The sequence below is a fragment of the Schistocerca cancellata genome, chromosome 7, assembly GCF_023864275.1.
Source record: "Schistocerca cancellata isolate TAMUIC-IGC-003103 chromosome 7, iqSchCanc2.1, whole genome shotgun sequence".
NCBI classification, from domain to species: Eukaryota; Metazoa; Arthropoda; class Insecta; order Orthoptera; family Acrididae; genus Schistocerca; species Schistocerca cancellata.
In genome coordinates, this window is record NC_064632.1 from 595,808,386 (window position 1) to 595,952,564 (window position 144,179).

The following is a 144,179-nucleotide window of genomic DNA, read 5'->3' on the forward strand; positions in this document are numbered from 1 at the left end:
CTCCTCCTACCATCCCATCAGCCTTATCTCAGTCTTCAGCAAGGTCCTGGAATCTATCCTCACCCGACGCATCCACCAGCATCTCCGCCAGCACCGCCTCCTTCCCATTACCCAGTGTGGCTTTCGGACGTCCTTCTCTTCCGACGACCTTCTCATTCACCTCACTCATCTCCTTTCCGACCAGCTTAATTCCCGTCGCTCCGCAATCTTCCTCTCCCTGGACCTCGAACGAGCTTATGACCGTGTATGGCATTCCGGTCTCCTCTTCAAGCTCCAAACCTTCGCCCTTCCCATCAACTACGTCCGTCTGATCGGCTCCTTTCTCTCCCGCCGTCCTTCCTATGTCACCATCCATAACACAGATTCCTACACCTTTTTCCCCTCTGCCGGTGTGCCCCAAGGCTCTGTCCTCCCCCCCCCCCTTCTGTACCTTTTGTACATGGCGGATATGCCGCAGCCGTCACCCCCCATCCACCTTTTCCAGTTTGCCGATGACACCGCCTTCCTTGCCCTTGCCCCCACCCTGCAGCGCTCCCAACACCTTCTCCAATCCCATCTTGACCGGTTCACCGCTTGGTGCAACCAGTGGTTGCTCAAGGTCAATCCCTCCAAAACCCAGGCGACCATTGTAGGCAAAACCACCCCTTCCTTCCGCCTCCTTGATTTCTATCTCACCGTCTATGGCCGTCCTATCGCCCTCACTCCCACCCTTAAGTACCTTGGCGTCACCCTCGACCGTTGCCTCTCCTGGACTCCCCATCTCCGGACAATCCAAGCCAAGGCACACTCCCGACTCAGTCTCCTCAAGCTCCTCTCCGGCCGTACATGGGGTCTGGACCCCTCCACCATCCTCTACACCTATAAATCCCTCATCCGCCCTATCCTTTGTTATGCCCATCCGGCTTGGATCTCCGCCCCCCTACCTTTTACAAATCCCTCCAAATCCTTGAACGCCATGCTCTCCGCCTCGCCTATCGCATCCGTCTCCCCTCCCCCACGCGGATCCTCTACGATCTCATTCCCTTCCCCCACCTTCTCCTTTTCCTTGAAAGGATACGGATGCTGTTTACCTCCTGTAAACTCGATCCTCCTCACCTGCTCGTCTCCCCGATCCTCTCCCACCCCCGCCCACTGCCGCACCTGTATTCCCACGTCCCACCCGGTCTCCATCTCTCCACCCTCCTTACCCTCTCCCGAGGTGGCTTCCGCCAGCTCCCCCTCCCTGATGATGTCCTCCTTCCTTCCATTTACCCCTCCTATCACTTTGATCCTCCCCCCCTCTTCCTGTGTCCTTTCCTTTAGGCGCCCTCCCTCCCTTCCCTTCCCTTCTCTTTCCTCTCCCCCCTTCCTCCTCCCCTCTTCCACCGCGCTTCCCCTCCCCCTTCCTCCCTCCCCCTCTCTCCTCTGCCCATGGCATCTCTTCTCTCCCCTCTCCCATTCCCCTCCTCCTCCTCCTCCTCCTCCTCCACTCTTGGCAGGTCCCCGGACTCATACACGCTCAGTGGACTTTCGCGCGCTGGAGATCATCGCCATCTGTGTGTCGTGTGTGTGCCTCTATTTGTGTTTAGTGTTCTGTCACCGTCACTCCTCAACTGTTCACGTGTGCCGTCGCCGTCATCCGTGTTCTGTGCGCCGTGTCACCAAGTGTTACTGTTTTTTCGCGTCCAGCGTAAACGGCTTCTTGTTTATTGTTTTTTGTATCTCCTTTTTTTGCCCGCCTTTTTTACTGTATTGTCTGTATCACCTATATGTCATGTTATTGTTCCACTTAAGGCTGAAGAGCAGCGTAATATGCTGCTGCCAGCCCGCCTGTATGAGGTGATTAAAATTACAATAAAGGAAAAAAAAAAAAAACGAGAGAGAACCAGATGCGCCAGCAGTCGCAGCATGTTGACGTTACCTGAAAAGGCGCTTTTAGTGAAGCTGTATTATCAGAATGGGGTATGTGCTAGTTCCGCGTTACGATCCTATCGCCATAGGAAGGGGATTCGAACGGGTAAAGGTCCGTTGACAAATGCAGCTGTGCCGAGAATGATTTCGAAGCCACGGGTTGTTTAGACGATAGAACCCGTAGTGGCCGACCGAGCACAAGGCGTAATGCTGCTGAGACAGTTCAGGAAGAAATGGAGACTGTAGCGGGTTCGTCTATGCACGGGGAAGTCAGCGCTCGTGCAGTCGCACGTCGCACCGGCATTCCATACACTACTGTTTGGTTGGCACTGAGGCGTACCCTCCGATGCTATCCGTACAAAATCCATCGGCATCATGAACTGTTACCTGGCGATTTAGTGAAGCGGAGGGCATTGGAGGTGTGGGCGTTTCAAAAGATGGCGGAAGATGACGATTAGTTGAGTAACGTGTTGTTGACCGACGAAGCTCATTTCACGCTCCGATGGTCTGTCAACGCACACAACTGCAGAATTTGGGCTACCGAAAATCCTATAACTGTCGTTGAAACTCCACTGCACGACGAGAAAATCACGGTATGGGTTGGATTTACCACATCTACCGTTATCGGGCCTTTTTTCTTCGAGGAAATGCGTGATTCTGGTATTGTAACTGCTACCGTGACGGGTGAGAGGTACCCCGATATGTTACAGAATCGCATCATCCTCAGCCTGGCTGATAAATAGCTGCTGGAACGTACGATGTTTATGCAAGATGGCGCTCCACCCCATATTGCTAGACGCGTGAAAGATCTCTTGCGCTCGTGGTTTGGTGATGATCGTGTGCTCAGCCGCCACTTTCGTCATGCTCGGCCTCCCAGGTCCCGTGACCTCAGTCCGTGCAGTTATTGGCTTTGGGGTTACCTGAAGTCGCAAGTGTATTGTGATCGACTGACATCTCTAGGGATGCTGAAAGACAACATCCGACGCCAATGCCTCACCATAACTCCGGACATGCTTTACAGTGCTGTTCACAACATAATTCCTCGACTTCAGCTATTGTTGAGGAATGATGCTGGACATGTTGAGCATTTCCGTTAAAAAACATCATATTTGCTTTGTCTTACTTTGTTATGCTAATTATTGCTATTTTGATCAGATGAATCGCCATCTGTCGGACATTTTTTGAATTTTGTAATTTTTTGGTTCATGTCATTTCAAGCATGTGTCTCAATTTCTACCTCTCTATCTACATTATTCAGTGATTTATTTAGTTTTCAAATTTATACTGACTTTTTGATCACCCTGTATTTGGCGCCCTGTACAAAGACATTCGCGGCCGTTGATTTGGTTCGGACTAGGGGTGCACGCCTGCGTACAGTCACGGTTTAGCTACGACAAACATGTTTCCACAAAAGTATTTACCGTCTCGTCTCACACTGGACTGGATGTATCGTTGTGGCAATTGCTTCCGTGAAAACAAACAGGTTGCTTACCGTTTTTCCGCCTGTTTCGTATGCATTTGACTGCCCTCTATAGAACGCGACGAAGAGGATAAGACAACGGCATGCGTGCCATACACCGGCAATGTTGTCTAACAAAAGCTGCTGAATCTTGGCTCGGTCTAACATTAAATGTGTTATCCGTTCACCTCCGAAAACGTGTACACAATTAGATTTGACGAGAGACGACTTGGGGCTCCAGGAATCAGGCGTCTACCGTATTCCGTGAGCATGCGGTGGGGCACACGCCGGGCAGGCTGTGCGGACAGTCGAGGGGTAGCGCCAGGTGCGCGGGGGACGCACCGAACTCAACCAGCCCACAGAATCTGGGGTTGCGGAATGTTGCTGCCTAAGGGGGACACAGCGGAATGTGAGCGAACGGAAGTGCTAAGACAGACCTCGGCGTATGGGGACTGTGTTGTCGTAATACGACCGGCCGACGCATCGGCCAGCGCCCAGCCGGCTGACATGAGAACGCCTGCCCGACGGGGGTGGCAGGAGTTCTGCGAGCCGAGTTGGCGCCCAGCATTCGGCGACCGCGCCCTCCCTCCAGCCGACGCCGGGTAGTGGGGCGAGGGGTGGGGAGTCACGAGAGTCCGAAAGGAGGCGCGCCGTAGCGAAGGCGCTCGTTCTACAGGTGTCTCCTGAAGAAGACGCAAACGTGCGCTGTCGGAACGTCGTGTTTCTTAAACGACTGCACCCAGCTGGCCAGCAAAGATCAACGCAAACAGCTGATGCGCCTGGAAAGCTTACGGTCACCATGAAGTATACAGGGTGTTACAAAAAGGTACGGCCAAACTTTCAGGAAACATTCCTCACACACAAAGAAAGAAAATATGTTATGTGGACATGTGTGCGGAAACGCTTAATTTCCATGTTAGAGCTCATTTTAGTTTCGTCAGTATGTATTGTACTTCCTCGACTCACCGCCAGTTGGCCCAATTGAAGGAAGGTAATGTTGACTTCGGTGCTTGTGTTGACATGCGACTCATTGCTCTACAGTACTAGCATCAAGCACATCAGTACTTAGCATCAACAGGTTAGTGTTCATCACGAACGTGGTTTTGCAGTCAGTGCAATGTTTACAAATGCAGAGTTGGCAGATGCCCATTAATTTGATGTATGGACTAGCACGGGGCAATAGCCGTGGCGCGGTACGCTTGTATCGAGACAGATTTCCAGAACGAAGGTGTCCCGACAGGAAGACGTTCGAAGCAACTGATCGGCGTCTTAGGGAGCACGGAACATTCCAGCCTATGACTCGCGACTGGGGAAGACCTAGAACGACGAGGACACCTGCAATGGACGAGGCAATTCTTCGTGCAGTTGACGATAACCCTAATGTCAGCGTCAGAGAAGTTGCTGCTGTACAAGGTAACGTTGACCACGTCACTGTATGGAGAGTGCTACGGGAGAACCAGTTGTTTCCGTACCATGTACAGCGTGTACAGGCACTATCAGCAGCTGATTGGCCTCAACGGGTACACTTCTGCGAATGGTTCATCCAACAATGTGTCAATCCTCATTTCAGTGCAAATGTTCTCTTTACGGATGAGGCTTCATTCAAACGTGATCAAATTGTAAATTTTCACGATGAACATGTGTGGGCTGACGAGAATCCGCACGCAATTGTGCAATCACGTCATCAACACAGATTTTCTGTGATCGTTTGGGCAGGCACTGTTGGTGATATCTTGATTGGGCCCCTGGTTCTTCCATCTACGCTCAATGGAGCACCTTATCATGATTTCATACGGGATACTCTACCTGTGCTGCTAGAACTTGTGCCTTTACAAGTACGACACAACATGTGGTTCATGCACGATGGAGCTCCTGCACATTTCATTCGAAGTGTTCGTACGCTTCTCAACAACAGATTCAGTCACCGATGGATTGGTAGAGGCGGACCAATTTCATGGCCTCCACGCTCTCCTGACCTCAACCCTCTTGACTTTCATTTATGGGGGCATTTGAAAGCTCTTGTCTACGCAACCCCGGTACCAAATGTAGAGACTCTTCGTGCTCGTATTGTGGACGGCTGTGATACAATACGCCATTCTCCAGGACTGCATCAGCGCATCAGGGATTCCATGCGACGTAGGGTCGATGCATGTATCCTCGCTAACGGAGGACATTTTGAACATTTCCTGTAACAAAGTGTTGAAGTCACGCTGGTACGTTCTGTTGCTGTGTGTTTCCATTCCATGATTAACGTGATTTGAAGAGAAGTAATAAAATGAGCTCTAACATGGTAAGTAAGCGTTTCCGGACACATGTCCACATAACATATCTTCTTTCTTTGTGTGTGAGGAATGTTTCCTGAAAGTTTGGCCGTACCTTTTTGTAACACCCTGTATTTGCGAGGCGCGGCCGCCGTACCACACAGCGGCGAGCGCTCACACCTGGTTTGGAACAGGCAGCTTCGGCTCGATGAAACGACAGTTCCGCTAACCTTGACGGCGTTTTAGCACGGTTTAGTTATCAAGGATGGCCGCGTTATTGGCAGAGAGTTAATTCTACTGTTGTTCCTACATCGACGTTTGAGATCGTGGATCGTACAGCGTTGTGTGTCCAACAAGTGCCCAGTTTGCCTGTTCGGATCGCTCATTCAGTAACATAGAGTCACACGCTGCTGCTGATCGGCGACCACGCCTGCCGCTGTAGCGATATACCAGGATATAGCAGAGTTTGACTGAAGTGCAAGAAACGGGGTGTACGTGAGACAGTTCTTTCTATTTCGATGAGGGAAAACAAGCGCGTGCTCTAGGTGACCGAATTATAAAGTGAAATAACAAGGTGTCATATAAATGACAAGAAGGAAAATTTGTAACAAATTCAAAATGTGTGGGGGATCGGGACTCGAACCCACAAAAACTCTTTTCGCTGGCAAAGATTTACTAGCTGAAGACATCTGAGAACACCTCACCTAGCGTATTCAAAACATCAACGTGTCAGTAGCTCCTTTACATGCGGTAGTTGCAGTTGCAGGAGTTTTGAAACAGTAGATTTTTATAATGGTATTTCCTGTAAGAACTCTTCATTGATCTTCCGCATCTGATACATATTTACTCACAAGTCGGTGTTTCAGCTTCAGAGTCTATGATCAGGTGCCAATTCAACGTCGCAACGACAGAAGAAAGTAATGTGCGAGTTAGTGAAATGTTAGTGATATAGAGTTCGTACAAAGGAAAGAATTACATTAGAAACATTATACACTCCTGGAAATTGAAATAAGAACACCGTGAATTCATTGTCCCAGGAAGGGGAAACTTTATTGACACATTCCTGGGGTCAGATACATCACATGATCACACTGACAGAACCACAGGCAACAGAGCATGCACAATGTCGGCACTAGTACAGTGTATATCCACCTTTCGCAGCAATGCAGGCTGCTATTCTCCCATGGAGACGATCGTAGAGATGCTGGATGTAGTCCTGTGGAACGGCTTGCCATGCCATTTCCGCCTGGCGCCTCAGTTGGACCAGCGTTCGTGCTGGACGTGCAGACCGCGTGAGAAGACGCTTCATCCAGTCCCAAACATGCTCAATGGGGGACAGATCCGGAGATCTTGCTGGCCAGGGTAGTTGACTTACACCTTCTAGAGCACGTTGGGTGGCACGGGATACATGCGGACGTGCATTGTCCTGTTGGAACAGCAAGTTCCCTTGCCGGTCTAGGAATGGTAGAACGATGGGTTCGATGACGGTTTGGATGTACCGTGCACTATTCAGTGTCCCCTCGACGATCACCAGTGGTGTACGGCCAGTGTCGGAGATCGCTCCCCACACCATGATGCCGGATGTTGGCCCTGTGTGCCTCGGTCGTATGCAGTCCTGATTGTGGCGCTCACCTGCACGGCGCCAAACACGCATACGACCATCATTGGCACCAAGGCAGAAGCGACTCTCATCGCTGAAGACGACACGTCTCCATTCGTCCCTCCATTCACGCCTGTCGCGACACCACTGGAGGCGGGCTGCACGATGTTGGGGCGTGAGCGGAAGACGGCCTAACGGTGTGCGGGACCGTAGCCCAGCTTCATGGAGACGGTTGCGAATGGTCCTCGCCGATACCCCAGGAGCAACAGTGTCCCTAATTTGCTGGGAAGTGGCGGTGCGGTCCCCTACGGCACTGCGTAGGATCCTACGGTCTTGGCGTGCATCCGTGCGTCGCTGCGGTCCGGTCCCAGGTCGACGGGCACGTGCACCTTCCGCCGACCACTGGCGACAACATCGATGTACTGTGGAGACCTCACGCCCCACGTGTTGAGCAATTCGGCGGTACGTCCACCCGGCCTCCCGCATGCCCACTATACGCCCTCGCTCAAAGTCCGTCAACTGCACATACGGTTCACGTCCACGCTGTCGCGGCATGCTACCAGTGTTAAAGACTGCGATGGAGCTCCGTATGTCACGGCAAACTGTCTGACACCGGCGGCGGTGCACAAATGCTGCGCAGCTAGCGCCATTCGACGGCCAACACCGCGGTTCCTGGTGTGTCCGCTGTGCCGTGCGTGTGATCATTGCTTGTACAGCCCTCTCGCAGTGTCCGGAGCAAGTATGGTGGGTCTGACACACCGGTGTCAATGTGTTCTTTTTTCCATTTCCAGGAGTGTAGAAATATCCGTCACATTTTAAAAAATTAGTAATACAGCTATTTTTATTATTATAAAAAAATACAAAGGAAGATGTTACATTTCAAACATTTTAAAAGTTAATCAAAAAAGCTGATTTGCTGTTGTTATGTGAATCTGACACACGTTCATGTATGAGACACAGTTTAGCAGTGGGAAAATATAGACAGTAATTGTTCACATAAAGCCAATTTGCTGTCAATTGCAGGTATGTCTTCTCGTGTCATCTTGAGAGGTGGCATGCCTTTCCGGTGCACGCAGTCGCCTGCGCCATCTCGTTTACACAAATCATCTTACTCTTAGTAATTCGATTTGGAGTGCTATAGCTGAGAATGGTCATTACAATGCTAGTATTGAGAACTCGGAAGATATGGATGTTTTCCTCTCTAATTGCATGCGGTGAAGAGCTGCTATTCCTTCCCACGTGGCGTCTCTTGTTGCCTGGGTGGTCCGGAAACACAGGAGGGTTCTGCTGGCGAAGAAAGGGTTATTCTAGCTGGTGTGAGGGACTGGCTGAATGGGGTGGATGCTGCCCAGACGCCGACATTGTCAAAAGAGCGGGACGACGTGCCCACGGAGGGTTATTAGGGAGCGCCTGGGGTGAGATACTCCGTTTCTTCGTGGAAATTCGGTAAACACACCTTCTGGCGAGCTACGAGCGAGGCGCGGGAACGGCATGACTTCCCAGGCAGTTTCCGCGGGCAGATTCCCGCGTTTTCTGTAAAAGATTACCAATGATTGGCTTGCTCAGGGAAAAGCTCCGTGACGTAGCAAAATCTGCGCAGAAACTGGCGCCAAGTATCTCCATTAGTGTAGTAGAAGTGCTTCGGCAATAGAGTGGAATTTTCCACCGGTTATCAAGTTGCTGATTGGCATGTTTAACCACGGCCACTGTGGTAGGGGCGGTAATGTACTGGGTTCCTCTTGTACGGGTGCTCTGTGATAGGAGTCTAGTCTCGCCTTTCGGTCTGTGTAGGCTACAAAACTAAGCACTCGCTGCTCTTGACAGTCTGCCTTCCGTTGTTTTGTTTACTAGTACCTGTTTGACGAAGTTGCTGAAGTTTCAGCTTCAACGTAACTTTCCGAGTACAGTTGGCGTTTCAGCGTTCTGCATACAAACGGCCTATGTTGTCCGTCTTGAGCAGTTTTGGCTAAAGTTGACTGTACCGGAGTTACTGCGTGACTTCGCTTGTTACAATCAGTCACTGTACTGTCAGTGATTGTGTGGCGAGCTTTCTTCGTCTCCCTCAGAGGCGCATTTGAACTGCTAGGAAGTCTTTAATCTAGAACAACCAGATCAGGATAATTTGTTTCGGGCTATACTCAGGACATTATCATCATCACCACGGGACCTCGAAGCAACCCGCCATCGCCGCCGGTACGTCAGATCGTGTTCTTGCAGTGCAGAAGACAGCCTGGTAATGCATGTCTGCGGCACCGGCAGATTAGGGAATTTTGCTACGTGATACTTTGAGCTCAGCAGAGCGCGCCTGTCTCCATTCTGTCTATCTTGGTTCTGTCTGGGGTTTTCATTGTCTGAGTTCTCACTGCTGTTGCAGTGCAATTAATGTCGGGTTTGCTGGATGTTTTTCTTAAGATTTGACTTGCAGGTAATTGGTTCCTCCTACCACTTGGTCATAAGTGTCACAAGCTAGTTTATGGACAACTTCACCTTCACAGCAATTATCTGTATATCAAATTGACGTATTGTAAATGTTTCATGTGTTTTTCATTTTGAATTTAGTCAGAATAAATCCAATTGTTATCTTGAACAGAACTTTCATTCTGTAGTTATGTAGAGCAACCCTTTCATCTGTCATGACATTAATTAAACTTTCCACTGTAAAATTAATTTTTATCAAACTAAATTATTGTAGGTGCCAAACTCTTCTCTACTCCACTTGCTAGGTCGATTACAATCAGTTCGCGTTTCTTTTTTAATCCATGTGCAACAGCAAAGTCGGAGTTAGGAAATGGGGGGCTTAGAGCATCATTTTCGTATGTAGATTCCACCTGAATTTAGTGCTAAACACGCCGGTAGTCCCGGCACCTCGCAGTCTTTCAGCGATCGTTATTAGTAACCACACACGACGTCACTATGTACATCATATAACTGGCTGATCGTTAAAAAAAATCTCGAAAAAGTTAAATATGTATTTCGTAATGCACAGTTTCTCTCACATTTCCGCAGTCTAACTGCCACAGCCCCGCCTGATGAATGATGTACAGTTTTCCATAGCGCCCTTTTAAAAGGGTGACATTTACCTTCTGAATTTTTAAATGTTATGCTTTCGCCTGTAACCATTGTTTACTTGCGTCAGTAGTCTAGATCGTAAAACGGTTGAAGCCGTTCATAGGCGCCGTTGCAGTTTGCCTATCTAACAATTCCCAGAGGCAACAGAAACTTGAATTCAATACTTCGCATAACAGTTTCCCGAATTAAAAATTTTTAAACACTGTCACAATCTGCTGATAAAGAGGTATAATCTTACACTAAAGAAACCTTTACCTTTACGAGACTATTAATTGCCCGCATCTCGTGGTCGTGCGGTAGCGTTCTCGCTTCCCACGCCCGGGTTCCCGGGTTCGATTCCCGGCGGGGTCAGGGATTTTCTCTGCCTCGTGATGGCTGGGTGTTGTGTGATGTCTTTAGGTTAGTTAGGTTTAAGTAGTTCTAAGTTCTAGGGGACTGATGACTACAGATGTTAAGTCCCATAGTGCTCAGAGCCATTTGAACTATTAATTCCTGTCACAGTCAGGGAGGAGACAAGACATCTAAAAAGTTTTTAAAAAGGTAAAATCATACCGTGGAAAACCCAGGTAGAAATATGAATATTGTAGGAAAGATAGGTCGCTACTTACCGTGAAGGTAACACGCTAAGTGTGCCTGTCTGCAAGTTGACATTTCATCGTTACAGTAAGTAGCTATCTATCTTTTCTTACATTATTTTCATAAAGGTAAAACTTTTAACAACATCGTTTAATAGAAAAATCGAAATTGCATAAGTTTAAATGATTACTGCAGCTCATTATACGGCCATTTTCGGAGCTTAAATGACAACAGAAAACTGTGTTAAGAAGGGGAACTCAAACTTATTAACTAAAACTTCCATACAATTAACAAATGTCGATTACATACCTAGTATGTGTAGTGTTTGCTCGTAACGTAAGAGAAAGCCACAACGTTTGCATGATCACGGTAATACGTCATACAAGAGATGGAACACAATAAAATAATGACATATACCACGTAGGTAAAACATTAGGTGTTCAAGATCTAAAAAGTATCAACATTTCTTGACTGTAATTACTGCTTATGCAAACACCTGTTACAGTAGGACAATCAGAGTATAGCTTAAAGTGTTACAACTCTGCAACATTTGAATTTGACACAGTTGACGGAAAAAGTTAAGTTCTGCATTATGGCGCTAGAAGGACTAGTCGACTCCGATCGACCGCCAAGTCATCCTGTGCCAATGGCGTAATTGCATGTTGTATGGAGGGGCCTGTGGTCAGCCCCCGGTCGTTGTCGGGTTTCTCGACCTCGAGCACGTCCTCAGTTAGCCTTACGAGGCTGACAGTACCCTGTTCCAGTCCTCCACCGAGGCCGTACCAGGAATTGAACCCGGGCCCTCCGCATCGCTGTCAGCTGCGCTCATCATTTAGCTAAGTAGCCGGACAAATTTGGCAAACCACTCTGGTTAAAATTACTTTTCTTTGCTCTCATTTTTCCTCAACATGCAGTTTATGCCACCGGATATATGGGAAGTCTGAAACAAATGTATTCTTATACCTTCAAAATTTACGTACGACAGTCCGTATGCTTAGAAACTGTTCTCATTATGCCATACAATGAAAAGCTATGACTGCGGAAATCACTAAATTTATACTAAATATTTAAAATTTTATCAACTGTATCTAAAAAAATTAAATGACTTTCTTTCCTTTATTTGGCGTGCAGCAGTACAAGCGCCTTTAGATTCGTAATTCCACTAGCAAGGAGAAACTATTGTGTTAATAGCCCTCCACGTAATTAATATCTTTTCTTTCGTTTTATCAGCGTAGAAGGAACTCAGCGCTATTGTACGAGGGTTGTTCGGCAAGTAAGGAACGATCGGTCGCGAAATGGAAACCACAGTGAAAATCAAAACGGTTTTCTTTGCATATTTAGCTACACCTTCCAGGTACTTCTCTACATAGTCGCTGCTCTTAGAGATTTGTCAGAGCGTTATACCAAATTTCAACCCCGTCGTCATAGAAGGCAGCCACCTGCGCTTTCCGATAATTCTCTACGCTGGTCTATAGCGTGTAGCCTGGATCCAAGTGTTCTCTTCGTATCCAGCGTTTCATGTGATCAGAGATGATACTCAAGACGAGCCAACTAGGGCTGTGTTGTGGGTGATCGAACACTTCCCATCGAAAAGGCTGCAGGAGCGTCTTCACTGCCCCTGCAGAGTGCGGCTGAGAATTGCCACGGAGAAGGAAATGCGTGGCAGTTGTGTCAGGTGGGCTGCATTCATTAAGGCGAAGCCTCTCAGGGGTCCCTCCTACTTGGTGGGAGACATCGTTGTTGTAGGCACCTTAACTCGCTCACAGTGCGCTCACAACTGAAAAGAGCGTCTCGATGCGATCGACGGGCATATTAGAGACACTGCCCAAAACATCTGTGAAAAGTCTAGTAGGATTTTCACAGTGGTTTCCATTTCGTGACCATTCGTTCCTCACTTTTCAGATAGCCCTCGTATTACCGTAGACAGATATCACTCGATTTAACTCTGAATTATTCTTGCCAAAACGATTATTTCTGATCACCTTAAAGGACATAAAACCGATTATTTTCCTTTAACGTCTACCAAGGATTATTTTTCATCAGATTATTTTTCATTTGACTGATATTTTAAAATTGTTATTTTTCAGTTTCAACATTTTGATGACAGGGAACCAGCAACTTCATAAAATTTCTTGAAGTGTTTATTAATGTTTCTGTCAGCAGTTGCAGTATTTATGTTAGGTGAATATATTCAAACGAAACAGGTTCATTTTCAATCCCTCCCACTGAGGCTAATATTAATTATCATCATCAGTTATCTGCTATATTAGCAGGTCCTTTGCCTCTCCATTTTCTGCGATCCATTGCTTCCTTCTTAAGGCTGCTGTATGTTGTACCGTCCATCATGTCATCCAGTATCTGGAATCTCTTCCTTCCTCGCTTCCTTTTCCCTTCTTCATAACCTTATAAAACTGTTTTTATCAATCCGCCATTCTTTCCTAATATATGCCCAATCCAATTTCTTTTTCTTCTCTTTATTACATCTAGTAAATGTCTTTTCTCTCCCACTCTTCTCAGTACCTCTTTATTTTTTACTCTGTCCATCCAACGTATTCTTTCCATCTTCCGCCATGTCCAGATCTCAAAAGCCTCCAGCCTTTCTCTGTCTTTTTTCCTCATAGTCCATGTTTCAGCGCCATATAGAAGAACACTCCATACAAGACATTTTATGAGTCTCTTTCTGAGTTCTGTGTCCAAACCGCTGCAGAAGATTATCCTTTTCTTATAAAACGCCTCTTTTGCCATTGCTATCCTTGTTTTAATTTCTGTGGTGCACTTCCAGTCGGTGTCTATCCTGCTTCCACGATACTTAAAATTTCGCACCTGCTCTGTTTTTTCCGTTAGTTGCAATGGTATCCACCAAATCCTGTAATTATTTTTCTCTTGTGGCTAGAAGGATCATGTCATCAGCAAATCTCAAGCACCCTTCTCTTCTTCCTCCAATTTCTACTCCTTTGTCATCTAATGAGCACTGGTCAATCATATTTTCCAAGTACAGGTTGAAAAGAGTAGGTGATAAATAGCATCCTTGTCTTACTCCTTTCCCTAGTCTGATCCAGTTTGTACTTTCTCCTCTCACTTTAACTGAAACTTTTTGATTAAGGTATAATGATTTTATAAGTCTTCTGGTTTTCCAGTACACTCTCTTTTCCCTCATAATAGTCGCCAGCTTGTCCCAAACAACATTGTCAAATGCCTTTTCTAAATCGATGAAGCACATATATAGGTCTCTTCCTTTTTCAATAAACCTTTCTCCCAAGATTCGTAGGCGCCCTATTGCATCTCTGGTGCCCGTATTCCGTCTAAAGCCAAACCGCTCCTCGCCGAGATTCTCCTCTATTACTTTTTCAAGTCTTTTATTAATTATTCTTAACATCACTTTGGCTGCATGTGAAATGAGGCTGATTGTCCTGTGTTCGCTGCATTTCTTGGTTCCTTGTTTTTTCGGTAATGGAATCATTACTGTAGTCAAAAAGTCCACAGGCCAATCACCACTGTCATATTTTATTACATAACGTCAATATGTCTCTTATTCCATTGTGGTTCAAGCATTTTAGTATTTCTCCCGGTATTTTATCTGTACCTACTGCTTTGCCATTTTTAATTGCAGCAATGGCAGACTTTACTTCTTCCATTATGATGGTCGGTCCTTTCTCTTCATCACTTACACTGTTGTGTGATTCAAGTTCCAGAGTTTCTGGTTTGCTATTTGTGTCATATAGCTCTTTTATATATTCTTCCCGTCTCTGGAGGACATCGTCACGATCTTTGTACACTACCTCTTCGTCTTTACTCAAAATTTCCATAGTAGCGCTTCCTGCTCTGCTTTGTTCCCATGTCGTAGTCTTTACTCTGTTGTATAGTAAGTCGTATCTTCCCTTCCCTGTCCTTTCATCACATTCCTCTTCTAGCCATTTTTTCCTAGCCTGCTCTGTTTCTCTTCGCAGTTCGTTATTTAACCTTCGGTATATCTTTCTTGCATCTTCAGTGTTCTTGTTTTTCAATTTTCTTCTCTCCTCCATCTTGGAAATCATTTCTTGTGTGACCCATGGTTTTTTTGACCTTTTCCCTTTTACATATCTTACATTTTACTGTCCTGCTTTAATGATTCCTTCTTTCAGCATATTCCAGTACTCGTTGGCATTATCATGTGCTTTTTGTCTCGTAATGTGTTTAGAAAGTCCCGAGACAGAATTTCTGTAATTTGTTCTTTGGTGGACCTTATCTTCTATAAATCCCACTTCTTCACCATTGTCGCCTTTTTCAGTTTTTTCATTCTTATTTCTATTTCTGCCATAAGTAAGTTGTGGTCACTATTAATATCTGCACCTGGTAATGTGTGCACCTTCTTGATATTAATACTAATCATCAAAATGCCAATGCATACTTTATACATGTTTGTAGAATGAATGCCACAATCCACACGTGCCTCTGAGCAAGTCAAGTTCAAAATGACTTGGTAAGAGGCACGTGTGGATTGTGGCATTCATTCTACAAACATTTATAAAGCATGTGTGGCCACTTTGATGTTGACTATTAAGATCAGACTCTGTGTGTGCAGGTTCAGTGGGCCAGGATTGAATATTAATCTGTAAGTTCTGAAACTAGTCGCCTAATATACACTACTGGCCATTAAAATTGCTACACCAAGAAGAAATGCAGAAGATAAACGGGTATTCATTGCACAAATATATTGTTCTAGAACTGACATGTCGTTACATTTTCACGCACTTTGGGGGCATAGATCCCGAGAAATCAGTATTCAGAACAACCACCTCTCGCCGTAATAGCGGCCTTGACACGCCTGGGCATTGAGTCAAACAGAGCTTGGATGGCGTGTACAGGTACAGCTGCCCATGCAGCTTCAACACGATACCACAGTTCATCAAGAGTAGTGACTGGCGTATTGTGACAAGCCAGTTGCTCGGCCACCATTGACCAGACGTTTCCAATTGGTGAGAGATGTGGAGAATGTGCTGGCTAGGGCAGCAGTCGAACATTTTCTGTATCCAGAAAGGCCCGTACAGGACCTGTAACATGCGGTCGTGCATTATCCTGCTGAAATGTAGGGTTTCGCAGGGATCGAGTGAAGGATAGAGCCACCGGTCATAATACATCTGAAATGTAACGTCCACTGTTCAAAGTGCCGTCAACGCGAAGGAGAGGTGACCGAGACGTGTAACCAATGACACCCCATACCATCACGCCGGGTGATACGCCAGTATGGTGATGACGAATACACGCTTCCAATGTGCGTTCACCGCGATGTCGCCAAACACGGATGCGACCATCTTGATGCTGTAAACAGAACCTGGATTCATCCGAAAAAATGAGGTTTTGCCATTCGTGCACCCAGGTTCGTCGTTGGGTACACCATCGCAGGCGCTCCTGTCTGTGATGCAGCGTCAAGGGTAAGCGCAGCCATGGTCTCCGAGCTGATAGTCCATGCTGCTGCAAATGTCGTCGACTGTTCGTGTAGATGGTTGTTGTCTTGCAAACGTCCCCATCTGTTGACTCAGGGATCGAGACGTGGCTGCACAATCTGTTACAGCCATGCGGATCAGATGCCTGTCATCTCGACTGCTAGTGATACGAGGCCGCTGTGATCCAGCACGGCGTTCCGTATTACCTTCCTGAACCCACCGATTCCATATTCTGCCAACAGTCATTGGATGTCGACCAACTCGAGCAGCAATATCGCGATATGATAAACCGCAATCGCGGTAGGCTACAATCCGAGCTTTATCAAAGCCGGAAACGTGATGGTACGCATTTCTCCTCCTTACACGAGGCATCACAACAACGTTTCACCAGGCAACGCCGGTCAACTGCTGTTTGTGTATGAGAAATCGGTTGGAAACTTTCCTCATGTCAGCACGTTGTAGGTGTCGCCACCGTCACCAACCTTGTGTGCATGTTCTTGAAAGCTAATCATTTGCATATCACAGCATTTCGCATCTGTAGCACGTCATCTTCGTGGTGTAGCAATTTTAATGGGTAGTAGTGTAAATACTGGAACTGTTGAGAGAATCGTTGATAACCGCTTTAAAAAATATCTTTGTTACTTCTTTGTTTAATACTAGATTCAGCTGTTAGTTTGTACATACTACGATTTTTGTACGTATGTAGTGCCACTCTTTAATTAACTTTGGTTTGTATTTTATACCAGCTGTTGCCCGCAGCTGCGCACACATATCAGTAGAATGAATGAAGCGTGCGTATTGCCCTACTGGCCGGAAGAGACCAGTCGTTTATTTCACGCCACTTCGACTTGTGCGTCGATTATGATAAAATGACAACAACAACAACAACAAGAACAAGAACAAGAACAACAACAACAACAAAACACAGGCACACACACACACACACACACACACACACACACACACAGAGAGAGAGAGAGAGAGAGAGAGAGAGAGAGAGAGAGAGAGAGAGAGAGAGAGAGTCGGGAGCGGAAAGGAAGTTCCAAACTGGTCGACAGTCGAACCCGGGACCCTATGACCGCGAGCTATTGATGCACATCATCAGCTGGGAGAGAAATGTGATGCTGAGCCGCTAAAATGCGACAGGCTCACGGTTGATATTAGTATCGAAGTACAGATTAAACATTTACAGGATTATAAGTTATGGTTGGTTGGCTGGTTGTTGCGGGGAAGGAGACCAGACAGCGTGGTCATCGGTCTCATCGGATTAGGGAAGGATGGGGAAGGAAGTCGGCTGTGTCCTTTCAGAGGAACCATCCCGGCATTTGCCTGGAGTGATTTAGGGAAATCACGGAAAACCTAAATCAGGATGGCCGGACGCGGGATTGAACCGTCGTCCTCCCGAATGCGAGTCCAGTGTCTAACCATTGCGCCACCTCGCTCGGTGTAAGTTATGTTGAATGATATTATGTAGAACATATCAAACAATAAAAGCATTTTTCACAAATACGATACAGTACAAAAGTCAATGTGTAAATTTTTCAAAGAGTTATTATTGTTCTATATTCGGTGTTATATTCTTCAAATCTATAATTATACGGTGCGGCAAATATAGGCGGTCCGCTGGACAGAGTTCCAGCGTACTTTGAAAAACAGCAGAGGAAAGGAAATACAGTACTAACATGACTATAGCAGGTGTTGAAAGTAACCAACCACCACTTTTGCACGCTGGTCAGCAAGCTACTGATGGCGGATCAAAGCTGGTTTGCTGCAGTCCCATCCGAAATGTTCTGCTGCAGTTCTTGAAGACTATGAGGGTTGTTACGACGCACCTTAGATTTGAGGGCTGCCCGCACAAAGTAATCCGCACACTGACAGACCGGGTTACCTGCTGGCCATCTGGGGCCGCGACCGGAGCAACCTCTGCTAACAACTCGGTCGGATGTGATGATTGTGTAAATATGCTCCAAGGTTCATCCGGCTGTATGGGCAGTTGGTCCATCCAGTTGGAAGTGACTTTAGGTCTTTTCGTCCTCCGTTCAAGCTGTCACAAATCGTATCCACTCGCCAGCGCCACTTTTATTTGATCCACAATGTATGTCGTAATACACACTTTCTAAAGTAGCCTATGTTTTTCCTCACACCATCTTCGTAACAAATTTCATCAAAATCGGTTCAGAGGTCTAGTCGTCAGAGCGTAGCAGGCAAAGTTACTTTCGCATTTTCAGTACAAGTAAGGATTTATACTAGCTGACAAACCCGGCATTTCCGGGTTATTCAGTCTGCAAATTTTCTATTGGAAACGAAAACTAAACTTAAACTATTACTGAAGTGTCGAATAAATCTCATTTCCGTGTATTCATGAAAGCTCTTTTCAAATTCTTAAACAGTCGTACAAAGAAAAATGCACAACGTACAAAAATTTAGAAGTTCAGTACCCAAATTAAGAATGATGGTGCTGCACAGTTTCTGCAAACTGGACGCAGCTGCTTCGCGTGTCTGCAACGCGATTTTGAGAGCGTCTCTAAGGCAACGCCTCTTCATAGCTGTGGTGTCACCGCCAGACACCACACTTGCTAGGTGGTAGCTTTTAAATCGGCCGCGGTCCGCTAGTATACGACGGACCCGCGTGTCGCCACTGTCAGTAATTGCAGACCGAGCGCCGCCACACGGAAGGTCTAGAGACACTTCCTAGGACTCGCCCCAGTTGTACAGCCGACTTTGCCGAGACGATAGTTAGCATAGCCTTCAGCTACATTTGCTACGACCTAGCAAGGCGCCGTATTCAATTGATATTGAGATTCTACACTCCTGGAAATTGAAATAAGAACACCGTGAATTCATTGTCCCAGGAAGGGGAAACTTTATTGACACATTCCTGGGGTCAGATACATCACATGATCACACTGACAGAACCACAGGCACATAGACACAGGCAACAGAGCATGCACAATGTCGGCACTAGTACAGTGTATATCCACCTTTCGCAGCAATGCAGGCTGCTATTCTCCCATGGAGACGATCGTAGAGATGCTGGATGTAGTCCTGTGGAACGGCTTGCCATGCCATTTCCACCTGGCGCCTCAGTTGGACCAGAGTTCGTGCTGGACGTGCAGACCGCGTGAGACGACGCTTCATCCAGTCCCAAACATGCTCAATTGGGGACAGATCCGGAGATCTTGCTGGCCAGGGTAGTTGACTTACACCTTCTAGAGCACGTTGGGTGGCACGGGATACATGCGGACGTGCATTGTCCTGTTGGAACAGCAAGTTCCCTTGCCGGTCTAGGAATGGTAGAACGATGGGTTCGATAACGGTTTGGATGTACCGTGCACTATTCAGTGTCCCCTCGACGATCATCAGTGGTGTACGGCCAGTGTAGGAGATCGCTCCCCACACCACGATGCCGGGTGTTGGCCCTGTGTGCCTCGGTCGTATGCAGTCCTGATTGTGGCGCTCACCTGCACGGCGCCAAACACGCATACGACCATCATTGGCACCAAGGCAGAAGCGACTCTCATCGCTGAAGACGACACGTCTCCATTCGTCCCTCCATTCACGCCTGTCGCGACACCACTGGAGGCGGGCTGCACGATGTTGGGGCGTGAGCGGAAGACGGCCTAACGGTGTGCGGGACCGTAGCCCAGCTTCATGGAGACGGTTGCGAATGGTCCTCGCCGATACCCCAGGAGCAACAGTGTCCCTAATTTGCTGGGAAGTGGCGGTGCGGTCCCCTACGGCACTGCGTAGGATCCTACGGTCTTGGCGTGCATCCGTGCGTCGCTGCGGTCCGGTCCCAGGTCGACGGGCACGTGCACCTTCCGCCGACCACTGGCGACAACATCGATGTACTGTGGAGACCTCACGCCCCACGTGTTGAGCAATTCGGCGGGACGTCCACCCGGCCTCCCGCATGCCCACTATACGCCCTCGCTCAAAGTCCGTCAACTGCACATACGGTTCACGTCCACGCTGTCGCGGCATGCTACCAGTGTTAAAGACTGCGATGGAGCTCCGTATGCCACGGCAAACTGGCTGACACTGACGGCGGCGGTGCACAAATGCTGCGCAGCTAGCGCCATTCGACGGCCAACACCGCGGTTCCTGGTGTGTCCGCTGTGCCGTACGTGTGATCATTGCTTGTACAGCCCTCTCGCAGTGTCCGGAGCAAGTATGGTGGGTCTGACACACCGGTGTCAATGTGTTCTATTTTCCATTTCCAGTAGTGTATTAATGTATCATCAAGAGCGATGTTATACAAATGTGGATTAAAGTTAAGTATTCCAGAAGCTACGTACTTTTCTTTATAGCATTCATTACGTATCCTTTTTCAGACCTCACGCCAGCCTGCGTGAGTTTAAGCGCGTGCCTTTCGGTTTCCTCTCATTGTGTCTAGGCTATCTTGTCTAGACACAACAATAGCTCTACGGACGGCTATCGTTTTCGCTTTCAGCCATTTCCGCTTCGCTGTTAAAAGCTGTCAAAAACGCTGCCAGGTGTCAGGGATTTCCTTTAGAAAAGAATAAATGCATTAAGACTTCTTGCATAATGCTGCATGTTTTCACACATCTCAGTGTTTATGACGTCATATCTCCCGAAGTATGTGTGGTTCAATGATATACGAGGGCAGCTCAATAAGTAATGCAACACTTTTTTTTTCTCGGCCAATTTTGGTTGAAAAAACCGGAAATTTCTTGTGGAATATTTTCAAACATTCCCGCTTCGTCTCGTATAGTTTCATTGACTTCCGACAGGTCGCAGCGCTGTAGGGAGCTGTTAAACTGGCGTCTGTAACGGATGTGCGTTGCAAACAACGGGCAGTGATCGAGTTTCTTTTGGCGGAAAACCAGGGCATCTCAGATATTCATAGGCGCTTGCAGAATGTCTACGGTGATCTGGCAGTGGACAAAAGCACGGTGAGTCGTTGGGCAAAGCGTGTGTCATCATCGCCGCAAGGTCAAGCAAGACTGTCTGATCTCCCGCGTGCGGGCCGGCCGTGCACAGCTGTGACTCCTGCAATGGCGGAGCGTGCGAACACACTCGTTCGAGATGATCGACGGATCACTATCAAACAACTCAGTGCTCAACTTGACATCTCTGTTGGTAGTGCTGTCACAATTGTTCACCAGTTGGGATATTCAAAGGTTTGTTCCCGCTGGGTCCCTCGTTGTCTAACCGAACACCATAAAGAGCAAGGGAGAACCATCTGTGCGGAATTGCTTGCTCGTCATGTGGCTGAGGGTGACAATTTCTTGTCAAAGATTGTTACAGGCGATGAAACATGGGTTCATCACTTCGAACCTGAAACAAAACGGCAATCAATGGAGTGGCGCCACACCCACTCCGCTACCAAGAAAAAGTTTGAAGCCATACCCTCAGCCGGTAAAGTCACGGTTACAGTCTTCTGGGACGCTGAAGGGGTTATTCTGTTCGATGTCCTTCCCCACGGTCGAACGATCAACTCTGAAGTGTATTGTGCTACTCTTCAGAAATTGAAGAAATGACTTCAGCGTGTTCGTAGGCACAAAAATCTGAACGAACTTCTCCTTCTTCATGACAACGCAAGACCTCACACAAGTCTTCGCACCCGAGAGGAGCTCACAAAACTTCAGTGGACTGCTCTTCCTCATGCACCCTACAACCCCGATCTCGCACCGTCGGATTTCCATATGTTTGGCCCAATGAAGGACGCAATCCGTGGGAGGCACTACGCGGATGATGAAGAAGTTATTGGTGCAGTACGACGTTGGCTCCGACATCGACCAGTGGAATGGTACCGTGCAGGCATACAGGCCCTCATTTCAAGGTGGCGTAAGGCCGTAGCTTTGAATGGAGATTACGTTGAAAAATAGTGTTGTGTAGCTAAAAGATTGGGGAATAACCTGGTGTATTTCAATGCTGAATAAAACAACCCCTGTTTCAGAAAAAAAAAAATGTGTTGCATTACTTATTGAACTGCCCTCGTACTTTTGTAGGTGCCGTATGTGGATACGGCCTATGAAATTTGTTTGGAATAACATAAGCAGCGCAGAAGTAATACAATTAAACGGCCGTGCATGAGATCTATCTCCAGAACTGTGAGTGGTGGGTGTTTCTGAATCCCCAGCAGTTGATGCCCGGCAGTAAGGGATATGTCAACTCTGCGGTGTGGCGCCAGTACTCGCCAGTAATGCACTTGGCTCTTCTCTGAGCAATCCACGCTCTCACATTTCCTCCTTCCAACATCAAATAACAGAAGCCCTTCCGTATAGAAAAGGCTCTGCCTAGGAAAGGCACTACGATCCGAAAACTGATCGGATATGCTTCCGTACAAACTGCGTATTTAAACAATTTTAGTTGCTATGAACTAATGATCAGTCAATAACATTTTAGTATTTTCACAGTCTATTTCATTGCATATAACTATCACCTACATATTAAAAATAGTCGAAATCGATTAACCAACAAATTTACCAACTGTACGGAAAATTCCTATTTTTGGGACTTCGGTAGAGTTGCTCCATTGACCTAAGGCATCTTGCTTTTCCGATATGAATTTATGTGCGTTCATGAGACCCAGTCATCCTCGCAGCCGACTGAAAAATACTATCTGAACTGCCTTAAAATCATACTAAATCAGTTTCGCAGGCATTAAAAGAGACAAATGAATAGCGCTGGTATTCCTTTTAACAATATACAAGGACGTGCTGAATAGTAGTGGCTCCGATTTTTTTGTGTGAAACTTTAAAAGTTGGACGTCTATGATTCTGCTGTGTGCATACACAAACTCTGAGTCTGAGATATTATTATCGCGAGTAGCAGCGAGCGAACAGTCGTCGAGAGAAGTCGGTAGTGGTCGGACGCAGGGTGCGGCGGAGAGAAGCCGCGCGACGTGACAGGTTACGGCCTGCCCGTGGTCGAGCTAGTAGCGCCCGAAGAGACTTCGGTATTAACTGAGGGTTTTTGGTAATGTGTCTTTTCGCTGCACATAGTTCTTGGTTGCTGGCGCATTCGAGTGGTTTTGTCAGATTCGTACAGGGTGTTTCAAAAATGACCGATATATTTGAAACGGCAATAAAAACTAAACGAGCAGCGATAGAAATACACCGTTTGTTGCAATATGCTTGGGACAACAGTACATTTTCAGGCAGACAAACTTTCGAAATTACAGTAGTTACAATTTTCAACAACAGATGGCGCTGCAAGTGATGTGAAAGATATAGAAGACAACGCAGTCTGTGGGTGCGCCATTCTGTACGTCGTCTTTCTGCTGTAAGCGTGTGCTGTTCACAACGTGCAAGTGTGCTGTAGACAACATGGTTTATTCCTTAGAACAGAGGATTTTTCTGGTGTTGGAATTCCACCGCCTAGAACACAGTGTTGTTGCAACAAGACGAAGTTTTCAACGGAGGTTTAATGTAACCAAAGGACCGAAAAGCGATGCAATAAAGGATCTGTTTGAAAAATTTCAACGACCGCGTACGGCAACCACAGAGGGTAACGCGCAGCTAATGCAGCAGGTGATCCAACAGCGGCCTCGGGTTTCCGTTCGCCGTGTTGCAGCTGCGGTCCAAATGACGCCAACGTCCACGTATCGTCTCATGCGCCAGAGTTTACACCTCTATCCATACAAAATTCAAACGCGGCAACCCCTCAGCGCCGCTACCATTGCTGCACGAGAGACATTCGCTAACGATATAGTGCACAGGATTGATGACGGCGATATGCATGTGGGCAGCATTTGGTTTACTGACGAAGCTTATTTTTACCTGGACGGCTTCGTCAATAAACAGAACTGGCGCATATGGGGAACCGAAAAGCCCCATGTTGCAGTCCCATCGTCCCTGCATCCTCAAAAAGTACTGGTCTGGGCCGCCATTTCTTCCAAAGGAATCATTGGCCCATTTTTCAGATCCGAAACGATTACTGCATCACGCTATCTGGACATTCTTCGTGAATTTGTGGCGGTACAAACTGCCTTAGACGACACTGCAAACACCTCGTGGTTTATGCAAGATGGTGCCCGGCCACATCGCACGGCCGACGTCTTTAATTTCCTGAATGAATATTTCGATGATCGTGTGATTGCTTTGGGCTATCCGAAACATACAGGAGGCGGCGTGGATTGGCCTCCCTATTCGCCAGACATGAACCCCTGTGACTTCTTTCTGTGGGGACACGTGAAAGACCAGGTGTACCGCCAGAATCCAGAAACAATTGAACAGCTGAAGCAGTACGTCTCATCTGCATGTGAAGCCATTCCGCCAGACACGTTGTCAAAGGTTTCGGGTAATTTCATTCAGAGACTACGCCATATTATTGCTACGCATGGTGGATATGTGGAAAATATCGTACTATAGAGTTTCCCAGACCGCAGCGCCATCTGTTGTTGAAAATTGTAACTACTGTAATTTCGAAAGTTTGTCTGCCTGAAAATGTACTGTTGTCCCAAGCATATTGCAACAAACGGTGTATTTCTATCGCTGCTCGTTTAGTTTTTATTGCCGATTCAAATATACCGGTCATTTTTGAAAGACCCTGTATCTTTATTGAGTATACACGTATTTAATGAGTATACACATTGTGGAACAATTGAGAGTCTGTGTAATGTTTGTCATTAATTTTCTGAATATAGTAAATTCCTTGACATCGTTTAAGGTAGTGGACCAGACTTCTCCTCATCATTCAATTTCTATTCATGAAAGTATGGCAGTAATTGTTGTAGTTGATCCATGCAGTGCACTGTGCACCGATTGCAGTATTGCTTTTTGGAATATTTTAGCATGGTGCTGATGACGCAGTTGCAGCGGCAAAACGAGGCAAGTTGTCTGTTGCGTACAGGAGCATTGCAGAACAGTTGTTAGGAGACGTTAAAGGATATTTTCAAACTCGCAGTCAGATGGCTGAGAATTGATTTCTTTACAATTCATGGGAGTAGTGTTTCTAATTGTTTCAATCAGAATAACATTACTGTCAGAGACGAAACGTCACGCACATATTTCCACAAATCTTTTGAAATAAATTCCGATTTCGTTTCAACTTCTTCAAGCTTTTTAAACGAAACGACGTTACTTACATTCTATATCTTTATTCTTCATTTCTATGTATTTGTTTCTCAATACCGTGTCCCTGACGACGAACACATTTCTTCCAACGAGACATCAAATTGTTGATTCTGTCACTGTAGAACGTTTGAGTTTGTTGACGGACCCACAACCTCACCTCTGTTTGCACCGCTTCATCGCTATCAAAGTTGAGTCCTCGAAGGTGTTCTTTCAGTTCTGGAAACAGATAAAAAATCGGATGGCACCAAGTCCGGACTGTGCGATGGATGATCGGTAACAGTAAACCCAAGGCCTCGCATTGTTGCTGATGCCGCAGCGCTCGTGTCTGGTCTAGCAGTGCCATGCTGAAAGAGTTTCCCATGCGAGGACGAACTCTACGAATTCGAAACTGGATTAAAATACGCTGTTTCTCACGTACCGACATAGTTTCGTTACGCAACACCATGTTACACGCTAAAATTCGAAGCTCTGTAGCGACAGAAGACTACAAATATGTAGACGCGAAGAATAAAGATGTAAAATGTTAATGACGTTTTTTTTATTTAAAAAACTTCAAATATTTTAACATAAAAAATTTGGAGGCACTGCTTCTCAGCTCGTCCTTGTATGACTTACTGGTTGGCTGTCGGTTTGTAGCGTTTTGACCAGCATCTTTGCAGTAGGTGGTTTTTAACAGCCAAGGAGCGTCAACTTGTGTTATTTCCATCAGCAACCATATTATCGCTGCTTTTCCCATCTTTGCTTTTATCTGCAACTTGATTACGAAAAATAACATAGTACACCAAAATTACACGAAATAACAATGTTACCACGAAGACAGGAATCAAGGTAAACTGCCTGACTTTTGCAGAAGGTTTTGCAGTACTTTCAGAAAATCTGACGGACGCAGCCATTCAAATAAATCTTCTGGACGAAATAGCAGATAGAACTGGCCTCAAAATTTCAGCTGAAAAAACAAAATTAATCGCAGACATAAAAAAAATGCACGAAAATTCTTAGAAAAACAAACAGGTGAAATAGAGCGAGTAAGTAAATTCAAATATCTTGGAGAAACTGTACAACTGAATGGAGTAGAAAAATTTGCAGTAAGAGTTAACAAAATGGAGAGAGCATATGGTTTGTTACACGATTCGCAGACATTTGAAACACATACACACTATTTCCCGATTTACACTAGACACAGACAGCTGGGGTACACTAATTCCGTCCCAGGGGGGTACGCGGTGGCGGCAGGAAGGGCATCCGGCCAGCCCTGAAGATTAACCGTGCCAATTCCGTACTTCACCCTGCCGACTCTGCACACAATGCGGGACGAAGGCAGTAGCAAATGAAGAAAAGAAAAAGAGCATATGGTTTGACAAAGAATATTTACATCAAGAAATATACAGGGTGAGTCACCTAACGTTACCGCTGGACATATTTCGTAAACCACATCAAATACTGACGAACCGATTCCACAGACCGAACGTGAGCAGAGGGGCTAGTGTAATTGTTTAATACAAACCATACAAAAATGCACGGAAGTATGTTTTTTAACACAAACCTAAGCTTTTTTAAATAGAACCACGTTAGTTTTGTTAGCACATCTGAACATATAAACAAATACGTAATCAGTGGCGTTTGTTGCATTGTAAAATGTTAATTACATCCGGAGATATTGTAACCTAAAGTTGGCGCTTGAGTACCACTCCTCCGCTGTTCGATCGTGTGTATCGGAGAGCACTGCAACATACATCGCGTTTCTACAGAATGATCTGCCAACGTTGCTCGAAAATGTCCCACTGGAAACGCGTCGACGTATGTGGTGTCAGCATGATGGTGCACCTGCACGTTCCGCAATTAACACTAGGCTGACCCTTGACAGGATGTTCGACGGGCGTTTCATAGGACGTGGAGGACGCATAAATTGGCCAGACCGTTCTCCTGATCTTACACCTCTGGACTTCTTTCTGTGGGGTACGTTAAAGGAGAATGTGTACCGTGATGTGCCTACAACCCCAGAGGATATGAAAGAACGTATTGTGGCAGCCTGCGGCGACATTACACCAGATGTACTGCGGCGTGTACGACATTCATTACGCCAGAGATTGCAATTGTGTGCAGCAAATGATGGCCACCACATTGAACATCTATTGGCCTGACATGTCGGGACACACTCTATTCCACTCCGTAATTGAAAACGGAAACCACGTGTGTACGTGTACCTCACCCCTCATGGTAATGTACATGTGCGTCAGTGAAAAAGACCAATAAAAAGGTGTTAGCATGTAGACGTAATGTGCTGTTCCAGTCCCTTCTGTACCTAAGGTCCACCACCGTTCCCTTTGGATCCCTACGAAATTCGGTGCTCTCCGATACACACGATCGAACAGCGGAAGAGTGGTACTCAAGCGTCAACTTTAGGTTACAATATCTCCGGATGTAATTAACATTTTACAATGCAACAAATGGCACTGATTACGTATTTGTTTATATGTTCAGATGTGCTAACAAAACTAACGTGGTTTCATTTAATAAAACGTAGGTTTGTGTTAAAAAACAACTTCCGTTCATTTCTTTATGGTTGGTATCACTCAGTTACACTAGCGCCTCTCCTCACGTTCGGTAAGTGGAATCGGTTCGTCAGTATTTGATGTGGTTTACGAAATATATCCAGCGGTAACGTTAGGTGACTCACCCTGTATATCTAGAAAAACCAAACTAAAACACTGTACCACAGTGATACTACCAGAATATTTTTATGGATGTGAATGCAAGAGGTACTTGAAAGACAGATAGTTAGAAAAATAATGGGTGCAATACAAAGTACAGGGCAACAGTTTTGCCGCAGAGGTAACACCGGTTCCCGTCAGATCACCGAAGTTAAGCGCTGACGGGATGAGCCAGCACTTGGCTGGGTGACCGTCCGGTCTGCCGAGCGCTGTTGGCAAGCGGGGTGCACTCAGCCCCTGTGAGGCAAACTGAGCAGCTACTTGACTGAGAAGCAGCGGCTCCGGTCTCGTAAAGTGACACACGCCCGGGAGAGCGGTGTGCTGACCACGTGACCCTCCGTATCCGCATCCAGTGACGCCTGTGGGCTGAGGATGACACGGCGGCCGGTCGGTACCGACGGGCCTTCCAAAGCCTGTTCTGACGGAGCCTAGTTTCGTTTTAATACAAACTGCAGATGGCTTGAAAATGAGAATTAATGAGGAGATCTATAAAAATATAGAGAAAATATCAAAAATAATGGCTAAAGGAAGATTAATCCTTTTTAGACACCTCATCAGTAGCGCGGATTACAGAAATAACGAAAGATCTAGAAAGAAAGAGCATCAAAGAATTGGGAATAGCAGACAGAAATCTTTTCAATAATAAATTATTAAATTTGGAAGGCTTTCAATGCAGAAGAAATAAGAATTTTGGGAAAAAACGTGCACAGAAAAGAGGGAAAGACAACATGGGGAAAAGACGAAGGCGTACTGGAAAAACAGAAAATAACAAGGAGAGAAGAGAAATTTAAATCGTTACGTCATCCGGTTGGCTGATTTTTACATATTTTTCAAATTTGTGTATACGGTTGCTGCAAACGTCGGCCGTGTCAAAGTTGTGCGCTTCTTACCCGGCCATGTATCAAAGGCTGTCTCAAAGTACAAAGACATCAGAAAGAAGATCCTAAACACAGGTAATTACCTTACCTTTTGATGAAGTCACTCTTAGAGGTGACGAAACCTGGTCAAGGTATATAGAAAACCTATGCAACCGGTTGGCTGATTTTTACGTATTTTCCAAATTTGTGTATACGGTTGCTGCAAACGTCAGCCATGTGCAAAGTTGTAGTCATCCAAGAAGGTCAATGCGAAAAAAAACCAATGTTACCACATAAATCATTACATTATCAACAACATAATTAATTCAATTTTTGCCTGCATCTCGTGGTCGTGCGGCAGCGTTCTCGCTTCCCACGCCCGGGTTCCCGGGTTCGATTCCCGGCGGGGTCAGGGATTTTCTCTGCCTCGTGATGGCTGGGTGTTGTGTGCTGTCCTTAGGTTGGTTAGCTTTAAGTAGTTCTAAGTTCTAGGGGACTGATGACCATAGCTGTTAAGTCCCATAGTGCTCAGAGCCATTTGAACCAATTCAATTTTGTTGTTGCCGTTTATCTAAGGTGGTGCGACGATTACTCCCGTGATAGCACACAGTTAACTTCTGGCCCATCACAAAGTGGATGTGAGGCGCAATAATCGCGCTACGGTGAATACGCTTGCGCGGCATTAGCGGGGAAAGCAGCGCCAAGCCAGTGTTCCTACTGAAAGCAGCATCTGGTGCCGCTAAGTGTTTCCCGCACCACGTATCTGTTTCCGGAAATGTTCTCAGGGTATATTGGCGTAACTGGATGGGCGAGGTTTTCAGACGAGCGTCTCACGCGCTGAACTTGTGCGAGGCCCCACTGGCTGCCCGCAGTGACGTGTGCGGCCTGTTTACGTGCTGGTACAGGGAAACAGCTGCTCGCTCTGACGTCACGCCTCCTGCTGTGTCGGGTCGGGTCTGGTGTTGCGGTGCGCTCCCCCCCCCCCCCCCCCCCCCCCGGCATTACGCAAGCTGCAGGATCACGAGCAGGCCTCGTGGTGGGCCGGTGGTGTCGGCGGCACCAGGAGCCAACAGAGGGGCCCCTCGCGGCAACAGCACTCCACCAGGTCAACACCGACTCAGAGTAAGGCCTCGGCGCTTGTTCGTGACGTCACGTCACCTAGGCACAGCGAACGCCACGTCTGTTGCGGGCACACTCATAATGGTGGTGTCTCCCTCTCTCACACAGGAAAATGTGAAACTATTGGCGGTAGTTGACCAACACACATTGTTCTCAGAGATTTGTACAATAAATTAATTGTGCAATTCATTACGCTTCTTAACAAATAGTGCACTCCTGAACTTAAATTTCCACCTGTTTTAAGAATTGACATACAAAAACAACTTCATGGTCCAGCAGCAACAGAATTCGCGCTTCTTTACCTTATTTGTAAATCTGAGGAAGTTACGTTCGTACTGGGTTGCTTTTACAAGAAACAGTGAACATATTGGTGCTCTTCTTTAGGCATGTTGGTTGACTATGGGGTGAGGAGCACTGAATGTCAATGAAATATCTTGCGATTGTACACGTTGGGGGAGGGGATGGGGGACAGAAGAAGAGGCAAAAGAGACATACTTGTTTTATAAAATAAATTTTTTTATCTTATACAGTTTCTCCTTTCAGTTGCAAGAGCGGAATATTTATCTTTTCTAATGTGCATGTTTAAAAAAGTTTAAGCTCAGCAGTGTTTTCGATGTATGAAGCTATTTTGTTTCCTGTTTAGAATTCCTTTCGTTGAAAACGACTGTAATCTAATGATTGGCAACAGTTGGACATTTACACGTGTAAATTAGTTCACATTTCCAGTGACGATGTCAAACGAAAATAAATATGTAAATAAAAGAAACGAGTTCATTGTAAGGGGGTTGAGGTAAGTTTCGACAGCAAAATTGATCAAGTAAATATAGTTACTTGAATGTAAAATTTCCGAACCTTGCAATGGGGCAAAGCATCTTCTCATATTGATCTACGTTTGTTTCGACAGGATTCAGTAATATAGAACTATGATCTTCATTTGTAGCTTTACGATAGTAAGAAAATCTTTCATCTAAATAAAACTGCAGACTCCAAAATAACACCAAACATTTTGTCCAAAAATAAGAGATTTATAGTGATAAGCACGCCCAGGCGTTTCTGCCTGCAACAGACGTGGCGTTCGCCGTGCCTAGCTGACGTGACGTCACCAACAAGCGCCGAGGCCTTCCTTTGAGTCGGTGGCCCAACACACTATACTGTGTTCATCGTGAGAGTAAACCTGATGCGAACATTACGCGATGTATTCTTCCGCGTTTTCTGGAATCTCGTTAGATTTCGTTTCACGTGGAGCAGAGGCCAAGCTGTCTCGCGTACAATTAGCTACTATGAAAAGGATACGCTTTATGTGGCACCTTGTGCGTACATCGACTGGGCGATGATACGGGGCAACAGCTCTACCGCCACCAACTTGGACAGCACTGGCCAGCCAGCTGGTCCAGCTGTACTCCGTTCAAGAATAAACCTGATGTAGACAAACACAAACGTGATGATTGGTCAACAGCCGTAGATCCGGAACAGTGGTGTTGTCCCGCTCTTGGAAGTAGGTCCAACTTATGTATTAGGTGCTTTATTACTGTGTCACTATAAATGAAACTTTGATATTCTGATGTATTAACAGTCAACAACGTATTACTTAAATATAGTTTACCAACGCAATTTATGTTTCAAAAATCGTGTACAGTGACGTCTCAGTAAGCGCCACTTGTGCATGATCGTCTCACTGTTGCGGCCGCCGCGGCCGAGCGGTTCTAGGCGCTTCAGTTCGGAACCGCGCTACTGCTACGGTCGCAGGTTCGAATCCTGCCTCGGGCACGGATGGGTGAGATGTCCTTAGGTTAGTTAGGTTTAAGTATTTCTAAGTCTAGGGGACTGATGACCTCAGATATTAAGTCCCATAGTGCTTGCAGCCATTTTTCAGATGTATCGCGAAAATGGACGACACTGCTTCCTGCTTCGCAGTGAAACACGCGTGCGGAACACCGTTGATGGTTAGAAACTAATTGTTTTTCACAACATTCAGAGAAAAATGAGCTTTGACGTTTATTGAGGGACACGATGTAATAAAAATAAGAGACGTCGGCGTAATTGTGATCATGGCGTAATTGGTAGCGTCGTTGGTTGACACTCGGGAGGGTTACAGGCATGTGGTTCGGAACCCGTTGTGACCAACAATATTTTTGTTCCGTTTGCATACCTAAATCATTTAAATATGAAATTTATCAGTATGTGGTAATTACCTCATACTTAACCACCATTTTTCTCAAGAAAAATGCACATCTTCTGGTTTATAGTTAAATATCGCAGGCAGAAATCTGTTTTTCATTGCAAATACTCATCTTAATTATCTATAAATTACAAATGTTACAGATTTTGAAGTTAAGAAAACATTAAACAATTCAATTGTCTGGAGAAAAATGAAAAATCAAATACTCTTTGCTTGCGTATGCCCACTGTTTTATAGGACATATGTGGTTTCACACGGGCCACAGTGATAAGCGTCGTAGAAACACGCCAAACAACTTTCACTCGACGAGCACACTCCACAAATGCTGCATTTTTACAGTTGTCAGCGTATAACTGCTATCTGAACCCAACAGAACTGATCTGGAGCCAAGTTGAGGGATTTGTTGCAAGAAATAACAAGACATTTAAGTTGCCAAACTTAGTGGAACGAATGCACGAAGCTATATGACACGTCACTACCGAACGATGGCGAAATGCAGAACAGCACCTCATAAAAGAAGAGGAGCAGGAAATGTCGACTTTTTGGTGGCTTCGGATTCTGTTGTTGCTTGCCTCGGTATCAGCGCAGCAGTACTGAAATGTACCGCTTTCCTCGGAGTCCGACATGGAAGAAGTTCAGAGATTACCAGACGATTGAGTGTAGTAACTTCAGTATTTAAGTACATGGTGAAATCCCAGCAGTACGCTTTTACACCTCACATAGCTCATGCAAAAAAATTAGCCTTGTTATAATCAGGAATTTTCATCACTCCTTTTGTATCCCGCCTGGAAGGCGGCGCGTGGATCTGCTCCTGAAAACTGAAACGTTGGCCGAATGTAGGAAGTGAGTGGGAGCAGGTGAGGTAAAACACGTCGGAGCTGCGTTTCAAGTTATAGAGGTTTACTATAGGCAAAAACGAGTTAATAAACGGTTACATAAATTGGCAATAAGGTACGAAGTGTCCCGGCCGTCTGCTCCTGATGAAATGGGCAGAATCTGTAGACCTGGACAGCGGCTGCTAGAGGGCGCTGTCGCCGGTATCGTAGTGCCAACCTACGCCGTGGCATCTTAGCTATCGATACCACAACTCTCGTTTTGCTTCAGATCACGTAAGAAACGTATCGCCTGAGTTTTACCATTATTTCCTTCTGTTTAAAAAATTAAATAACATTCAAGGTTACATTATTCTCTGCTCGTCTCTTTTTACACCCTTACTACAACTGTTCACTTCGATGCAGGTTAGACCGGTATTACACTATCAAATTTCTTTGTCAAACATTTTATCAAAGATGTGATCAAATATTCCGTCAAATATATTTGACAAAGATCTTTGACGTAGCGCTAGAAGGGGTATTACACTGTCATCAAATTTTTCGTCAAAGTTCAAGATGGCTGACAACAACTTGTTATTAACCGCAGCAGTTGTACGCACCCCAATTGCATTGTGTGCACATGCGGAAAAGAAGTGGGGGAAAAAATGGAACCATACATACGAGGTTGACAGTCTTAAAAGTCCTGGGATTACAACTTGATAATAAATTCAGTTGGGAGGAGCACATCCCAGAACTGCAGAAACGCCTTAACAAATCTGTTTGCAATTCGAGTGTTAGCAGGCATGGGCAACATAAAAATGAAAAAGCTTGCATACTTTCATTCCATAATGTCATATGGTATAATATTTTGGGGTAAATCTTCAAGTTAAACAAAAGTTTTCAGAGTCCAAAAGCGTGTAATACGTATTATTTGTGGAGTAAATTCACGGACGTCCTGTAGAAGCCTCTTCAAAGAACTGGGTATACTAACTACTGCCTCTCAGTATATTTACTCCTTAATGAAATTTGTCGTAAATAATATATCTCTTTTTCCAAGAAACAACTCAGTTCATACATACAATACCAGGAACAAAAATGATCTACACAAGGACTTAAAAGCACTTACTTTAGTTCAAAAAGAGGTCCACTACTCATGAACACTCATCTTCAATCATTTGCCAGCAAACATAAAAAATTTAGTTACAAATAACGATCAGTTTAAAAGGTGCCTGACAGACTTACTAGTGGCCAACTCCTACTCCATTGACGACATTTTTAATAGAAACAAACGATGTATTGTATTTATTCATACTATTAGTATTGTTATTTCAGCTTTAAAAAATTGGCATGTTCCACATGCACGAGGATCTCCTCAGCACGGATCTTTGGAACGAAAAACTAATCTAATCTGGGTGAAGCCGTGGGTTTTACGACGACACGATAAAAGTATTCGACAAAACTTCTTACGTGAGCTTACAGTGGAAGACGTCAAGTGGTACATCAATTACTTAAGAATGGATGAGCATAGATTCCTGTATGTGCTCAGTGAAGTGTATCCTCATATCACAAAGCACAATATTCACTTAAGAACTGCTACATCTTCAGAAGACAGGCTTGCTGTAACACTCCGATTCCTTGCTACGGGAGAGGGTTATGTTATGTTATGTTATGTTATGTCATGTCAGGTCAGGTCAGGTCTCGTCTCCAATCTTCTTATTTTATTTTTGTATTCAGGGTGCCTCACGTTGTAAAGCTCCTCATCAGCTTCATACATCTCTATTAATTTTGTAGTTGTCGGCACACACCAATTGTATTTACCGGCAATGTTTATAAAAACACTCCAGACGACAGAACGCTGCAGCGATGTGGTAACATGTCACATTGCAGTGAACAGAAGACAAGCGATTTCTTTGATCAAATATACAGCGAGGCCCTAGATTTGATCAAATATTGGACGACATTTGACAAAGTTCCTATTACACCATCAAATATCTTTGACAAAGATTTTGGACAAAGATATTTGACAAAGAAATTTGATAGTGTAATACCGGCCTTAGTTAGATCCGCTGGCTGGCCAGTGCTGTCCGAGTTAAATGCGCCGGTAAAGCTGTTGTCCCGTATTATCGCTGTGTCGATGTACGCGTAAGGCTCAGCATAAAACGTATCCTCATTATCGTACTTGACTGTACTCGAGACACATTGGCTTCTGTTCTACGTGGAGCGAAATCCAATCAGGTTCCAGCAAACGCGGAGGAATACATACTGCAATGCTTACATCAGCTTTATTCTTACGATGAACGGAGTTGTAACTTGCAGTGATGTGAGCAGTTGTAGTTAAGACGTAATAAACAACGAGCAGAGAAACGTTACAGCTTGGAATGCCATTTAATTTTTAAACAGAATGAAATATTATTCGGCAAAACTCCAACAACACTGCACTTGCCACACGGAAAGCGTAACATGCTCTCGTTCTTACGTAACGTAGGAAAGTAATTAAAAAACAGGAGTAACCCCTAAACGCAGGATAATTTTTCTGCGCGAACTTTATTTGACTCAAAAGCATACTGCAGTGATTTTACCGTATAAATATTGTAGGTACTGCTTACAGTGTGTCATCCGGTAATTCTGAACTCCTTTCACATCCGCATCCGAGAAATACAGTTTAGTAAAGGAGCTGTCATCTGCCACGTTTATAGACAATCGACCAACAACAGGATACAAGAAATTATCAAAGCGTCGCATTTCCTCCTATTATTTTATAGCGTGCCGTTCTGTATCCCGCCAGCGTTCTGCAGTGACGTGTGACAAAGCTTCGCGCATTACTTCCAGAACAACTCGCAGCTTAAATGTTTACCTGTTTCTCACGAGGAGTACCTTAACTTCGCTCCATGCCTCTTCTGCTGAGTTCATATAGCAAAGGTACAGTGGCAACTGCAAAAATGCAGCATTTGTATGTTACGTTCGATGCTGGGAAAATTGTCGTTTTCCATGTTTCTACGCCGCTTATCACTCTGGGTCTTGACAGACCACATTTGTCGTATAAAACAATGGACACAGACGAAATAAAGGGATTTGGTATTTCTTTTTTGTCCGAAAAATTTAATTTGTTATCTTTTATTAATTGAAACAATCTTGGATAATCAAGAATTTATATTTGCAATGAAAACTGGAATTTTGTGTGCATTATGTAATTGTAAACAAGAAAACGGGCATTTTTCATAAAAATGATTAATTAGATATGTGTTAATTACCAAATATTTGATGAATTTTTAATTTAAAAGATGTAGGTATTGCAAATTGAGCGAAGAAAAGACCAAAGGAAGATCTGAACCAGCGATCTTCAGACTATCCCCGATTACAGTTCTACAACGTTACCGATTTTTTTTAATAAAAAATTTCGCTGCATTTGACGAGATTTAGACACCTTTTTTAAAAATTTACTTAGGTCACATAGGGCGCCCTCCAGGCGATAAATAATGATGTGCAGTTAGTATCAGTAATAAGGAAAACATAAATGGAACTAAAAGGCCCTCCTGACGAAACAAACAAAATGGTATCCGGGCACCGCCAACTTGTGGGTAGGTGCACTCACGTGCGGTAGCGTTCTCGCTTCCCACGCCCGGGTTCCCGGGTTCGATTCCCGGCGGGGTCAGGGATTTTCTCTGCCTCGTGATGGCTGGGTGTTGCGTGCTGTCCTTAGGTTAGTTAGGTTTAAGTAGTTCTAAGTTCTAGGGGACTGATGACCATAGATGTTGAGTCCCATAGTGCTCAGAGCCATTTGAATTTGGTGCACTCACAATTCCACGATAGTCAGGCATTTTCCGGGCACGTCTACGCGAATAATAGTCCATTTTGCCGGTACACTGATCAGAATTCTGGTATTACACACTCAGACTGAAATCACCTTCTCAAACCCGGGGCAGAAGAAGGAACTACCCAAAAAGTTAGCATAGTACTAACGATATCTTGGATTGTGCACGAGAAAGGTAAAGCGATCTTGCAGGAATGCCCAGAAAACACTCGTATCTCCTTCGCGGAACAAATAAGAAATCGAGAGGCTTTTTATCCAGTTCTCTGCGTTGGTCTTCGTTTGTTGGAAATAAGTCTCACCTTGGAACACAAGTCTCTTCGCTGCAGTGATATGAGGAGGCGTACGTAGCAGGAAGGCAAGCATTTCCTGAATCAGCCGCCATATGTCTGCAGAAGATCCACACATTAGCCTATGCTCGTCCGTGTCAAGCGTGTGACAATGGGTGCAAGGCAGCGAATCTGTCACGTTAATGGCATGTAGGCGAAGGTGTGTCACGTGTTTCCCATTAACAACCAGATACCAGGTCGCACGAGCGTTCGTGTCGAGGATGCACAGTTGTTCTGCGTCGTCTCTACGAACTGCCAGCATTCCGGATCCTTGAGATCGGCGACACTCAGCTTCCACGGGTCTCGACCGCGCCGCGCCCTCTGTCTCTGGAGGGGAATGTTGGCGATGTGGTTGGAGAAGGCAGTAAGTTACAACCCATCGTCAAGCGTGGCAGTTACGAGTCCTTGGGAAAGGTAGACTCGGTCAAAACGACTCACTGAATGGCTGGTGACGCAAATACCGGTCTATCTAGTCTATCATGCACGCGGTCCTAAGTATCGGCGAGGGTTTGGTTCATGCACGAGCAGTTTCAGTTCCTGGCATGTGGTGAAACGAGGATGGTGGTCCTTCTGGCGCCGGCCGGGGTGGCCGAGCGGTTCTAGGCGCTACAGTCTGGAACCGCGCGACCGCTACGGTCGCCCGTTCGAATCCTGCCTCGGGCGTGGGTGTGTGATGTCCTTAGTTAGGTTTAAGTAGTTCTAAGTTCTAGGGGACTGATGACCTCAGAAGTTACGTCCCATAGTGCTCAGAGCCATTTGAACCATTTTTGGCCCTTCTGGGATAACAATTGAAGTCGCCACGAGGAATAACACGGTCGTAGCTCCCGACAAACAAAGGAGCGACCTCTTCTGAATAGAATCACGACTGTTCCCGTCGCTTGGCTGTGCCCGAGGGAGCGTAAACAGTGATGATTCGGACACCATGGAAGGTGTCCCTAGCCGATAGTAGGTAAGCCACTTCGCCCACCTCAATGCCTTCTTTTAAAAGTATAGCCGACCTACTACCACCGTCAGCACACGGCGTGAAATAAGAAACATAGCAATAGACAGTAGGAAACGTCAGTAGACTAACTTCCTGCAAAATGGCAGCATCGAGGTCCGACGCCCTCAACATTTCGCTGAGCAATTGTAGTTTGACGGGGTTGCCAGTGGTGTTGGCATTAACTGTGCCAGTCCTGTAAGCTTGTCGCGGAATTGTGACAAGTGGGACGCTCTTTGAGGCAGGAAGAGCAGCGGCGAACACGATTGTGTCCCTCCAGTCGCCACATCCCCATCCAGTACCCCTGTCGATTAGCAGTCGTGGGTTGGAGCAGCAGCATTCGCTGCTATCACAACGTTGGATGTTTCGTCTTCTGCATCATCAGACCACGCAAAGGAGCGTGGCTGGTGTGCATCCAATGGGGAACCTGTCGAGTCCGAAGGCGTTGTTACGTCTGCGGCGGAAAAGTGGTGCTGGCTCAGCTGCTGTTCAGCGCCCATAGGCACAGCATCTGGTGCATGCAGAGAAGTGGGCAGGCTGGTGCTTCCAACGCGGAACCGTCCATCGGGAAATCATCTTCGTTTGTGTGATCCCCACCGTCTTGAAATTGTGTCCTGCAGCTGCCAGATGGGGTGATCCACCGTTTTCGACGTATCTTCGGCGATCGTTGCTTGCTCACGCGATCTTCAGTGTCCCAAGACGCCTAAACATCCTGACGGTCGGGCACAAAAGTATCGACGGGCACAACTTGCACCACCGCTAGACGAGACAGGCGCTGGAGGAGGGGGCAAAGGAGTGGGCATCGTTCAGTCCGCGACACACTGAGACACTGCCGGAGACGGCGAAGTGCCAGTAGTAGGAGCCAGTGGTGATCGCGCTCGGAGATGGTTGTGAAGAACCTCGACAAACGTCAGCGAGAGCGCCGTTGGGGTGGTCGCGGGCCTGCTGGATCCTAGGCGGTAACTGTGCGATTCTGCGTTGCGCCTTTCTTGGTCACATCCCGAGCACCTCTTCGGCTGGCCATCATAAATTATAATGGCACAGCATCCGCCAATATACAGGGTGTCCGAAAAATCTTTCCCTGATTACATAAATTGATAACTCAGGCTAGAAGTAAGATACATATATGAAACTGGTGTCTAATTGTTTACAAACTATCATAGTTTTTTTCATACATCAGTAAACTTCCACATGAGCACCATTGGTAGCACGTAGCACATCTAGGCGATATTCAGTTTCCGTCCACACATTAGCCAACACCACTGGAGGGATCGATTCAACGACTGTGGTTATCCGTTGCCGCAGGGTTACAAGATCTGGTACACGTATTCGGTAGACCTCGTCCTTGACATAACCCCGTAAAAAGATGTCTAATGGGGTTATGGCGGAAAGCGTGGAGGCCAAACCGTTGGCCCATCACGACCAATCCATCGCTCAGGGAAGGTCATATCGAGATAGGCACGGACGTCCAAACCCCAATGAGGCGGTGCACCGTGTTGCTGAAACAAGACATCGGGGTGATACTGAAGTAGCTGAGGAATAGCATACCGTTGCAACATGTCCAGATACACTGCAGATGTGATGGTAGCCTCAGCGAAGAAGACTGGCCCGATAATTCGATCGTGCAATAGCGCGCACCAAACATTCACCTTTGGACTACCTCTGCTGCACTCCGTGACCTCGCCAGGGGGTTGTGAACCCCAAATGCGCACATTATGGCGATTCACTACTCCACTGACAAAAAAAGGTCGCTTCGTCGGAAAAGGCAATTCGTCTGAGATAACCATCATCGTCCTCAATATGTGATAGCATTTCGACCGCAAAGTCATATCGACGTGTACTGTCATTGGGCAACAATGGAAGTGGAAGTTTACTGATCTGTGAAAAAAACTTTGATAGTTTGTAAATAATTAGACAGTAGTTTCATCTTTGTATCTTACTTCTAGCCTGAGTTATCAATTTATGTAATCAGGGAAAGATTTTTCGGGCACTCTGTATATTTAGGATGGCACATGTTTGGTTAGCTCTATACTGATCTGTCGTACTCCATTGAGATTCTCGTATGTGATGAACTGAACCCATTTTTCAGCTGTATGAAATGGCTCTGAGCACTATGGGACTTAACATCTGAGGTCATCAGTCCCCTAGAACTTAGAATTGCTTAAATCTAAGTAACCTAAGGACATCACACACATCCATGCCCGAGGCAGGATTCGAACCTGCGACCGTAGCGGTCGCGCGGTTCCAGACTGAAGCGCCTAGAATCGCTCGGCCACATCGGCCGGCAGCTGTATGACTTATCACCTTACCATACGGGCAGAATGCAGATATCATTATATCTGAAGGCACCTCGAAAGGGACCGTCCGCAGTCCAAGTCCCGCATGTTCTACAGTTACGTCACTGATGTGTCCTTCATAGTGACAGATTTTAAGACCACTTCCAGCTGCTCGTAGAATTATACCACGTACTTATTCATTGATCAGTTTCACGTGGATGCCAACAGGATCGTTGTATTCAATCTTCGCTTCATCTCTGATGAACAGTTCGATTTCAAGTGCTTTTGGTCGACCATATTCAGCTGGAAAGTTGATCTTCAGTGTCGTTTTTCTGTAGGCATGAGCTATTCTCTGTCTAAGAAAATATAGCGCGCTAAGACGGCAGAATCACGTAAACAACTCCGCGAGCGAGCTGCGCGGTGGGGACGTAAACAAGACGTCCGTGCCCCCAGTCTGCCGAAGGGCGACCAAGCTGTGCATGACGTCTACAGTACTGCCTTAAATTTAGTCAATGATGTCCTCGGAAAACGTCAAAGCTGATTTTTTTTCTGTAAACTCGTGAAAGACTTTGACAACAATCTGTTTCTCGCAACTTTTAAACTTTTTCCACGCATGTTTCACTACGGAGAAGGAAGCAGCGTCAGCCATATTCGCAATACGTATCAAGAGCGCGACAATCAGAGCGCAACATTGCAGAAATTGCGACTGTACACGATTTTTTAAATAAAAACTACACAGCTAAAGTACGATTAAGAAAATCATTGGTAAGTGTTGGTACATTAGAATAACTGTCTTAAAATTTCATTTATTGTGACATAGTAGCAAGATATGTTATATGCAAATGGTACATAGTTCCAAGAGCGTAACAGCATCAGTGTACGTGTGCTACGGCTGTTGACCAATAATCGCATTTATGTTTGTTTACATCAGGTTTATTTTTATGATGGACAAACTGTAGTGTTGTCGGCGACATATACCATCTCCAGACGTACGGAACGCTGAAAGGTTTGCCAGCATACGCTCTCTTGATTTTGAATGCCGTTACTTCGCTAGTACAGACAAATTCAGCTCAAATAACTAAGGATTTTACACACACACAGTTCATAGTAATCTTAATAATTTGCGTTCGATATCTATGCTGAACGTGCCTTAAAGATTTTCAAAGGTAAATGCAAGAGCATTTCACTTATTTGCAAGAACACACTGAAACGTCCCCTTAGAAAAAATGTACAAAACTGTGCTTAAACTGACACACAATATTTTTTAGCGCAACGAAATCTGAGTTTCAGAAATCCCTACAAAGGAATGGCCCTGACTAACATTAACCTGTACCTTTCACAAATCACTTACCTCACCAAAAATCTTCGTTACTCGAACTACTGCAATACAGCGAGCGCCACTACTGCCAGCTAAATAAAAGATTCAAACTACAGAAGGCACTAACTACTGATAGGGATAGTTAGCAAATGAAAGATATTAATAGTGAACAAACAATGTATTTACCTTAATAGTCATAATATATATAGCAGTTCATGACAAATTACAAAACTCCGCCATCTCTCTCCCCACATCCACCACTGCTGGCGGCTCACCTCCAACTGTGCAACGCTACGCGCTGTTCACATCCAGCTGCCGCTGCCTAACACTACAATGGCAGACAACAATGCAAACTAGCCACAGGCTGCACACAGCACAGCCAGTGATTTTCATACAGAGCGCTACGTAACGTTGCCAATAAGAAAACATAAAACAGCCTACTTACAACACCTGAGATGCCCTTGCAGGCACAAACTAATTCAGTGTCACAGTACGGAGAGGAGCGGAGTAGAGGGTTGACGGAGGAACTAGGAGGCAGCAGAACCCGCAGGCGCGACATGTATTTGTAAGAACTCTGCAAATCATTTGCAAGTCCCTCGTTACCAGTGGGTCTCTCAAAAATGGCTTAAATGCCTCTGAGCACTATGGGACTTAACATCTGAGGTCATCAGTCCCCTAGAACTTAGACTATTTTAACTTAACTAACCTAAGGTCATCACACAAATCCATGCCCGAGGCAGGTTTCGAACCTGCGACCGTAGCGGTCGCGCGGTTCCAGACTGTAGCGCCTAGAACCGCTCGGCCACCCCGGCCGGCCCAGTGGGACTCTGATAGACGACAATAACAGCAGAGGGTTCGCGTAGGAACTAGAAGACAGCACAGCCTGCAGGTGCGAGTTGTATTTGTAAGAATTCTGCAAATCAGTAGCAAGCTTCTCTTTAGCAGTGGGACATTGATACCTAAGAATAACACGCAGCAAATTCACAAAGATTCTATGATAGCCTATCGTTTGACACATACATCCCAACGGCAATGAAAGGGATAAAATAAGTACTGCAAAACCATTCTGGTAGAGAAATAAATAGCATAATTATTCCGTTCTAAATATTAAGAGGAGAAACGACTCTCTTCCGTGTAATGTAATTCCTGAAATCTTCAAAACCTATTAGAGAGAAAATTTTGTTATTATACCCTGCCGGAAAAAAATCCAACATCGTCGAGGACAAGGTCATTTTATTGGCAAATGAGATGACAGGTAGACCATCTACGTAGGTGTATATGACAACAAATTCAGACATAATGAAACACACATGTCATAGCAAAGGGGGGCCACACAATTGCATGAATACACAGCGTATCCTCTCTGGCGGCGACGCAGGCGTGTGTTCTGACCTGCAAATGATCGCAAAGGTTCCGAATGATAATCGTGCGATAGACTATCCTTTCGTTGTAATTCGGCAATCGTTCTTGCAGGCCCTAGAGAACGAGTAAGTTTCCACTTCATCATATCCCATACATGTTCAATTGGCGAGAGGTTTGGTGATCTCGCTGGCCGAGCAGTTGTACACGACAAAGATCAAGTTGTGTCACAGCAGACATATGTTCAAATGGCTCTGAGCACTACGGGACTTAACTTCTGAGGTCATCAGTTCCCTAGAACTTAGAACTACTTAAACCTAACTAACCTAAGGACATCACACACATCCATGCCCGAGGCAGGATTTGAACCTGCGACCGCAGCGGTCGCGCGGTTCCAGACTGTAGCGCCTAGAACCGCTCGGCCACTCCGGCCGGCCAGACATATGTGGACATGCACTATCCTGCTGAAGAAACACATCACCTTTCTGTCAGAGATATGCCAGTAGTACGCGGATGACAGATTGCGCAATCTAGCAGGCACTGGTTATCTTACCCTGCAGAAACTCCAAATGTGACCGCGAGTAGTAACTGACGGCGCCTCGCGCCATGAAGTCTGGGAGGGCCCTCTGTGTCGTGGGGGAATAGGCCGCTCATCAGCTGTACTCCGTACCTGTGTATGTCCGTCACACGTATGCATACAGAGTCTACTCTCATCACTGGAGACAACAGGGAGCGACTCCACTCTCCAGTCAGCGCTTTCGTGACACCAGATTAGCCAAGCTTGGTGGTGTCGGGGTGTCAGTGGTAGCCTGGTCTGTAAGCAGACTGATCTCATCGATCTCTAACGGCACGGCAGGTGCAACACGTGCCCGGGTTTCGCCCCTGGATGATGTTCAGTCAGCCACCGCTCCTCAATGGACCAGCTTGACGTGCTTCTGCAACACGTGGTCGTCCGGGACCCGCCTGCAGGAGTGGGAATGTTCGACAGACCACTGTTGAATGCAGCGACACGGCACCGATGCATCGTGCCCAACAAGTGCAGCAATCCGTCGTCACTCCAGCCCAGCTTACTGCAGGCCCACAGTGCGACCTCTTTCAAATGCCTGAAGCTGTTCGGCAGAAGTACGTCCTCGTTCGCGAGGCACTATCGTACACTGGAACGGATGTCGTGAACACTGTTCAGCCCTAAACTCGGCACAGTTAGGCCCTCCTCTATGCAGAATCGAAACAGAGGGTGCACGGAAAGGTCCCCTGAGCACCACTTGATTTTATTTTCTATTTTATTTTACTTTATTTTTTGCAGTAGTGTACACACAGAGTAGACCACAACAGATAACGAAAACTGAAACTGAAAGTATACAACGAATGAAGCAACGTCCAAGTAGACACGGGTCCGCTCCGAAGCCGTTTGCTACACTATGTGATCAAAAGTGTCCGGACACCCCCCAAAACATATTTTTTCGTATTAGGTGCATTGTCCTGCCACCTACTGCCAGGTACTCCATATCAGCGACCTCAGTAGTCATTAGACATCGCGACAGAGCAGAATGTGGCGCTCCGCGGAACTAATGGACTTCGAACGTGGTTAGGTGATTGGGTGTCACTTGTGTGATACGTCTGTACGCGACATTTCCACACTCCTAAGCATCCCTAGGTGCACTGTTTCCGATGTGATAGGGAATTGGAGATGTGAAGTGACACATACAGCACAAAAGCGTACAGGCCGACCTCGTCTGTTGACCGACAGATACCGCCGACATTTGAAGACGGTCGTAATGTGTAACAGGCAGACATCTCTCCAGACCATCACACAGGAATTCCAAACTGGATCAGAATCCACTGCAAGTACTATGACAGGCGGGAGGAAAGAAAACTTGAATTTCATGGTCGAGCGGCTGCCCATAAGCCACACATCACGCCGGTAAATGCCAAACTACGTCTCACTTGGTGTAAGGAGCATAAAAGTTGGACGATTGAACAGTGAAAAATGTTGTGTGGAGTGACGAATTACATGACACAATGTGGTGATTGGATGGCAGCGTGTGGGTAGCACAGATCTACATTGATGTTTTAAGCACCTTCTTGCTTCCCCATGTTGAAGAGCAATTCGGGGATGGCGATTGCATCTTTCAATACGATCGAGCACCTGTTCATAACGCACGGCCTGTGGCGGAGCGGTTACACGACAATAACATCCCTGTAATGGACTGACCTGCACCGAGTCCTGACCTGAATCCTATAGAACACCTTTGCGATGTTTTGGAACGCCGACTTCGTGCCAGGCCTCACCGACCGACATCAATACTTGTCCTTAGTGCAGCACTCCGTGAAGAATTGACTGCCATTCCCCAAGACACCTTCTAGCAGCTGATTGAACGTATGCCTGCGAGAGTGGAAGATGTGATGAAGGCTATGGTTGGGCCAACACCATACTGAATTCCAGAATTACCGATGGAGGGTGCCACGAGCTTGTAAGTCAGTTTCAGCCAAGTGTCTGGATACTTTTGATCGCATAGTGTAGATGACTGCCGATGTGAGGTTGTGAGATACCGTCCCAGTCAATACAAATTACCTAAAGTGTAAACTTTTCGGTCAAGTCTTCATGTGACTGGGCTCAAATTTCACCTATGGCCTGCTTTACGTTGCACATTTTACTGCAGTTTTCCGATACCATCCAACGCACCAGAATGTTCCAAGATAGACAGGTCGATCAGGACCTGTAGCTTGCCCTCCAAGGTCACGTGGCATCAGTCTTCTGGATTCTTCTGTCCGTGTTCACTGGTAGGTGAAGTTGTTCAGCACTTCCGCTGATGCGTTTGAAGAACTGGATCAGGGAACTATACAGTCTTGTCAAGATTCGCGAGATGGTCCGATGGTATTTGAAAGAATTCATAACTGAGTGCAGAGACGAATGCAGCATTGCCTCAAAATGTGAGGACGACTCGTCGAATACGTCCTTTAACAGGTACGACAGCACCGTAAAGTGTAAAGTGTGTCGTGCTGAAGTTCAAAATGGTTCAAATGGCTCTGAGCACTATGGGACTTAACATCTACGGTCATCAGTCCCCTAGATCTTAGAACTACTTAAACCTAACAAACCTAAGGACATCACACACATCCATGCCCGAGGCAGGACTCGAACCTGCGACCGTAGCAGTCGCTCGTTTCCGGACTGAAGCGCCTAGAACCGCTCGGCCACCGCTGCAGGCCGTGCTGAAGTAGCATTGTTGTTATTGTTAAGGTAGGACTTGGGTGAAATTTGTGCCAAGGTAAAAGAGGACTTAACCGAAATGTTTGCGTATCAAATCCATTTGTACCAACTATGACATTTAACACCGAAGATGGTGGTGAGTCCTAAACAGTACAAACTTTATGTTTCCGGCCCCATTTGCAACTGAAACGTTTTTGCTTCTACGAGAATCGTCGTAAACTTTCAACCGTGTCAGTTTTCGCTTCTAATTATTTTTCACCCAGCAAACAAATTTTGCACTTCGTCGCCTCTGGTGGCGTTGTTTGCCTGGCGCCAGAAGCAGCCGCTTGTGTCACCTGGGCCTGGTCTCAGCGCTACGCAGCTACAAAACGGTCGTAAGAAATCAGAGGAAATGCATTTCCTCTGTTACCAGCCTCCGGAGATCGTGGATCGCTAATACCGCGTGGTTCTAATGAAAGTGCAGCTGCTCAGAGACGTCCAGTGTGGATTGGAATTTATGTACGGCACCGAAACTCGGTAGATATGCTAATGCGTTAACGCGGAACCGATTCACACTGGACAAAATTAGTTCCAATTTTGGCCACCAGGTGCCATACACTGTTTGTATGACGCACAAGCCAGTATGGCTATCGAGAAGAGAAATCGTGTACTGCTAGTGAAACTGTTTTATGAGAACGAAATCAGTTACAGTGCTGCATTGAGAGAATATCGGCGACTGAAAGCTCTGAGAAGAGCCCGAAATTATTAAATGATTTAAAGAAAGTGTTAGTGAAATTGGAAAACGCAGGTCAGCTTGGTGCGGCACCTGCTGCAAGAGGAAGGCGCCCTATTCCGCTGGAAGTTATTGACGGGGCTACTGTTGCCGTAACTGACCAGGCAGCGGGTGCTCAGATAGTGCTAGCGCTCGCGCAGTGTCACAAGAATTGTCCATCCCTCGGTCAGCAGTAAGGAAAGTTTTGCGTTATATTCTACACTGATACCCGTACAAGATACAGACGGTGCATCAGCTGAAACCTCGTGATCCGCAGCAACGTCCTGAATTTGCTCTTCTGTTTGTGGTGAGAGGGACCCACATGCCTTGCTCATACTGTGGCATCAAGCAGTCAGGCCTGCAAGATGAGTGGTCTGCCAAGCGAGTGGATTCATTTTTTATTTATCAAGTAACATGAGCTCTAGTACTCACAATTAAGTTACAAATTATTCTCCTGTTTGAATATTAACCAACGGAAACGGATAACGCACATCTGACTATTAAAAATTTACACAACTCTCATTGTTCACTACGCACTGGCAATAACACATTTTCTTTCTTATTCAACGGCTTTGATCAACACGTGGCCATCACACTGAATATGAATGGCGCACACATTATAAATTCTGGGTATCATGACTACATACTATTCGAAAGAAAAGGCCACCAATCTTTTTCTTTTCACTATCTTATTTATTCCGATAAATTCTATAACCTAAACACACAAATTCTATAACCTGCAACAATAACATAAGAAATTCCGCCCAGTGGGCATGGCTTTACATTGGTTATTCTCTATCTTGTTGTTGTTGTGGTCTTCAGTCCTGAGACTGGTTTGATGCAGCTCTCCATGCTACTCTATCCTGTGCAAGCTTCTTCATCTCCCAGTACCTACTGCAACCTCCATCCTTCTGAATCTGTTTAGTTTATTCATCTCTTGGTCTCCCTCTACGATTTCTACCCTCCACGCCGCCTTCCAATACTAAATTGTTGATCCCTCGATGTCTCAGAACATGTCCTACCAACCTATCCCTTCTTCTAGTCAAGTTGTGCCACAAGCTCCTCTTCTCCCCAATTCTATTCAATACCTCCTCATTAGTTATGTGATCAACCCATCTAATCTTCAGCATTCTTCTGTAGCACCACATTTCGAAAGCTTCTATTCTCGTCTTGTCTAAGCTATTTATCGTCCACGTTCACTTCCATACATGGCTACACTCCATACAAATACTTTGAGAAACGACTTCCTGACACTTAAATCAATACTCGATGTTAACAAATTTCTCTTCTTAAGAAACGCTTTCCTTGCCATTGCCAGTGTACATTTTATATCCGCTCTACTTCGACCATCATCAGTTATTTTGCTCCCCAAATAGCAAAACTCCTTTACTACTTTAAGTGTATCATTTCCTAATATAATTCCCGCAGCATCACCCGACTTAATTCTACTACATTCCATTATCCTCGTTTTGCTTTTGTTGATGTTCATCTTATACCCTCCTTTCAAGACACTGTCCATTCCGTTCAACTGCTCTTCCAAGTCCTTTGCTGTCTCTGACAGAATTACAATGTCGTCGGCGAACCTCGAAGTTTTTATTTCTTCTCCATGGATTTTAATACCTACTCCGAACTTTTCTTTTGTTTCCTTTATTGCTTGCTCAATATACAGATTGAATAACATCGGGGAGTCACACCTAGTGATACGTGGCTGGCGACCACGGGGCCCCGAGCTGAGTCCTGGCATTGCTTCCACTTACTTATGCCAGGCTACTCACTTTTATCTTTCCTATCTGGCCACCCTCGGCCAGCTCTTGTTATTTTCCGACCCTGACGCTGTTAGGTTTCGAGGGCTAGGGGTCTTTCATTTTCCAACCTCTACTCCTCATGCAGCGTCTGACCCGGAGCGGGCGGCTGCAAAAGGCGTCTGTATCCCATGTTAGGGCCGGCCTCCAGAACTGCGGAAGGCAACGGAATATCACCGCAGATTATCTTCCCTGCATAATGCAGTCTCCATTTTATGCACAAAAAATGACTACCTCTCATGTTAAATCAGTAAAATAGTCCCCCATTCGGATCTCCGGGGGGGGGGACACAACTTGAAAGGAGGCAAAAAATCAAAACGAGAATTGGTACCTGGAATGTCAGAACTCTGCTACAAGCAGGAAAACTAGAAAACCTTAAAAGAGAGATGGAAAAGAATCATATGGACCTCGTAGGAGTTGCTGAGGTAAGATGGAATGGACATGGAGAGTTGCAGTCAGATGAATATGTATTCTAATACTCAGGAGGAGAAGTAAAAGGAATTAATGGAGTAGGAATGATTATGACAAAGGAATTGGCTAAATGTGTGGAATATGTACTCTATGCAAATGACCGGGTTATTGGTGTAAGGCTGAAAGGAGCACAAAAAGATTTACTGATTGTCCAGGTGTATATGCCAACTTCAGAACATGATGACCAAATTGTAGAGGAAACGTACAGTGTAATAGAGAGAATAATGGACGAAAATAAAAAATGCTGCAAAACAGTAATGGAAGACTGGAACGCCATTGTGGGAGAAGGGAAAGAGGGAAACATAGTAGGCAGTCATGGTCTTGGAAAGAGAAATGACAGAGGTGAATGGTTAATTGACTTCTGCAGGGAAAGGCAGCTGATAGCGGCAAACACATGATTCAAGAACCATAAGAGGAGGATCTACACTTGGAAATCACCAGAGGATAAATACAGAAACCAAATCGATATTATACTGGTAGAAGAAAGATACAGGAATGGAATCAAGAAGGTGCACACATTACCAGGTGCAGATATTAATAGTGACCACAACTTACTTATGGCAGAAATAGAAATAAGAATGAAAAAACTGAAAAAGGCGACAATGGTGAAGAAGTGGGATCTAGAGAAGATAAGGCCCAACAAAGAACAAATTACAGAAATGCTGTCTCGGGAATTTCTAAACACATTACGAGACAAAGAAGCACCTGGTAATGCCAACGAGTACTGGAATATACTGAAAGAAGGAATCTTTAAAGCAGGACAGCAAAATATAGGATATGTAAAAGGGAAAAGGTCAAAAAAACAATGGGTCACACAAGAAATGATTTCCAAGATGGAGGAAAGAAGAAAATTGAAAAACAAGAACACTGAAGATGCAAGAAAGATATACCGAAGGTTAAATAACGAACTGTGAAGAGAAACAGAGCAGGCTAGGAAAAAATGGCTAAAAGAGGAATGTGATGAAATTGAAGAACTGGACAGGAAGGGAAGATACGACTTACTATACAACAGAGTAAAGACTATGACATGGGAACAAAACAGAGCAGGAAGTGCTACTATGGAAATTTTGAGTAAAGACGAAGAGGTAGTGTACAAAGATTGTGACGATGTCCTCCAGAGATGGGAAGAATATATAAAAGAGCTATATGACACAAATAGCAAACCAGAAACTCTGGAACTTGAATCACACAACAGTGTAAGTGATGAAGAGAAAGGACCGACCATCATAATGGAAGAAGTAAAGTCTGCCATTGCTGCAATGAAAAATGGCAAAGCAGTAGGTACAGATACAATACCGGGAGAAATACTAAAATGCTTGAACCACAATGGAATAAGAGAAATATTGACGTTATGTAATAAAATATATGACAGTGGTGATTGACCTGTGGACTTTTAGACTACAGTAATGATTCCATTACCGAAAAAACAAGGAACCAAGAAACGCAGCGAGCACAGGACAATCAGCCTCATTTCACATGCAGCCAAAGTGATGTTAAGAATAATTAATAAAAGACTTGAAAAAGTAATAGAGGAGAATCTCGGCGAGGAACAGTTTGGCTTTAGACGGAATACGGGCACCAGAGATGCAATAGGGCGCCTACGAATGTTGGGAGAAAGGTTTATCGAAAAAGGAAGACATCTATATATGTGCTTCATCGATTTAGAAAAGGCATTTGACAATGTGGTTTGGGACAAGCTGGCGGCTATTATGAGGGAAAAGAGAGTGGACTGGAAAACCAGAAGACTTATAAACTCATTATACCTTAATCAAAAAGTTTCAGTTAAAGTGAGAGGAGAAAGTACAAACTGGATCAGACTAGGGAAAGGACAAGGATGCTGTTTATCACCTACTCTTTTCAACCTGTACTTGGAAAATATGATTGACCAATGCTCATTAGATGACAAAGGAGTAGAAATTGGAGGAAGAAGAGTAGGGTGCTTGAGATTTGCTGATGACATGATCCTTCTAGCCACAGGGGAAAAAGAATTACAGGATTTAAGTGGACACCATTGCAACTAACGGAAAAAACGGAACAGGTGCAAAATTTTAAGTATCTTGGAAGCAGGAAGTGCACTACAGAAATTAAAACAAGGATAGCAATGGCGAAAGAGGCGTTTTATAAGAAAAGGATAATCTTCTGCAGCGGTTTGGACAGAGAACTCAGAAAGAGACTCATAAAATGTCTTGTATGGAGTGTTCTTCTATATGGCGCTGAAACATGGACAATGAGGAAAAAAGTCAGAGAAAGGCTGGAGGCTTTTGAGATCTGGACATGGCGGAAGATGGAAAGAATAAGTTGGATGGACAGAGTTAAAAATGAAGAGGTACTGAGAAGAGTGGGAGAGAAAAGACAGTTACTAGATGTAATAAAGAGAAGAAAAAGAAATTGGATTGGGCATATATTAAGAAAGAATGACGGACTGATAAAAACAGTTTTAGATGGTTATGTAGAAGGGAAAAGGAAGCGAGGAAGGAAGAGATTCCAGATACTGGATGACATCATGGACGGTACAACATACAGCAGCCTTAAGAAGGAAGCAATGGATCGCTGAAAATGGAGAGGCAAAGGACCTGCTAATGTAGCAGATAATTGATGATGATGATGATGAACATCGGGGATAGGTTGCAACCCTGTCTCACTCCCTTCCCAACCACTGCTTCCCTTTCATAACCCTCGACTCTTATAACTGCCATCTGCTTTCTGTACAAATTGTAAATAGCCTTTCGCTCTCTGTATTTTATCCCTGCCACCTTCAGAATTTGAAAGAGAATATTCCAATCAACATTGTCAAAAGCTTTCTCTAAGTCTACAAATGCTAGAAACGTAGGTTTGCCTTTCCTTAATCTAGCTTCTAAGATAAGTCGTAGGGTCAGTATTGCCTCACGTGTTCCAACATTTCTATGGAATCCAAACTGATCTTCCCTGAGGTCGGCTTCTATCAGTTTTTCCATTCGTCTGTAAATAATTCGCGTTAGTATTTTGCATCTGTGACTTATTAAACTGATAGTTCGGTAATTGTCACATCTGTCAACACCTGCTTTCTTTGGGATTGGGATTATTATATTCTTCTTGAAGTCTGAGGGTATTTCGCCTGTCTCATACATCTTGCTCACCAGATGGTAGAGTTTTGTCAGGACTGGCTCTCCCAAGGTTGTCAGTAGTTCTAATGGAATGTTGTCTACTCCGGGGGCCTTGTTTCGACTCAGGTCTTTCAGTGCTCTGTCAAACTCTTCACGCAATATCATATCTCCCATTTCATCTTCATCTACATCCTCTTCCATTTCCAGAATATTGTCCTCAAGTACATCGCCCTTGTATAGGCCCTCTATATACTCCTTCCACCTTTCTGCTTTCCCTTCTTTGCTTAGAACTGGGTTTCCATCAAAGCTCTTGATATTCATGCAAGTGGTTCTCATGTCTCCAAAGGTCTCTTTAATTTTCCTGTAGGCAGTATCTGTCTTACCCCTAGTGAGATAAGCCTCTACATCCTTACATTTGTCCTCTAGCCATCCCTGCTTAGCCATTTTGCACTTCCTGTCAGTATCATTTTTGAGACGTTTGTATTTCTTTTTGCCTGCTTCATTTACTGCATTTTAATATTTTCTCCTTTCATCAATTAAATTCAATATTTCTTCTGTTACCCAAGGGTTTCTACTAGCTCTCGTCTTTTTACCTATTTGATCCTCTGCTGCCTTCACTATTTCATCCCTCAAAGCTACTTCTTCTACTTATTTCCGCCATTCCTGTCAATTATTCCCTTATGCTCTCCCTGAAAGTCTGTACAACCTCTGGTTCTTTCAGTTTATCCAGGTCCCATCTCCTTAAATTCCCACCTTTTTGCAGTTTCGTCAGTTTTAATCTACAGTTCATAACCAATAGATCGTGGTCACAGTCCACATCTGCCCCTGGAAATGTCTTACAATTTAAAACCTGGTTCCTAAATCTCTGTCTTACCATTATATAATCTATCTGATACCTTTTAGTATCTTCAGGGTTCTTCCATGTATACAACCTTCTTTTATGATTCTTAAACCAAGTATTAGCTATGATTAAGTTATGCTCTGCGCAAAATTCTACCAGGCGGCTTCCTCTTTCATTTCTTAGCCCAAATCCATATTCACCTACTACGTTTCCTTCTCTCCCTTTTCCTACACTCGAATTCCAGTCACCCATGACTATTAAATTTTCGTCTTCCTTCACTACCTGAATAATTTCTTTTATCTCATCATACATTTCATCAATTTCTTCCTCATCTGCAGAGCTAGTTGGCATATAAACTTGTACAACTGTAGCAGGTGTGGGCTTCGTATCTATCTTGGCCACCATAATTCGTTCATTATGCTGTTTGTAGTAGCTTACCCGTACACCTATTTTTTTATTCATTATTAAACCCACTCCTGCATTGCTCCTATTTGATTTTGTATTTATAACCCTGTATTCACCTTACCAGAAGTCTTGTTCCTCCTGCCACCGAACTTCACTAATTCCCACTATATCTAACTTTAACCTATCCATTTCCCTTTTTAAATTTTCTAACCTACCTGCCCGATCAAGGGATCTGACATTCCACGCTCCGATCCGTAGAAGCCAGTTTTCTTTCTCCTGATAACAACGTTCTCTTGAGTAGTCCCCGCCCGGAGATCCGAATGGGGGGCAATTCTACCTCCGGAATATTTTACCCAAGAGGACGCCATCATCCTTTAATCATACAGTAAAGCTGCATGCCCTCGGGAAAAATTACGGCCGTAGTTTCCCCTTGCTTTCAGCCGTTCGCAGTACCAGAACAGCAAGGCCATTTTGGTTAATGTTACAAGGCCAGATCAGTCAATCATCCAGACTGTTGCCCCTGCAACTACTGAAAAGGCTGCTGCCCCTCTTCAGGAACCACACGTTTGTCTGGCCTCTCAACAGATACCCCTCCGTTGTGGTTGCACCTACGGTACGGCTATCTGTATCGCTGAGGCACGCAAGCGTCTCCACCAACGGCTAGTTCCATGGTTCGTGGGGGGGGTCTCTATCTTATGGTCTCGTAATTATTTAACGCTACAGTGCACTTTCTGGATAGGATGGTGGATCTTTTGCTATATCTCACACTTCGACTCTCACAACCATCATCACGAAACTTTCCTCCAGACCGAGCGGTACAAAAGGAACATGCATAACCCATTACCTCTGAAACTACCTTGCTACTCTCCCATGCAAACCACACATACTTAAATTACATGACATGCACCACACTGCAACATGGAATACAACACAAGGAATAGTCACAACATTATAATCACATCACTTTCAGCTTTCCCACTTCAATTAGCATTCATCCCAGTTTCACACGACACTGCCCCACTTCGTAACTTTTCTTTCCTACTATGGGCTCTGGAGGATATATGCACGTCTTCCTGTGTAATGCAAGCCAAGTGGCGTTGCTGGATAGACGGCTGACTCACCTTGCTTCACTCTCAGAGTATTATAGTTTGAATTAAGCGTCACACGGAAACATAACACGCAAAGTAATATTAAGAACATATTCATCACACACGCGAGTCCTCAACTGATACCATGGACGAGTACTTCTCTTTATCCTTTGTCTCACACACAGATTGAGACTGACACAATACTCACCACGTGGAAGTACTCGTCTCCAATTTCAAGTTCTGCACACGCCATTTCTTAAATATTTCCAACTTATAGTACACACGCCAGTAATTCAGCTTAACTTATGTACTCTGAAGTATTTCAACTTATTGCTACACGTGGTTTCATTGTGACCGTTGGTCACTTCCGAAGATTACTACGATCCCCTTAATATTACCTGCCTGACATTTAATTCTACCCACAAAAGTTCCTGAAATAGAGAAATTATTATTCCAAACTACTCTTAAGTATTTCACATGCATACCATGTCTCCACTCTTTTGTTTTTACGGAGCACACCTAATACAGGTCTTACCAACACTAGATCCAGCGGCAGAGTGCTGAAACATGGCCGTTCTTCAGGTCATCTCGCTCCTCTGACGAGGTGGGGGAAGACCATGCTACCGTATTGGTCAGCCACATTTCAGGCGCTCAAAGCTCCGGTAAATTTGTAAGTATGCTGTTTATGTTTTCTTTATGTAAGTAGGCTGTATATGTTTTCTTATTGGCATCGTTACGTAGCGCTCTATATGAAAATCACTGGCTGTGCTGTGTGCAGTCTGTGGCTAGTTTGCATTGTTGTCTGCCATTGTAGTGTTAGGCAGCGGCAGCTGGATGTGAACAGCGCGTAGCGTTGCGCAGTTGGAGGTGAGCCGCCAGCAATGGTGGATGTGAGGAGAGAGATGGCGGAGTTTTGTAATCTGTCATGAACTGCTACATATATTATGACTATTAAGGTAAATACATTGTTTGTTCTCTATTAATATCTTTCATTTGCTACCTATCCCTATCAGTAGTTAGTGCCTTCTGTAGTTTGAATCCTTTATTTAGCTGGCAATAGTGGCGCTCGCTGTATTGCAGTAGTTCGAGTAACGAAGATTTTTGTGAGGTAAGTGATTTGTGAAAGGTATAGGTTAAAGTTACTCAGGGCCATTCTTTTGCAGGGATCTTTGACAGTCAGATAGCGTTGCGCTAAAAACATTGTGTGTCAGTTTAAGCACAGTCTTGTATAATTTGTTCTAAGGGGACGTTTCATATGAAGGACAACACTACTTCTTCAAGACAGCATGGACATCCACTACTTCCGTGTGCATTGTCTTTTACTGCTCAGACTTTGATAAAAGAAACGGCAGTTTTACTGTGATGAAGGATCAGGACTGTCTTTATGGACTGTGCGAAAATTTTAGCTTTTAACCACCATTGTATTAATAAGTGTGTGCATTTGATATCTTTGTTATTGTAATTATGAAAAATTTTATCAAATCATTATTGGCCACTGACCAAAACAATTTGTAAAATTTTTTGTGGGGAGCATGTAAGTATGCTGTTTATGTTTTCTTTATGTAAGTAGGCTGTATATGTTTTCTTATTGGCATCGTTACGTAGCGCTCTATATGAAAATCACTGGCTGTGCTGTGTGCAGTCTGTGGCTAGTTTGCATTGTTGTCTGCCATTGTAGTGTTAGGCAGCGGCAGCTGGATGTGAACAGCGCGTAGCGTTGCGCAGTTGGAGGTGAGCCGCCAGCAATGGTGGATGTGAGGAGAGAGATGGCGGAGTTTTGTAATCTGTCATGAACTGCTACATATATTATGACTATTAAGGTAAATACATTGTTTGTTCTCTATTAATATCTTTCATTTGCTACCTATCCCTATCAGTAGTTAGTGCCTTCTGTAGTTTGAATCCTTTATTTAGCTGGCAATAGTGGCGCTCGCTGTATTGCAGTAGTTCGAGTAACGAAGATTTTTGTGAGGTAAGTGATTTGTGAAAGGTATAGGTTAAAGTTACTCAGGGCCATTCTTTTGCAGGGATCTTTGACAGTCAGATAGCGTTGCGCTAAAAACATTGTGTGTCAGTTTAAGCACAGTCTTGTATAATTTGTTCTAAGGGGAGGTAAGTGATTTGTGAAAGGTATAGGTTAAAGTTACTCAGGGCCATTCTTTTGCAGGGATCTTTGACAGTCAGATAGCGTTGCGCTAAAAACATTGTGTGTCAGTTTAAGCACAGTCTTGTATAATTTGTTCTAAGGGGACGTTTCATATGAAGGACAACACTACTTCTTCAAGACAGCATGGACATCCACTACTTCCGTGTGCATTGTCTTTTACTGCTCAGACTTTGATAAAAGAAACGGCAGTTTTACTGTGATGAAGGATCAGGACTGTCTTTATGGACTGTGCGAAAATTTTAGCTTTTAACCACCATTGTATTAATAAGTGTGTGCATTTGATATCTTTGTTATTGTAATTATGAAAAATTTTATCAAATCATTATTGGCCACTGACCAAAACAATTTGTAAAATTTTTTGTGGGGAGCATGTAAGTAGGCTGTTTATGTTTTCTTATTGGCAACGTTACGTAGCGCTCTATATGAAAATCACTGGCTGTGCTGTGTGCAGTCTGTGACTAGTTTGCATTGTTGTCTGCCATTGTAGTGTTGGGCAGCGGCAGCTGGATGTGAACAGCGCGTAGCGTTGCGCAGTTGGAGGTGAGCCGCCACCAGTGGTGGATGTGAGGAGAGAGATGGCGGAGTTTTGTAATTTGTCATGAACTGCTACATATATTATGACTATTAAGGTAAATACATTGTTTGTTCTCTATTAATATCTTTCATTTGCTAACTATCCCTATCAGTAGTTAGTGCCTTCTGTAGTTTGAATCTTTTATTTAGCTGGCAATAGTGGCGCTCGCTGTATTGCAGTAGTTCGAGTAACGAAGATTTTTGTGAGGTAAGTGATTTGTGAAAGGTATAGGTTAAAGTTACTCAGGGCCATTCTTTTGCAGGGATCTTTGATAGTCAGATAGCGTTGCGCTAAAAACATTGTGTGTCAGTTTAAGCACAGTCTCGTATAATTTGTTCTAAGGGGACGTTTCAAATTTCATCTCTTTGGTTCCACCAAAGGTGACCAAAGGGTCGTCTCAAAGATGATCATGTATTCATATTCACTATCTGCGGTTAGCAGACGACCATACATTCATTCATTTCACAGATCTCACCAAACTGGATGTAGGGATTTATTTTGTGGGAGTGCACATGTGATCAATTAAATAAATAAATTGTCATTCTTTCCCACACTGGTATCCGGCTTCGCTGTATTAATTGAAATTGAGTTATTATTAGAAAAAATATGTTGTACTAACAAGAATAACGAAGAATGTTGTACCTATTTGCAATGTCGGGCGGTACTGTACCCTTTCACCGATACGGGTCGAACTTGTTGACATGCGGCCGGACGATATTCTGTGGAGTGAAGATCCACATTGTACACTACAGGGTGCAGCGAATACACAGAACTGCCGAATCTTGGCTACTGTTAAACCGCTTCCTGTGAACGAAGAGCCATTGTACTCGCCGTATGTGACTGTGTGGTGTGGATCACTCAGCACCTTTATTCTCGGTCCGTTCTTCTTGGTAGTTAATACACACAGGGGGCTGTCAGGTGCGCCGTGACGTCAGCACGTTATCGAGACCTCCTTGTACAGCATGTGATTCCGGCTTTGGACTAGCGCAGCTGTATGGAAACCACTCTTTTCATGTAAGATGGAGCTACGTATCATTTCGCTTACCCAGTGAAAGATCTGCTTAATGCATATAGCCTTCCGACAACGTGTTATCTACACAGGTTTTCCAGATGCGTGGCCTGTAATATCACGTGTTCTGAGTCCATGTAACTTTTGGCTCTGCGGATACCTAAAGGGGCGCGTTTACCAGGAACACGTACGGCCTCTACCTGACCTGAAGGCCAGTGTTGCTTAGATCCCAGAGGAATTGCTGCGAGCAAGTGTTGCTCACGTCGTTTTAAGGACGCAGCATCCCCTCGACGATGCTAGTGTTCCTATTGAAAAACTTGTGTACGCGGCGGTTTATAATAAAATCAACGCTACGTGTTTCACTTGTTTGTTCTTTTCTTCCCTCGACCCGTTCCTGTTCCGTTACGTATCGGAATATTTCTATAAGTGTTAACAGAATCTTCCGTCGGTTCTTGGTAGAACAACATTATAATAAATGAAAGCACTCGTTTGCTTTTGTTCTACAATATTACTTTTATTGTTAACCGGTTTTCGGCTAACGAGGTCATCTACAGACATTTACTGAGTGTTATCACCATAGAAGTTACAAAGTTTGCAAACAACGTTGGAGGAGAAGTAACACGTCTAGAGTGAAGTAGAATCACACAGTAAGTAACATCTTTGACAGTGTGGTGGTAATGGAATGAAAAAGTAAAAACTGAACAGTACATAAATAACAATGGAGTAGACAGGAAAACCTTTAACACAAAATAGGAATAGCATGCCTACATAACAGTTTCTATTAATAAACAAAACTAGTAAAATAAAATAAAATTAGTACTAGACAAGGCTACATCAGGAGGTATGAAACATGGAGAGTGATACGCAAACCAATTAAAAGAAAAGACAATTATCAACCTTTGCAGTTGTCTCGTCAAATATTGTTCATATTTGACTTTGTTCATTTATTTAATGCAAACTGTTATACAGCCACTGTTTTGATTATAATGTTAATGTTAAAATGCAGTACCACCACACTCTAGAAGGTTCCATTTACTGTAGGTTCCCTCAAACGCCTCCATTTTCCTGCATTGATTTATTTCTGTTTATCTTATTGATATTGCTTTAGTTCCTTATGTATTCTGTAGTTACGTTGATAACTGTCTCTTATTTTAATTGGTTTGTATATCACTCTCCATGTTTCATACCTCCTGATGTAGCCTTGTCTAGTACTAATTTTATTTTATTTTATTAGTTTTATTAATAGAAACTGTTATGTAGGCATGCTATTCCTATTTTGTGTTAAAGGTTTTGCTGCCAATCCATTGTTATTTACGTACTGTTCAATTTTTACTTTTTCATTCCATTACGAACACACCCTCGAAGATCTTACTTACTGTATGTTTCTACTTCACTCTAGACGTGTTACTTCGCTTCCAGTGTTGTTTGCAAACATTGTAACCGCTTTGGTGATAATAGTAAATATCTGAAGATGGCCTTGTAAGCCGAAAACCGTTAACAATAAAAGTAATATTGTAGAACAAAAACAAACTGGTGCTTTTCATTTATTATTTCTGTACGTCTTTCTTGCATTCATAGCGTCATATTTGCATGTGGTTGACGAAATTGGAACTAATTTTTTCCAACGTAAATCGGTTCCGCATTAGCGCATTAAGATATCTACCAAATTTCACTGTCATACAATAATTACAGCTGACACTGGATCTTGCGATGATTGATTTAGATTTTAAGTTACCTCGTTGTAATCTTCACCTCGGAGTAGTCTGCGAATCCCAGATTTGTTAAATATTCTTATTATCCGTACAATAATTTTTGCTAAAAACCAGAACTTGTCAATTCCTACCTATGACGGCTTTAATCGAACCTTTAAACACAACACATATTGGATGATAAATATTTTGTTACAGTGAGACCTTCTGGGTAACGAATCACAATCGTTTTTTCCATACGTACATACATACATTACTGCTGTAAACTTCTGGTCATTGGCATTCCTTGACAGTGTGGCAGGCACAGAAGACTCTTTCCCACCTTTGACTACCCTGGAGTCCAAAATTTAAGCAACAAACGGAAATTCTGCAAGGTTGCGTTTATTTTGCCATAAAACAGCATAAAGTAGAAACACTGTAACGGATGTAGAACGTAATTAACTGCAACGTGCATAGCAGTAGACAAAATGTTCTTCGTTTCTCTCCAACTTAACGCATTTGCACACACATTCTGACAACTGATTAATGTGCTCAATATGGGTTGTGACCACCTCTGTCACCACGATAGGCATGACAACGACGGGACACACTGTGAATGGTGTCATCAATCTCATGTTGAGGTAATGACGCCCATTCTTCCTGCAGAGCTGCTCACAAGTGTAGGAGTGTGGTTGGTAGGTGCTGACGCGATGCAACCCATCCCCCTAGTGCATCCCAAATAAGCTCTATGGTACTCAAATTGGGAGAGGGAGCTGGCCACGCCATGCGTGCAATATCTTCCGTTTCCAGAAAAACATCAACCACCCGTGCTCTAGGATGTCGATCATTATCGTTCATCAATATGAATTATGGGCCGACAGCACCTCGCAGCAACCGCGCATCAAATCCCAAGATTTCCCCACAGTATTTGACATCGGTTAAATCTTGCTAATTCACTCGTACAATTTCATGAAAACGCGTTCGAGTGGTCAACACAATCCCTGCCCACACTATTAGGGGTCCTCCGCGATATCGATCTCTTTCCACAGTGTTTAGTACCTATAATCATATTCCACGTGTCATCCAGATGCGAATCCGTTGAGAATCACTCTTCAGACCAAATTGGGACTCATCTGCTAAAAGAACATTGCCCCACCGTTCGACTGTCCAGGTGACACGTTGACAGCTCCTCTCTAGACGATCCCTTCTGTAAAGACACGCCAGAGGTAAATAGACAGCAGGTCTCCAGCAATAAAGGTGTTGTATAGCTAGAGAACGCCGAAATGCACGCGTTAAACTCAAGAAGGCTGGCGTGAGGTCTGAAACAGGATACGGAATGAATGCTATAAAGAAAAGTACGTAGCTTCTGGAATACTTAACTTTAATCCACATTTGTAGAACACCTCTCTTGATGATACAATAATAGACTCGCAATATAAATGGAATACGGCGCCTTGCTAGGCCGTAGCAATTGTAGCTGAAGGCTATGCTAACTATCGTCTCGGCAAATGAGAGCGTAATTCTCAGTGAACCATGGCTAGCAACGTCGGCTGTACAACTGGGGCGAGTGCTAGTACGTCTCTCTAGACCTGCCGTGTCGTGGCGCTCGGTCTGCAATCACTGACAGTGGCGACACGCGGGTCCGTCGTATACTAATGGACCGCGGCCGATTTAAAGCTACCACCTAGCAAGTGTGGTGTCTGGCGGTGACACCTCAAAAGGCCACTCTGCTGCAGCCTTCTGTAAACAGTTTGCGTCGATACAACACGTCCAGGGGATGCTGCGAGGTCAGATGCCAGATGGCGTGCAGTGCTAAGACGGTACCGTCGTGCCATCACAGACAAATGACGGTACAATCTAACTGACGTCACGTGTCCTGGTCTCCGGGATACAGCTTCTGTCTCTATAAACTGTCGCCTCATCCGAGAAACAACAGAACGATTCACATTAAGCCACCGGGCCACATCAGTTTGCGACTGTCCTGCTTCCATTCCACCTATGGCCCTCCACAGCAGACAGTCTGTAGGCGTCTTCTCTGTGCTACACTGCACCGTCTGTGACTGTGTTTACAGCGGTTGTGGGTGTGGGACTGTCCTGCAAACACGACCCCGTTTGCGAGGAGCCCTGACGTCATTGTTGGCGTGGTTGTCCGTTGATCTGAATACCATCTTCCGTGCAGAACATGATCGTAAAGACATCTGTAGGTAGTCTGTGAATTAGACACAGGACGGGGAAATAGCAGTTTGTTGCTTTAATTTTGGACATCACTGTACTTTGTCAGTCAAGACTCCAAGTACGTTTTCAAATCTCTTAGAACGACACGCAGGCCAGGCCGAATACCTCATGCAACTAATAAAATACGCACAACAGAGCTTGTCCTCTAATAAATCTTCTTACATAATAATCAAACTTTATATTCTGAACGATTATTCTGGATAATGAAAATGCATGTAATTCAACTAATGAAGCTTGTTCATTTGTACTCAAAATTAGTACCAGATTCCACTTCCATTCAACGAACTTATTTATTTCCAAACTTTAGCTACAACATATCGGGAAAATCTCGTGCCCTCACACCCGCCGCCCCTTATAAATGAACGAGCGTTTGACTACTAAGTAGTTTCCAACTATAATAAACCAATATGAAAATAACTTTAATTGAATTTCTTGAATAAAAACAGTCTTGACAAATTGTTTTATTCAAGAAATTAACAAGTTCATATGTTCGCTGTACCACCACCACAGACATGGAAGGGGAGAATTTTATTGACGCTACAACTGTTGGACTATAATCCAGATCTTTCTGACTATTCATTATATATATATATATATATATATATATATATATATATATATATATATATCCTTTTAGTGCGTATGTTTCACAAACAACTATATATATATATGACTCTGTAAGTCCATCTACCATCATCAGGTGTTGAAAATAGATAGTAGATATGTAATTAATAAAACAGAACAGATTGTTGTTTTTACCATGAAACATGTCAATTGCATATACCGTAATGTTTGGTAATACACTGTTCATTTTCATCATTGCAATTAATGAAAATACTTCTTTCAATTATTACTACGGTACCGAGTAATAACAATAGTTACCCACTAACGTTTACACTACTGGCGTCGGAAACACTCCTGGGCTGCAGTGTCTCAAGACTCTTTTCAAAACCTACTGCTGATTCATAGTCGTACTGATAGCAGAGATTGCCTCTTCCTTATGGCTATATTTTTCCCAAAGTTTCCATAGTGTTCAGTCTGCTAATATTTATGACCTTTCCCAATCTATGGACTCGGATAAATAATGAATACATTGTCTCTTGATAAAGAAATTTTTGTGGTTATACAATCTACTAATTACACTAGACAACTTTGAGACCATTTCTATAGTTATTATCCTTCTCTTATTCACTGACGAATGGTTTTCAGTCTTGAACACTGTACATACTTTTCTCCTCCCCTATTCGTGAGTCAGTTGAAATGACTGCTTTTGGGCGTGGCAGTTATTAAGAATGGCCCCTCTTATAAAGGGTGAATTTTGCTTATAATTTTTTGACAGTTTTCACTCTTACTATTCTTAAAGTGGTAACATTTGTTCATATGCATTATACAATTTTTTGGGCCAAGATAGGTATATCCTATGAGTATGTATGAAGTTATTAAATTAATACTATTTCGTAGGATGCATAGTAGCCATCTATGTGAATTGTGTTTCACATGAAACAATATTTCTTTGTACAATTTGCTACTGTCCTTTGTATCAGAATGACTTTGGAGGAAAGTATCAATGTACAACCGTGACTGTCATTGCATTGCTCACTTTCTAAATTCTTACAATTTTTTCATGTTTTCTCATATGTATTTACTACTAAAAATAAACAGGAAATTTATCCCTTTCCCTTTAATTAATGCTTGAATTCTTTGATTTGTTAATGTCATGCATTATGTCTGCCTCATTCACTTGCACCATGTCTTCCCTTGATTGGTGCCTCTCATTTTGTACTAATGTAGCTTCTGTCAATAAAGCGAGTCTTAATCTGCCTGTGTTGCTTTTCTCGAAACGAACGACAGCCAAGATACCTTGTTGTCACTAAGGAAATGTTAGAAGTTTAATAATACATTGTTAGACAACCAGTCAATGTCTAAAATCATAGGTACATTTAAACCTTCCACTACAAACATTGCTTGTTGAAATTTGTATGTGTTTAATGTGACTTCGAGAAACAATCCTGCAAGTACTCTTTTGCTTGTCTTACCTGTTACCCTGGTTATCCGTAGTCCTGTGATCGGTAGCCGAAGAAATGCATTTAAAAAATGATTTGTTGTAAGAAATAGTGATCTACTACTGATATGTCACTACCAGAGTCCAAAACAGCTTCCACAGTTATGTTATTTACAAAGCATGTCTATTTTGATTTCATATATTCTTTTGCATGTCTATTTCCTTCATGTCGTAAGACATCTGTTAAACTTTGGTCGTAATCACACCTAATTAAAGTAGATTAGATTTGTTGCGGATCGTTTTTTATTGCTTCAGAGGACCGAGCCTCTCCCCAGAAGCGTATTAGTTTTCCCTCTCTGTGATACTTGTAATATTAATTTCTGTTATTGTTCCCGTTCCTGTATCTATTTCCTGAATGGCTATAATCATATCCATTGTGTACCCTGTTTCCTCCACTAGTACCGCTCTCTCTAGTGGGGCGAGGTCCTCTGTTAACATTACTCTGTTGATTATTATTGTCGGCATTGCAGCCTGTATGCCATCTTTCGGATTGCCTTTACACTGAGTCCACTTGTTACAGGTATTCCAATAAGTTGTTCACTTTTTCCCAGTCCTTCGCTAAACATTTGTCCCTTACATGCCATAGTAATCGGCTACTGACAATTTCTAACAAATGTTCCTCTCTTACGGGATCGTTTAGACATTTTGCTTTGATTAGATGCCATTCCACAAAATCTCTGTACCCGTTCTATGAACTACTTCCGTATGATACTAAAAGTAGTAATCTCAGTTTCTTTTTGGTTTCCTCACTCCAATACTTAGACTTACATGCTGTTTCGGAATCATTGTAAGCTGTGAATTCATCTATCTTCTTCATACATCACTGTGCTGTATCACCCGACAAATGACTAATAACAAGAAATCGGGTAACATATCCTTAAATGACTTCAGAAATGAAACGGGGTGAATGTCGCAGGAAGGCGAAAACTTGGCGAATTTATGATTTAATCCTTTGCTTATGTTGGGGTAAAATCATCACAGTTATTAGTTACTGTCCTGTTATTTAATAACAAGTTTTCTACCTCTTTTATTAGTTTTTTCTTTGTCTCCTCTCAGCTCAAAGAGTCATTTCATATCACTGAATTTGTGTTTGAAATTAAAATATCACTGTTGTGAACTGCTGGTGTTCCCGACACTGTAGATGTAGTCTTTGTAGAATTAGATTTATTGTCTTAAAATTCTGTACTAAGTACTTTGTTACTAAATTGAGGTTTTTGTATCCTTGGCTCTAATTCGTTAGTTATTACAGCCAAAACATCAGCATTTTTGTTATTGTAAGTATGTAACATTGTTTTAATATTCGTCAGTTCTACTTCTAATATCTCAATTCTCCGCGCTAATTTCACATTTTCATCTTTGATAGTATGTACAGCTGTAAGATACCGTCTTGATTAGTTCCACTATTTCTAAACGCCTGTCTGTTTCGGGAACAGACCGAAACCCATGTTCCATCTCGTTTCCAACTTATCTGTCCTACCGTTAAGTTGGATAATGAACGAATCAAATCGTGTTTCTAAATTCGTGAGTCTGCTGTCAATTTGCGTCAGTCTGCTTCCTGGTTGTGCGAACTTGTCACCCATATGCATAGCTTTAGTACTTAAGTAAGCCAGCTGTTTAAAAACGATTCCGTTAACTCTTTCATGGTCATGCTGTTACCTGTTTGTGCCATCGTATTATTTCCAAACTAAAATAAAATTAATAGCTGTCTCACGTGTAAATGCAGCTATACTGAACTATAGAGTACATAAGATGGCTTAACCGCGGAGCCGGTGTAGGTACATTCGTACAAGGTCTGGTTCCTTATTTACGATATGTAATAGTACTGTACTCGTAATAATAAAACGTTTGAATGTCACAGTGGCCTGATTGTAGGCAACTACATTCACAGAAGTTGTCGCAAACAAATTACTGTACTAGTACTTTACTTTACTTTCCCCATGAACCATGGACCTTGCCGTTGATGGAAAGCGTTGCGTGCCTCAGCGATACAGATAGCTGTACCGTAGGTGCAACCACAACGGAGGGGTGTCTGCTGAGAGGCCAGACAAACGTGTGGTTCCTGAAGAGGGGCAGCAGCCTTTTCGACAGTTGCGGGGGTGACAGACTGGATGACTGGCTGTTCTGGCGTTGTAACATGAACCGAAACGGCCCTGCTGTGCTGGAGCTGCAAACGGCTGAAAGTCGTAATTTTTCCGAAGGGCATGCAGCTTTACTGTGTGGTTAAGTGATGATGGCGTCCTTTTGGGTAAACTATTCCGGAGGTAAGATAGTCCCCCATTCAAATCTCCGGGTGGGGAATACTCAGGAGGACGTCGTTGTCAAGAGAAAGAAAGCTGGTGTTCTACGGATCGGGGCGTGGAATGACAGGCCTCTTAACCAGGCAGGTGGGTTAGAAAATTTAAAAAGGGAAACGGATACGTTAAAGTTGGATATAAAAATTGGGAATTAGTGAATTTCGGTGGCAGGAGGAACAAGACTTCTGGTCAAGTGAATACAGGATTATAAATACAAAGTCAGATTGGGTTAATGCAGCAGTAGCTTTAATAATGAATTAAAAAAATAGGAGCGCTAGTAAGCTACTACGAACAGCGTAGTGAACGCATTATTGTAGCCAAGACAGACACGAAGCCCACGCCTACCACAGTAGTACAAGTCTATATGCCAACTAGCTCCGCAGATGACGAAGAGATTGAAGAAATGTATGATGAGATAAAAGAAATTATTCAGACAGTGAAAGGAGACGAAAATTTAATAGTCATGGGTGACTGGAATTCGATAGTAGGAAAAGGAAGAGAAGGAAACGTAGTAGGTGAATATGGAAAGGGGGTAATAAATGAAAGAGGAAGCCGCCTCGTAGAAATTTGCACAGAGCATAACTTAATTTTAACTAACATTTGCTTTAAGTTCAAAATGTTCAAATGTGTGTGAAATAATATGGGACTTAACTGCTAAGGTCATCAGTCCCTAAGCTTACACACTACCCCCAACCTAAATTATCCTAAGGACAAACACACACACCCACGCCCGAGGGAGGACTCGAACCTCCGCCGGGACCAGCCGCACAGTCCGTGACTGCAGCGGTTAGACCGCTCGGCTAATCCCGCGCGGCTTTGCTTTAAGAATCATGAAAGATGGTTGTATATACGGAAGACACACGGAGACACCGGAAGGTTCAGACTGCTTATATAATGGTACGACAGAGATTTAAGAACGAGGTTTTAAATTGTAAGACATTGACAGGGGCAGACATGGACTCTGACCACAATTTATTGGTTATGAACTGTAGATTAAAACTGAAGAAATTGCAAAAAAATGAAGAATTTAAGGAGATGAAACCTGGATAAACGGAAAGAACCAGAGGTTGTAGGGAGTTTCAGAGCGAGCATTAGGAAACGGTGGACAAGAGCAGAGTAAAGGAATACATTAGAAGAATGGGTAGCTTTGAGAGATGACGTAGTGGAGGCAGCAGATGATCAAGTAGGTGAAAAGACGAGGGCTAGTAGAAATCCTTGAGTTACACAAGAGATATTGAATTTAATTGATGAAAGGAGAAAGTATAAAAACACAATAAATAAAGCAGGCGAAAAGCAATACAAACGTCTCAAAAATAAAATTGACAGGAAGTGCAAAATGGCTAAGCGGGAATGGCTAGAGGACAAATGTAAGGATGTAGAAGCATATATCACTTGGGGTAATATACGGGTGGATGCCGCCTTACAGGAAAATTAAAGAGACCTTTGGAGGAAAGAGAACTACCCGATTAAATAATAAGATCTTAGATGGAAAATCACTCCTAAACAAAGAAAAGAAATCAGAAAGGTGGACAGAGTATATAGAGGGTATATACAAGGTGATGTACGTGAGGGCAATATTATGGAAATGGAGGAGAACGTAGATGAAGATGAAATGGGAGATGTGATACTGCGTGAAGAATATGACAGGGCACTGAAAGACCTTAGTCGAAACAAGGCCCCGGGAGAAGACAACATTCCATTAGAACTACTGATAGCCTCGGGAGAGCCAGTCCTGACCAAGCTCTTCCATCTGGTGAGCAAGATGTATGAGACAGGCGAGATATCATCAAACTTCGAGAACAATGTAAAAATTCCAATTCCAAAGAAAGCAGGTGCTGACAGGTGTGAAAATTACCGAACTATCAGTTTAATAAGCCACAGTTGCAAGATACAAACACGAATTCATTACAGACGAATGGAAAATCTAGTAGAAGTCGACCTCGGGGAAGATCAGTTTGGGTTCCGTAGAAATGTAGGAACACCAGAGGGATTACTGACCCTACGACTTATACAGGGTGATTCAAAAAGAATACCACAACTTTAGGAATTTAAAACTCTGCAACGACAAAAGGCAGAGCTAAGCACTATCTGTCGGCGAATTAAGGGAGCTATAAAGCTTCATTTAGTTGTACATTTGTTCGCTTGAGGCGCTGTTGACTAGGCGTCAGTGTCAGTTGATGCTAAGATGGCGACCGCTCAACAGAAAGCTTTTTGTGTTATTGAGTACGGCAGAAGTGAATCGACGACAGTTGTTCAGCGTGCATTTCGAGCGAAGTATGGTGTTAAACCTCCTGATAGGTGGTGTATTAAACGTTGGTATAAACAGTTTACAGAGAATGGGTGTTTGTGCAAAGGGAAAAGTTCTGGACGGCCGAGAACGAGTGATGAAAATGTAGCACGCATCCAGCAAGCATTTGTTCGCAGCCCAGGAAAATCGACTCGCAGAGCTAGCAGAGAGCTGCAAATTCCACAATCAAGTGTATGGAGAGTCCTACGAAAAAGGTTAGTTATGAAACCTTATCGTCTGAAATTGGTTCAATCAACTGTATGGAGAGTCCTACGAAAAAGGTTAGTTATGAAACCTTATCGTCTGAAATTGGTTCAAGCACTGTCTTGCTCAAATGGAAACAGATGAATCTTTCGTTTCAAAGATTGTGTTTAGTGATGAAGCAACTTTCCACACTAACGGGAAAGTCAACCGTCACAATGTCTGTATATGGGGCACTGAGAATCCGCGGGAAACAACTCAGTATGAACGTGACTCGCCTAAGGCGAACGTTTTCTGTGCCATTTCAGCCAATAAAGTTTTTGGTCCCTTTTTCTTCGAAGGAGCTACTGTAACTGGACTACAGTATCTGGAGATGTTAGAGAATTGGCTGTTCCCTCAGCTCTAACAAGAAGCACAACAATTCATATTTCAGCAGAATGGAGCGCCACCACATTGGCACTTATCTGTCTGTAACTACCTGAACGTCAACTACCCGAGGCGATGGATCGGCCGCCAGGCAGCCCATGACAGAGCACTTCATCACTAGCCTCCAAGAAGCCCTGAGCTTACTCCCTGCGAATTTTTCTTATGGGGGTATGTTAAGGATATGGTGTTTCGGCCACCTCTCCCAGCCACCATTGATGATTTGAAACGAGAAATAACAGCAGCTATCCAAACTGTTACACCTGATATGTTACAGAGGGTGTGGAACGAGTTGGAGTATCGGGTTGATATTGCTCGAGTGTCTGGAAGGGGCCATATTGAACATATCTGAACTTGTTTTTGAGTGAAAAAAAACCTTTTTAAATACTCTTTGTAATGATGTATAACAGAAGGTTATATTATGTTTCTTTCATTAAATACACATTTTTAAAGTTGTGATATTCTTTTTGAATCACCCTGTATTAGAAGATAGATTAAGGAAAGACAAACCTGCATTTCTAGCATTTGTAGAATTAGAGAAAGCTTTTGACAATGTTGGATGGAATGCTCTCTTTCAAATCCTGAAGGTGGCAGCGATACAATACAGAGAGCGAAAGGCTATTTACAATTTGTACAGAAACTAGATGGCAATTATATAGAGTCGAGGGATACAAAAGGGCCAAAGGGAAGCAGTGGTCGAGAAGGGAGTGAGACAGGGTTGTAGTGTATCCCCGATGTTATTCGATCTGCATATTGAGCAAGCAGTACAGGAAACAAAAGAAAATATTGAAGTAGGAATTAAAATCCAGGAAGAAGAAATAAAAACCTTGAGGTATGTAGATGACATTGTTATAGTGTCAGAGACAGCAAAGAACTTGGAAGAACAGTTGAACAGAATGGACAGTGTCTTGATAGGAGGATATAAGATGAATATAAACACAAGCAAAACAAGGATAATGGAATCTAATCGAATTAAATCAGGTGGTGATGGGGGAATTAGATTAGGAAGTGAGAGACTTAAAGTAGTAGATACGTTTCCCTATTTGAGCAGCAAAATAACTGATGATGGTCGAAGTAGAGAGGATGTAAAATGTACACTGGCGATGGCAAGGAAAGAGTTTCTGAAAAAGAGAAATTTGTTAACGTTGAGTACATATTTGAGTGTCAGGAAGTCTTTTCTGAGAGAATTTTTATGGAGTGTAGCCATGTACAGAAGTGAAACATGGACAGTTTAGACAAGAAGAGAATAGAAGCTTTCGAAATGTGGTGCTACAGGAGAATGCTCAAGATTGGATGGGCAGATCACTTAACTAATGAGGAGGTACTAAACAGAATTGGGGAGAACAAGAATTTAGGGCAGTACTGGAGGGTAGCGAGGAGGGTAAAAAGCGTAATGGGAGGTCAAGAGATAAATTCAGTAAGCAGATTAAGAGGGATGTAGATTGGCGTAGTTACTCGGAGAGGAAGAGGCTTGAACAGGATAAAGTAGTATGGAGAACTGCATCAAACCAGTCTTTGGGCTGAAGACCACAACAACAACAACAACTTCACTTTAATCTTTATATTCACTCGATCACACGACTGCACTTTGAAAAGAAGAAGGAAAAAAATCAGGACCCACCGAGTTATGACGTTTTGCGACTCGCGGACGGCTGCAAAGATGGTTGCTGTTTTGCGTTGTCTGCTACCCTTGGTATCAGAGTGCTGTCTGGCGGCGGTGCGGTGAACTGTGACCTGACGGGCAACTGTCAACCTTCTGTGCTCTGAAACACACATAGGGCCGTTCGTCGTGGGTTCTCCGATTATCAGTTTATTGGTAGATACAGTCGTAGTAGGCGCAATTCCGCAGTTGTTTAGTTGCTTAGCAACTGAATTCCAATCGTGATGTCATAAATATATACATTCATGAACCGAAATTCCAACATATGGAAAAATCAGTTATACTGCTCCAGTTTGTTGAATTGCTCATTTCTGCTTTTGGCTGTACTGATTTTGTTTCTACGTCGCACAGTTGTTTGCATGGCCACTTCAATAATGAAATCGTTACTTCTGGAACGAAGTGCATACATTTCGTCTATTTCCGTACTGCCTGACTAATAGTGGCTTCTTGTATTAACACTTTAGCTTTCGTGCTCAGATCTTCCTTATTGTCGTTAAATCTTGCTACTTAGTTTTCTACTTGATAAACCGACATTCCAATTCGTTTCACGCTAGGGTCGCCATGTGCGAGGATTCGCTTATAATTTAAGTTACCTTGTTGGGATCTTCATCTCAGAGTAGCTGCGAACACCCAACTTGTTAAATATTGTTTTTATTTGTACAATAACTTAATTTTTACTAAAAACCAGAACTTGGCAATTCCGATCTTTGAACACTTTTATCGCGCCTTTAAATACAACACATACTGTGTTAGATGACAAGCACCTTGTTACAGGTTACCTTCTGGGTAGCGAATGAAGAAGAAGAAAGCGTTGTGGCGACGGCCTCCCGTCGGGTAGACCGCTCGCCTGGTGCAGGTCTTTCGATTTGACGCCACTTGTGCGACTTGCGCGTCGATGGGGATGAAATGATGATGATTAGGACAACACAACACCCAGTCCCTGAGCGGAGAAAATCTCCGACCCAGCCGGTAATCGAAACCGGGTCCTTAGGATTGACAGTCCGTCGCGCTGAACACTCAGCTACCGGGGGCGGACTGGGTAGCGAATAATACGTACATACACTCCTGGAAATTGAAATAAGAACACCGTGAATTCATTGTCCCAGGAAGGGGAAACTTTATTGACACATTCCTGGGGTCAGATACATAACATGATCACACTGACAGAACCACAGGCACATAGACACAGGCAACAGAGCATGCACAATGTCGGCACTAGTACAGTGTATATCCACCTTTCGCAGCAATGCAGGCTGCTATTCTCCCATGGAGACGATCGTAGAGATGCTGGATGTAGTCCTGTGGAACGGCTTGCCATGCCATTTCCACCTGGCGCCTCAGTTGGACCAGCGTTCGTGCTGGACGTGCAGACCGCGTGAGACGACGCTTCATCCAGTCCCAAACATGCTCAATGGGGGACAGATCCGGAGATCTTGCTGGCCAGGGTAGTTGACTTACACCTTCTAGAGCACGTTGGGTGGCACGGGATACATGCGGACGTGCATTGTCCTGTTGGAACAGCAAGTTCCCTTGCCGGTCTAGGAATGGTAGAACGATGGGTTCGATGACGGTTTGGATGTACCGTGCACTATTCAGTGTCCCCTCGACGATCACCAGTGGTGTACGGCCAGTGTAGGAGATCGCTCCCCACACCATGATGCCGGGTGTTGGCCCTGTGTGCCTCGGTCGTATGCAGTCCTGATTGTGGCGCTCACCTGCACGGCGCCAAACACGCATACGACCATCATTGGCACCAAGGCAGAAGCGACTCTCATCGCTGAAGGCGACACGTCTCCATTCGTCCCTCCATTCACGCCTGTCGCGACACCACTGGAGGCGGGCTGCACGATGTTGGGGCGTGAGCGGAAGACGGCCTAACGGTGTGCGGGACCGTAGCCCAGCTTCATGGAGACGGTTGCGAATGGTCCTCGCCGATACCCCAGGAGCAACAGTGTCCCTAATTTGCTGGGAAGTGGCGGTGCGGTCCCCTACGGCACTGCGTAGGATCCTACGGTCTTGGCGTGCATCCGTGCGTCGCTGCGGTCTGGTCCCAGGTCGACGGGCACGTGCACCTTCCGCCGACCACTGGCTACAACATCGATGTACTGTGGAGACCTCACGCCCCACGTGTTGAGCAATTCGGCGGTACGTCCACCCGGCCTCCCGCATGCCCACTATACACCCTCGCTCAAAGTCCGTCAACTGCACATACGGTTCACGTCCACGCTGTCGCGGCATGCTACCAGTGTTAAAGACTGCGATGGAGCTCCGTATGCCACGGCAAACTGGCTGACACTGACTTCGGCGGTGCACAAATGCTGCGCAGCTAGCGCCATTCGACGGCCAACACCGCGGTTCCTGGTGTGTCCGCTGTGCCGTGCGTGTGATCATTGCTTGTACAGCCCTCTCGCAGTGTCCGGAGCAAGTATGGTGGGTGTGACACACCGGTGTCAATGTGTTCTTTTTTCCATTTCCAGGAGTGTATATACATTATTGATATAAACTTCTGGTCTCTGGTATTCCTGGACAGCGTGGCTGGCGCAGAAGACTCTTTGCCGCCTTTGACTACACTGGTGTCCAAAATTAAAGCAACAAACGGATATTTTGCAAGGTTGCGTTTATTTTGCCACAAAACAGTATAAACAGGTGACAGTAAAGAAGAAACAATGTAAAGAATGCAGAACGTAATCAACCTTATACCCTTCTTATATACAGGAGTCACCTGTGCTTTTTTCCAATCGTTTGAGCCTGAGCAAATGCCGAAGAGTTTTTTTTAAATTTCATCAGTTTTCTGTCTGGTTTGATACAGCTTGTCGCGAATTCCTCTTCTGTGCCAACGTCTTCATCTCAGTGTAGCACTTGCAACGTACGTCCTCAATTATTTGCTGGATGTATTCCAGTCTCTGTCTTCTTCTACAGTTTTTACGCTACCCTCTACAGCTCCCTCAGCTACCGTGAAAGTCATTCCCTGATATCTTAACACTGCCTTTGATGTCCTCTTTGTTTTGTCCGTCATTGCTTATTTTTCTGCGTAGATAGTAGAACTCTTTTACTTCATCTACATCGTAACCATCTATTCCGATGTTAAATTTCTAGCTGTTCTCATTTCTGCCACTTCTAATTATTTTCGTCTTTCTTCGATTTCCTCTCAGTCCTTATTCTGTACTCATTAGACTGTTCATTCCATTCAGCAAATCATCAAGTTTTTCTTCACTTTCACTCAGAATAGGAATGTCACCAACTAATCATATCAATGATATCCTTTCACGCCCTCCAGACCAGTTTGTTACAGAGGACGAGGTCCTTATCCCCGATACTGTCCAAAATTTCGTTACGTGGCCATTGATATAAAAGAAGCGAGGAAACTTAGCACACAGCATGGTGGCAGCTGTCAGACCCAAGTCTTTCTTGTCAGCACTGCAAGTTCCCCTCGCCACATTCACCAGTGAGACGTATGGCTCTTAGAAACTAGTTGATTTACTTTCTGCTTTAGGACAGAGTGCGTTCTACACAGAAGCAGCACGTTTTGAGGTGTCAGCAATGATGGAAAATGGACAGGAATTTGATGCATTCAGCCGTCATTTCACTTTGTCTTCGACAGTCTGGCTGCAGCACCCAAACTCGGGATGGAAACAACACCTACCATGTGATGGGAGGAGTCCAGTGTATCACGTCACACTAGGGTTAGTCTTATTTCAGGTTGTTATTATAATTTCCCATTGTGAAACATCATAACCTCATTATTGTAACAGGAGAACGGTGTGCCTCAGGGTAGAGTTTTAAGTGTGACTCTCTTTGCCATCGCTATTAATAGCATTACGTCCATAGTGAAAAGTCCTGTCCAGTGTTCTTTGTTTGTGGATGATTTCTCTTTGTTTTGCTCTTCTTCAAGCCTTGCAACGACAACTCGTCAGTTGCAACTTACGATTAGGCGTTTGGATGACTGGGCGCAGAAGAGTGGCTATAAGTTTTCCACCGAGAAGTCAGTATGTGTTCTTTTTAACCGTTCTCGTTCGATTTTAACCTTTCCTGAGTTGAGGATGAGGGAGACTATTCTTCCTTTTAAGGACAGGGTGAGATTTCTGGGGCTCATTTTTGATTCGAAGATCACGTGGTTACCTCGTCTTAAAGACTTGAAACGGCGGTCACTTAAGGCTTTAAGTATTTTAAAATGTCTTAGCCACAGTACATGGGGAGCTGACAGGACTTGTCTGCTCCAGTTTTACAGGGCGTTTGTGCGATCTCGGCTCGATTATGGGTGCACAGTGTATGGGTCTGCGAGGCCTTCTTACTTAAAGTCGTTGGACGTTGTGCACCATGAAGGGCTTCAGTTGGCCACTGGGACATTCCGAACTAGCCCCATACCAAGCCTCTGTGCAGAGGCTGGTGAACCGCCACTTCATATGCGGCGACGGCTACTTACAGTGCGCCAGGCGTATAAAACTTTGTCCACACCCTACACCCCTGCATACCATACCGTTGCTCAGCCTCCTCTGGCACGATTGTTTCATAACCGGCAACGTGCGACGCAGCTCTATGGGATTCGCGCACAGGATTGCCTCGGTGCGATGTCTATGGCTGGTCTTCGTGTTTTACGTCGCGGTTGGAGCAGATCTCCACCTTGGCTCCTCCGGAGACCCAAACTTATTTTAGATTTGACTAATTTTAAAAAAGATGGCACACCAGATTTTACGTTTCAATCTCTGTTTTTTCACATTTTAGATGTGCATCACGGTTTCACTGTCGTTTATACTGATCGCTCCAAACAGGAGACTTTCCTTGGCTGTTCTGTGGTGTTCCCTGATCGTGTTACCCGGATTCGCCTCCCTGCTGAATATACCGTTTTCGCAGCGGAGCTCCACGCGATCCTGAAGGCACTGGAACAGATGCATCGTGTTCGGGGCGATCGATTTCTTCTCTGCTCCGATTCTCTTAGTGCCTTACAGTCACTGCAGAACCTGTACCCGACTGAAGAGATGGTCCAGCTGATACATGACCAACTGTACTTGCTCCAACGGCGGGGTAAAGAGGTATCCTTCTGCTGGGTGCCTGGTCATGTCGGCATTTGGGGCAATGAACAGGCTGATCGGGCTGCCAAGGAGGCCTGTAGAGAGCAGGATGTGGTCCAGTGTCCTATCCCCTTGCAGTCAGTCATCGCTGCACTCCACAGGAAGTGCATGGAGTTGTGGGAGGACGAATGGCTGGCGGTGACGGCCAATAAACTGCGGTCGGTAAAGTCAATCACTCGGCCGTGGCGTTCCTCCTGCCGGCTGCTCAGGCGGGAAGAGGTGGCCGTCACACGTCTTCGGATCGGGCACTGTCCTCTCACACATAGCTATTTATTACGGCGGGAGAATCCTCCGTTTTGTGAAGCTTGTGGTGTGCACATCTCTGTCCGGCACATTTTAACAGACTGCGTTTTATACCGTGATGCAAGGGCAGAAGCACAAGTCGATGGGGATCTGCCCTATGTTTTAGCTAACGATGAGACGTGTGTGTTTAGGGTTTTTAAGTTTTGTGATGTGTCTGGACTCTGGCCTAAACTTTTAGGCTGGAGGTATTAGTGTATTGCAGAGTGGCTGACTCCTCCCTTTTTTTCCTTGCGGTCAGCCAGCCACTTCCATCTGCTACATTGTTTTAGCACCCTCTCCCTTTTTCTTCCTGTGTTGTACATGATTTACTGCTGACGCCCTGCTTCATCCCACGCTTCGGTGTGGGTGAGAACATATTTTTCAATCATTGTTCCCCGTGTTTTCTGTTCCGTTATATGTAAATGTTCTGAGTTTTTTTTTGACACCCGTCTCACTATGATACTGAACGGGCGCTGAAGACCTTGCTGTCGTGCGCCCACAAAACCCTTGTATAATATAATAATTCTGTATGTAACAAACAGTACAGTGGCTTCAACTGTAATTATTTACCTATTATCTAGTATGAACTGAAATGTATCTCACTTGACTGTAACGTACCTGTATGTATTTTCATTTTGTTGATGAACCCATAAGTCTAATGAGGACGAAACTTCTTAGAAAGTTCTATTGATTATTATATTAAAAAGTATTATTATTATTATTGCAAAACGGAAACTGAAATATAGTTATTAACTCATTTAAATAAGTTATTTGAACACCTTTCGATTGTAGACGTGGTGAAAATTTTCATTTTGCTGTCTGAATGAACATCATAGCGTACTGAGAGATAAGGAGTAGGTTTTGGTGGTGTGTAACATTATGTGATTGTCTTATCATTTTAAATCATTCACTAATCGAGCAGTCGCTCGGCAACAGCTACAGTTAGCAAATAATGTTGCGAGAATGTAAAAGGTGAACGACCTGTGACGTAACTTGTTTATTGTCGAAGCGCCGTCAGAGATGCAGTGAGTTATTGACTTTGAAAACCGCGGCGCGAAAAACGGACAGAAGAAGAACACTTTTACACTTTTTTTTTGAGGTACGAGATATTCTCGATGAACAGTTACTCATTCTTCTCTTGTCTCCTGTAACTTGTGTCGGACGCGCATGTCTTGACGCCGTATTATTATTGTTATAATTAATATTGTTCTAGTGTAAATGTGTAATACTAAAAGTGCCTAGCAGTAGATTTATTGTGCGACGTGTATGTAAAAACGTCGAAGGAGTTGTTTTCATTAAGAGAAGTGCCAGTCAAAACGTCATCCATGTTAAATCCTTCATTGCAGTGTAAGTTCGTCTATTAATTGCCATAAATTCAGAGTTTCATGGAACTGGTGTATGGACTATTTATTTAATATAGAATCTATGTCTCACTCCTTCATGAAGTTATTTAATTTTCTTTATGTTTCTGCCAAATAGAGAGTTCACAGTCACGAATTCTTTCGTCGAGTTCGGACGGAAGTTGCATGCGGCGAAATATTTTCTCCGCGCCATACTCTACTGATAAATGCATGATAAACTACGGTCCCTTAGGAAATTCATGTTGAGCTATCCAAAATAATTATATTTTGAATAGGCATTTACTCTCCTATGCAATGCAACTTCCGACTGATCAGACAACGAACGGGGACATTTATAACTGTATGTTTATGTATACTCATTACGTAAACATATCGTTGTAGGTGGCACCTGAAATTACACTGACTTCAACATGCGCTACACGCCATACGGCTGGTCCGACGAAAAAAGACAATGGAACAAATTTTGTGGACAATTTTATGCTCCTTATTTTCATAGATACACAACTTTGGCCTAAAATAGCGTCGTTTTCCGAGTTATAAGCGAAAACTCCAAAAAAGTTACATTTTTGGTGTTTTTTTCATTTTTTACCTGTTTTAGGGGCGAAGTTTTGGTTGGACTTTGAAAATTCTGGTTCAGCACGCTTGAAAACATAAAACGCTCGTAAAAAAAAATCAACAAAACTTTTATGTAAGAATCACCGTCTGACTGGACGATGGACGATGAGCAGTCCCCGCGTTATCGTTCCCCCCCCCCCCCCCCCCCCCCCCGTCCACCTCCTTGAGAGACGGGAATGCGTTACAGCCTCCTGCTCACACTACGGATCCCATGCGTCTGGTCAACACCGACTCAAAGGAAGGCCTCGGCGCTTGTTGGTGACGTCACGTTAGCTAGGCCAGGTCTGTTGCAGGCATACTCATAATGGTGGTGTCTCCCTCTCTCACACAGGAAAATGTGAAACTATTGGCGGTAGTTGACCAACACACATTGTTCTGAGAGATTTCTGCAATCAATTAATTGTGCAATTCATTACACTTTTTAACAAATAGTAGACTCCTGAACTTAAATTTCCACAGGTTTTAAGAATTGACATACAAAAACAACTTCCTGGTCCAGCAGCAACAGAATTCGCGCTTCTTTACCTTATTTGTAAATCTGAGGAAGTTACGTTTGTACTGGGTTGCTTTTACAAGAAACAGTGAACATATTGGTGCTCTTCTTTAGGTATCTTGGTTGACTATGGGGTGAGGAGCACTGAATGTTAATGAAATATCTTGCGATTGTAGACGTTGGGGGAGGGAGTGGGGGACAGAAGAAGAGGCAAAAGAGAGATACTTGTTTTATCAAATAATTTTTTTTTTATCTTATACAGTTTCTCCTTTCAGTTGCAAGAGCGGAATATTTATATTTTCTAATGTGCATGTTTAAAAAAGTTTAAGCTCATCAGTATTTTCGATGTATGAAGCTATTTTGTTTCCTGTTTAGAATTCCTTTCGTTGAAAACGACTGTAATCTAATGACTGGCAACAGTTGGACATTTACACATGTAAATTAGTTCACATTTCCAGTGACGATGTCAAACGAAAATATATAAATAAAAGAAACGAGTTCATTGTAAGGCGGTTGAGGTAAGTTTCGACAACAAAATGGATCAAGTAAATATAGTTACTTGAATGTAAAGTTTCCGAAGGTTGCAATGGGGCAAAGCATCTTCTCATATTGATCTACGTTTGTTTGGACAGGATTCAGTAATACAGAACTATGATCTTAATTTGTAGCATTACTATAGTAAGAAAATCTTTCATCTAAATAAAACTGCAGAATCCAAAACAACACAAAACATTTTGTCCAAAAATAAGAGACTTATAGTGATAAGCACGCCCAGGCGTTTCTGCCTGCAACAGACCCGGCGTTCGCCGTGCCTAGCTGACGTGACGTCACCAACAAGCGCCGAGGCCTTCCTCTGAGTCGGTGTCTGCCTGGTGCGCCGCGCCAGTTGGCAGCAGAGCCGTGGGCGGAACAAGCGACGCACGAGGTACACCCTTCGACCACAAATATAATAGACTGGCCCTGACGTCATTTTCGTGGCTCCGACATCTCTGGTCTAAAGTCACGTGAATGTTGGCAGAACATGGTTGTTTCGTTTGCACTTATGGCTGTACTCAGCGTTTTCTCGGGGGAAATGGCATTACATTTCACGTGTGTTAATGATAATGCAGATACGTTTATTGAAATCTGCTGAAGTGACTTTTATATGTTTTTTACAATTGAAATAGAATATCACGTAAATTAAAGTGTTGAAAGTGATGCCTGTAAAGTCAGACTCATATTACATTTTGGAAAGTATCTGTGATAATTCGGTTACAGAAGTAAGTATAACTGTTTCTCGTTCCTACGCATAAGGATGAAAACCGAAGGCAGCTTTGGATACGGGCCCTGAAACGGAAAAACTTTAAGCCATCTACACATACGCTCCTTTTTGTATATACAAGTGGGATTATAATAAGGTAAGAGCACCTATAGTCGACACATGAAGAGAATTTTTTGTAACTTCTAATACTATTAAATAAATGTAGGCTCCAAAATTATTTTCTGAAACGTTTCATCTAAAATATCATTTTTTAAACTGATAGTTTAAACTTTTGCAAAAATAATAGGAACTGAGCCTTTGAAGTGCACCTAGAATTGATACTCTCAAATGGACCTCGTCCTAAAGTCGACAATTTTGGCGCCTATAGTTGACATAATTCCCATGTCCCATTTTCTTTTATAAGTGACTTGGTCTCAAAACGCGGCGAATCTAATGTTTAAAGTTTTGATACGAGCCCACTCTTACTGTTTAAAAGAATTTTAATGACATTTTACTTTAATTGATAGTTTATAGTAATTTCGTCCCGCTGCCCACCAGAGGGGCGTTCGATGTGTTTGTTAGATTGTATAAATGGTACTGTGAACAAATCCAGGTCAAATGTAGTTCTGACATGATTTTTCGCAAATAAAAAAGTAATTTTTGTTGGAAGCGTTTGGCAGTCAATCGAGAAATGTGGGTAAAATACGATACAAACATAGGACGGCAGACCGCTGATTTGAAATCCCGACACGTTTTGCCAACAGTCACGTGGTTTACGTTGGAGCCACACCAGCCCTATAGCTTCTGCACAGCAAGGCCAGTCTACTAGTATCTAAGGTCGAAGGGTAGACCGCGCAATTCGCCAGTTTCTGCGCCGCCGCCGCCGCCGCCGCCGCCGCCGCCACACCCAGCAGGGGGCTCACCGTGGTCAACAGCGTCTTCAGCTGTTCGCGAACTGTTGCCAGCTCCCCTAACGGTCGCACACAGCATACAACATCCAACTTCCAGAACTGACAAAAGTTCGTGGAAAAACATTAAACTAAACGCTCTGTACAAACACAAACAACTGTTAGCATTGCTCACTCCTGGCCGTTAGTGCGAAGGACGTGGACGAAAGGGTGAACTGATTGCGAGAGATGAACGGGAACGTTACCAGTTAGCCAAAGGCAACAGAAGGGCTGTTAGTCAATACTTATAATACCGCCTGAAAGAGTATGGAGCACATTTGTATACCTGCACTGTTTCGCCTAAACTCATTGTTCTAGATCTACTGACACACTGCCCAAGAAAGAAAGCCAAATGAACAGCTGCAATTGCTAAGAAAAGACACAGCTACGCTACGTATGTTAAACATCAGTTTGTGAACGTCTGGAGTGAGACAAATGAAACTATTTTACAGTCTGTAACGATTGTTTGAAATAAAGCCACACTTTTTTTCTTTTTCTGGTCACACCACTAAGAAAAGGAGTGAATTACAACATACATTCAGTCAATCAGCCAAAACCTGCATTCTTAATCTTTTCAGGACACTTTTTTTTATTCTTACAAGTTTGCTTTTCAAATGAGTCCATGTTCTGTACGTGTCAAGAAAAAGGACAATATACACTGAAGATCCAAACAAACTGGTACACCCGCCTAATATATTGTCGGACCACGTGAGCACGCAGAATTGCCGCAACACGACGTGGTATGGACTTGACTTGTGGTGTCACCGCCAGACACCACACTTGCTAGGTGGTAGCCTTTAAGTCGGCCGCGGTCCGTTAGTATACGTCGGACCCGCGTGTCGCCACTATCAGTGATTGCAGACCGAGCGCCGCCACACGGCAGGTCTAGTCTAGAGAGACTCCCTAGCACTCGCCCCAGTTGTACACCCTACTTTGCTAGCGATGGTTCACTGTCTACATACGCTCTCATTTGCAGAGACGACCGTTTAGCATAGCCTTCAGCTACGTCATTTGCTACGACCTAGCATATATATTACATTCAGTTACTGTGAATGTATTCTGAACAGATAATATTGTGAATCATGTACCGTCAAGAGCGACGTTCATCATTAATGGATTAAAGTTAAGTATCCAACTAATTCCGTCCGCTTTCTGAATTCTAATTCCTTGTCATGTTCCAGACCTCACGTCAGTATAGTCCTTCCCTCCTCACGCCAGCCTGCGTGAGCTAAAACGCGTGCATTTCGGCCTCTACTAGTAACACGGTGTTGGCTCTTCTGCCAACACAACACGACTACTGTCTGAAGTAGTGCTGGTGGGAATTCGCACAATGATTTCTGCAGGGCTGTCTATAAATCCGCAAGAGTACGCGGGGTGAAGATCTCTTCCGAACAGCACGTTGCAAGGCATCCCAGATACGCTCAATGATGTTCATGTCTGAGGAGTTTGGTGGCCCTCGGAAGTGTTTAAACTGAAAACAGTGTTCCTGGAGCCGCTCTGTGTGGGTTGTCGCATTGTCCTGCTGGAATCGCCCAAGTCCGTCGGAATGCACAATGGACATAAATAGATGCAGGTGATAAGACAGGACGATTACGTACGTGTCATCTGTCAGAGTCGTATCTAAAGGTATCAGGGGTCCCACATCACTCCAACTGCACACGTCCCACATCATTAGCCTTCACCAGCTTGACCAATCCGCTGCTGACATGCAGAGTCCATGGATTCATTAGGTTGTCTCCGTACCTGTACATGTCCATCCGCTCGATACAATTCGAAACGAGACTCGTCCGACCAGGCAACATGCTTCCAGTTATCAACAGTCCAATGTTGGTGTTGATGGCCCAGCGCTGAAATATGCAACAATTTGCGGAAGGACTACACTTCTGTTACGGTGAACGCTTCTCTTCAGTCGTCGTTGGCCCCGTTCTTGCAGGATCTTTTTCCGGCCGCAACGATGTCGCAGATTTGATGTTTTACCTCATTACTAATATTCACGGTACACGCGTAAAGTGGTCGTACGGGAAAATTCCCACCTCATCATACCTCGGAGACGCTGTGTCCCATCGCCTCCACATTCAAACTTACTTATAAATGTTGATAATCTGCCATTGTGGCAGCAGTAGCCGATCTAAGAACTGTGCCAGACACTTGCTGTCTTACAAAATATGCGTTGCTGACCGCAGCGCCGCATTCTGCCTGTTTACATATATCTATATTTGAATAAGCATGCCCGTACCACTTTGTGTAGCGTTTCAGTGTATTAGGAGAACTGTAAGCGAAATGTTTTATACGTCATTTGTGGGTCAAACCGTGAAGAACGCAACTTCTGATATTATTTATGACGTCATTTTCACACACAGCACAGGCAGTGTAAATTCCTGAAGCCTGTGTGAACTAATAGCAATATGAAAAAGTTGTGGAAAAGTCTTCTGACTCCTCTGACGGAGTGGTTTCCTAGTGGTGATTGTTTTCGTGCTCAATGGATTACCTTGTGTTAAAACCATATCCATCAGACAACTATTTGCTGACAATGGTATAAAAACTTTGTCACGGTAAGGAAACAGACCAGGCATGAACCCAACAGTTATTAAAGAAATGTACCGTTACCACGAAGACGCAGCTCATCGAGAAGCATATGGGTATATGGTACTCTGCCGAAGAAATTGAAAACCTTTATCCACTTCTAATAGAGACCATTCCAAGAAGATCTGAACTGCATATAAAGACGAAAGGCGTGAAAACGAAATAAATAAGTGTCGTGTGACTAGGGCTTCCCGTCGGGTAGACCGTTCGCCGACTGCGAGTCTTTCGATTTGATGCCACTTCGGCGACTTGCGCGTCGATGGGGGTGAAATGAAATGAAAAAACGAAATACTGATGTAACATTTAAGCGTCCCATCAATGCGAGTGTCTCAGAAAACCCTATATATTACCAAACATTCTGCTTGAGTCTAAAAACATGCACAACGCTGTACATGTGACGTCAGCTGCCTGCGAGCTGCTGTATCAGACTGGCTTTTCACTGTTGAGCGAAGACCGAAAATTCTTATTTACTGACGCTTCTTGATCTACAGATGATGACACTTACGGAATTTAGCGTGTCCTGTTACGTATAAGATAGCTGGTGCAAGTCATCACGTGCACACGCGTTACACAGAGACATAAGTCAGATAAGTGAAGTGAATAAACATCGTCCCTGACAGCGGCAAGTATCTGCTTTTGATAACAAAATCTCTGACGCGTTCTGCAAGGGTTTAAGAGGTCAGGCAGGATAGCACGGGCGAAAGTATGACGCAGACACTGAGGGTACTCGAATGACAATCGCTGCAAGAGGGGCGAGCTCATTGTCGTAGGACTTTAAGGGCTACGCTGTGTAACATGTGCCTCGCATAAGAATCACTGGAACAAGGTAAGTGTGACTGGGGTCCATCAGATGACATACATTTATTTGTCGATCCATGCTAGAATAAAACATAGCAGGGACTATCTTGCATTAGAATGAATTATCCTCCACCCTGTACCGTGGAAAGATTTTCAAAGTAAAGAGAATACCCAGCAGGAGACGTCATTAAACCGGGAGGTATGAGAATGATGATTTGACTTAGAAACGTGCACATAGATATCTACATCCACGTATCGTACACACTCCGCAAGGCACCATACAGTGCATGGCGGAGAGCGCCTTCCACCACTAACAGTCATTTCCTTTCCTGTTCCAGTAGCAAATGGAGCCAGATTTAAACGGCTGTCTATGTGCCTCTGTAGAAGACCTAACGTCTCTTAACTTGTCTTCGGGGTGATTACGCAAGATGTAAGTTGATGGCAGTAGAAACATTCTGCAGTCAATCTCAAGCGCCATTTCTCTAAATTTTCTGAATAGCGTTTCACGAAAAGAACGTCGTCTTTCGTCCAGGGATTCCCATTTGAGTTCACTGAGCTTTTTCGTAATACTTGCGTGTTACGCGAACCTGCCGGTGACAAATCTAGCTGCACGTCTCTGATATGCTTCGATGTCTTCCCTGAATCCGACATGACGGGGATCCCTATACTCAGGAATAGATAGCACTAATGTTCCATACGCAGTCTCCTTTATACACACATCAAAAAAAGTTTTGTATCACCCAGGTTCGCAGAACTCCAGAAGATAGACGTTGACTCTGGATGTTGTATCACAGACATAGTCCCTTTGACTGTTCAGTGATGTCACTAAACCCGCCCAATGATGTAAACAACCATGCATGAGCAGCGCCTATTAGACGTAGAGGGTCAGACAGTTGATCAGTTCCAGTCATTCCACCAGGAACGAGGTACACGGCTCGTATTGTCTGTAGTTCAACCATGACTAGACGGTCAATACCGCGGTTCGATCGCGTACGCATTGTTACTTTGTACCAGGAAGGGCTCTCAACAAGGGAAGTGTCCAGGCGTCTCGGAGTGAACCAAAGCGATGTAGTTCGGACACGGAGGAGATACAGAGAGACAGGAACTGTCAATGACATGTCTTGTTCAGGCCGCCCAAGGGTTACTACTGCAGTGGATGACCGCTACCTACGGATTATGGTTCGGAGCAACCCTGACAGCAACGCCACCATGTTGAATAATGCTTTTCGTGCAGCCACAGGACGTCGTGTTACGACTCAAACTGTGCGCAATAGGCTGCATGATGCGCAACTTCACTGCCGACGTCCATGGCGAGGTCAATATTTGCAACCACGACACCATGCAGAACGGTACAGATCGGCCCAACAACCATGCCGAAAGGACCTCTCAGGATTGGCATCACGTTTTCACCGATGAATGTCGCATATGGATTCAAACTGACAATCGTCAGAGACGTGTTTGGAGGCAACACGGTCAGGCTGGACGCCTTAGACATACTGTCCAGCGAGGGCAGCAAGGTGGAGGTTCCCTGATTTTTGGGATGGCATTGTGTGGGCCCGAAGTACGCCGCTGGTGGTCATGGAAGGCGCCGTAACGGCTGTACAATACATGGATGCCATCCTATGACCGATAGTGCAACCACATCGGCAGCATATTGGCGAGGCATTCGTTTTCATGGACGACAATTCGCGCTCCCATCGTGCACATCTTGTGAATGACTTCCTTCAGGATAACGACATCGCTCGACTAGAGTGGCCAGCATATTACCCAGCCATGAACCCTATCGAACATGCCTGGGATAGATTGAAAAGGGTTATTTATGGACGACATGACCCACCAACCAGTCTGAGGGACCTACGCCGAACCACCGTTGAGGAGTGGGACATTCTGGAACAACAGTGCCTTGATGAACTTGTGGATGGTATGCCACGAGGAATAGAGGTATGGATCAATGAAAGAGGACGTGCTACTGGGTATTAGAGGTACCGGTGTGTACAGCAGCCTGGATCGCCACCTCTGAAGGTCTCGCTGTGTGGTGGTACAACTTGCAATGTGTGGTTTTCATAAGGAATAAAAAGGGCGGAAATGATGGTTATGTTGACCTCTATTCCAATTTTCTGCACCGGTTCCGGAACTCTCAGAACCGAGGTGATGCAAACCTTTTTTTATGTGTACAGATCAGCTACACAAGCAGAAAATACTCACAATAAACCGATCATTTGCCTTATCTACAACAGACCTTATGGGCTCGTTCCATTTCATATCGTTATGCAACATTACGCCTACATAATAGGGGTGAAGGAAGTTACTTGTGTGTGTTAAAAATCTACGCCTGACGTGAGGTCACAGAACCCCCTGCCAAACACATAATTATGAATTGCAGAATATTAATTTAGATGTAGATGCAGATGTCAAGGGACGGGTGATAGGAAGGAGGGCGGGTCTGGGAATGGATAGAAGTGCAGAAGTGCAAAATATAAGCGTGAAATGTTTGCAAAGTATTGCTTACTTAGATGTGTGCCACAGTTCGTTTTATCTTAGGACCGAGATATAAGGAAGGACTTTTTTCAGAACGAAGAATGCGTTATAGGGAAGGGGAGATCAAAGAATACGGTTTCATAGGTGGTGAGAGGAATGATAGAGAGTAAAGACAGCAGCAACTGAAAGAAAAAATGTAGCTGTGGTGTGCGTACTGTAAGACCTTCGGTACACACAGCATCAGATTATTTGACTTGTCGCTCTAACGAAGTAGGCGAGTGTCAGCAATATGTCTCGTGGTCTTGTCGTGGAGTGTTTATCTTCTGCCGTTAGGTCAGACGATAGAAATGCCTCTTGCACGCTTAGAGTAGCAGATTGACGGTGACCAACTTTAAACAGAACTTGATTAATTTTCACACACATTTATTAAAATAATAACAAGCATAAAAATTACTTAACTTGGTTCTGGATGCTATTTACAATTGACAATCTGAAGTACCTTTGGTATTGGTACGTTAATCTTATTCTCACATGTATCTCTGATACTTGACAAAAGTGTCTATACATTTATCTTCATGGCTATGTACAGGAATATGGTAATCTTATTAGGGGCAGACTGAAACTTGACTATAGACTGGTACAGACAAATGTAGAACTCGTACAGACTGGTGCAGACAAATGCAGACTGACTAATCGGAGGTCTTTACACTCGTTATAATACCTCGCGCGTTCATGTATCACTGCGCGAGTGTGATCCGCGAGGAGCAAAGGTATTACGTTAGCAGCAATGTCATTGGCTGCGTTACATATTAATACGCGGATCGGCGGAAGCAGAATTTGGTCCGTCTCTATGGCAGCGCTATCTCGTAGTGCGGAGACGGACGAGCGCTGCGCCTGCGCTGTTGTGCGTAGCGGAGCGCGCTCTAGTGGTAAAGTTGTGTACGCGCTGACTACGCGGAACTATGTACACAACTGTAGCGTCAATGTAAGCCGCTAGAATTGTTTATACAGTTTTGGGGGAATGGAATAGAAGGGCACTTGCGGCGATAGTGTCAGAGAGAGAGAGAGAGAGAGAGAGAGAGAGAGAGAGAAAGAGAGAGAGAGAGAGAGAGTGAGAGTGAGAGAGTGATGAGAGAGTGAGAATAGAGACTGAACAATGAGTGAACATAATACGAAATCGTTTGCGTATTGTGTGGAGGACGGAGGGTGTATTCATGGATGGGGGAAGAGAGAGATGTATTTGAAATAACAAAAACTACTGTGACAGAGTCCATCTACGCTGATCAGTTTGTTAGCAATATGGTTCAAATGGCTGTGAGCACTATGGGACTGAACATCTTAGGTCATAAGTTCCCTAGAACTTAGAACTACTTAAACCTAACTAACCTAAGGACATCACACACACCCATGCCCGAGGCAGGATTCGAACCTGCAACCGTAGCAGTCCCGCGGTTCCGGACTGCAGCGCCAGAACCGCACGGCCACCGCGGCCGGCGTCGTAGTTACATATTCGCGTCGATGGCCAGTCCCTTGCGGCCTGTAAACGATTCGTGGAATGTCGTTACTGGTGGAAAACACCTTCTCATCAATGAAAATGACGTTGTCCCACGACGCCCTCAGAGGGAGCTCCGCAAATGCTAGCCGGTATAAAACGTCTTCGCTGAGCTCTTGTTTCACGGCAGATCGTCGTGCATGCAGTCCAGCGTCCCTCAGCCTTCGGCGAATCGTGTCACTGGAGCCGGGGAAGTTGGTTTCCCGCCGCAACTGCTTCGCGTTCAGAAAGGGATTTTCTCTGATCCTAGACACTAGGTCCCTGTCTTGCTGCTGTGAGCTCACTCTCTTCCTGCCTGAGCCAGAAGCACTGTTGGTGGTGCCTCTTTCATGGCAGATCCTCCACCATCTCGTTGCAGTGGTATGTTGTACGCCATACCGTCTGCCAGCTTCTCTGATGGAACATCCTCCTTCCTCAATGAGAGCGACGACTCTTGAACAGACCTCTCCCAGTGAGCCATTACGGCAGACAGCTTGATGTATATTTCTGCTTGCCGCTCTTATACTGATGCCAGGACAGGAGGTAAACGTATTTACTTCAAACGGAGCGGCAGAGGCAGAGGCATGCGGCGCAGCCGTGCTGGCTCGTCCCGGCCTGTTGGAACACCAACGCCACCGCCAGCTCGCTCACTTGCGTCTCGCCTCGGCCAGCCTGGCTGGCCCGTAGCTCGCGAGCCGCGGCTAGTGCAGACCCGGGCCGCAAGGCCACGATCACCCCTTGAAGGATCAAAAGTTACACCTAACCTACCCAAGTCTGTAGTACAAACTAACGCAGCTACAGCTATTATGCTATAACGTGTGCAGGCACACCTACAGTTGACGATTCATTCAAATATTTGACGAACAATACGTTCAAAAATACATTCATTTTAAACATAGCTACCACAAAATATTTCACCTAGCTAGCAATAGCATGACGCAGGAAACTATTCTTTCTTGTAAGCGCTCTGCATTAGATGTAGCCTTAAGAAGAGTATTCAACCACGACAACTAAGCGGAATATAAAAGTAAACAGGTTTGGTGGCAGCTTCTCCAAATATACGTAATATATAATACACGTTTTGTGCACTTATAACATGTACTCAGTGTCTCTGAAACAATACGTGCTGCACGACGGAAATTACTTTCTGCTGAGGCGCTTCATTTACATCTCAATGATACACGACTACTAGAGAACATTGCTCTTTACGGCAGTCAATCCACTTGTAAATTAACACCATGATATCGCAGATATTAGGCAACACGTTACTAGGGATGAGAAAGGCCTTAAGGTTTGCAACCAAACATGCTTCTCCTAGCTACTGCTGAATAAGAATTTGATTATTAACGTGTCTTCATAACCATGTGTGCGGCGTTCGACTCTCAGTCAGCATAGACGTTTTCGTCGCCTTATTTGTAGTGCGCACATCTCGCTAATGGTGGACCAGCATCGGACATTTCTCGTCTGTTCCTGGTTAGACAACGACGGCAGTAGGCGTCGTGTTCGAATCCCGATCAGGCAATACAACTTCAGTCGTCATTTAAGGTTCCAACCTCACTACTGGTGACAAACTGTGATATCTACGTTCTGACTTTACGTACTTATTCAACAATCCGATTAGGTGCTGGGTTCGCATCCTTGTCACCAGCATTACATGATGGCATTTTAATTTTAAACATGTACATCCTTTGTTCCTTGACAATTCAACAATATACAACGTCTTTCGAGGTTAATTACCAAGAAGATAATTGTCATGTTAGGGTTTCTGGTTTCGTACAAACATTATCGTCATTTACGTACAAGTTGAGAATTGATAACTGAGACTGGTGCAAACGTCAATATTTGGCGTCTCTTTCTGCCTAGTGATGGAGTCTCGATAAGGCACAAAGCTTTGCTTGGTTAACAATGGCTTTACGTTCTGGGTTTTCATCTGGATCCAGAACGAAAACTTTGGTCACGTCATTTAAAGTACAACTTTGTGTACAAGTAACTGTTGATGAGTAATGTGAACAATGATATTACTTGTGATTCGCTGTTAATGTTGGCATTTCCGTAGAGTGCTTGCCGCCGTTAATCACGTTTTCTATTAACTGCTTAGTATTACATAAAGTTGATGCGAAACCACTCCCCGTTGAACATTGAACGACATTCAGTATGTGTTGGGTAAACCTTTTAGACAGAAAAGAGCTTGTTTACAATTGCCATACAACTTTATAAATCCATATACTGTCTGAAATACTTAATTGTGCCTAAGGATTACTGAACGATTTATGTGACAAAATTAGTTGTCCCATAATGTTTGAAATGTCACTTATTGTAATTAAGTTTAGTTTACAAACGTTAAGGACTGTCTGATCTCTTCTGTACTATCGTGGTGTTACTTTACATCTGGAAAGACTGTCATAAAGACCGGTGTTCTCTAGTAGTCTCTAGTGGTACCCATTGTGTATCTTACAACAACTGTACTGTGGAGGGTTGCGACGATGTGTAATACCGATATGCTATGTTGGTTGCATACATTCAGGTGCAGCCTACACGTTGGAATTCAAGCATGACCCACTTTTTATGCTGTTGAGTGTACATTTACTGCAGACATTAAACAGACACCATTAGCGGCAGTGCGTTCTGTGTGCATACACAAGTGTTGTGACATAGCCACAAGAAAATAAGTTATTATGTGATGAAAAATCAAAAATCGATGCGTAGAAGGAAATAGGACTCTTTGAGCGTCAAATCATTAAGAAGTTGAACCGTTCAACAACATTGATTTATAACTTTGGTAGATTCACGTATTTGTGGACAGAACAGAAAATATGGGCAAAGTAGAAAATTATCCGAGGCGTCGAAACGGTTACTTTTGCGCCAAACAAGAGCCACAAACCATTATTCTTCTCAACTTGTTGCTCTTTTATAGTTGCCAGTACTGGCACATATATATGACAAATTTTGTCAAACGAAAAAATCTTGCATTCAAGAAACGACTGCAGAAACCAGCGTTATTGGAGTTTGCTGAAAAACATATGTCAAGGACTCGAAAATAGGATAAAGAGATCTTCAGTGATAAGAAGTTTAATGTAGATGGACCGGATGGATTTCAAAAGATCAGCATAATCTGAGAACAGAGCAGCAGGTAAGAATGAGCGAAAATTTTGCTGGTGGAAGCGTTACGATTTGGGCAGCATTCTGCTCTTAAGGCAAGTCAGGCATTTCTTGAGTGAACGTTAGAAAGACCTCTAATATGTACACTGAGATGCTAGAGAGAGTGGATCAGAATGTACGAGGACATAAGGGTTGAAGGTGTGATGTTTCAACAAGATAATACACCTGACCAGGTTTCTGCAAAACAAAAACTTGGGTTTTTAGATAAAAATACCTATGGCTTGCCCCGGCCTGCGCGTAACCTAGCTTCGAACTCCTTGGAAAACCTATTGTGGAATACTTGCAAGGCCCGTTTATCGCATTGGAAGCTAATTTGAGGTCATACGTGAGCTGAAAAGAGCGATACGGGAAGAGCGGGCGACAATTTCACTGCAAGAATTACAAGCCCTAACTCAACCAAAACCGAAGAGAATTTTTGAGGTAATTATGAAGACGGGAGGTTGGCCAAAGTACTAACAATACAATAACGCAACAGGACAGTGAGTGCCTTTGTACCAATTTCCATGTAGGAAATACAAACGCCTTATTTTGTTACTCGTGTTATGAAAGAAACTATCTAATTTTGTCATGATTATTTATGTCTTATGTATATTTACTAGTTTCATAATTATATTAGATACATGTACGCTTGAGACATTGCGTATTACTTTCGTAGGAACCGTGCCTTTATACTGATTTCCTCCACTATTGTATTTAAAAAGTCCTCGAGCCACTGACATATTTCAGAACCTATTCCGTACGCAAGAACCTTTTCTTAAAACTCTGTAACAGGGCACTACGTCAAACGATTTCTGGAAATCTAGGAATATGGGATATACCTGTTGCCCTTCGTCAACGGTACGCACCATCTCGTGTGAGAAAATGCGAAGCTGAGTTCCGCACGACCGATGCTTTCTAAATCCGTTCCGATCTGTGGACGGAAGCTTTCCTGTCACAAGGAAATTTATTTATTTTGAAATTGGAATATTCTGAAGAATTTTGCAGAAAACCGACGTTAAGGCTGTTGGCTTGTAATTGTAAGTAGCCTTCTTTATCTCTCTTACGTACGAGTTCACCTGACCATTTTTTCAGTCGCTTGGGATTGCGATCTTCGGGGAAATGCGCGTAAATTGGAAACTAAGACTGCTCATTGCAAGGGCAACGGCCTTGCCGCAGTGGCTACACCAGTTCCCGTGAGATCACCGAAATTAAGCGCTGTCGGGCGTGGCCGACACTTGGATGGGTGACCATCCAGGCCGCCATGCGCTGTTGCCATTTTCCGGGGTGCACTCATCCTCGTGATGCCAATTGAGGAGCTACTCGACCGAACAGTAGCGGCTTCGGTCAAGAATACCATCTTACGACCGGGAGAGCGGTGTGCTGACCACACGCCTCTCCTATCCTCATCCTCGACCGAGGATGACACGGCGGTCGGATGGTCCCGGTAGGCCACTCGTGGCCTTAAGACGGAGTGAGTGCTCACTGCAAAACCTAATTGAGATATCACCTGTACCAAGCGGCTTGTTTGTTTTCAACCCTTCCAGTTCTTTCGCTACGCCCGGGATGCCTATTTATATGTCCTTTATACGGGTCTCTGTCCGACGGTCAAATAATGGATTGCCTGAACGATCCTCCTGCATGAATGACCACTTCTGAATTATCTGTTGTGAAGTCATAGTATCACTGTATTGTGGTATCAGGAAAGAGTAAGACGCATTAGTTAGGTAGATGTGTAATTTGTTTGACACAGCATGTTTTGGGACGATATGCCCCTATTATCAAATTCTTAAAATTAATTTGCCGCCAGGCACAGTCAAAAATAATAAACAGTAGCAAACATACATTGTCAGATGTATGTAATGGAAACTGCTGTATGTTTGACGATGCATGTTTACTGCTTACTTATTATTTTTGACTGTATTTAAACGCATGTTACAATGTAAGGAAAAAAGGAAGGAAAAAACGAGGCACCATGATGGAATCATCCGAATGGGACGGAAATCCGTAGATGTGATGTACTTGTACAGACAAACAAATGACTATAATTTCGGAAAATTTGGATGATTTATTCAAGAGAAAGAGCTTCACAAATTGAGCAAGGCAATAAAGTGTTGGTTCACCCCTGGCCCCTTGTGATGAAGGGCAACAAAACGGGGCGTAGAATGTCGTCGACGTACCGCTGCGCTGTAAGGGTGCTGCGTATCACAACCAAAGGAGTCCTGCTATGAAAAGACATGGCACCCCAGACCACGAGTCTTGGTTGTCAGGCCGTATGGGACTGTACGACGGGTGACACTCAGGTTGGTTCTGAATGACGCCTCACTCTTGTGATGAATTTAGGCATCCATGTGACTGGGCAGAAATTAGCTCTAATCGCTGACGATTGTATCGAACGATCTACCTCCGTGATGATTTCTACGCAGTGGCCGGCAGGTCATTCCCAGCCACAGGGACGCTGCGTTCTCAGTGGCTGACAGCGGCTCTTTTGTAGATGTGGCCAGTGCTCAGTCTACACCGGTACACTGTATATGTAGCCAGATGTTAAGAACTTTTCTAGCCAGCAAACAGAGCCTAATTACACCGATGAGGTATCCGAACGTACTTTCAACTTCCTTCTTCCTTCCAACTATACCCAAAAATTCAGACTGACAGGGGAGAGAGCTGCTCCAAGATGTTTGCAGTCACAGATCATCCTTCCTCCTCCGAGAGGCTCAACACAAGCGCCGTTAGACACAGGGGAACTTGAGCCTCTACACCCAATAGCAGTACCTCTTCAAACGTGAACACTTTAGGTTAGGCCTGATAGAGGCCTCTGTGACTTTTTTTATCTGTTTTCCGACTGATTAGTTGCGAACCACAACGAATTCCTCTCTTGCGCCGACCTCTTCATCTCAGAGAAGCACTTTACCCTACGCCCTCAATTATTTTTTGGACGTATTTCAGTCCCTGTATACCCTTGCAGTTTTTACCCTCTATAGCTCCGCCTAGTACCACAGAAGGATTCCCTGATGTTGTAACACATCTCGTATTACGCGTCCCTACTTCTCACTGTTTTCTATATGCTCCATATGCTTCGTCAGTTCTGCAGAGAACCCCCTCATTCCTTACCTTATCAGTCCATCAAATTTTCAACCTCCTTCTGGTGCAACATACGTCAAACAATTTCACTCCCTTCTTTTCCAGTTTTCCCCCAGTCCACGATCCAATGCTGTGCTCCAGAGTTGCATTTTCAGAAATTTCTTCCTCGAATTAAGGCCTGTATGCGATATTAGTAGTCTTCTCTTAGCCAGGGATGCCCTCTTTACCTGTGCTAGCCCGTTTTTATGTCCTTACTTTGTGCACCACACGCTATTTTGCTTCCAAGGTAGCAGGACGTCTGAACTTCGCCTACTTTGCGGTCAGCAGTTTTGACATTAAGTTTATCACTAATCTCATTAATGCTACTCCTGATTATTCCGGTTTACTTTCCATTCATAGTGTGTACTCGTTACGCAGTTCATTCCATTCAATACATCTTGAAATTCGGCCTCATCTGCGCTGAAGATAGCAGTTTTAGTCGAAAATCAAATCACTGTAACCACTCACCATTTCCCACCAAATGCTCATGAGAGTAATACCTCCACAATAAGGGGTTTTTATTTCCGTAAGGCACAGACTATTTGTAACGTACGACGTTCAGTGGACAAACTGGAGCACTGCCTGTGCATCTTGTTTACAGTGATGTGAAGCAACACGAAGCTGCTTCCACACCCAAGTGTTATTTGCACTCAAACTCCGCTACAGAAGCCACAACGTAGTAAGAAATATTGGACAATTTCAGAATTAAGTGGAGGCATCAAAATCTAAATAAAGGGACTCCATTCAGTTTGCAATCAACCCTCATACTACATATATATATATATATATATATATATATATATATATATATATATATATACTATTGTCACCTATGGTGGAGTAACATGGACAATGAAAGAAAGGGACTGGAGCAGACTGCAAGCAGGGGGGATAAAATTTCTTAGAGCAGTTAAGGGAAAAACAAGAATGGACGGAGTAAAGAATGTAGAGATTAGTAAGGACCTCAAACAAGAAATTATGAGAGAAGAAATTGAAAGAAAGAGTTTAAGATGGTATGGGCATGTTAAGAGGATGCATGGGCAGAGGTTCCCCAAAATTATGGAAGAACTAAAGATGGATGGGAAAAGACCTAGAGGGCGCCCAAGAACACGGTGAAAAATGGGAGTGAGAATATCTGTAGAAAGGAGAGGTGTGACCTGGCAGCAAGTGGAGGAAGAAAAGTGGTAGGAGGACCGAGCCAAACGGACAGGACTCATCAGCACCCAGACCCGGCAGTGGCTGGAGCGGGATTCGGAGATATATATTAACTTCGACGTCTTAACATTATACACGGTTCAATCACACTAACGTTAGCACAACCCATGTTAGACGTCAACGGGCAAGAAGCACTCACAGGCAGTAGGTGGCAGCGCTAACAGGAAGGGTATATAAAACGTGTCGAGGGACCCGGAGAACAGCGCAGTCGTTGTAATGTGGAAACGGAGCGGACGTCTAAAAAAGGCATATGATTGGCCAAAGATGGAAGCATTTTCGAAACGTGTAAGTTTGTAAAACGTTCTCGTGCTGCCGTGGTTAAAGCATACCGTGCATGACAAAATCACGTCATCGAAAACCGACGCCGAGGCGACTGTGGTACACCACGGGCCATAGGTCACAGGACTGAACGACGGCTGCGGAGGAGGGTGCGGGCCTTAAGACGTGTAACTGTTGGGCTGTTGAGCGCCCAGATGAACAAAGGGGCCACCAACAATGTGTCGTCAGCGATCTTTCAGTGAACATAGCCGCGTGTGGGCCTCTGTAGCAGGCGCCATGTTCGTGCACTCATGCCGACTGCACTACATCGTCGACGAAGGCTGGAGTTTGCACGTGAATACCACAACTGGATGTCCATAAAGTAGCCGGCCGGTGTGGCCGAGCGGTTCTAGGCGCGTCAGTCTGGAACCGCGCGATCGCTACGGTCGCAGGTTCGAATCCTGCCTCGGGCATGGATATCCGTCATGTCAGGTTAGTTAGGTTTAAGTAGTTCTAAGTTCTAGGGGACTGATGACCATAGATGTTAAGTCCCATAGTGCTCAGAGCCATTTGAACCATTTTTGATCTCGTCACTCGTCATTCCGGAAGGCACACTGGATCAAAACAAGCATTTATCTGTCCTTGGGGACCGTGTCCACCTCTACATATTGTTTGTTTTTCCTCGGCACGACGGCATATACCGGCAGGACAACGCAACACAGCTCGCTGTGTACGTGCGTGGCTCGGAAAACACCAGGACGAGTTTGCCGTACTACCCTGGCCATCAAACTCCCCGGATTGAAACCTAGTCGAGTATGTATGGAACCACCTCGACCGGTGTGTTCGTATCTTGCAACCCGCAACCGTGAAATCTACACTACTGGCCATTAAAATTGCTACACCAAGAAGAAATGCAGATGATAAACGGGTACTCATTGGACAAATATATTATACTAGAACTGACATGTGATTATATTTTTGCGCAATTTCGGTGCATAGATCCTGAGAACTCAGTACCCAGAACAGTCACCTCTGTCCGTAATAACGGCCTTGACACGCCTGGGCATTGAGTCAAACAGAGCTTGGATGGCGTGTACAGGTACAGCTGCCCATGCACCTTCAGCGCGATACCACAGTTCATCAAGAGTAGTGACTGGCGTATTGTGACGAGCCATTTGCTCGGCCATCATTGACCAGACGTTTTCAGTTGGTGAGAGATCTCGAGAATGTGCCTGCCAGGGCAGCAGTCGAACATTTTCTGTATGCAGAAAAGCTCGTACAGGACCTGCAACATGCGGTCGTGCATTATCCTGCTGAAATGTAGGGTTTCGCAGGGATCGAATGAAGAGTAGAGCCACGGGTCGTAACACATCTTAAATGTAACGTCCACTATTCTAAATGCCGTAAATGCGAACAAGAGGTGGCCGAGACGGGTAGCCAATGGCATCCCATACCATCACGCCGGGTGATACGCCAGTATGGCGATGAGGAGTACACGATTCCAATGTGCGTTCACCGCGATGTCACGAAACACGGATGCGACCATCATGATGCTGTAAACAGAACCTGGATTCATCCGGAAAAATGACGTTTTGCCATTCGTGCAGCCAGGTTCGTCGTTGAGTACACCATCGCAGGCGCTCCTGCCTGTTATGCAGCGTCAGGGGTAACCGCAGCCATGGTCTACGACCTGATAGTCCATGCTGCTGGAAACGTCGTCGAACTGTTCGTGCAGATGGTTGTTGTCTTGCAAACGTCCCCATCTGTTGACTCAGGGATCGAGACGTGGCTGCACGATCCGTTACAGCCATGCGGATAAGATGCCTGTCATCTCGACTGCTAGTGATACGAGGTCGTTGGGATCCAGCACGGCGCTCCGTATTACCCTCCCGAACCCATCGATTCCATATTCTGCCAACAGTCATTGGATCTCGACCAACGCGAGCAGCAATGTCTCGATACCATAAACCGCAATCGCGGTAGGCTACAATCCGACCTTTATCAAAGTCGGAAACGTGAAGGTACGAATTTTTCCGCCTTACACGAGGCATCACAACAACGTTTCACCAGGCAACGCCGGTCAACTGGTGTTTGTGTATGAGAAATCGGTTGGAAACTTCCTTCATGTCAGCACGTTGTAGGTGTCGCTACCTGCGCCAACCTTTTGTGAATGCTCTGAAAAGCTAATCATTTGCATATCACAGCATGTTCTTCCTGCCGGTTAAATTTCGCGTCTGTAGCACGTCACCTTCGTGGTGTAGCAATTCTAATGGCCACTGGAGTCGTCGTGGCTGCACATCACTTCCGATTCCTCCCAGAGCCTCGTTTACTCTTTTCCTGTTCGTGTCGCAGAGGTCCGCGTTGCAAAAGATGGTCGTTCAAGCTTTTGATGAGTGGTCATATTAATCTTACTGGACTGAGTATGTTCTTTTTCTACCGCCACGAAGGCTCACGTTGTTGTTAGTTTCATTGACTGACGAAACGGAAACACGTTCCCTGAATTTTTATCATTATCAGGATGTACCGGGATGACAACTGGAAGAACAGGCTCACGAGGAGTGGGAGTTTGACAGTGACAGCTCCAGAGCCCTGTAGTGTGGACGTGTACTGGTTAAACTCGCTCCGTAGCGTTCAGGTTGCAATGGTTCTTTATTTACGTTACCATTACGGCACTCCAACCCCAGTTCTCGATACCAGTAATATCGAACTACTTTTCTGCGAAGTAACAGACATATTTTTGTGACAATATTCAAATTTGGTTTTATTAATGTATAGGTACTCCGATGTATCGATATATTACAGTGATATGGTTCTTGTGTGTATTCGTTTCTGTGAGACTGTCATAATCTTTGACTTACTTGTAACCGTTTTGGCGTGAATGCGCACATAGCAGTCTTTGTTTGACTCTGCAGATGTTATGCTGTTATTTCGCTTTGTAAAAGAACAGTTAAGTCTTGTGTTTGGTTAAAGTGGAAATTAAGTATGTGAAGATTGATACAGAACTGTTTTCTTGATGATGTGACAATTAAGAAGAAGTATATGTGAATTTACAAGAAGTTTATTAAAAATGTGGATCGTGAACACCAAGTCAAAAATTATTTCTACCATGCCATTGTTCTGATCTGGGATTGTTTGATCATTAAGAGTTTCCTGAAAAACGCATTTGTTAGGTCTTCAAATATTGCTAAAATGCAGATCTGAACCTTCTAGCAGTCCAAGTGGAATCACCTTAGAATCAACAAGATGAGCCATAACGACTTCGACGAAATCTACGTGGGAATCCATTCAAGATAAGTGCCAAATTAATGACTTCTTTACAGTGACCTCATTATTTAGATTCTGACGATACGATCCACAGTCAATAGTTTTGTTGTTTCCCGATAAAGCGAACATATGCTGCGTGAGCAACATTATTAATGTGATTTCTAACCTGCTTTGCAAGTGGTGGTATTGTTAGAAGGTTCACGAAAATGAGCATTTTTGAGGATTTACAACGCTCACACTACCTTTGCTGCAACATTTAGCTAATCAAATTCTTTACGGCCTTGGTACTGCGAGGGTTGCATGAAGTACTGTTTGAATGCCTATAGTACTGCGACTGTGGGCGTTACCACCCACACCGGCATAGACGGGGATTGCGTAACAGGCGTGGAACGCGGCTGCCCGCGGATCACGCCCTGAGCAGCAGCACCCGCACTGACGTAAACAAGTGGGCAGCCCGGGGCGGCCTTGGACGCGGAGGCAGTCGCGCCGGCGGTTGCGCGGTGACAGGCGGTGACGTGCGCACAGCAGCGAAGTTCTTTTCCCGCTGCTATCCCTGGGGGGCGCCACGGGCGAGCCATCTTCTCCAGCTCCGCCAACAGTTCCCACCCTGGAATAACATTGCGACTCACGCTTCAGCGAGTCGAGCGGTGAGGACGTCACCAGCCGATCGCAGTCTTTTTCTGAGAGCCACCTGCTCTGCGCCGTGTTGCGTCTTTCAGAAGAAAATGAAGATACTTGGCAAACATGGCTGGCTTCATGTTGGCAACAATGTCCCTCCCCACTGTTGTCTCTCAATGATAAAGTTAAATATATAAGAAACTATCAGCCTCGATTGCGGAAATGAAACCAACCTTTACCTACGTTTCAGCCCAAGTAATTGAGCCTTTTTCAGAAGATAAACCTGATTCTGTAATATGTCTACGAGGGCGTGGTCTAGAAATAAAACTAAAACAGCCCTCGTAGACACATTATGGAATCAGATTTATCTTCTGAAGAAGGCTCAATTACTTGGGCGGAAACGTAGGTAAAGGTTGGTTTCATTACCGCAATCGAGGCTGATAGTTTCTTATACATTAGATTATCACGGCCGGCTGGTGTGGCTGAGCGGTTCTACGCGCTTCAGTCCGGAACCGCGCGACTGCTACGGTCGCAGGTTCGAATCCTGCCTCGCGCATGGATGTGTGTGATGTCCTTAGGTTAGTTAGGTTTAAGTAGTTCTACGTTCTAGGGGACTGATGACCTCAGATGTTAAGTCCGATAGTGCTCAGAGCCATTTGAACCAGAGCCAGATTATCACGACTGCTGACACGGCTGCAATGTTGAAAGTACTAAAATGATAATGTTATTTTATTATACCTATTCTGTTTTATAGCATTTTGTTTTTCGTGTATACCCCCTCTCTGGTGATTTTTCAACAATTTATTTGCTATAGTTGCCTGAAATATTTTGCGGAACTTAAGGAGCCTGTCTCCATTCTCATTCCTACTATCTAGGCCAAACTGTTTCGAACTCTATCTTCTGTGCCTGCCTCTACTATTCCAGCATGGATGCGACATGGAGGCCATGTGGTCAGCACACCTCCCTCCTTTGTAGACCTCAGAACCGCTACCTTTCTTGAAGCAGCCTCTCGGCTGAGGCTGCGTACAATCTGTATATCTGTCACCGAGGAAAACTCCTTGGCAGTAGTGGGCAGTGAACCCGGGGCCTCCGCATGGAAGCCGTGTACACTGATCGCTCAGCTAAGCAGGCGGATGCGATCCCTACTAAAGCGTTCCAGTTCTTCATTACTACCAGATTTTCGTCTTACATACTAAGTTACTCGTTCAGCGAATTCATATTCTCTCTGTCTTCATCTTCTGTTTGTGACATTGGCTTGCTGACGATTCTAACGAGAATAACTGAATAACTGAACTTTTCAAAGTAATTCGTTCTCTCACTTACCTCCCTGTTCATGACAAATCCTACTCCCATTTCACCATTTCTGCTGCCGTCTATATTACCCCATACTCGTGCGTGTAGAAATCTTTAACTTAGAGTGTTACACTTTCGTCGTTTATTCCATCTTTTTCTCGTAATCGCCTCCGCCTTGGCAGTCCCCTCTCAGAGATCCGAATCAGTGACTAGTCCGGAATCTGTTGCTAATGAAGATAACGACACTTTTTCAATTACAGGCCAGGTGCTCTCAGGAGACACATTAAATGTCTTTCCATTGCATTCTCCATCCTCATACCGTTGGTGGTTTCTTGGTACTTCCTTTATCAGGAGCAGTTCCTCATAGTAAGGGCAAGAGGGAGTTCTGAAGTCCTATTTGCTCCTCCACCCTCTTTGAAGAGGCCACTGAGAGAATGGGAATTACTCTTTATAACGAAAATGTTCGGCCGCTTTCTAATTAGTCGAAAGCACTCACTACTCTGGGCTGCGATGAGATGACAGACAGAGCTGCCTGTCATTTCTGCTGATCCATAGGATCACTGACTCAAAAAGCTCGTATTATTTCCTTTTTTAATAGAAAATAAATTTGCAATAACTTAAACATAACAGTTTGTAAAGAAAAGAAAGGTAAATCACAATTCTGAAACTGAAGATATAAAACGGAATGGTTATTTAAATAAATTGTTGGGATATGTCTTTCAATAGCCGGAAATTATGTTGGTTTTCTTGGAAGAACAGTAGGCCATAGTGACAATCGACGAAGCAGATATTTTTCAGCTGCAAATCTATATCTCGAGAAAGAATGTAAACGATTTGGTTTAAAAATTAGGATGTATAAGATTTTTAACAGACATCAACAACTATAGACCAAGTCTAGAATTATCATCGAAGAGATAATAGCATATACATTTGTCATACAAAAGCAATTTTTATTGTTTAAGGACACTGACCTGTTCTGCGTTTATTATAATAAAAGAGATATTTACAATGCCTATTGTCGAACGGTACTGTGTCTGATTGCCAGTCCAGAAAACCACAGAGCCGACTGCTATTGCTTATATTTTGAATGAAAAATATCTCCAGCTAAGACAGCGACCGAAGACTTGAAGTATAAGAAATCATCTTCATTCTTCCCTACCATAGAGGCATAGGAACGTATACGGGTTAAGACCATCTTGTGCACTTGGGTTGAGTGATATAAGGATGCGGAAGACAATAGAAACCGTTGCTTTAAAGACTCGTAAAATTTCTACATAGGACATGCAATCTTCCGAAACTTATGCCATGATAACCACTTCCTTTGCAAAGAATTCCAGAAGCAAGCTACTAACCTAAGAGTGAGGACTCACAAGAAGCGGTTTATCAGGAGGAAGACGAATAAGGCAAATGTTCCACGAATGGAAAAGTCCGAATGTCGTACGGACACTGAAAAACTTGAAAAGAAAGCTTAACAGGTTAAAATTAGGTTGGTAGGGAGTAGTGAAGAGAAGTGGAAACAGGACTGCGATTTACGGTCACACTGTTATAGGTAAGAGCGTAATCACATATTCACATATGGTGTTGGGGACAGTGGGTAATATCATTCTGAGATTTCACATGTTTCAGAGCACAGATGATGATGTACGAGTATGTAAGTGCCCATGACAAGCGTTTCTTCAAACTGTTGCTGAACTGGTACGTCTCTATGAGTAGTGGGACAAGATACAAGCATGTTTGTGTGTGAATGTAGGGGGGTGCGAGGGAAGGGGTAGCTGGTACCCCATGACTCCTTTCCCCCTCGCATTCCTCCGCTGGTTACCGCCATGGACGGAGCACTGAACGATCTGAGCTAAAACTGTCCGCTGGAGGTGCTGATACGCCTCTGGAGTCACCAAAATCTGCTGGAGTGGTAGCAGGTAGGAGGCTAAGTGTATCGCTGTCAAAAATCTGTGAGGCAGGTGACTTAACATTAGATTTCACATTACCAAAGAAGGCGTGTACGGGCAAAAACGAAAGTTTTCGGACGACTGGCCTGACAGGTTGTGATGGAAATGCCGGGTACCCATTTGGTAGACGTTTCTGACTCGCACTGCCGATCAGAGCAATAGGGTATGCCATCTATCAGCAGAAACTGGCAAGACGCGAGTATTACATGGAATTGGCCAAATAGCTAGTGACAGCTGGAGCAGACTTTATATAAAAAAAAGTAACTTCACTATTAGAGACAGACAACAGGTGTGTACATTTTTCACTATGAGTTGTAACGTAAAAATGTTTGAATTCTTTGTGGGCGCGAGCGATTGGGGCCATTTTTGCAGTTGAGTGATTACGAGTTGTCCTCGTAGAGATGAGTTACCATTAGAACAGAAACACATCCAAATCTACGTATGTATTCTGCAAGCATGGTGAAGGGTACATCTTAGCAGTGCTACTGGCTTTTTGTCCACTTGCTTCCACATATTGATCGAGTCGTCGTACGCGTCCCAATCTCTCTCATCTCATTGTCGTGACCCCTGCAGGAAATATGCGACGGTGGTGCCAAAGTGGTCTCACAGGCTTCTTCGAATACAGTTTCCCTAAATTTACCCAAAAGGGTTTCGCAAGAAACACATTGTCTCTGTTGTGTCTCTTTCGGAGCTTCACAATTTAGTTCGCCTTGCAGATCTGTTACAATTTCGTATGGATTAGACCGCCCTGTAACCATCTTATCAGCAGGTCTCTGAATGTGTTCGATGTCTGTCGTCATGCCTACTTGATAATGACTCCAAACATTGGAACGGTACTCTAGAACTGGTCACCCAAACGTTTCGCATGTGAATTCCTTAACAGAAGCATACCACCTCACCAGAACTCTTATCCCATTCGTATTTCCCAATATGTATGCACTTCTGCGTTATCGATTTGTTTTTTTTTTCTGACAATTTGTCACAATATCCAAAATGAGCTAAATTTACAAATTAACTGTAACTTTACATATCTCGATAGTGTTGCTTATTGAGTAGATTTTTTTAAACTCTACAAATCATACGTAACACTTTAACAGAGCGATACCCCACATTATACTGCATTACATTAGATACAGTGACACATAAACTTGACTTTGAGTAAAATTGTTGTGTATATTGTCATCTATAATTGATGTGCATTTCAGTTATATATTCTACATCTAAATCTGCTTCCGTACCCTCCAAACCACTTTGAAGTACATGATAGGTGATATGACCCGTTGCAGCAGTTATTAGGGTCTTTCCCGTTCCATTCACGTATGGAACATGGAAAGGATGGCTGTTTAAAGGCCTCTTCACGTACTGTAATTAATCGCATCTTGTACTTACGATCCCTGCGGTACCGATATGTAGGGTGTAGGTTTCCTAGCGTCATTATTTAAAGCTGCTTCTTGAAATTTTGTAAGTAGGCTCTCTCGGGATAGTTTACATCCATCTTCAAGAGTCTTCCAATTCAGTTCCTTCCACACTTCTGTGGCACATTCCCACCTGTCAGTTAAAACTGTGACCATTCGTGTTGCCCTTCTACGTGAAAGTGGCTCCGAACATTGGAACGGTACTCTAGACCTGGTCACACAAGTTTTTGCATTTGAATTCCTTAACAGAAGCATATCACTTCACCAGAGCGTGTTTCTCGTGTCTGCTATGCACTTCAAAGTAGGTTGGAGGGTAAGACCCTTCTCTGCTTGTCCTATGAAGTATAGATCGACGCACTTGAGCAATATTCTAGGATCGGTCACACAAGAGATCTGTAAGCAATCTCCTTAGTAAATATCCTCGGAATAGTGAAGCAACTTAACAAAAGCAAGTCTTCTGATCCAGACTGTATACCATTTAGGTTCCTTTCGAAGTGTGCTGATGCATTAGCTCCATACTTAACAATCAGATACAACCGTTCGCTCGACGAAAGATCCGTACCCAAAGACTGGAAAGTTGCACAGGTCACACCAATATTCAAGAAAGGTAGTAGGACTAATCCACTAAATTTCAGGCCCAAATCGTTAACGTCGATATGCAGCAGGATTTTGGAACATATATTCTGTTCGAACACTATGAATTACCTCGAAGGAAACTGTCTATTGACATAGAGTCAATATGGGTTTAGAAAACATCGTTCCTGTGAACTAGCTCTTTATTCGCATGAAGTGTTGAGTGCCATTGACGAGGGATTTCGGATAGATTCCGTATTTCTGGATTTCCGGAAGGCTTTTGACACTGCACCACACAAGTGGCTTGAAATGAAATTGCGTGCGTATGGAATATCGTCTTATTTATGTGACTGTATTTGTGATTTCCTGTCAGAGAGGTCACAGTTCGTAGTAATAGACGGAAAGTTATCGATTAAAATAGAAGTAATTTTTGGCGTTCCCCAAGGTAGTGTTATAGACCCTTTGCTGTCTCTTATCTATACAGAGTTGATGATTGAAGCGATTTCACAGCTCTACAATAACTTTATTATTTGAGATATTTTCACAATGCTTTGCACAAACATACAAAAATTCAAAAAGTTTTTTTAGGCATTCACAAATGTTCGATACGTGCCACTTTAGTGATTCGGCAGACATCAAGCCGATAATCAAGTTCCTCCCACACTCGGCGCAGCATATCCCCATCAATGAGTTCGAAAGCATCGTTGATGCGAGCTCGCAGTTCTGGCACGTTTCTTGGTAGAGGAGGTTTAAACACTGAATCTTTCACATAACCCCACAGAAAGAAATCGCATGGGGTTAAGTCGGGAGAGCGTGGAAGCCATGACATGAATTGCTGATCATGATCTCCACCACGACCGATCCATCGGTTTTCCAATCTCCTGTTTAAGAAATGCTGAACATCATGATGGAAGTGCGGTGGAGCACCATCCTGTTGAAAGATGAAGTCGGCGCTGTCGGTCTCCACTTCTGGCATGAGCCAATTTTTCGCGGGCTACGCGTGAAACTTGCCCGCACGCGTTCAACCGTTTCTTCGCTCACTGCAGGCCGACCCGTTCATTTCCCCTTACAGAGGCATCCAGAAGCTTTAAACTGCGCATACCATCGCCGAATGGAGTTAGCAGTTGGTGGATCTTTGTTGAACTTCGTCCTGAAGTGTCGTTGCACTGTTATGACTGACTGATCGGCTCCTGTCGCCATTTTGTCTCACTGCGCTCTCGAGCGCTCTGACGGCGGAAACCTGAAGTGCGGCTTCAGCCAAACAAAACTTTATGAGTTTTTCTACGTATCTATAGTGTGTCGTGACCATATGTCAATGACTGGAGCTACGGTGAATTGATGAAATCGCTTCAATCATTTGTAATAGCCTTGTATATACGATTTGGGAGACAATCTGAGCAGCCGTCTAAGGTTATTTGCAGATGACGCTGTCGTTTATCGACTAATAAAGTCATCAGAACATCAAAATACATTGCAAAACGATTTAGAAAAGATGGCTGAATGGTGCGAAAATTGGCAGTTGACTCTTAATAACGAAAAGTGTGAGGTCATCCACATGAGTGCTAAAAGGAATTCGTTAAACTTCGATTACACTATAAATCAGTCTAATCCAACGGCCGTAAATTCAACTAAATACCTAGGTATTACAATTACGAACAACGTAAATTGGAAGGAACACATAGAAAATGTTGTGGGGAAGGCTAACCAAAGACTGTTTTATTGGCAGCACACTCAGAAAATGTAACAGACCTATTACGGAGACTGCCTACACTACACTTGTCCGTCCTCTTTTAGAATACTGCTGCGCGGTGTGGGATCCTTACCAGATAGTACTGACGGAGTACATCGAAAAAGTTCAAAGAAGGGCAGCACGTTTTGTATTATCGCGAAATATGGGAGAGAGTGTCACAGAAATGATACAGGATTTGGGCTGGACATCATTAAAAGAAAGGCGTTTTTCGTTACGACGGAATCTACTCACGAAATTCCAATCACCAGCTTCCTCCTCCCAATGCAAAAATATTTTGTTGACACCGACCTACATAGGATCACCACGATAAAATAAGGGAAATCAGAGCTCGTACGGAAAGATATAGGTGTTCATTCTTTCCGCGCGGTATACGAGATTGGAATAACAAAGAATTGTGAAGGTGGTTCTATGAACCCTCTGCCAGGCACTTGAATGTGATTTTCAGAGTATCCATGTAGATGTAGATGTAGAGTGACTGCACTTCCCCAGTATTCTGCCTAAACACCGAAGTCTCCTAACACCTTCATCCACGTTCGTTCCATTTCATGTCCCTGCAGAGTGTTACACGCTGATATTTGTATCAGTTTACCGATTCCAACTCTGGCTCTCTCATATTGTAGTATACTACTTCATTATAGATAACTGCATCGTCTGCGAAAAGTCTTAAGTTACTCTTAATATTGTTCGCGGGGTCAGTAACAAAAAACACGAACAGCAAGAGATACAAAAAGTTCCCTGCGTTACACCCGAAGTATTTCTAGATCTGTCGATGACTCCCCATGCTAGATAACTTACTGCGTCCATTTACCAAAAAGTCTGGGTCCAGTCACAAATGTCACTTGATACCCCATACGTAGCGTAGGTGTGGTACTGAGTCGAATGCTTTTCGGAAAAGGTGAAGTACAGTTTCTACCTGACTGTCGTCATCCATCGTTCCAGTATGCCATGTGAGAAAAATTTGAGTTGGGTTCCACTTGATCTATGTTTTGGCAATCACTGCTGGTCGGCATGAGTGACTGTTCAAGATGTGTGTTTGAGCTCACACTATGTTCTAAGATTCTTTAAAAAGTGGGTGTGTCAGTAGTGTGGATTGGATTATTGTAGTGCAGGAATGTCTTGTCTCTCCGTATTAGCGTAAACCGGTGATATATGAAAGGTTATATTTCCTCAGGAACTGATTAAATTTGCAATTATAATAATAATAAATAATAGAATGCTGAACGTCAAAATTAAAGTGGTTTCTTTCATTGACTTCAAAAAAGCCTTTTTCTCGGTGGATCGAGAGATCCTAGATACGATCTTCAGAAAATTTGGGGTCAAAAACAAGCTGGCAAACATTATCAGAGAAATCTATACAGGCACCACTTCCAAAGTGAAGTTAATGGGAGAATTGTTCCAACCATTTGAAATCAAGACAGGCGTGCGACAAGGCGATGGATATACTAGTTAACTGTCTCCTAGAGAAGACTGTGAGAATTCGGAATTCCGAACTTGAAAATCAAGGGATTAGCCCAATATGTCTAGGAAGAAAATCGGGAGGAATCAAACTGCCTGGCTTTCGCTGCCAGTAATATCGTATCGCCGATGCGCTCACGTTTGACAGACCGGGTCAATTGCACACGTAGACTGCGGAAACAGTAGCTAACCCATCAGGAAACAGCAGAGAGCTCGTAAAATTAGCTTCATGCGACAAGAAGATATCTAGAAGCACCAACAGGTCCATTAGTACGATAACACACGTTCAGCAAATAGCTGCTATAATATTATTGGATTTCAGCTACTTTTAATGTGAGAGATTTGTCATTAAAGAAAAGGACAGCCAACGAGCTGTAGTTCTTAAAGATGCTAAGCATCACAGCGCGAGAGTAAAGAGATGACTTTTTTTTTTAATGTGCGCCTATACCAAAACGCGCGTCCAGCGTCTAAATACTCTAAATAAACACTATGACCCGCTGGGCGCAGATATTTAAAATCATTGCCGCAGCACCTGATAGCAAGAAGCTGCGAAACAGAAGAAAGAACAATCTATCTTTTGTTAAGAAGTATTCTAGAGACTTCATTATCCCTTGTACTTTCGGTCGCCGACATGTTAAGACGCACTATATAGCACTGCTACAAGTTGTATTTTTATTTTGTGTAAAAACTATGTGAAACGACGAACAAACATTTCGGTAACCCGGGTGAGGACATAATGTACTTACGCGCATAGAAGGACTGACAAAGCAACGATTATTGGAATGCACAAAAGAAATATCAGATGTAAGTCATGTATTTATTGTGTATTTGTCAATGTTTAGAAGTTTAAAGTCACTTTGTTCAAAATATATTAATATTTTACGATGCAGTAATTTTCTTCTTATTCTTTTCTTTCACTAACCAAAAATGATGTTCAAATTGTATATGAGCTTTGTTACAGTTTCGCTCTTTATCGCGGTATCTCGATTGTATTGGGGAGACCAATATTGTTTTCAGTTTCCGATCTGTTAATCTTTCTCTTACGAAATTCCGCTAATTTGCTTTCATTTCCATTTTTATATTCAAATGGATCCCTTAGGTATTTTCATCGAAGATTCTGATTGCGCGTAGGCAATCCGGGTCTAAAGGTCAATTATTCGCGTAATCAATCCGTACGTCTCCTGAACACAACCGAGAACCGACGCGTCGGTGATCAGTTAATAATCTCTCTCTCTTTGAAAGTCCTACTAAAAAACGGCGACACAGGATAGCCGTAAGTACGCAATCTGGTGTTAGGTTGCATTTTGTCAGTAAATATTACCAACCAACAGTTACAGCATCACTATTATTATTTACTACTATTTCTTATACAGAATAAGCAACTTCCTAACGCCAGACTGCCTGAACAAGCAGTCCAGAATAAGGCACAACAAAAGCCGGCAAACGGCCATTAACAGACTAAACAAAGAATTTTAAGAATAGTACAATGTAAACACTGGCTAAAACTAGGAATGAGTATATTAATATAACCCAGCTACGAACATAGTTAGGTTTTAAATAACAGTTCTCAACTTCTCCTTCGAGTTTGTAATCCAGGTGCTTTTAATAATATAACGTTCAGATACCAATACAGGACGGCCTACAGACCAAATCAGGTTCGAAGAAATAGGCAGTGAATCTCGATCCAAAAGGTGCCGCAGCTCTCCGGCATCACACGCGGTACAGTAACAGATCTGGCCAGGTCAGAATCTAAAACATAATTAAAAGAGCAGATTGATCATATATGTTCGTCACAGCACCGGTAGCACCTGCGACCTGCGTCAGATTCTCACCGCTTGTACACATGATAACAGTAATAATGTTATTCATTATTTGTAAAGGAGAAACACTATCGAAACCAAACAATAACAACCTGTCACCACAATCGGGGTCTACGGCGATCACGACTTTTCAGGAGAGCAAACACAGGGCGCTCAGCGAACACCGAGGTGGACAGGTTCGGACAGTTTGTATAAGTGATAAAGACCACGGTGGATCCAAATTTCCAAGAGAGCACAATTTCCTAACTCGGGGAAAAATCACACAGCGCAGGACAATAACGACGTAGCCCACTAACGCCGCCAAACTAGATCACACAATACGACTCGACAACTGGAAACAGGTGGCCTTTCAGCGCATCGGAACGGCTAATCATAACCAAAGTCGTTCCCGTTGCAACGGTTCCCTCAGAACGAATCGGTCAAGACACCGATCACCGGCGTGTAACAACACACGCTTCCTCCAACCGACTTCCTTCTTACTCGTCCCCGGAGACAGTCCGTTCCACCCTCGCAAAAATTGCAAACCGTGGAACAAGAGCGCCGCCTGGCGAGCAGAGGGAAAACGAACCAGAGATTCTATCTACAGACTGCAATTGACACTAGCCGACACGACCCGTCCTTCGCCTTGTCTTTTCGACAAGGTCGCGCATTGTCATTCAAAAAAGTAACGTCTATGCCGAATGCACCCCTGGAAAGACGGACATTGGGAAGCAGTACAGTATCACTACAAGCTCGACCGGTGGGTGTATCGTGTTCAGACATTTGGCTGTGAGTACGCCCGTGCAACATTATGCCTCCGCACACCACAACACCAGGACCCGTTGTGGCCGAGCGGTCCTAGGCGCTTCAGTCCGGAACCGCGCTGCTGCTACGGTCGCAGGTTCGAATCCTGCCTCGGCCATGCCCCCCACATGTGTGTAATGTCCTTAGGTTAGTTAGGTTTAAGTACTTCTAAGTCTAGGGGACTGATGACCTGAGATGTTAAGTCCCATAGTGTTTAGAGCCATCTGAACACGTGGACCACCAAAGCGATCATGTTTAACAGTGTAGCTGTGTGCACTAGGTGTTCCTGGCTCCCGCTCTATGGGGGTACGTAGAGAATCTTTGGACTGAATATGCTCTCACACGAGAAGAGCACGCAACCCCACTACTCTACGGTCCGGTCCCTACGCTCTTTCCGCCCTCGCGAAATGTGCTGCCGATGCGCCGGTTTCAACGGAACACAACGTCTTCATCTACGACTGCATGGATACTCTGGAAATCACATTTAAGTGCTGGCAGAAGGTTCATCGAACCACCTCTATTATTCCAATCTCGTACAGCGCGCGGAAAAGAACGAACACCAGTATCTTTCGGAGCGAGCTCTGATTTCCCTTATTTTTTTACGGTGAACGTTTCTCCCCATGAAGGTCGGCGTCAACAAAATATTTTCGCACTCGGAGGAGAATGTTGGTGACTGAAATGTCGTGAGAAGATTCCACCGCAACGAGAAACGGCCTTAAGAGGACGGACAAGCGTAGTGTAGGCAGTCTCCGTAGTAGGTCTGTTACATTTTCTGAGTGTGCTGCCAATAAAACGCAGTCTTTCGTTAGCATTTCCCAAAACATTTTCTATCTGTTCCTTCGAATTTAAGTTGTTGCTAATTCTAATTCCTAGTTATTTGGTTGAATTTACAGCCATTAGATATGACTGATTTATCGTGTAACCGAAGGTAAACGGATTTCTGTTAGCACTCATGTGGATGACCTCACGCTTTTCGTTATTTAGTGTCGACTGCCAATTTTCACACAATACAGATATCTTTTCTACATCATTTTGCAATTTGTTTCGATCTTCTGACGACTTTGCTAGTTAAACAACAGCGTCATCTGCAGACGGCTGCTCAGTTTGTCTCCTAAATCGTTTACATAGATAAGGAACAACATAGGGACGATAACATTACCTAGGCGCTTCAGTCAAGAACCGCGTGGCCGCTACGGACGCAGGTTCGAATCCTGCCTCGGGCATGGATGTGTATGATGTCCTTAGGTTAGTTAGGTTTAAGTAGTTGTAGGTTCTAGGGGACTGATGACCTCAGAAGTTAAGTCCCATAGTGCGGAGAGCCATTTGAACCATTTGATAACATTACCTGAGTAATGCCAGAAATCACGTATGTTTTTCTTGATGACTTTGCGTCAGTTACTACGAACTGTAACCTCTCTGACAGGTAATCACGAAACCAGTCACATAACTGAGACGATACTCCATAAACACGCTATTTCACTACAAGCCCCTCGTTTGGTACAGTGTCAAGAGCCTTCTAGGAATCAAAAAATACGAAATAAATTTGAAATCCCTTGTCAGTAGCACTCAACACTTCATGTGAGTAAAGAGCTCTTGTGTTTCACAAGAACGATGTTTCCTAAATCCGCGTTGACTGTGTGTCAATAGAACGTTTTCTTCGATGTAATTCATTATGTTCGAACACAATATATGTTCAAAAATCCTGCTGCATTTCGACGTTAATGATATGGGCCTATAATTTAGTGGATTACTCTTATTACGTTTCTTGAATATTGGTGTGACCTGTACAAGTTTCCAGTCTTGGGTTCGGATCTTTCGTCGAGCGAACTACTGTATATAGTTGTTAAGGATGGAACTATTGTATCAGCTTACAGCAGCAGCTTACTGGCCGTCAGGCAAAAAGACCACCCTCTGCGAAGTAGCCGTGCCACTGCTGTGCGCGATACGCGTGCCTCGCAGCCATCTTGCACACGCACACACACACACACACGCACACACACACACACACACACACACACACACACACACATGCAAGCACGCACATTCACATACACGCATGCCGTCTTTTCCCGTTCCCTGAGCTGTCTCGTGTTACGGGGTGCGCCTCATTTGGTGGTGAAGTCACGGATCTCTAGCTTTCTGTGCACGGCTGGGAGACCTCTGGCAACACATTCCCGCACTGTCTTTCATTTCGAACGAGTTGTTACCGTGTCATGTTGCTTTATCTGTCCGGTACTGAAATTTTGCAGAGCAGTCCATTGAACTAGTATAGGGTTCCTTCATGGTATGAAGTACCATTTAACGGTTGTGCTTCAATTAAAAAAAATTGTGCTTGCTCTACCTTGCTACGCACTCTTCTGCTGTCTTTTGTAACATTTCCAGCACTCAGGTAAGTCGATGTGACGCAGTTTGGTGAAATGCGCAGTTTGGCCGAGCGATGCCTCAGTCTCACAACATAATTTTCGTCGTTGGATACTGGAAGTCAAAATAACTTTCCACAAGTCGTACAGACGGCAAATACACACTCCTGGAAATGGAAAAAAGAACACATTGACACCGGTGTGTCAGACCCACCATACTTGCTCTGGACACTGCGAGAGGGCTGTACAAGCAATGATCACACGCACGGCACAGCGGACACACCAGGAACCGCGGTGTTGGCCGTCGAATGGCGCTAGCTGCGCAGCATTTGTGCACCGCCGCCGTCAGTGTCAGCCAGTTTGCCGTGGCATACGGAGTTCCATCGCAGTCTTTAACACTGGTAGCATGCCGCGACAGCGTGGACGTGAACCGTATGTGCAGTTGACGGACTTTGAGCGAGGGCGTATAGTGGGCATGCGGGAGGCCGGGTGGACGTACCGCCGAATTGCTCAACACGTGGGGCGTGAGGTCTCCACAGTACATCGATGTTGTCGCCAGTGGTCGGCGGAAGGTGCACGTGCCCGTCGACCTGGGACCGGACCGCAGCGACGCACGGATGCACGCCAAGACCGTAGGATCCTACGCAGTGCCGTAGGGGACCGCACCGCCACTTCCCAGCAAATTAGGGACACTGTTGCTCCTGGGGTATCGGCGAGGAACATTCGCAACCGTCTCCATGAAGCTGGGCTACGGTCCCGCACACCGTTAGGCCGTCTTCCGCTCACGCCCCAACATCGTGCAGCCCGCCTCCAGTGGCGTCGCGACAGGCGTGAATGGAGGGACGAATGGAGACGTGTCGTCTTCAGCGATGAGAGTCGCTTCTGCCTTGGTGCCAATGATGGTCGTATGCGTGTTTGGCGCCGTGCAGGTGAGCGCCACAATCAGGACTGCATACGACCGAGGCACACAGGGCCAACACCCGGCATCATGGTGTGGGGAGCGATCTCCTACACTGGCCGTACACCACTGGTGATCGGCGAGGGGACACTGAATAGTGCACGGTACATCCAAACCGTCATCGAACCCATCGTTCTACCATTCCTAGACCGGCATGGGAACTTGCTGTTCCAACAGGACAATGCACGTCCGCATGTATCCCGTGCCACCCAACGTGCTCTAGAAGGTGTAAGTCAACTACCCTGGCCAGCAAGATCTCCGGATCTGTCCCCCATTGAGCATGTTTGGGACTGGATGAAGCGTCGTCTCACGCGGTCTGCACGTCCAGCACGAACGCTGGTCCAACTGAGGCGCCAGGTGGAAATGGCATGGCAAGCCGTTCCACAGGACTACATCCAGCATCTCTACGATCGTCTCCATGGGAGAATAGCAGCCTGCATTGCTGCGAAAGGTGGATATACACTGCACTAATGCCGACATTGTGTATGCTCTGTTGCCTGTGTCTATGTGCCTGTGGTTCTGTCAGTGTGATCATGTAATGTATCTGACCCCAGGAATGTGTCAATAAAGTTTCCCTTTCCTGGGACAATGAATTCACGGTGTTCTTATTTCAATTTCCAGGAGTGTATTTTCTTGCACGAGTTTCATCTACGAGATTAGCCTTATTGCACATCTATTCACAAATGCAGCACCATTCCGGGTAAAGATTTAACAGTCTCTTTCCCTCAGAAAAATATCAGTGAAATTGCCTTTTGCGCTTGCGAAAGCACTCCCGTAGTTATGAAAAACAGACTGCGTTATCAGCGAACGTTGTTTAAAATCTGGGTGAAAATAGGTGCAAAACTTGTTCCAAAATTTGAACTGAACATTTAGTTTCACTGTTCAAGACGACGGTAAGTTTTCACTGTCACAGAAACGGACTGAAGGTTTTGTAGGTAGGGGATGAACTGCCACGTCCCCCACCCCCTCCCCCCACGCACCCCTTCCACACCAAGTTTTCAATTATGTACAGAAAGTACGTTCCGCCAAACACTATAATGTTGCTTGCGGATTATAGACGTAGCTGTACATGGAGATGTATGAAATGTGCCAAAATTATGGTTATAAATTCCAGGCTGAAACATTGTAAGGAGAAGCAGATAGAAAATCTGAAGACATATCGGGCAAAAATAAGTATGGTTGCAGGACAGAAAAAAAAAACTTACAGTGAAGGAATTCTGACAGTGCAGTTGGGGATGAAAGGCAGAGCGCAGCGTTTCAAAGTCAGAGAAAAATGGTTCAGATGGCTCTGAGCACTATGGGACTTAACATCTATGGTCATCAGTCCCCTAGAACTTAGAACTACTTAAACCTAACTAACCTAAGGACAGCACACAACACCCAGTCATCACGAGGCAAAAATCAGAGAAACTTGCCAGCAGCGTGGTCCTGGAAAATGCCGCGCCTGTGTAAAGTGAAACAAGATCTTCAAAGTCATTAGAAGATTGGGTTAAAGAACAGGGATGGAAGCGTAATCTACAACTTCTACAAAGCCCTAGTGGGAGTAATATAACTGGTAGATAGAAAAGTATTATAGTGGGGCAGTATCTGTATAGTTCGATTCAGTGTTCTCTCGGACATGCATGACACTGCAAACTGCGTATACGATTGTACAACGGCTCCAAAATTTGTACCTTCAGAACCGACCCAAACTCTGAGGCAGTTAAGGTGATGGCTCGCGTAAAGCGGGAAATCGGGTTCGAGTCCTGCTCCGGTACAAATTTTCATAGTTACTTGTAAATCTTGTAGCCGTTGTACAATCGTATTCGCAATTTGCGAATGCATTTCATAAAAAAACTTAGTTTGTGTTGAGAAGAGTGTTAGACAGGGTTCAAACACGTCAACACTGCTGTTTGTTTATCCAAGAACGAATAAAGCAAGCATAAAATAATTACAGGACAGGAATGAAACCTGACCAGGAACAGTTTTTATTGATGAGGCTCTCGACCTACATGGCCCCATTGTCTAGATGTTAAGAAGCGCTAAGGAGACTTGCTGACAAGAATGGACAAGATACTTAGCATGGAGGTTCCCTAAAGGATAAACAGACAACACGAAGGTGATGATCGGCAGGGGAGTATTTATGTATTTACTTGTGTCAAAAGCGTTGCATAGAAAATTGACAAAAGGAGAAAAGCAGACTAAATATATAAACTTAATACATACAAAGGAAATGTAGATACAATGTGAGGCAAATGGAGCCATATAATAATATTTACAAATAAGCAGATTACAAACACTGAGTATAATCAGACCAAAAATTAGCGACATCGACGGCATTGTCCCTGGCCCACAACAGGTTCTCTAGCCTGCAGGAAACTGGACACTGAGGACAGTTATACGTGTGCTTGGTAGTCTGTTCGGCTCCACCATCGCATGCAGTTGATGGATCCCCTAGATAGTTCCATATGGTCATATTATTATTCGTTCTTCCCACGTCAGTTCTTAGTCTGTTGAGGGACTTGCATGTTTTACATTGCAGGTTTTCTCCTGTGGACAGGGCCTCCGGAAGTAGGATCCATGATGCGATTTCTGCATTTCTGTTTGTTCATAGGTTTTGTCGTCCCATTCACGCTGATGTACTGTCTTTGACGGAAGTTTTTAGAAAGATCTTCCTAGATTTGAACCTGCTTGGGGGAGGTTGGTGTCCACGCAGCGGGTGAGCAGCGTTTAGTTCCGCTTTGCTTCTCTCTGTGTTCCCGCCTTATATGTGGTGGAGCTATCCCCGCCAGACTGTAGAGTTTGCAGGTATGCGTTGCTCTCAAACATCCTAATACATGTCTCGTTGAGAGTAACACCCTCATGCCTGCTGTGGTGTGCGTACTGTAAGACCTTCGGTACACACACCATCAGATTATTTGACTTGTCGTTCTAGCAAAGTAGGCGAGTGTCAGCAATATGTCTCGTGGTCTTATCGTGGCGTGTTTATCTTCTGCCGTTCTGCCAGACGATAGAAATGCCACTTGCACGCTTAGAGTAGCAGATTGACGGTGACCAATTTTAAACAGAACTTGATTAATTTTCACACACATTTATTAAAATAATAAAAAGAATAGAAATAACTTGGTTCTGGATGCTATTTACAATTGACAATCTGAAGTTCCTTTGGTCTTTGTATGTTAATCTTATTTTCACATATCTCTGATACTTGACAAAGTGTCTATACATTCATCTTCATGGCTATGTACAGAAATATGATAATCTTATTAGGCGCGGACTGAAACTTGACTACAGACTAATGCAGACAAATGCAGAATGGTACAGACTGGTACAGACAAATGCAGATTGATGCAGCCTGACTAATCGGAAGTCTGTACACTCGTTATAATACCTCGCGCGTTCAGGTATCACTGCGCGAGTGTGATCCGCGAGGAGAAAAGGTTCTACGTTAGCAGCAATCTCATTGGCTGCGTTACATATTAATACGCGGATCGGCGGAAGCAGAATTTGGTCCATCTCTAAGACAGCGCCATCTCATGGTGCGGAGACGGACGAGCGCTGCGCCTGCGCTGTTGTGCTTAGCGGGGCACGCTGTAGTGGGAAAGTTGTGTACGCGCTGACTACGCGGAACTATGTACCCAACACCTGCCATGAACAGAACTGTACCAAACAGAAGAGGCGTGTTCAGCGGCAGAGTAACGTAATCAAAGTGCCGACGATCTGAGTACCGTCGGTTGGACACCGCATCCGCTACTTGTGAGCTTTGTGATGATGTTATTGCGGCCGGATACTTTTTGTTTTGTATTTAGGCAGTGCTTCCTAAATGTCAGCGCACGATCCAGCGTGACTCCCAGGTACTTTGGATTGTGGCAGTGCTCCAGCTCCATGCCATTCCATACGACTTGTAATTATCTATTGGCATCTTTGTTTCGTAGGTGAAAAGCGCTTGTAAAGTTGATGCATTAACTTGTTCTGAAAGCGGTGCTGATATTGAAGATAATAAAAGCGGGTTAAAAGCTGTGAGCTATCTGGGGAAGTTATCCTTTCATTACTGAGCAACTGTTTCACCATGTATCCAGTCTAGTTTACCAAATTGCCAACCAGTCTAACATTAATTTTAATCTTTTAATAGTCATACAGGGTATTTCAAATATGAGCGGTAGTTTTGAAACGGCAATAAAAACTAAACGAGCAGCGATAGCAATACACCGTTTGTTGCAATATCCTTGGGACAACAGTACATTTTCAGGCGGACAAACTTTCGAAATTACAGTAGCTACAATTTTCAACAACAGATGGCGCTGCAAGTGATGTGAAAGATATAGAAGACAACGCAGTCTGTGGGTGCGCCATTCTGTACGTCGTCTTTCTGCTGTAAGCGTGTGCTGTTCACAACGTGCAAGTGTGCTGTAGACAACATGGTTTATTCCTTAGAACAGAGGATTTTTCTGGTGTTGGAATTCCACCGCCTAGAACACAGTGTTGTTACAACAAGACGAAGTTTTCAACGGAGGTTTAATGTAACCAAAGGACCGAAAAGCGATACAATAAAGGAACTGTTTGAAAAATTTCAACGGACTGGGAACGTGACGGATGAACGTGCTGGAAAGGTAGGGCGACCGCGTACTGCAACCACAGAGGGCAACGCGCAGCTAGTGCAGCAGGTGATCCGACAGCAGCCTCGGGTTTTCGTTCGCCGTGTTGCAGCTGCGGTCCAAATAACGCCAACGTCCACGTATCGTCTCATGCGCCACAGTTTACACCTCTATCCATACAAAATTCAAACGCGGCAACCCCTCAGCGCCGCTACCATTGCTGCACGAGAGACATTCGCTAACGATATAGTGCACAGGATTGATGACGGCGATATGCATGTGAGCAGCATTTGGTTTACTGACGAAGCTTATTTTTAACTGGACGGCTTCGTCAATAAACAGAACTGGCGCATATGGGGAACCGAAAAGCCCCATGTTGCAGTCCCATCGTCCCTGCATATTCAAAAGGTACTGGTCTGGGCCGCCATTTCTTCCAAAGGAATCATTGGCCCATTTTTCAGATCCGAAACGATTACTGCATCACGCTATTTGGACATTCTTCGTGAATTTGTGGCGGTACAAACTGCCTTAGACGACACTGCGAACACCTCGTGGTTTATGCAAGATGGTGCCCGGCCACATCGCACGGCCGACGTCTTTAATTTCCTGAATGAATATTTCGATGATCGTGTGATTGCTTTGGGCTATCCGAAACATACAGGAGGCGGCGTGGATTTGCCTCCCTATTCGCCAGACATGAACCCCTGTGACTTCTTTCTGTGGGGACACTTGAAAGACCAGGTGTACCGCCAGAATCCAGAAACAATTGAACAGCTGAAGCAGTATATCTCATCTGCATGTGAAGCCATTCCGCCAGACACGTTGTCAAAGGTTTCGGGTAATTTCATTCAGAGACTACGCCATATTATTGCTACGCATGGTGGATATGTGGAAAATATCGTACTATAGAGTTTCCCAGACCGCAGCGCCATCTGTTGTTGAAAATTGTAACTACTGTAATTTCGAAAGTTTGTCTGCCTGAAAATGTACTGTTGTCCCAAGCACATTGCAACAAACGGTGTATTTCTATCGCTGCTCGCTTAGTTTTTATTGCTGTTTCAAATATACTGGTCATTTTTGTAACACCCTGTATATAAGAGAAAATAGTCATATATAAGAGAATTTAAATAAAAAGAAATAAATCAGTTTATATTTGGTCTTTTATTTTAACATTGACCATTGTTCCGTTAAAATTTCAGCATATTAAACTTGATTCATAACTAAACTGGTGCCTTATTTAGGATTGTGAAAATGTGAGTTTGTAATCTTACGGAACACATTAAATATGGAGCCAAGATTGGGAGACTGCATACAACACTGCATTCATAAAATAACACACGAAGAACGTTGAAACATGTGCAAGAGGAAATTAACCACAACCAACTGATTCAATTTCCACCCAAATAAGTTACATTCGTAGCGCAATCCTGTCCGTCATGAAATTACCACACACTGGTATTCTAAAGTCATCCTAACTCTCTGTGAAATCTTCCCGAAAAGAATAGCTGAGGGCTATTTTGATGATTACACCACATGTTTCACGTGGCAACTTGGTTTACACCGAGAGTGTAATTTTCAGTTATGCTGAACTTAAGAAATCCATTGTCCTACTCACTTAGCACAGACGCACTTAGCCAGAGATCTTACCACTTCAGACGCTCGCCGCAGACAGACTGCCGTGGGCCCCTGCTGAGGGTGCCTCACAGATACAAACGGAAGTGACCAGAGAGGCAGCTTCCTATACCAACATGACAAAGGACGGACAGGACCATACCAAGAATAGGAACCTGTTTGCTTTTAGAAAGCGTAGCTACCTGTTCCGACGTTGGTCCTACTGTTCTCTAGCAGACAGGCTTAGACAAGCTGCTACCATCGAGCATGCAACTAGAAATACATTTGCTCATTCATCCTTTCACACAGAAGGGAAGGGGGATGACAGTATCTTATCATATTCAGTATATAAAAGAAAGCGGATGTAGGTTCCGAATGAGACTGTGTGACATGAATTACATATACGCTGTGTTTTAAAGTGTAGTAGTGTGACAGATCGTTCTTGTTTATGTGTAAAAGTAACACGTTCCACTGCTCAGTCTCCTCCCAGATAGAGTCAGAAACACCACAGTAAATTTAGAAGTGGAATATATGCTGTAAATGACAACAGATTTAAGAAATTGACATGAAAGGAATCCAACAGAGACCTTTCACGCTTACTTAAGTTTTAGCTGGATTCGGTTTCAGATAGTTAGTTTGGTAGTATGCCAAATGAGTGTGAAGTCCATTTGTTAGATGTCTCTCTCTAATGTCTCGAAGTCTTTGGCTCGAGATTGTCAGCATAGATGCAGCTTTTTGTGTTAAGAGATTGTGGCTGGTCGTTAGTATAGCTGTTAAAGAGGGCTGGTGCTAGGACGCTACCCTGAGGCAGGCATCTTTTTTGTACTCTCCTCCTACTTTTCTTGCCGTCTAGTTTGACGAAGAATCTACGGTTCTGGAAGTGATTTCTAATGAAGCCGGTTCAGGGGAATTTCAAGCACTGCCCAGGGGAGGCCCGAGTGTATGTAAAACGCGAGAACACACTCTCCTTGGAGGCTCTTTTCGTGTCTCCCAGAGACGGGAGTAACGGCTTGCTTAAGATCAAAACCGATAACGACACGGTAATTGCAAAAGCGAATGAACTTTTCTGTCGAGGGAACAGAATTACACAGGAGTAGGCAAAGAAAGCCGTCTCCAGCGAAAGGTCTCTGCTGATATGAAATATTGATTTTGAACGCAGGGGGAAGTCCCTGAAGGTCTTGAGCACAACGTTATATTGAAGTGAAACTTGCAAGATCAGTAACTCAGAGAAGAAGAAATTGGATACACAGGAAATGTGGCGTCACTGAAGAATGTTAAAAATTATCTGAGCAGATTATTGCGCCACTAGTAGTTTACTGGACACAGGCTGAGTAAAACAGAGACATCTTCCACGTCTAACGCTAGGCGCCGCGCAAGGGAGGCAGTTTTGGCAGTCTAGGTGGGTTTAGACGCGGGCCGTCTGCTGGAATGGAAAGTACTGTCTCACGTGCGCAGAGCAGTTACCAAGTAAGTTATGTAAACCGTTAAGCAATGGAAAAGAAGCATTTTAACCATTGACTGTTTTTATTTGAACCTTAATATCTACCGGTTCCAGTTGGGTACCATATTCACAGGATATAAGATAGGAATACACTGATGAGCGAAAACAGTATGACCACCTGCATAATAGGTTGTTTGTCCGTCTTTGGAACGAAATACGTCACTGATTTTGCATATGAAGGATCCGACAGTTTGTTGGTAGCTTTGTGGAGGTATGTGGCATTAGACGTCTACGCACGGGTCGTGTAATTCGCGTAAATAAAGGGCCACTGAATTGTGTACGCGATGATGGAGCCCGTTAGCGACATGGATGGGTTCCAATAGGATTTACGTCAGGTGAATTTGGTCACCGAGACTATAACGCTCCTCAAACCACTGTACCACGGCTATGTGTCCGAAATAAGGACAATTATACTGCTGAAAGAAGACATCGCCGTCGGGGAAGATATCAAGCATAAGGGATGCAGGTGGTACGTAGTTGTCAGCGTGTCTCCGATTACTGCCACAGGTCGCACGCAAGCGCTGGAGAGTGTCTGCCGTAGCACAATACTGCTGTGTTGTAGACGGCCTGACTGCATCACGTCTGACAAGGGGACGACACGACGTTTGGAACGCACATACACTGCAAAGTTCGTACACTCGTAGAACTCCATGAGGACAACGAAATGTGTTAGCAGTAGCGCGTACTTCTCAAGCATTATTGAGAAAATCGCAAGATAATTTCGGTAGTCAAATATGTACCTGTGCGTGGCCCTTATTATCACAAAGCGGCGGCCTTTACTAACACGAAGCGGTGGCTGCTGAGTTGGTTAGCGTCCACGACCCGCAATCGTAGGTCGTCGGTCGCTGGATCGAGTCCTGTTGGTCACTTTTTATTTCTAACACAGTCCTATTCTTTACTATTTATATTACAATTGATATAACGGGAAAAATACGTGCCCGCAGCTCGTGGTCGTGCGGTAGCGTTCTCGCTTCCCGCGCCCGGGTTCCCGCGTTCGATTTCCGGCGGGGTCAGGGATTTTCTCTGCCTCGTGATGGCTGGGTGTTGTGTGATGTCCTTAGGTTAGTTAGGTTTAAGTAGTTCTAAGTTCTAGGGGACTGATGACCATAGATGTTAAGTCCCATAGTGCTCAGAGCCATTTGAACCATTTTTGAAAAATACGTGTAATCAGATGAACTTTTATTAAATTTACAATGTTATTTGGCTGTCTACAAAGTTTTATTATCACAAATAATATAATAATCATGGTTTCAGACCAAACAGATCTTGTCCAGAACAAATTTTAAACTTGAAATTGATTACAAGGATGAGACAAATGCGAAGGAAGCCTACAGTATATGTCTTTGTCGACTTTAAAAAGGCATATGATTCAATTCACAGACCCACACTATTTAAAATTCTTGAAGAACAAGGACTGGATAAGAAGACACGGAACATCATAGAGCAGACATTAACAAATACAAAATGCAAAGTGAAATTCATGGGAAAACTTTCAAAATCATTTGAGATAAAAACTGGGGTTAGACAAGGTGATGGATTATCACCTCTGTTATTTAACTTAGTTCTGGATAGAGTCATGGCAGAATGGGAAAAAGAACTCAAAAAAGAAAAGTACTGGAAACCAATATCACTGGGAACCAAAAAAGATGACCTACAAATCCCCTACTTAGCCTACGCAGACGATCTTGCAATAATGGCAGATTATAGTGAAATGGCAGTCAAACAGATAGAAAGAGTGTGCAGGAAAAGTTGGCCTACAAATATCTTTTGAGGAGGATATTAGTGTTTAACGTCCCGTCGACGACGAGGTCATTAGAGACGGAGCGCAAGCTCGGGTGAGGGAAGGATGGGGAAGGAAATCGGCCGTGCCCTTTCAAAGGAACCATCCCGGCATTTGCCTGAAGCGATTTAGGAAAATCACGGAAAACCTAAATCAGGATGGCCGGAGACGGGATTGAACCGTCGTCCTCCCGAATGCGAGTCCAGTGTGCTAACCACTGCGCCACCTCGCTCGGTATATCTTTTGAGAAAACGGTGTTTACAACAAATCTAGAAATTTCTAAGTTACAAACCAAATATGGAGAAATTAAGAGGGTAGCATACTTTAAATATTTAGGAGAGATAATTTCTGAAAAATACTCACAACAAGAAAGAATATTAAAAGCTCGTAGGGGTCTAGGGCTGGTCCAAAACATTTACAATAAAAAATGTCTATCTATAAATACAAAAATTAAACATTATAAGTCGGTAATTAAACCAATAATGCTATATGCCAGCGAAACCTTGACACTTAAAAGAAAAACAGATATGGAAAACCTGAAGAAAGAGGAAAGGAAAATCATTAGGAAAATTCTGGGACCAAGATGGACCAAAGAGGAGTATAGATTACAGAAAAGTTCTAAAATTGAAGAATATTCTAACATAGAGATAGACATGAGGAAGAGGCGTCTAAAATTCTATGGCCACATAATGAGACTTCCCGATCACAGACTTACAAAAAGATTAGTAAGATACGTAGCATCCCTTGTTAATGGAGGAGAATGGATCAAAAATGTAAAGAAAGATCTGGAATTAGCCAACATTACTACTGAAGACATGAACAAAAGAAACAATTTCAAACTTAAAGTTGACAAATGGGAGGTCAAACCAGAGACAAAAGCGCCGAGAACTGGAACAAAATGGAGCGAAGAAAGAAAAGCTGAATTCTCGCAAAGAATGAAGACCTGGTGGGCAAACAAGAAGAATAAGAAGCCAAGGAAGTGAACCATCTTTACTTAGCGTCTTCCATGTTGGGAGCTTTACGACTAATAATAATGATAATAATCATAACTACCGACTAGTAAACGACCAACGAGGGGAGGGCCAGGCTAGAAACGGGTACAATGGGGGTCATTGGACGGTTAACTAGCACAGCGGTGAGGCGTTGCTTATGTAGTAGGAAGAAATAACGTACGTGCGAATCGTCTGTGAAGTATAAAACCTTACATTGTGACTAGAAAAATGGAAGTGACACCCAGTTCGTCGAGAACTGCGGACGAGGAATGTCACGAATATTCAATCCATAGTGCACTTGCGAAACGCCGTTTCAGAGATGCGTTCGTATATTGTGAGAGTCTTGACGTCATTGATACAGAAGCATCAGCAACGATTTCTACCGATGCAATGGTGAATGGAGAAGAACTGTATAGGGCTACCATGGAAATGTTAGGAGAAAAAAATACTCATCATTGACGCGGACCTTATTAATTTTGATGAAGTAGACAAAGAAGATCAATTCCGTGAAGTCGAAGAAACTTCGTCCGACGATGAAAATTATGAGCCAGCAGAAAACGCGTCAAAAGGCGATTATGTTCCGTTGGCGACCAAAATAAAAGTTGTTAAACTGGCGAAAGAACACCTCAAATGGAGTGTTCGAACTCTCCAGAGAATAGCGTCTAGAAGTTTGAGAAGAAAAGACTAATTGAAGAGATGGGAGGAAAACATAAAATCTGGAGGATCAACGATAGATAAATATTCGGTAATTGATTCGTGGACCTTTGACCGTTTCGTGGAGTCTCGCCAAAATTATCAGCAAGTAAGTATTCATTTTTATCACTCTACATCTAATTTTCTATATCTTTAACAACCTCATTCGAAGAAATAAATATATTAATAAAATGAAATTTTGATTTTACTTTTCAGGTAACAACCAGAAACCTACAGCAGTGGGCTCTGGCTGCTGCAGGCCAATTCCAATCGGAGGACTTCACCTTCAAAGCATCGCTTTCACGGATAAAAAAATTCAAACAACGGCACAGAATTCGACAGAGGAAGATCACGCAGTATGTGAGTTTGAGGAAATGTGTGTCTGCGGAAGAAACGCTGGAAGCAGCCAGAAAGTTTCAATTGCAGGCGAGGGCAGTCATCCGGAATTTCGAAAAAAAAAATTGTAATCAATACAGACCAGACAGGTTGCCGGTACCAGTCCACATACAACAGAACTCTCGCCGAAAGAAATTCGAAGACCGTGTTTGTCAGAAGGCGCGACGTGAATAAGGTGACGCACTCGTACACGGCACAATATGCGATAACATTGTGTGGTGAATTATTGCCACACGTGTTTCTTGGCTTGCGAGAAGCCACGGGGAACTTTGGACCAAAGGTTCAGAACACTTTACAAATTAATTGAACATTCTCCGAATGTCGTCGTAACGAGTTCGAAATCAGGGAAACTTACCACGCAATTATATTGTTCATTTTTATCTAGCGTCATGCTTCCCTACGTGAACAAAGAAAAATTCTTATTAATAATAGATTCTTTGGGGGGGGGGAGGGGGGGTGTCAGGCGAATCCTGGTTTGTACGACGAAATTTTCACCGATGACGAAGGACTTGGAACATGTACGGTTAAAGTCGTACCTCCGAAGTGCACGCCAATTTGCCGACCGTGCGATGTTTATTTCTACAGGCAAGTTAAACATTTTATTAAGCGTCTTTAAAATTGTTCTTATTTAATCGAAAGAGAACGAGAAATTGCTTATCATGAAGACACTATTAAAATACACTCGATACTACATGACCGATCATCAGCGCCGATACTTAAGGGGCTCCGGAAAGGCTCAAAATCATGAAAAGTTCAATTTTTACTTTTTTGCGTTTTCTGAATCTGCAGACTATTACCTTTTAATAGATATATAATTTATTCAATTCCGAAGACTACAACTATTTTTAATTTTTTTTTTGAAATGTGTTCTACATGGGCGTGACCCACTGTGGCGCTCTTAAACTGCTGTCAAATGGTGTTATTATTAACGTCCGTGTTCATCAGGTACATTTTAGTGATGTGAGATAAAGTATGTGTTGTGGCTAACTTGTGATGCTTCAATATATATCGCTGGTGTGATTGTCGATTGTTTCATGTTTATTTACTCTGTCGTTATCTCGAAAATATTAGTAATTAATTCTGTTTCTTGAGTCTCTGTTTTGTTGAGGTATAATAATGAGTAAAAGTAATGTTATTAGAAATCCTCTGAAGGCTTTTAAGAAAAGGAGAAATGTTGGAAAGCCAAAGGTATGTGTTATTACTGTAAATAATAACATTCTAACATGGTACGAGCGATGCTTGCTTTAGACAAGGAACGCCTTCGGGCTGCAGACAGGGCTGTAAAGAGTCTAGAAATACAAGCAAGAGTAAACAGGAGGAGGAACAAGAGGAAGCTGGAGGAGGAGTTTGCAGAGGATGAAGATAATCCATCCTATGGACCTGGAATGCACTAAAAAAATGGTTCAAATGGCTCTGAGCACTATGGGACTTAACAGCTATGGTCATCAGTCCCCTAGAACTTAGAACTACTTAAACCTAACTAACCTAAGGACAGCACACAACACCAGCCATCACGAGGCAGAGAAAATCCCTGACCCCGCCGGGAATCGAACCCGGGAACCCGGGCGTGGGAAGCGAGAACGCTACCGCACGACCACGAATTGCGGGCGGAATGCACTAAAAAGTTAATCCAATCTTTGTCGCTCGATTCCCAAAACTTTTATTTTCTCATACTAATTACATGTTTTCTAAGGATCTTCCAAACATATTTGTTTCAAACTTTCAGTAAATGTTACACAGTACCTTCTGCATAATTTAACACAGCCTTTTTCCAAAAAACTGTATATTTTTGAATATATAAATAAAAAATTGCAAAAAAATGTTGTGAATTTTCATTACAATTGAAAAAAAATCATCTTTAGTAACTGAACTAAAATTTTGTAAAATCCCTGTGTTAAGTTGTAGCCCATATTCCAATAAATAATCTGTAAAAAGTTCAACTTCCTACCTCAAATACTTTGTGAGGAAAGATGTAATTTATAAGCGTTATTTTAACATTGCAAATATAGGGCGTTCCGGAGCCCCTTAAGGAAATGCTGTCTTATGCAGGGTTTGCTTCCAAATTATCGGATGAAAGAGAGGTTTTTAAAAATGTTAGCGAGGCTTGTTTTTCCATGGAAAACCTCAAAAGACCTTGCGTATGTGGAAACATAGCATTTATTCAATGCAGCTGGTGCCGTTTAACTTCATGTTTTCCATGTTTTTACGAAAAATACCATCCTGCAGCTTGTAGTCGTAATGTTGAAAGCGACAATTAGTTGTACGTCTTTCGAAAGCTGTCTGTGGCAGTCAAAACTTCCAGGTAATAAGTAGTTTCGGGCTCCTGCCAGGTATAAGGGATTTCTCAAATCACGGACAAGCAAACATTTTCAGTATCACTTTATGCGTTTATATGGTTTATATGGTGCGGATACCTGGACATTAAGGAAGATGAAAGAAGATTGGAGGCACTGGAGATGTGGATATGGAGGAGACTGGAAAAAGTGAAATGGGAAGACCAAGTAGGGAACGAAGAAGTATTGAGAAGGTTTGGAGAAGAAGTAAACATACTGAAAGTTATCAGAAAGAGAAAACAGAACTGGCTTGGACATTGTTTGAGGAGGGACTGTTAATTGAAGGAAGGAATAGAAGGAATAGTGGAGGGAAAAAGGGGAAGAGGAAGAAGAAGATATCAAATGCTGGACAATATCAAAGGAGAGAGATATTCAGAAATGAAAAGACGGGCTGTGGACAGAGAAAAGTGGAAGAGGCTTAACCCATGACAAGACCTGCCGTAAGGCAGAAAACCATACTACTACTACTTATGCGTTTGGTCGCTTACAAGTCGGTAGTTATGAATATTGTATTATTTGTCATAATAAAAATTTGTAGACTGCCAAATAACATTGTAAATTTAATAAAAGTTCATCTGATTACATGTAATTTTCCCGTTATAACAATTGTAAGAAAAAAAAGTAACGAACGGGACTCGATCCAGCGACCAACTACCTACGATCACGGGGCTTTTTTTCTTTAAATCTCATTTTGTTCGTTTTCGTTCGTTGTATCTGGTCTGGGCGGACGTCAAAAGGCACCCGCTTCAGTTCGTTGTCGATCCATTAACTCAGTTTTTTCATTACAGAGAGCAGCCAGCCCTGTGACCGAACACGCTGAGCTACCGTGCCGGCGGGCTTATTGTTAGACGCTAACCACTCAGCTGCCGCCGCTTCGTGTTAACAATGGCCACGCACAGGTACATATATGACGACCGAAATTACGTTGTGATCTTCTCAGTAACGCTTGGGAAGTACGCGCTACTGCTCACACGTTTTGTTGTCCTCGTGGAGTGCTACGAGTGTACGAAGTTTGCAGTAGATCCGCGTTCCAGACGTCGCGGCCTCCGCTCGTGAGTGAGCCAGCCACTGCCCCGTCGCGGCCTGTGTGGCAGAAACCGATGTCTCTAAGCCTCGCGGCTGGCACCGAGCCAGCGCTGTGGACTCGATGCCCTGGAACTGCTCGGCCACCTGCAGACCTGCATCAGCTGCTGCCAGCTCGTGCGGAGAAGCTTATGTCCACGAACCGGCGTGTTTTTAGAAAGCACGGCTCCTGCGAAGCTCAGCTTGCCCTTTTGTCACATGATATCCTGCGAACCATGGATATAGGACAACAGGCGGATTCCATATTCATAGATTTTCGGAAAGCCTGATAGATCTCATTTGAGTATTAATCGATTCTACAATACCATCTCTTTTCTTTCGAGCTGTTGCATGTGAGCGAGCAGCGATGTTATAAGCTGTTTCGCAGGGTTAGGTTATCATTATTGGTTTGCGCGTGGGAACAGTAGTAGACAGTGGTTGGTCGTGTTAAAGTGAGGAAGCAGTTGTAATATTATGTTTCAAAAGTAAAGTATCAATTTATCGATGTGTTTAATTAAGATGATTATGAAACGGTAACTGATCTGAGAAGGAGGAAGTGTAATGAAATCTTTTATTTACGTGAAGAGGAATTGTAAGGTTATTTTTTGAGATTACAGTTTTATTTCTGTAGCGCCGTTTCTTACCTACCTTCCTCTTACAATTTTCGATTGATCATGGTTTTTTTTTTTTTTAAATAGAAGAGGAAAGAAGTGTGTTCCGAAAATACTTGGATTTGCAACTAACAGACAACTCATCGCATCTCTCTAGTGTCTCTGTGTAGACATAGTAATCTGCAGCTTCACCATAGCGGCGCGTAAGACAGAGCAGCGCGTTATGCAGATTTGCGCAGAATAGAGGTAAGGACTAAATATTTTCATGTTTTTTAAAATTCAATTAGGGCCAACTTCAGAGACAGTTAGATTTTTGTATGTTGTGTATCAGTCTTAGTTTTGCGATCTGGTATCAGTTTTGCAAAACTAATTGTCGTAGATTTTATGTCAAAGCTCATTATTCAGGCAAAATTCTTGCAGTCACACTTTACTTTTACAGTATTAAAGACCTCCCTTTATATTACGACACTTAATTATTATTGACGTGCGGGGTAATCGTGCGGTCTGAGGGGCCTTGCCACGGTTCGCGCGGCTTCCCCCCCCCCCCCCCCCCCCCCCCGCACTCCTCCGTCGGAGGTTCGAGTAGTCCTTCCTTGGGCATAGGGACGGATTACCTAAGCAGTTTGGTCCCATAGCACTTACCGCAAATTTCCAATTTACAACGCAGTTCTGCCTTCACATTACGATAGTACAAGTTTCATTACGACGGTTCATTTATTGTTACAGCTTAGATTTTACAATCAGAAACAGTACTCTATACTTATTTTTATTTATTTAGATAACTTTCGAGGCTTCGACGAAGTGCGCCATTGCAGGCTGTTAAAGACGGTACGGCCACATGGAACAGGTTCACAGATACGTGAGTGGCTCGAAGCCACTTTGTTCTCCTTGACGGCGTGTGCTGATCAGAGACAAGGAGCGCCCCAGGGAAGTATGACGGGACCGCTGCTGTTCTCTGTGTACGTAACTGGTATGGCGGACAGGGTGGCCGGCAATCTGCGGTAGTTTGCTAATGATGCTGGGGTGTATCGTTGAATCGGAGCTAGCTCTCAATGTGCAAAAATGTAAGTTAATGCGGATGGGTAGGAAAAACAAACCAGTAATGTTCGGATACATTAGTTGTGTGCTGTTTGACACAGTCACGTCATTTAAATATCTGGGCGTAGTGTTGCAAAGCGATATGAAATGCAACGAGCATCTGAGGATCGTGGTAGCAAAGGACAGCAGTTCATTTCGGTTTATTGGCAGAATTCTAGGAAAATGTTGTTCTTGCGTAAAGGAGACCACATACAGGACATTATTGCGATCTTTTCTTGAGCAATGCTCGAGTTTCCAGAATGAGTATGTGCTGATATGAAACTTTCTGGCAGATTAAAACTGTGAGTACCGGGCGTGAGTCGTGCTTCGGTAGCTCAGATGGTAGAGCACTTGCCCGCGAAAGGCAAAGGTCCCGAGTTCGAGTCTCGGTCGGGCACACAGTTTTAATCTGCTAGGAAGTTTCAATGCTCGAGTGTTTGGGATCCTTGTCGGATTGAAGGAAGACATCGAATCAGTTGAGTGCTATCGACAGGGCATGTCAAATTGATTCCATATTTTTAGATTTCCAGAAGGCTTTCGACACCGTTCCTCACAAGCATCTTCTAACCAAATTGCGCGTCTACGGAGTATCGCCTCAGTTGTGCGACTGAATTCGTGATTTCCTGTCAGAAAGGTCACAGTTCGTAGTAATAGACGGAAAGTCATCGAGTAAAACAGAAGTAATACCCGGCGTTCCCAAAGGAAGTGTTGTAGGCCCTCTATTGTTTCTGATCTATATTAACGACGTAGGAGAGAATGTGAGTAGCCGTCTTAGATTGTTTGCAGATGATGCTGTCATTTACCGTCTTGTAAAGTCATCAGATGATCAAAACGGCTTGCAAAATGATTTAGATAAGATATCTGTATGGTGCGAAAAGTGCCAATTGACCCTGAATAAGAAAAAAGTGTGAAATTATTCACACGAGTACTAAAAGAAATCAGCTAAATTTCGATTACGTGATAAGTCACACAAATCTGAAGGCTGTAAATTCAGCTAAATACTTAGGGATTACAATTACAAATAACCTAAATTGCAACGAGCACATAGATAATATTGTGGGTAGAGCGAACTAAAGACTGTGGTTCATTGGCGGAACACTTAGAAGGTGCAACAAGTCTACTAAGGAGACTGCTTACACAACGTTTGTCCGCCCTGTTCTGGAGTATTACTGTGCGGTGTGGGGTCCGCATCAGATGGGACTGACGGATGACACCGAAAAAGTACAAAGAAGGGCAGCTCGTTTTGTATTATCGCGAAATAGCGGACGTAGTGTCACAGACATGGTACGTGAATTGGAGTCGCAATCATTAAAACAAAGGCGTTTTTCGTTGCGACGGGATCTGCTAATGAAATTTCAAACACCAGTTTTCTCCTCCGATTGCGAAAACATTCTGTTGGCACCCACCTACATAGGAAGAAATGTTCATCACGATAAAATAAGAGAAATGACAGAAAAATTTAAGTACTCGTTTCTCCCACGTGCCGTTCGAGAGTGGAACGGTAGAGAGACAGCTTAAAGGTGGTTGATTGAACCCTCTGCCAGGCACTTTACTCTGAATAGTAGAGTAATCACGTAGATGTAGACTGTGAATAGCAGAGTAATCCCGTAGATGTAGAGGTGGGCTGCTAGATTTGTTGCCAGTAGAATCGAACAACACGCAAGTGCTACGGAGATGCTTCGGGAACGCAAATGGGGATCCCTGCTGGCAAGAGGACATTCTTTTCGAGGAACACTGGAGAAAATTTAGGGATCCGGCATCTAAAGTTGACTGCAGAACGATTCTGTTACCTCCAACATAAACTGCGTGTAAGGACCACGAAGATAAATTACGTGAAATTAGGGCTCATACGGGGGGATATTGACAGTCGTTTAACCCTTGTTCTATTTGCGTGTGGAACAGGAAAGGATATGACTAGTAGTGGAATAGCGTATCCTCCGCCACGCGTCATAAGGTGACTACGGAGTATCAAATCAAATGGTTCAAATGGCTCTGAGCACTATGGGACTTAACATCTGTAGTCATCAGTCAGCTAGAACTTAGAACTACTTAAACCTAACTAACCTAAGGACATCACACACATCCGTGCCCGAGGCAGGATTCGAACCTGCGACCGTAGCGGTCACGCGGTTCCAGACTGAAGCGCCTAGAACCGCACGGCCACACCGGCCGGCTGAAAGTAACAGTTATCAAATAGATTCTGTATGCTGCTTTTTAAAAAAATGCCAATAAAATCACGAATTGGTTCTAGTTCCTGAGAACGTCATCTTATATTAGGTTACTTACTCTTAAAATTAGACGCCAATGTTCTTTTATATCATATTAACAAAAATAATTTTGTTTTTCAGATTTTCGTCACTCCCTGTGAGCCAGCGATTAGTTCTACAATAAAATGCCACGTTCGTGTCTGAACAATAGTGAAATTTCTGTTTCATTTGTGGCGAGTTCGTATTTACTACACAGAAAAGAAAGCTCACGCCTGTTGTCTGCAAAGCTTATCAACTGTGCATGGATGCGAGTTGGGTAACCAGGTAAAGGGTGGGCTCCATACTCTTGCTGTAATACCTGTGCTGCGCCTCTAATGGAGTGGCCGAATGGGAAGCAAAGAAATATGCGATTTGCAGTGCCAGTTGTTTGGCGAGGACCAAAGCACCATACCAACGGCTGTTATTTTTGTGCAGCACCGTCAAAGAAAGGCACCACGACGGTAAATTAAAGGAGTAACGTGTATCCAAACTCACTGTCAGCACTTCGGCCTGTTTCCCAAATCCCGGAGTTGCCTCTACCTCAACCCCTGTACATTGGACTATCGATGAAGAAGAACATTTATCGCCTCCTGATGAACGTGAGATACAAGATGAATATTTTACAGTGAATAAGTCAGAGATTCATCGTCCTACACAGGACAATAATGATTAAAATACACTCCTGGAAATTGAAATAAGAACACCGTGAATTCATTGTCCCAGGAAGGGGAAACTTTATTGACACATTCCTGGGGTCAGATACATCACATGATCACACTGACAGAACCACAGGCACATAGACACAGGCAACAGAGCATGCACAATGTCGGCACTAGTACAGTGTATATCCACCTTTCGCAGCAATGCAGGCTGCTATTCTCCCATGGAGACGATCGTAGAGATGCTGGATGTAGTCCTGTGGAACGGCTTGCCATGCCATTTCCACCTGGCGCCTCAGTTGGACCAGCGTTCGTGCTGGACGTGCAGACCGCGTGAGACGACGCTTCATCCAGTCCCAAACATGCTCAATGGGGGACAGATCCGGAGATCTTGCTGGCCAGGGTAGTTGACTTACACCTTCTAGAGCACGTTGGGTGGCACGGGATACATGCGGACGTGCATTGTCCTGTTGGAACAGCAAGTTCCCTTGCCGGTCTAGGAATGGTAGAACGATGGGTTCGATGACGGTTTGGATGTACCGTGCACTATTCAGTGTCCCCTCGACGATCACCAGTGGTGTACGGCCAGTGTAGGAGATCGCTCCCCACACCATGATGCCGGGTGTTGGCCCTGTGTGCCTCGGTCGTATGCAGTCCTGATTGTGGCGCTCACCTGCACGGCGCCAAACACGCATACGACCATCATTGGTACCAAGGCAGAAGCGACTCTCGTCGCTGAAGACGACACGTCTCCATTCGTCCCTCCATTCACGCCTATCGCGACACCACTGGAGGCGGGCTGCACGATGTTGGGGCGTGAGCGGAAGACGGCCTAACGGTGTGCGGGACCGTAGCCCAGCTTCATGGAGACGGTTGCGAATGGTCCTCGCCGATACCCCAGGAGCAACAGTGTCCCTAATTTGCTGGGAAGTGGCGGTGCGGTCCCCTACGGCACTGCGTAGGATCCTACGGTCTTGGCGTGCATCCGTGCGTCGCTGCGGTCCGGTCCCAGGTCGACGGGCACGTGCACCTTCCGCCGACCACTGGCGACAACATCGATGTACTGTGGAGACCTCACGCCCCACGTGTTGAGCAATTCGTCCACCCGGCCTCCCGCATGCCCACTATACGCCCTCGCTCAAAGTCCGTCAACTGCACATACGGTTCACGTCCACGCTGTCGCGGCATGCTACCAGTGTTAAAGACTGCGATGGAGCTCCGTATGCCACGGCAAACTGGCTGACACTGACGGCGGCGGTACACAAATGCTGCGCAGCTAGCGCCATTCGACGGCCAACACCGCGGTTCCTGGTGTGTCCGCTGTGCCGTGCGTGTGATCATTGCTTGTACAGCCCTCTCGCAGTGTCCGGAGCAAGTATGGTGGGTCTGACACACCGGTGTCAATGTGTTCTTTTTTCCATTTCCAGGAGTGTATCTGAATCAGCTAAAATAATATTTAACAGAATTATCGGTGAAGTCTTTTAAGAAGGCTATCTCGAAAATAATAATACTTTAAAGAAATAAAAATGTGAATGTTCGTTTCTTCAATATCGTGTATCTCCGAAAGTTCTTGACCGATTGTCATCTCGTAGAATCGGGTGTACTGCCGGTGGTCCGCGTCTTCCCAACACGATATTTCGACGTCGTAACTCGTCGTCTTCATCAGGTGTTCCCTGAGACTGGTTGACGAGTTGACCTTGTCCCATATTTCTGCCTGGGCGGTGTGTGGCGCTCCCTATGCTGTCCGCGCCCACTGTGGCCGTTTCTGGCGGTGGTGTCGGTCTCTAGGCGCTCCACCTTTGGTCCGCGCCCGTTGCGGCTCTCTTCTGATGTAGCGGACATCCCACGGCGTTCCTATTGGTTCCGCGCCAGATAGGCGAGATCCTAGCACTATCATGGCTCTGTTGAAGTTCCTATTCGAGGATGAGGCACTTACAACTGCGGCCTACCAGCCGACGTGATGCTACAGATACGTTGATGACACGTTCGTCATCTGGCCACATGGCAAGAGAAGACTGGATGAGTTCCTGGACCATCTGAACACAAGACACCCCAACACCAAGTTCACCATGGAACTAGAGTGATGGTCAGCTCACATGACTCAATGTCCCGGTAAAGAGGATGGCAGACGAGACCATAGGCCACAGTGCGTACAGGAAACCAACACACACGGACTTATATCTACAGACTGACAGCTGCCATCACACAGCACAGAAGCCTGGAGTACTGAGAACAGACGTACACCGAGCCAAAACACTCTCTGACCCAGGCAGCCTGACAGCGGAATTAGAACATCTACAAAGAGTGTTCACAGACAACAGATACTCCACCAGGGACATCCGCAAAGCGCTCTATCCCACCAGACGACCTGAGGCAACAGGAGAGTAGCAGGAAGAAGAGACCAGGAAAGTAGCCTTTCTACCGTATGCTGGGCCTATATCTGGAAAGATCATCGGAATCTTGAAGAAACACAATATCAAGTGTGTGTTCCGACCTCCTAACAAGATAAGGACGCTCCTTGGAACTGTCAAGGATGATTTGGGGTTAAGGAAACCTGGTGTTTACCATATACCCTGACAATGTGGGATGTCTTACATCGCTCAAACTACTCTGTATACTACAGCATCATCCGCGGAAAGCCGCATGGAACTTCCGACACTATCTACTAGGTCATTTAAATATATTGTGTTAAGAAATGGTCCCATAACACTCCCCTGTGGCACGCCAGAGGTTACTTTAACGTCTGTAGACGTCTCTCCATTGAGAACAACATGCTGTGTTCTGTTTGCTAAAAACTCTTCAATCCAGCCACACAGCTAGTCTGATATTCCGTAGGCTCTTATCGAACGCCTTCCGGAAGTCAAGGAAAATGGCATCTACCTGGGAGCCTGTATCTAATATTTTCTGGGTCTCTTGAACAAATAAAGCGAGTTGGGTCTCACACGATCGCTGTTTCCAGAATTCATGTTGATTCCTACAGAGTAGATTCTGGGTTTCCACAAATGACATGATACGCGAGCAAAAAACATGTTCTAAAATTCTACAACAGATCGATGTCAGAGATATAGGCCTATAGTTTTTCTCATCTGCTGGACGACCCTTCTTGAAAACTGGAACTACCTGTTCTTTTTTCCAATCATTTGGAACCTTCCGTTCCTCTAGAGACTTTCGGTACACGGCTGTTAGAAGGGGGGCAAGTTCTTTCGCGTACTCTGTGTAGAATGGAATTGGTATCCCGTCGGTTCCAGTGGACTTTCCTCTGTTTCCTTGGACACTTATTTCGAAGTCAGCCATTTTTTCGTTCGTGCGAGGATTTAGAGAAGGAACTGCAGTACGGTCTTCCTCTGTGAAACAGCTTTGGAAAAAGGTGTTTAGTGTTTCAGCTTTACGCGTCTCATCCTCTGTTTCATTGCAATTATCATCCCAGAGTGTCTGGATATGCTGTTCCGATCCACTTACTGATTTAACGTGAGACCAGAACGTCCTAGGATTTTCTGTCAAGTCGGTACGTAGAATTTTACTTTCGAAATCACTGAACGCTTCACGCATAGCCCTCCTTACGCTGACTTTGACATGGTTTAGCTTCTGTTTGTCTGAGAGGTTTTGGCTGCGTTTAAATTTGCAGTGAAGCTGTCTTTGTGTTCGCAGTAGTTTCCTAACTTTGTTGTTGAATCACGGTGGGTTTTTCCCGTCCCTCACAGTTTTACTCGGCAAGTACCTGCCTAAAACGCATTTTACGATTACCTTGAACTTTTTCCATAAACACTCAACATTGTCAGTGTCGGAACAGAAATTTTCGTTTTGATCTGTTAGGTAGTTTGAAATCTGCCTTCTATTACTCTTGCTAAACAGATAAACCTTCCTCCCTTTGTTTATATTCCTATTTACTTCCATATTCAGGGATGCTGCAACGGCCTTATGATCACTGGTTCCCTTTTCTGCGCTTACAGAGTCGAAAAGTTAGGGTCTGTTTGTTATCAATAGGTCAAAGATGTTATCTCCACGAGTCGGTTCTCTGTTTAATTGCTCAAGGTAATTTTCGGACAGTGCGCTGAGTATAATGTCACTCGATGCTCTGTCCCTACCACCCGCCCTAAACATCTGAGTGTCCCAGTCTATATCTGGTAAATTGAAATCTCCACCTAGACTATAACACGCTGAGGAAATTTATGTGAAATGTATTCCAGATTTTCTCTTAGTTGTTCTGCCACTAATGCTGCTGAGTCGGGAAATCTTAGAACATTTTGTTCAGATGGCAAATTGTATTATAACAAGATCTGTCATAATCCGTTTATTCGAAAACCTTTGTATCGACATGGAGTCAGAACAGAGAGGTCAGGTGGTTGTCGAGGGGGAAAGTACTTACCAGTGTGCATGAGCTACGACAAGAACTTGTCGTATTTTTCGAAGAAATGACACATTTACATATTTGCAACCTCGTTCGGAGTGAATTTTGGCTTGCCAGAGTGTAATATTAGGCCGATACGTTTCAGCAGTTCAATATTTTGCACACTAGCGTGCTAGGGAAAGAAGAACATATTCTCACATCCACCGACAAATTTAAAGCGTTTCACAGAAAACTACAAATATGGAAAAGAAAAGCTAAGGTAATTTGGAAATGATCCCGTTGGTAAGGAGCACGTACATAAATGAAACACTTCCAATAGTAGTAGATCCTTTAATAAGTTTAGAAGAGAAACTTTCATACATTCCATCCCTCCACAGCTCGTGGTCTTGCGGTAGCGTTCTCGCTCCCGCGCACGGGGTCCCGGGTTCGATTCCCGGCGGGGCCAGGGATTTTCTTTGCCTCGTGATGACTGGGTGTTGTGTGTCTTTCATCACCATTTCATCCCCATCGACACGCAAGTCGCCGAAGTGGCGTCAACTCGAAAGACCTGCACCCGGCGAGCGGTCTGCCCGACGGGAGGCCCAAGCCACACGGCATTTCCATTTCCCTCAACAATGAACAGTACGATTGGATTTGAAACCCATTCATGGAAATGTCAGGTGATTGCGGCTTAACATTAACAGAAGAAGAAGAACTGGCAGCTATATCTACTTCAATGTGTTGACGAAAAAATTAGAGTTTGTCTTTCAAATTTATCTCCAAAGATTGAAGAAATCGCGAGGAGACATCAGGCTCATGTTTCTCATAAACACTAGAAAAGAGTAGACGTAATGTACGATTCATTTGTATTGCTTTATTACTTTTCCCCATAATTAGAATTAATCGTTAGTTTTATTGCATAATTTCAAATACGTCTCACTGAATAGTTTGTCTTGCCTCTCGTCCTGGCAGGGCAGGAGGCAACACGGCGCTCGGCCGTCACATTTGGGTGACAATCGTGCTTCATGAACCTCTCACATTTTTATACAAAAGTTGTTTGTTCATATTATGATAATGTATGTTTTTTATTAATATAAGTTGTATTTTCTATAGTCTGGACGCGAAATTCAAAATAAAATGACTTAATATGTGTATAGTGCGATCACAATTATTTCCGGGCTTTTAAATCCGCCCGGGGATCAAAAAGTTTTAGAACCTCTGATTTTTATTTTTATTTATTTATTTATTTATTTATTGATCCGTGGGACCAAATTAAGGAGAAGTCTCCATGGTCATGGAACGAGTCAATACATGAAATTATAACACGATATTAGAAACAGATAAAATGAAATATAAAAAAAAAACATATTCAGGTGACAAGTCGTAAGTTTAAATGAAGACAATCAACAATGTAACACTGGAATTTGCTTAATTTTTTAGCTCTTCCAGGAGCTCCACGACAGAATAGAAGGAGTGAGCCATGAAGAAACACTTCAGTTTAGACTTAAAAGAGTTTGGGCTACTGCTAAGATTTTTGAGTTCTTGTGGTAGCTTATTGAACATGGATGCAGCAGAATACTGCACTTCTTTCTGCACAAGAGTCAAGGAAGTGCATTCTACATGCAGATTTGATTTCTGCCTAGTATTAACTGAGTGAAAGCTGCTAACTCTTGGGAATAGGCTAATATTGCTAACAACAAACGACATTAAAGAAAATATATACTGTGAGGGCAATGTCAGAATTCCCAGATTTTTGAATAGGGGTCTACAAGAGGTTCTCGAGCTTACACCACATATAGCTCGAACAGCCCGTTTTTGAGCCAAAAATACCCTTTTTGAATCAGAAGAATTACCCCAAAAAATAATAACATACGACATAAGCGTATGAAAATATGCGAAGTAGACTACTCTTCGTGTTGAAATGTCACTTATTTCAGATACTGTTCTAATGGTAAATAAAGCAGCATTTAGCTTCTGAACAAGATCCACAACAGCTTACTATCTATCCGAACGCCTAGGAATTTGAACTGTTCCGTCTCGCTTATAATATGCCCCTTCTGTCTGATCAAAATATCGGTTCTTGTTGAATTGTGAGTTAGAAACTGTAAAAACTGAGTCTTACTGTGATTTAGCATCAAATTATTTTCCACAAGCCACGAACTTATTTCATGAACTACATTATTTGTTACTGTTTCAATATTACACACAAGATCCTTCACTATCAAGCTGGTGTCATCAGCAAACAGAAATATTTTTGAATCACCTGTAACACTAGAAGGCATATCATTTATATAAATAAGAAACAGCTGTGGCCCCAGCACCGACCCTTGGGGAACGCCCCACTTAACAGTGCCCCATTGGGACTGAACATCACTACCACTCTCAATATTGCGGAGAATTACCCTCTGCTTTCTGTTCTTAAAGTAAGAGGCGAACCAATTGTAAGCTACTCCCCTTACTCCATAATGGTCCAACTTCTGCATTAATATTTTGTGGTCAACACAGTCAAAAGCCTTCGTTAAATCAAAGAAAACACCTAGCGTTCGCAACCTTTTATTTAATCCGTCTAAAACCTCACAGAGAAAAGAGAATATAGCATTTTCAGTTGTTAAACCATTTCTAAAACCAAACTGAACATTTGACAGCAAATTATGTGGATTTAAATGCTCCAGTAACCTTGTATATACAAACTTCTCGATAACTTTAGCAAACACCGATGGCATAGAAATAGGTCTAAAATTGTCAACATTATGAATGTCTCCCTTTTTATAAAGTGGCTTCACTACCGAGTACTTTAATCGGTCAGGAAACCGACCACTCCTAAAGGAAAAGTTACAGATATGGCTGAGAACTGGGCTAACATACATAGAACAATACTTCAGTATTCTTCTAGATACCCCGTCATATCCATGAGAGTTCTTGGTCTTTAGTGATTTAATTATTAACTCACTCTCCTTCTTGTCAGTATCATGGAGGAGCATTTCAGGTAACAGTCTCGGAACACTTTTTTCTAAGAGCGCTATATGATTCCCTGTTGGGACTAGGTTTCTATTTAGTTCACCTGCTATATTCAGAAAGCGATTATTAAATACTGTACATATATGCGACTTATCAGTAACACGGACATTCCCACTACGCACTGATTCTATATCCTCGACCTGTCTCTGCAGACCAGCAACTTCCTTTACGACTGACCATATGATTTTATTTTTATCCTGAGACTTAGCTATTCTATCTGCATACCACATACTTTTTGCCTTCCTAATAACAATTTTAAGCACCTTACAATACTGTTTGTAATGGGCTGCTGCATTTAGATTTTGACTGTTTCTAACGTTTTGATATAATTGCCACTTTGTTCTACAAGATATTCTTATCCCTCTAGTCAGCCACCCAGGCTGCCTGTTTGTGTTAGTACCCTGTTTTAAACGTTCTAACGGAAAGCAACTTTCAAAGAGCATGAGAAAAGTCTTGAGAAAAGCATTATATTTATCGTCTACTGTATCAGCGCTATAAACATCTTGCCACTCTTGTTCCTTTATAAGGTTTACAAAGGTCTCTACAGCAACTGGATCAGCTTTCCTGAACAGCTGATGACTATATTTAACACGTGTAGCAGCATAAAAATCTTTTAAAGTTAAAATTTGCGCATCATGATCTGAAAGGCCATTCACCTTTTTGCTAACAGAATGCCCTTCTAGTAATGAGGAATGAACAAAAATGTTGTCTATGGTTGTTCTACTGTTCCCTTGCACTCTCATTGGAAAGAATACGGTTTGCATAAGATTATATGAATTAAAGAGGTCTACCAGCATCCTCTTCCTTGCACAATCACTTATACAATTAATATTGAAGTCACCACATATAACTAACTTTTTGTATTTCCTATAAAGTGAACCAAGAACCTCCTCTAGCTTTAGCAAAAATGTTTAGAAATCGGAGTCTGGGGATCTATAAATAACAACAGTTACAAGTTTAGCTCCGTTAAATTCAACCACACCCGCACAACATTCAAACACCATTTCAGTGCAGTACTTTGAAACATCAATTGACTCAAATGCGATGCCGTTTCTCACATACATGGCTACTCCCCCACACCGCAAAGAGCTCCTCGAAAAGCAGCCAGTCAACCTGTATCCTGGTAAAGGAAGCCTCTGAATTATCTCCTTATTTAAGAAGTGTTCAGATATACCAATAATTTCAGAGTCAACATCTATAAGCAGTTCACTAACTTTATCTCTAATACCTTGTATATTTTGATGAAATATACTAATTCCCTCACTACTCGGATACCTAAGCTTTGTCAAAAGTGATTCCCTTGTTAGAGAGACTTCCCTTAAGCAGGAATACCTATCAGCTGACTTCAATCTAAAAAAGGTGCAGCTCTAACACCCACTACTGCAGGAATTTTCCCATGAGTGATCCCACCAACCCCACCTATGCTGTCACCTATAAGCTTTGCCAACCTCCCCTTCCCATACCTGTTGAGGTGCAGGCCGTGTCTAGTGAAACCCGTCCTGCTGATAGACTCCACCGACACCACTGAAATGTGACCCATGCTTTCTGTCATCAGCGCACCCCCAAGTCTCATGTTATTACGCCTGACGCATGTATTAAGATGAGGCCGATCGTGACGCTGAAACAGCCCCACGAAATGCACATTCGTGTTGCCAGTCTGAGTGGCTATCTTTTCCAGGTCACCATCTATGTTATACTCCCCATCCCCATCAATACTATTACCAGCCCCACCCACAATCACTACCTGATCCTCTTTAGTAAAATCCCTACATAACCCCCCTATGTTAACAGTCACCTGAGCCAACCCTGCATTAGGCTTCACAATGCTGGTGACCTAGTACTCACTCCCCAGCACTTCCTGCAACTGCTGGCCTACACCTCTGCCATCAGAACTACCTAACAGCAGAACCTTCTTCTTCCTCTTCGACTTTGCAACTGTTCTAGGCACAGTAACTACTGAGGTCTGCTGCATACTTCCTACATCTACAGCTACTAGAGATTCCTCTCCACTAGACTGTGACAGTTGGTCATATCTATTGTAAACATCAATAGTAAAACTATCTGAAAATCTTCTTCTCCTAGCAGATCTCTTGCCAACAGCCAGCTCCCATTCCCCAACCCCCTTCTCCCTCCTCATCCTATCTAGCTCCTCCTGTGCGTTTTTCAACTGCACCTGAAGGGCACAGATCTTATGCTCCTGCTCCTCTGTCAATTTACTCTTGCTAGGATCTCACCAGAATGCCCACTGGCTTCCCCACTGCATTCCCCCCAGTGAAAATACTTCGAACAAGTCTCACACCGCAATCCACTACTCACGAACCTACGGCAAAGCCCACACTTCTCACTCATGGTAAAATTTTACTTTTTCTAAGTTCCGCTACTACAATAAGAAGATGTTAAAAACCTGACTACAATAATCACAAACTTACTCTACAAGGGAAGTAACCACTATTATTAACATATTAATAAACAACAAATGTGAATATATCAAAACACTAATACAGAAAGAGAATCAAACGTCTAATGACACAGTAACGAAGCTGTAAACAGTTCCCAAAAGGTTCTTCTGAAATTATTTCACCAGAAAACACCAAGAACACCGGTTGAAGACTACTAAA